This window comes from Triticum urartu, chromosome 6A, assembly GCF_056163025.1.
Source record: "Triticum urartu cultivar PI428250 chromosome 6A, HENAU_Tu73, whole genome shotgun sequence".
Taxonomy (NCBI): domain Eukaryota; kingdom Viridiplantae; phylum Streptophyta; class Magnoliopsida; order Poales; family Poaceae; genus Triticum; species Triticum urartu.
The window spans coordinates 595,059,465-595,202,292 of record NC_141878.1 but is presented as its reverse complement, the minus strand read 5'-3'; the positions used below and the strand labels follow the sequence as shown (position 1 = coordinate 595,202,292).

Here is a 142,828-nt window from a genome sequence, read left to right as displayed (position 1 = left end):
CCAGTAGATGTCTGCTCCCCTCCCATGTACGGCGCTGCAACATCTTTCTTGGGTTTCATTAACTCTCGGATGTTTCTGCCCTCTCTTTACCACTAGTGGCATTTGCTACATAATTTGATTCTAATTCATCTATCTACGTTACACCCTCTGCACCGGTGCGTACATGCAAGTAGTGCAGCGCCTAGCTCTTAGGCGTTGCACATTGACTTAGCAATTTTTAAGTATTCTAGAGTACGATGCTAGTTAGATGTGTAGCGCCTCTCTGTCAGACGCTACACAGTGTAGTGTGACGCCTAGCTGTGGGCGCTACACGAAAGGGTCAACGGAGTGAATTCTTTTTAAAGACAGTTCACTTTGTGAATTCTTTTTATCCACAGGTTAAATTTGTCGTTTTTGCCCCACTCCTCATTGTTTCTAGTGATTGTTTGGGCAGGGAGCAACGAGAGTTGATCATGCGCCTCTTTTTCGGGCACTGCTTGCATACATCTTCCACAGGAAGAGGAGGAGCCTTTTGTGGAAATGTTTTTGTAGGTCTATACTCTTTTTGATATGAAGCAATGCATGATTCCTCCGGGTTCCCTTTTTTTCTTTGCGGATATACCCGCTGCTATTTTACTAAAGGAGAAAATTCATCTGAATTAAGATATTGATTGATGCGGAAAAACTAGAGCATCGATGTGTATGTGGACAAATCTGAGGTCGAAAATACAAAATGATGCGAACAAAAGATACTATGCAGTAAGAAAATAGTAATCCGATGGAAAATTAGGATTAAGATTACATAATATAGAGCTAGGGTTGTATCTACAGTGTGAGGCTTTGAATGACATGAAGAGTTTTCGGCTTGAGATTATGATGGCATGAAGAGTTGAATTGGATGTGTAAGTTACAAAAACCTACCACAATTTGGGCTAGGTTGAAAGAAAGACCATCAATTAATTTACAACACCGTTTTATTCTGAAAACTAGTGTATGTAGCAATCAGTACATAAGTAAATAGCACGTTCATTTTTTCCTCCTTTTTGTCGCGATTGAGGCGAACAAGGCGGCAGACGATCTACCCACCACTCCGACGTTGACTACGGGCCCCTCCACTCTGTTTGTCGCTCCAACGATAGGAGGGGGAGGGGACCATAGGGTTTCAGTCTGGTAGTAATATATGTGGCGGTATGGATAGTTTAGGCTTTGTCTCTCATTGGGGGTTGCGAGATAGCGGCGGCGTTGTCAGTGTGGAATAAAATTTACCCTCCTTGCCCTCGTTTTGGTGGTTTTTGGTGCCATTGAGAGGTGTGTGCTAGATGGTGTTGTCCTCGACAGATGATAACCTTCGTTGTCGAGCCAAAAAATTCTAGGTTCCGATTCTCCTCAAAATCCTTTGGCTGGAAGAAATTGATGGAGCTTGATCTGGTGCAGATTCCCGCCATCTCCTCTGGGAAGCAAGGTAAGGGTTTCTCTTCATGCGTGCACATCGACGAAATCTACTATCGGTTGCTTCATATAGGTTCAGGCCGGCGCGCACTGCCGGCCACGTGGAAGGGATTAAGTCCCGGGTCGTGGCCAACCGGGACTAAAGGGTGGGGGCCTTTAGTCCCGACTTATTAGTCCCGCTTGGTGAACCGGGACTAAAGGCCCTTACAAACCCGGACTAATGACCGATCCTCTACTAGTAGGGGGTGGCATGACTGCTAGTGAGGCTCCAGGGATTGGTCTCTAGGGGCACATGCACTAAGAGTTCACAGCTGTCATCGACATGGTTATGCCAGCTCCTGTTGAGAAGCAATGTGTCGTCGATTGATTTTGGTGACAGATGTGATCGGTCAATGGTGCAGAGGCTTCGATGTAGTTTTTATTGTGTTTTATGTGCTTTGTACTACCAATGAGCTTTATATAATAAATCCAGGTCCTTTTGTAAAAAAAAGGTACATTGGTCAATAAGTTTTCGATATATTTTACTCGTTAGTAATTGAAATAATCAAGTCAGTGTATTGTCTAGAGAGTTCCTCGCCAAAAAAGGAGGTTGTATCGCGAAGGTGCTATTATGACCCCGAGCTCATATGCATCGGGTGAACAGTAAACATCTAGAAAATATAAAAATAACTAAAATATTTTGGCAACAAACATTGAAGAGTGTTTCGTGAAATTTTCATAATGGGATGACATTCGTAGAGGTCTGGGCAAAAACAAAATAAAATTGATACTCCAAAATGCTTCAAAAATAGTCTTTTTTGGAGCATCTACTTTATTTTATCTGCCCAGACCTTCATGATTTCCTTTTTTTACTATATTTAAAATTTTACTATTCACTCGGGTGCAAGCTCAGGATCAGAAAATCCCTTAGAAACTAATAAGAAGGGTAGCACTCTTGTCATGATTCCGCCACTTGCAAACAATTAAGCACGGCGCATTATCGATCTAGCTGTGCTTTTCCCATAGATCGACATCACAATAAAGTCCAGGGGCATCATTCGACTTTGCTGAAAAATGATGGAGGTCCAAGAAACACACACACGCATTCCCTTTATTTTATTATGTATTTTATTAGGCCACGACAAAGAAGATACTGCTACGTACTAGTACAAGCCTAATTAGCCAGGTCATTTTTCATCAATTATGCTAGTAGCTCATCATTCGCTTGGCAGTGAGATTAACGCAGAAACAGGCATCGAACAAGTGCCTGACTTTTGGGGAAGTTTCTTCAATTCCTTTGACACATTTTGTAGGCGTAAAAGCGACGGCGTCGGATAAAATGATATAGCATTGCAAAATTAATCAAGCAGCTGAATCAAGATATACTTACTAAAAGTTACAGCCGCAAAGGTATCGTGTATGTCGGTGAGTTTCAGTTGGTTCGTCAAAAGAAGCTGCTAATTATAATTAAGGTTAAGATGACAAAAGCATGCCTGTATGTGCAGTGTGAGGATCTGCGCGACGCCGACGTCCGTCCGTGTATGATGAGTATATTTATATAAGTTGGGTTTGAAATTTAAAAAGGGTCATTAAAGTTGGGGACTGTGTTTTATGATAGGGAGAAGACTTGGGAGCATCGGGTACGGCCTGTTGGATCACAACGGGACAACGCACCACGCCACCGCAAACATAATCCTCATTCATTTCTGCTACTGCGAGCCGACCGACGACGAAATCTCCCACGCATCAATGCATGATTTTCGAACATGAATAAAATGATTCTTCATGTAATAACAAAGGATCTTGATTTCATTAAGAAATAAAAGAATTGTTTGATTAATTAACAAAAGATAAGGGGAAAACTGTTACAATACACCAGCAAGACGGGCACTCGGTCAATCTGACTAGCCACATGACTAACATGCGTCGCCGCAAAAAGAAACACCATCGAGGATGTCTGCAAAGCGTCATCATCCCCACTATTCCTGAGAAGTGACTCCGCCTTCACTGCGAATGACCAATTAAGAACCCTCCGACCGAACAAAGCATGAGAATCATGCCGGCCTATGCCCAACAATCGGCCACGATGCATCGCGAGGACTAGACAACCCGACTTCAAAGATGAGCCTTGCAGGAGAAAAGAAGCATGCCTAACACCAATAGAGTCCGAACTGCCCATGAAGTGTCATCGTTGCCGATGCATCGCACTGTGTCGCAGCAGCTCCGACTTCGCAATGAGGAGCAATCTAGACGGTCAATGATGAAGTTATTTACCAATATTATAGAGAAATCTACACCATATGGATAACAATCATTCACATTAAAATATGATCGCACACCCTCTGCATTCGAGATTATGCAAGATTATACAACAAAGATTTTGACGTGGCATTTTGTCTCCTAGGATGAACAGTAAATTTCAAACAAAATTTAAATAAAGTAAAAATAAACTGTTTTTTTGTATATGTTCGTGTTAGGTGTCGCAAGCATGTTTGAAAATTTTCATGCGAAACAGAGCAGCAATGTTTCGTCGGTGAAAAAAATTTTGGGGTGATATTTGGTGTTCAATTTGTTTATTTTTTTCTCATAGGCCAAAATGCTTAACCTTTTTGACTCAAAATTTGCAGGTAGCATTTGAATGTGCCTAAGAACACATCATTTTTTTTGTCTTGATCTTTTGACATTTCAAAATTATTTTTGGCGTGCTCCTGGGAGCAATAAAGAAGCAGCAACAGTTAGTGGATTTATGGTGAGTAGTTTCTTGTGTCAAAAAAAGTAAAATGATTAAGGAGAGTAGTTTCTCGTGTCAAAAAAAGTGAAATGATTAAGAATACAATCAACCAATAAATTCTATCAGGGAGAAGTAAGGTAACTAAAAAGTATAAGTTAAGCTGAATTAAATTAAAATGATAATGTGAATTTTCCGAACTACATGTAACGTACATACATGTTTGACTATCTGGCAATCAAATTGTTGTAAATTTTTTTAAGCAGGGGATTCTAAGTAACTGTGCAAAAGCCGGATATTTTACATGACGAATGAGCTGGATGGCTTTGGTTGCACCGGTCAATATGATTGCACGGGCCGGCCGGCTGGCTGGATATGTGGGTGGTTTAGTTAGTTTGTGCTCATTTGCCGTGGCTCATAGGGCTCGTATGGCGCTAGCCATGAATGTCCACAACCTAGGTCCCGTCGGTCCGTGCCTACGTGGTAGCCAGGGGACAGACAACCTTATACATCTACACAAAAGAGCGGAAGAGAGTTTCTTTTGCGGTTAACATTGTAGATGCAACAGTGATTGCACGAAATTCGCAAGTCCACACAGGTGCGGAGGCAGTATCTGCCCAGCCATGCCATGTCACATGATTGCTTTGTGATTCGTAAAACTGGTGGATTTCATTTGGGGGTTCATCAAGTTTCAATTTTAGTTTTTGAAATTTGGTGATTTTGCCATTCGTTCATATTAAGTTTCAGCAGTTGAAACTCAAGTCGTTGAAATGCCTTAAAAAATTTGTCTTATTTCAAAGTCTTTGTCACGAGGAACACGAATATGCAGACGAAACTTAATATAGACTTTTGGTTCAAATGATATACAAAGATTCAAAATTGAAAGCCAAAAGGAAAATAGGGTCGGTGCCCCCGCACTTGCATGCCAGAAATCCCTTCACGTGGTTGTGTCCCAGCTGAAAATGGTCGTCCGACCTTATAAAGAAGTTGGTCATTGTACATTTGCCTTCATCTATATTCCTCAGCCGTTTGGTTTTGTCCCTCTTGCACACCATCCCCACACCCTGCATTATCTCAATTAAATTAGATCTTATCAAAACCTCAATGAAATCAAGATTTTGCTTGTGTTTACCTACGCATACCCAAATCAGATCAAAATCTTATCAAAACCACAACTATATCAAAACTTTCACGCCTTCCCCTATCCATAAACACTCACGTTTGTTTTCTCTGGGCCAGATGAGGTCACGCTAGAACTCAACACTAGTAGAAAACAGGGCTTTGGTCCAGGCCGGATCAGCCCATTAGTCCCGGTTCAGTCTAGAACCAGGACCAATGTGGGCATTAGTCCCGGTTCGTGAGCCCAGGGGGTCGGCCGGGCCACGTGGGCCATTGGTCCCGGTTCATCTGGACCTTTTGGTCCCGGTTGGTGGGATGAACCGGGACCAATGGGCCTCGCTCCTGGCCCACCACCATTGGTCCCGGTTGGTGACATGAGCCGGGACTAAAGGCACCAACCGGGACCAATGAGGTGCCTATATATACCCCCTCGCGCAAGAGCAGAGCACAGTGCTCTGTTTTTTCTGGCCGAGGAGGAGAGGGCTTTGTGGTGCTCTAGCTCACCTCCTATGCACATTAGGTGTTCGATGGAATGCCCGAGCCACACTACTTAAGCTTTCTCCTCTCAAAGCTCGACCTCCAAACTCCATTTTTCTCGAGATTTGTCTAGATTTAGCGGTCCGTCACGCCCCGTCCCCGTCTTCACCGCCGTCGATCACCCGCGCCGATCTCATCACCGACACCACCGTGGTGAGCCTCTTGTTCTTATCTTCTTTCTGAAAGGAAAAATATTCTTACTTGTATGTTTAGATAGATACTTGTATCATTTTCTTACATTTATTATTGCATCTTATATAGTGCGATGGTTTTGGTATCCGCCCCCGTCGGCCCTCGTCCTGTCTATGATTCGGATGTGATATGTATATTATCTTTATAACTATTGGTTCATTTATTGTTTATGAAAATTATGCCGACCAACGTGACATAGATTTTATTTATCTAGGATGTATGTGAATCGGAAATGCCAACCGACCCTATTGTCGAGAGGTTAAATTTAGTTGAAGAAGAAAACAATTTGTTGAAGGAAAAAATAAAAAAAATTGAGGAGGAGAAGATGATATTGGAGTTGCATGTTGTGGATGTCGTCGATGATCACAAGATCAAGATGGATGCAATGCGCTTGAAGATTAGAAAGATTAGAAAATATGCCATTCATATCGAGGCTTGGTATCATTATGCCGTTGGATCAATTGTTACCTTGGTTGCGATTATGATCGCATTTGTTTTCGCATTGAAATGTTTTACATAGTTTCAATGTATGGTTTAATTAATTAGATGCTCTGGAGACCTATATGTTGTTAGATGAGAACTATGTATGCACTTTGGTTTTAATGTGATGATGAACTTCTATTAATTTGGACACTTAATTATATATAATGCACGCAGATGAACCGGCAATGGATGTACGGTGACAGACACACCCGCGAGTACATTAAGGGCGTGCATGAGTTTCTCGATGCGGCTGAGGCAAACAAGCAGAATGGTTTTATGTGTTGTCCATGCACTGAATGTGGGAATACGAGGTCTTACTCTAACCGGAAAATCCTTCACTCCCACCTGCTTTACAAGGGTTTCATGCCACACTATAATGTTTGGACGAGGCATGGAGAAATAGGGGTTATGATGGAAGACGGCGAAGAAGAAGACTACGATGACAACTATGTGCCCCCTGAATACGGTGATGCTGCAATGGGGGGAGCTGGTGAAGATCAAGAGGAACCAGACGATGTGCCCAATGATGCTGCAACGGGTGAAGCTGCTGAAGATCAAGAGGAACCAGACGATGTGCCCGATGATGATGATCTCCGCCGGGTCATTGTCGATGCAAGGACGCAATGCATTAGTCAAAAGGAGAAGCTGAAGTTCGATCGCATGTTAGAGGATCACAAAAAAGGGTTATACCCCAATTGCGAAGATGGCAACACAAAGCTCGGTACCGTACTGGAATTGCTGCAGTGGAAGGCAGAGAATGCTGTGGCTGACAAAGGATTTGAGAAGCTACTGAAAATATTGAAGAAGAAGCTTCCAAAGGATAATGAATTGCCCGACAGTACATACGCAGCAAAGAAGGTCGTATGCCCTCTAGGATTGGAGGTGGAGAAGATACATGCATGCCCTAATGACTGCATCCTCTACCGCGGTGCATACAAGGATCTGAACGCATGCCCGGTATGCGGTGCATTGCGGTATAAGATCAGACGAGATGACCCTGGTGATGTTGACGGCGAGCCCCCCAGGAAGAGGGTTCCTGCGAAGGTGATGTGGTATGCTCCTATAATACCACGATTGAAACGTCTGTTCAAAAACGAAGAGCATGCCAAGTTGATGCGATGGCAAAGTAAGAACCGAAAGAAAGATGGGAAGTTGAGAACACCCGCTGACGGGTCGCAGTGGAGAAAAATCAAGAGAAAGTACAGGGGTGAATTTGCAAAGGACCCAAGGAATGTATGGTTTGCTTTAAGCGCAGATGGCATTAATCCTTTCGGGGAGCAGAGCAGCAATCACAGCACCTGGCCCGTGACTCTATGTATGTATAACCTTCCTCCTTGGATGTGCATGAAGCGGAAGTTCATTATGATGCCAGTTCTCATCCAAGGCCCTAAGCAACCCGGCAACGAAATTGATGTGTACCTAAGGCCATTAGTTGAAGAACTTTTACAGCTGTGGAATGAAAATGGTGTACGTGCGTGGGATGAGCACAGACAGGAGGAATTTAACCTTAAGGCGTTGCTGTTCGTGACCATCAACGATTGGCCCGCTCTCAGTAACCTTTCAGGACAGACAAACAAAGGATACCACGCATGCACGCACTGTTTAGATGACACTGAAAGTATATACCTGGACAAATGCAGGAAGAATGTGTACCTGGGCCATCGTCGATTTCTTCCGACCAACCATCAATGTCGAAAGAAAGGCAATCATTTCAAAAGCGAGGCAGATCACCGGAAGAAGCCCGCCATGCGCACCGGTGATCACGTGCTTACTATGGTCAATGATTTACACTACGTAATCTTTGGAAAGGGTCCCGGTGGACTAGCTGTTCCGAATGACGCTGAGGGACACGCACCCATGTGGAAGAAGAAATCTATATTTTAGGACCTACCCTACTGGAAAGACCTAGAGGTCCGCTCCTCAATCGACGTGATGCACGTGACGAAGAACCTTCGCGTGAACCTGCTAGGCTTCTTGGGCATGTATGGGAAGACAAAAGATACACCTGAGGCACGGGAGGACCTGCAACGTTTGCACGAAAAAGACGGCATGCCTCCGAAGCAGTATAAAGGTCCTGCCAGCTACGCTCTTACGAAAGAAGAGAAAGAAATCTTCTTTGAATGCCTGCTCAGTATGAAGGTCACGACTGGCTTCTCGTCGAATATAAAGGGAATAATAAATATGCCAGAGAAAAAGTTTCAGAACCTAAAGTCTCATGACTGCCACGTGATTATGACGCAACTGCTTCCGGTTGCATTGAGGGGGCTTCTACCGGAAAACGTCCGATTAGCCATTGTGAAGCTATGTGCATTCCTCAATGCAATCTCTCAGAAGGTGATCGATCCAGAAATCGTACCAAGGCTAAGGAGTGATGTGGCGCAATGTCTTGTCAGTTTCTACCTGGTGTTCCCACCATCCTTCTTCAATATCATGACGCATGTCCTAGTTCATCTAGTCGACGAGATTGTCATCCTGGGGCCCGTATTTCTACACACTATGTTCCCCTTTGAGAGGTTCATGGGAGTCCTAAAGAAATATGTCCGTAATCGCGCTAGGCCAGAAGGAAGCATCTCCATGGGCCATCAAACAGAGGATGTTATCGGGTTTTGTGTTGACTTCATTCCTGGCCTTAACAAGATAGGTCGCCCTAAATCGCGGTATGAGGGGAGACTGACTGGAAAAGGCACTCTTGGAAGAGACTCAATAATATGCAGGGATGGATATTCTTGTTCTCAAGCACACTACACAGTTCTACAGAACTCTACCTTGGTGAGCCCGTATGTCGATGAACACAAGAACAGTCTGCGCTCCAAACACCCGGAGCAGTGCGACAACTGGATTACATGTGAACACATCAGGACTTTCAGCAGTTGGTTGGAAACACGTCTCAGAGGTGACAACACTGTTTGTGATGAGTTGTACTTGTTGTCCAGGGGACCATCTTTGACTGTATTGACTTACAAAGGATACGAGATAAATGTGAATACATTTTACACGATCGCCCAAGATCAAAAGAGCACCAACCAAAACAGCGGTGTCCGCTTTGATGCAGCAACCGAGAGCGGAAAGGATACATATTATGGTTACATAGTGGACATATGGGAATTTGACTACGGACCGGATTTTAAGGTCCCTTTGTTTAAGTGCAAATGGGTCAATCTGTTAGGCGGCGGGGTACAAGTAGACCCACAGTACGGAATGACAACAGTGGATCTAAAAAATCTTGGATACACTGACGAACCATTCGTCCTAGCCAATGATGTGGCACAGGTTATCTATGTGAAGGACATGTCTACCAAACCGAGAAAAAGAAAAGATAAGGAAGCGAATACATCATACGATGAGCCAAAGCGCCACATAGTTCTTTCAGAAAAAAGGGACATCCTGGGAGTGGACGGCAAGACAGACATGTCTGAAGATTATGAAAAGTTTCATGAAATTCCTCCCTTTAATGTCAAGGCTGACCCAAGCATCCTGATAAACAATGAAGATTATCCATGGTTACGGCGCAATAAGCAAATGACACAAACGAAGAAAAAGTGAAGACTTTCTCCCGCAACTATTATGATGATACCATGCCAAATTTGTAACAGACGAGTATGATATGCCAACTTTTTCAGAGTTCATTTGAAAACTATGAATTTAGGTCGAATTTTCTCTATAGGTGCATCTATGTTCAAATTTTAACTATTCAAATTTGAAAACTAATGGCACTAACAGAAAGTTTATATTTTTTCTAAAACTAATTGCACTAACAGAAAGTTTATAATTTTGCTGACCTAAAAGCAAAAAGAATTAAAAAATAAAGCAAAAAACAAAAGAAAATAAATAATACAGAAAACAAAACAAAAAAACTGGAAAAAAAAATAAAAATAGCAACAATAAGTATTTTGTTGTAAGTAGAAACAAAATAAAATAAATAAAGCAACAAAGAAAACAAAAAAACTAAAAAAGTGTTTTCAAATTTGAAAACTAATGGCACTAACAAAAATTTTATAATTTTTCTAAAAACTAAAAGCAAAAATAATTAAAAAATAAAGCAAAAAACAAAAGAAAATAAATAATGCAGAAAACAAAACAAAAAAACTGGAAAAAAATAGGGCTCACCCCTATAATATTTGATACGACTAACTAAAATTATCAAATTGAGTATAATGATAAAACACAGTAATATTAAATAGCAGGAAAAAGATTGACTCAAAAATCAATTTTTATAGTAAAGTTATTCATAAACTAGTGATTCACACAAATTTTAAAAAAATCAAATTTAAACTATTCAAATTTTAAAACTAATGGCACTAACAGAAAGTTTATAATTTTTGTGACCTAAAATAAAAAAGAAATCACTACAAAACTATAAGTATTTAGTTCTAAGTAGAAACAAAAAAAACAAAAAAATGCCATCTACTGGGCCCCCACGGCCTGAATACGACTAGAAACCCTACCATGGGCCAGGATTCAGGCCCGCGGGAGGCCCAGTAGGCCCATAGGCACAGATTGCAGTGTTGTGCCCGAAAGCCTGCTTTAGAGAGGAGCTCGAGAGGGAAGGCGCACCGCACCTTATAAACAGGTGCGCCTCCCTCTCAACTAGCAAGGTGGGACTAAATATTTGGGTTCGGGGCAGCACAGGCCTTTGGTCCCGGTTGGTGGCACCAACCGGGACTAAAGGGGGGCATTAGTCCCGGTTGGTGCTACGACCCGGGACTAATGCCCCCCTTTAGTCCCGGTTGGTGCCACCAACCGGGACCAAAGGCCGTCGCTTCCCGCCCTTTGGGCTGCTAAAAAGAGGCCTTTGGTCCCGGTTGGTGGCACCAACCGGGACTAAAGGGGGGCATTAGTCCCGGGTCGTAGCACCAAGCGGGACCAATGCTCTTGCTATATATACAGCACTTTGCAGTTTTCGCCAAAATCCATCTGTTTCTTCTCGCCCCGACGCCTTCTGCTCCTCGTCGTCGTCGCCGCCGAGCCCTGCCCCGACGCCGTCAGGCTGGTCCACCTCGCCGTCGCCGCCGCCGAGCCACTGCCCCGACACCGTCGCCGCGCCCGCCGCCCCTGCCGGCCCCGACACCATCGCCGTCGCCGCGCGCGCCGCCCCTGCCCCGACCCCGTCGTCGTCGCCGCGCGCGCCACCCGTTCCCCGACCCCGTCGTCGTCGCCGCGCGCGCCGCCCCTTCCTCGACCCCGTCGCCGTCGCCGCGCGCGCCGCCCCTTCCCCAACCCCGCCGCCATCGCCCCGACCACACGCCGCCACCTTCGGTCCGGCCGCCGGCGCCCTTTCCTCTTATTTTTTTCATTATTATAAAAATGTGCATATATGTATATGTTCTCTGTGTATATATGTTCATATATGCAAAAGTTAGATTTTAGAAAAACTTTATATATGCAAAAATTTATACATATATGCAAGTATATATGTATTTTATATATGCAAAAATTTATATATCTAGCTAGGAAGAAGGAACAAAGGAAGAACAAGAAAAACTTATATATGAGAAATGTATGTATGTATATATGAGAAATGTATGTATGTATAGATGTATGTATGTGGATACATGAGGGGGGTCGATATACCCCCTCTCCGATAGCATTTTTGTGCATTTTAGGTTAGTGTATATATATGTTGATGTATATATGTAAAAGATAGATTTTTAGAAAAAATACTAATTTTTTTGTTGATGATATGATGATGTTTTTTTTTCATATATGCATTTTTCATATATATATTAATTTTTTTAAGTTGTTAGTAGATATCGATTTTAGGTTAGTGCATTTTATCACTGATTTTAGGTTAGTTGATCGATTTAGTGCATTTTATGTTTGTTGCATTTTAGGTTAGTGCATTTCATGTTAGTGGAGAGGAAAAAGTAAAATAAGGAAAAGGAAAATAAGTAGAGAAAGAAGGATAAGAAGAAGGAGAAGACGAGGAGAGGAAGAAGAGGAAGAAGAAGAAAAAAGAGGAGAAGAAGAAGGAATAGAGGAGCTTCTTCTCCTTTTTTTCTCCTCTTTTTTTTCTTCTTCTTCTTAATTTTTATCGGGAACGAGGGTGTCGAGGATCGCCGAGGGGTCGAGGGTCGGGAACTAGGGTAGAGGGTCGAGGGTCGTTAAGGGGTCAAGGGTCGAGGGTTTCAGGGTCGAGGGTTCGAGGGTTCTATAGGGTCGAGGGTCGAGGGTTCCAGGGTCGTCTAGGGGTCGAGGGTTCCAGGGTCGTCGAGGGTTCGAGGGGTCGAGGATCGCCGAGGGGTCGAGAGAGGTTTCCTAGTGTCAAAGTATTGAAGAAATCCATGGCTTCATCATTAGCCGGAAGTAAGCAGGGCATGACGAAGTCCTCCAAAATTATTTTGGAATGCTGTCCCGGATAGAATAATTTGCCTTTTTGTATGAATTTCAGCAAAGGCCTTCCAAATAACGATATTTGGAAGATTCTTGCTGAACTTTGTATCAAAAAGCGAATTATCCTATCTAGGACTCTGTTCCAAAATAACTTTGGAGAGCTTCGTACCATCATGCACATGTTACTTTCGCCTAATGATGAAGACATGGTTTTGTTGAATCCTTTGACACTACGCAACCTCTCGACCCCTCGGAGATCCTCTCGAACATGAGAGGAAGAAGAGGATCGCCGAGGGGTCGAGGGTTCCAGGGTCGTCGAGGGTTCGAGGGGTCGAGGATCGCCGAGGGGTCGAGAGAGGTTTCCTAGTGTCAAAGTATTGAAGAAATCCATGGCTTCATCATTAGCCAGAAGTAACCAGGGCATGACGAAGTCCTCCAAAATTATTTTGGAATGGTGTCCCGGATAGGATAATTTGCCTTCTTGTATGAATTTCAGCAAAGGCCTTCCAAATAACGATATTTGGAAGGTTCTTGCTGAACTTTGTACCAAAAAGCGAATTATCCTATCTAGGACTCCGTTCCAAAATAACTTTGGAGAGCTTCGTACCATCATGCACATGTTACTTTCGCCTAATGATGAAGACATGGTTTTGTTGAATCCTTTGACACTAGGCAACCTCCCGACCCCTCGGCGATGCTCTCGAACATGAGAGGAAGAAGAGGATAAAAAAAGAAGAGGAAGAAGAAAAAAAGAGAAGAAAGAATAGAGGAGTTCTTCTCCTCTATTCTTTCTTCTCCTCTTTTTTTCCTTCTTCTTCCTCTTTTTTTTATCGGGAACGAGGGTCGTCGAGGGACATAGATGTAGTGTTGTCGTTGTCGATATATACCCCCTCCCGATAGCTTACTATGATTAGGTAGCTAGTTCTACGTTTGGCACTAATATATCCATCCATCTGTCATGTTTGAATAATAATTGCCATGTTGTAAATATTTGTAGAAACTATGGACACCGCCCTAGACGAAGCAAAAGAAGCGTTGTTGAGGGACATAATCGCAGAAGGAAGTGATGTCGTCTCGTTGTTTCTAACGAAACCGATGGTCTGGAAGGAGAGGGTGAACAAGCTGGCTACGGTGACCTAATGCCGGTGCAACAAGAAGAACATGAGGACGGCTCCAGTGACCCAATGCCGGTGCAAGAAGGAGACCGTGATGACGGCTCCGGTGACCGAACCGAGTCCGGCCAGGTATATATATTAGTTAAGCCTGTGCTGACTAGCTGATTGATGCATTCATTGTTTTGGTATGTACACATATTAATTAAGTCTTTGTTCTTTTTTCTAGCCCTCCGGATCGAGCACAACTTTGGTAAAGAGACGAGGCCCGAAGAAAAAGTTGAGCTCGGATGAAAAGTTTGAGATCATAGCAATCGCGCCCGACGGCCAACCGATTGAACCCCTCCGGACAAAGAGCGCATTTGTTGCTCAGTGCGGGGTTTTGGTTAGGGACAAGATCCCGATAAGCATCCAGCAATGGTTTAAGCCGTCTACAGAAGACCCTGAGGTGTCTTATGTCAATGATATGCAGAAAAATGATCTTTGGACTGAGCTGAAGTCAAATTTCACCCCACCACCAGAGGATAATCCAGAGAACCCAGTTAAAGAGAAATTAATCAAGTCTTTTGCTCTTAAGAGGATGGCAGAACTATTCAGGAGGTGGAAGAAAGAGCTGAATAAGTTTGTCGAAAATAATGAGACACCAGAATTCAAGGGCAGATATGAGAAGATCAGAGATCACTGGCCCGCATTTGTGGTCCACAAGACATCGGAAAAGAGTAAGAAGATGTCGGCGACAAACAAGCAAAATGCTGCGAAGAAGATGCTTCACCATCGCACGGGGTCAGGTGGCTACCTCGTAGCCCGGCCTAAGTGGGCCAAGACTGAGAATGATCTGGTTGATAAAGGGATCAAACCAGAGACAATTAGCTGGCCAGACCGTTGTCGGACTTGGTTCTTCAGGGTTGGCGGAACCTTGGACCCTGTAACAGGGAAGTGCATTTGGACGAACGATCAAATGGACATACCAGTCAGGAAGCTTAAGCAGTATATCGAAGCAGCGCAACAAGGGAAGTTCTTTCCAGACAGAGAGAACGACGAGCTCACAATGGCCCTCGGGAATCCTGAGCACCCTGGACGAACACGAGGCACGCCAGGCTCCATTCTGTGGAAGGTTGGGTTTCCGGACGCAGGCGGTTACAAATCCCATGAGAGGAGGAAAAAAGTGCAGCAGACCCAAATGCAGGCGCTGCAAGCAAGGGTAGACGCGATAGAGGAACGAGGAGCAAATCGCAGCAAACGTACTGCCGAAGCCTCCCCCGAAGCTACCCCGCCATCTCAGCGCAGAAGCAGCGTGGCTTCCACCGAGCTGCTTCAGCCGGAGCATGCCTTGATGGCTCCTGCCAGCTATCCCGTGGATGCTATCACGGAGTCTCAAAATTGCCACCTTATGACGCAATGGATGAATTTGAAGGTCAAGGCGGCTGTTGGCTCTGTTTATCCCACTGAACCCGGTGCAACTTTTCACTGCCGGCCGATTCCAGAAGGATATGCTAGGGTGATGGTGGATGAAATAACGGAGGGATTTGAGGACCTCCGGCTTGACCACCCTACCGGTGAAGGGGAGACTCGGCTGGGGTCTGCTCTGAAGACTCCATGCCTATGGCGGAAGGAGCTCATCAACCTTCCGAACTGGACGCCTCCGCCTCCTCCTCCTCCTCCGGCGAGTCAGGGCACTCCGCCTCCTCCACCGCCTGCTCCTCCGGCGAGTGACGATCAGGGCCCTCGGCCGGCTCCTTCTCCGGCGCGTGGCGGCACTCCGCCTCCTTCTCCGCCTGCGCCGACGCGCCCGAGCAGTCAGCCTCCTCCTTCTCCGCCTCGTCAGCAAGGGCGGAAGAGACCTGCCGCCGCTCCAGCTGCTCCGGCGCGTTGTAGTCCTTCTCCTCCGCCTCGTAAGCAAGTAAAGAAGACAACCGCTCCATCTGCTCGGTCGGCATCTAGCAGTACAACTAGAGGCGGGAGGACATACAGATTCGGTCCTTCTCTGAAGACTCCAGAGAAGTTACCATATGAGAGGACCCCGGAGGACAACGCCGAGATCGCGCAAACCGAAGTGGATGACTGGTTTCAAGGGTTGAGAGCAAAGAGACATCCACCTCCGGAGGAGAAGGTAGATCCGGTGAAAGTGAAGCGCACTCTGGCTGCCCTGGCAAAACCACCCAAGTCTCCGCCGAAAGGCAACTATGAGCGCATTATTGCAAAGACATGGGCCGAAACGGAGCGGTCGGGAAGTACAGTAAGTGATCAAAGGCTGAAAGAACGACGAGCAGCTGGAAAACAAATTGTCCAGCTCGGCGAACAAGCGAAGCAATCGTGCCCCCCCCCTCAAGGTGCCTAGCGACATCGTCGATCCGAGGATGGTGCCCGGTTATGGCAATGTTGATGATTACCTGCCCGACGATGTACATTATGATACCATGGAGGTGCAGATACACAGATACGAGTACGGGAAGCCTCTCGTCAAAGATGAAAAATCTTTAACAACGATGATGCGAAGATTACATGATTGGTACTTGAAAATCTGCAGAGAGTCTGGGGGGAGGAGTACTTTGTATGCGAGAGTTAAACCGGAGCATGACCTCGTTGGAATTGAACTGTTGCCTATTCCATTTGAGTTCTATCAGTTTTTCAATCAATTGGCACTCGATAAAACAACGATCACCTGCTACTGTCTGTAAGTACTACTTTTGTCATTAAGTCTCTCTATATAGCTCATCTCTTTCATTGCATGTATTTATAATTATCCTCACTATATTATGCAGAATGAAGATCGCCGAATTGAAGAAAAGACAAATCGGTGATATTGGGTTCATTAACACATATCTCATAGATGCAACTGAGGTTCAACATCGTCCCAGAGATACCGAGGCCAACTTGCTACGATCATTCAAAAAAAATGAAAACAAAGATATAATACTCTTTCCTTACAACTTCAAGTGAATGTTACTGTCTTGTGCATATTCGGTTTCCCTTATATATTAGTCCAGGTTATAGTAATGTAATTGATGAGTTATGCATGAGTGTGCAGTTTCCACTATATTCTCCTAGAGATTAGGCTTGAGCAGGGAGTAGTAACCGTCTTGAACTCTAAACGAAAAGATCCTCAGGAGTATGCGGACATGACTGAAATCCTTAAGAAGTAAGTTAAATCGATCATTATCCACCATATCAGCAACTTTGTTCATTTCCTGATATTAAGTAATTGTTTTCTTTGTCCGGCAGGGTTTGGAGAAAATTCACCAAAACAGTTCCGGGACTGCCGAAGGAGCTGGAATTTAGACACCCGAAAGTAAGTACTATAGTAGCATGTTCCGCGCATCTCCTAGTGATTCAAGCGCTAGTTTTACCAATACCATTTAGCATTCTTGCTTATCAATTTGATTGACCTCTATTTCTTGTAAAGTGGTTGTGGCAGGAAAAAGGGAATGATTTCTGTGGATACTACGTCTGCGAGTCCATCCGCCACACGACCTGTGAGCGGGGCGGGTACTCTGACGAACAATATGAAGTACGTAAATAACAACATTCACAATTTTATTTTATTACCATCATTTGTATTGAGTTTCATTCATTCATATATATATGTATTGACCCCTTTCTTCAAATTAGATATTTCGGAAGCGGGATGAACTCCTAGCACCAGCTCACATGCGAGCAATTCAAGAGGAATTGACGGCATTCTTTCTTGACCAAGTGATCGCTGAAGACGGAGAATACTATGTGGACCATGAGTCCGTATGATTATATTTGTAAGAGATAATTATTGTATATATGTAGCCGGTAGTGTCGGATAGATATACGAGAACTTGTTGTTCGACCAATCTCCCGGAGAAGGAGAGATGGTCGATATCACTTCTCTCTGTATGCATATATGTTCATGACGATCTTCTGTTTCCTTCATTTGCTTACTAGCTAGCTAGCGTGTCTAGTCATGTCTATACGTATGTATAGTACGTAGCGTTGACCAAGCACGGACGTAAGAGAGGACATTTCTCTCTATTAATTATAGTTAGCTAACACAATATATGAAACACCTAAATTAACCCTCCAAAACCCCCAACACCCCCTCCCCTTTCAAAAAAAAACAAAAACCCCAGCCACAGAAATGCTGACGCGTGGATGCCTATTGGTCCCGGTTGGTGCCACCAACCGGGACCAAAGGGTCTCCTGCCTGGGCTCTGCGCACTGCCCACATGAAGGCCCATCAGTCCCGGTTCTGGATTGAACCGGGACTAAAAGTACAGGGCATTAGTACCGACACTTTAGTCCCGGTTCAGGAACCGGGACTAAAGACCCTTACGAACCGAAATTATAGGCCCTTTTTCTACCAGTGCAAATGGAGCAAACGTACAAGGAAAGACTTTCTTTCGCTCATTGCACGTGGCCAGAGCGAACAAAACGTTGGCACGAGGCTATTTGGGAGCTGACGGTCGCCGGATATTAGGCCTTTATTTTCAGGTATGCAGTTTCTTTTTTGAAAACAATAGAGACACAAGCACTCATATATACACGCATACACTCATTCCTTAAACGCATATACGCACACCCTATTCCTTTGAGCAATTACGAGAGATTGAGCCGGAGATTTTACGAAGTCACTGTAGGCGCCTCGTAGTCGACGGGAACGTCTCCTCTCACTAAACATGCATCCAAGAAAATACTGAAATAAATGCAATATAAATGCAAGCACCAGAAGTTGAACCCTGCTGGGCTGTGGTTACCACTATCCTCCTAACCATCCAACCACATGTTGGTTCGCTTTTAGGTATGCAAATATGCAATTGAAAATAAAACGATACAAAGAGGATAATAATATTATACCGATATCGGTTTTGGGCCTCCTTTGCACAAAGCTCACCACCATTGCTACGGCTGTTGTTGGTCAAGCCGAAGTATAAGGCACAACTTATATCACATAAAGTTTTTTTCCTTTAACGGATTATAAAGACACAGTTAAGTTAGCGCTAGCTAACCTCCTTTGCACAACCCGTAAAAAAACCCTCCTTTGCACAACAATGCCATTACCGGCATTAGCCAAAGACAGAGGCAAGAGACTCAGGAGTGGCACGCGAGGCGCGGTAGGCGCTTGTGCTCCTGTAGGACCGAACATGACAAGGAGGAGGAAGAATATGGTTGTATGACATGTGGGACCGTCAATACTGGTTTTTTAACCCCCAGATGCCACATCGGCGTTGAATAGTCCACTATGATGCAACATCACACAAAACCACCTTCGAAATCCATCGAGGGGGATGACTTAACCGGCGCCGACAGTTTGAGAGTGCAGTTTCACCGGTTTTATATAGTTTAGGGTTGTAGATTAAACTCTCCTAGAGTTCATGTTTGAAATATGCACTTCTCTCAAAATAAATTGAACCTGTACTCTCCAATGTAACATTATTCTCAAATTTATCCACAACAACAACAAAAAAAATCCTCAGTTTGTACCAAGTGGCTGGAGGTGACTATCCAACTGAATCTCTCGAGTCTTGGGGGTCCAAGACGAGAGATTGATTCCACATGCATTGTGCAGGAACTAATCTGGGTGTCTTGTAGTGTCCATCCTTTAACACGCAGATTGTCTCCTGTGCCTGATTGCATGGCCACATGCTTTGTCCAGTCTCATCATTTTAATTTCCAAGCATCATCGCCGCATGCATTGTCTCCCATCATCTTGTGTTTCGTCCCTTAAACTAATCTCCTTCATCAAATCAAACCATCTATGCCTCTCATGCGATGCCTGCCTCTAACAAGAAAAACAAAAGGAAATACTTACCCCATTATACTCTGTTTCTTTTTTTTATTCTGCACATTAGATTTGTCTCAGTCAAACTTCATGAATTTTGGTCAAATTTACATTAAAAAATATCAACAATTGCGATGATTAAGATTACTACACAAAAATTATTTCCACGATGCATTACAAAAACTTCATGAATTTTGGCCAAATTTATATTAAAAAATATCAGCATTGTGGCCAAGATGTGCAATATGAAAATTAATTCCATGATGCATCTAATCTTATTGATTCAATAATATGAATGTTGATACATATTTTTTTCTAGAATCTTAGTCAAACTGTATGAAACTAGACCGAAGACAAAGCGTGTATGCGGAGTAAAAAAGAAACGGAAAAGGCACTAAATACAACACAAGCACATCAGTACACGGTTACCTCGAAGCGCTTTGAGATCCGTGCAGCTCTCGCAGAAAGCATACGAGCATCATTTCTAACAAAACAGAAAATTAATAATAAGAAACACATTGAAGGTGTGATCTTTTACCTGTATCCGCTACTAATTCATCTGGTCCATCGGATGCGGCATCACTGTTCATCGCTGCTCACAACTCATACACGCACGCACATATGGTTCACGGCCGCTGTCACTTGACTGTAACGGAACGCGATCGGCTTTACTCCTTTATACGCCATTGACTTCTCTCCGTCTACGTACACGCATACTGTACGCACTTTAGACTCCAATTTGATCGACTTTGCATCCACGTACTCTCTTCTCTTCAATAATCAATTAAACCAGCTACCAGCCTTCCTTCCGGCCACCAAATAATCTGCCTCCATCAACTTTTTGTCTCGATCGAGTACTCGTGTACACTGTGTATGTACTACGTTGCACTATCATAGATAAAAACAAGTTCTCGGCAAATATGTTACTCGCGGCTAACTGATACTATCTCTGTAAATTAATATAATTCGTTTTAGATCAATGTAAGAGTAATAATCAAGTCAATGCAGGCTATGTAGCACAGGCGCATTTCACCGCAAACACACACACACACACACACACACACACACACACAGGGACAAACACACACACACACACATACACACAATAAAATGAACTAGTACAGTACGGACAGTGAGATTAGGAGGATATAGCAGTCTTGTCATGACCCTGCCACTTGCCAATCAAGCATGGTGCATCATATCTAGTCTAGCAGTGCTTTTCATGGAGAGATAGATGGTCATCTACCACAATAAAGGCCAGGGGCATCATTCCACTTTGTTGCAAAAGAAAGCTGGAGGGCATCCCGCAAAAAAACAAAACAAAACTGGAGGGCATTATCGTCCATGAACATGAACACAAGCCCTTTTCCATTTAGTTTATTTCCCCCAAGACAGAGATTATACATGACTAACCACAATCAGGCCACTTTCCATTATTATTATTATTATTATTATTATTATTATTATTATTATTATTATTATTATTATTATTATTATTATTATTATTATTATTATGTCATTACCACTTCTGATCATTTGCTTCTAGTTCATCTTCCACGAGTTGAGGAGGGGCCTCTTTTGGACATATTTTGTAAGTCTATATTCTTTTTGACATCCGGGGTACTCCCCTTAAAAAAATTTCTAACATGAAGCAATGTATGGTTCCTGGGAATATTTTGCTGCTACCCGGCCGTTACATATTTCTTCGACAAGTATTTCCGGACAGAGGGATTAGTACACAGGTCACTAAGTTTTTGATGTATTTTACTCGCAACTTATTGACAATATTCAAGTGTAAAGGTCTAGATAGTTGCTCGCGTTTTTATATTATCTTTTGAAAGCTAAACTAAAAAACTCTACTTAATAAACACATCAATAAGATGGATATACTCCCTCCGTCCTTTCTCATATTGAGTGTGGCTTAAAGAGATGTATGTAGCATTGAAATACGTCTAAATACAGAGCGACACTTAATATGGGATGGAGGTAGTAGCACTCTTGTCATGATCCGGCCACTTGCCAACAATTAAGCATGGCGCATCCATCTGGCAGTGCTTCTCATAGATCGACATCACAATAAAGTCCAACCCAGGGCATCATTCCGCTTTGTTGAAAAATGATGGAGGTCCAAGAAACACACCCACACACACATTCCCTTGATTTTTATTGATTTTTGTTTTCTCCCAGGAGTACAAAGAAGATACTACTACGTTACTTACGAGCCTACTCCCTTCGTCTCATAATATAAAAACGTTTTTTATATTATTATAGTGTCAAAAACGTTCTTATATCACGAGACGAGGGGAGTAGTAGTTAGCCAGCCCACTTATTATCACTGTTGGCTCATCATTTTTTATTTTTGAGAGAGATTAGCAAGATGCAGGTATCAAACAGCAAGTGTGTTTTGCGGAAGTTCCTTCAATTCCCTCGACACATTTTGTAAGCTTAAAAGCGACATCGGGTTGTTTCATGCAGCATCAAATTAAATCAAGCAGCTGACTCAACCAAGAAATAAAAAATTACTGCCGCCAAGAGGCATACATATCGCGTGTGTCGGTGCGTTTCAGTTGGTTCGTTCGTCAAAAGAAGCTGCCAATTAAAGGGGCCTTCTACTAGTGATTAGTATTAAGGTTAAGATGACAAAAGCATGCCTGTATGTGCAGTGCGAGGATCTGGTCGACGCCGACGTCCGTTCGTGTATGAATATATTTATTTATAAGTTGGGTTCGAAATTTAAAAGGGGGTTGCTATTAAAGTTGGGGACTGTGTTTTATGATAGGGAGAAGACTTGGGAGCAGCGGGTACGGCCTGTTGGATCACAACGGGACAACGCACCACGCCACCGCAAATGTAATCCTCCTTCATTTCTGCTGCTCCGACCGACGACAAAATCTCCCATGCATCAATGCATGATTTTGAACATGGATAAATTATTTAAAAAACGGCTTCAAAGGATCTTGATCTTATTAAGAAATACAATAGTACTAAGAGAGTTGGTTGGCTAAATAATGGAAAATCACACGAAAGGTGTTACAACATGCTCGGCACTCGGTCAACCCGGCTACCCACGTGACCCGCACGTGTCACCGCAAGGAGGAACACTGTCGAGGATGTCTGCAAAGCGTCATCGCCAATACTACTACCAGAGAAGTGACTCCGATTCCACCGTGGACGACCAATTAAGAACCCTTAGACAGAACGAAGCATGAGAATCCTAGAGCCCATATATGCCAAACAAACGACAACAACACGCGGAGGACGAGGCAGCCCCGACTTTGATGACGAGCTTTGCATGAGAAAAGGAGCCACGACTAGCACCAGCAGGCTCCGAGCTGCCCATGGCATGCCATTGTTGCCGCTGCGTCGCTCGGCAACTTCGACTTCACTCTCAGGAGCAACATTCCTGGCTCCGTCCCTACGCACATCGGCACATGTGTACTATCCGTCGATCAATTGTTGTACAGATTCAGGGCTTGTTTGGTTCCAATAAGTCATCCGACTTATAAGTCAGGTGACTTAAAACCAGTGACTTATAAGTCATGCTCGTTTGGTTGTCACCTGACTTATAAGTTACCTGACCACACCTTTTCACCTTGTTTTTTTAATGTAAAGATGATGGAACCCACGTAAAAAGAGGTGACTTATAAGTTTTAAGTTGGGGTGAAGCAATTTATGACTTATAAGTTGGGATGACTTATAAGTTAGGTGTGTTTGGCAAAATAAGTCACCTTTTCATTTTTTGATTTATAAATTGATGACTTATTTGGAACCAAACAGGGCTAACGAGTGGAAGTTCATACATGGACAGGTGGCGCAAAAGCCGGATATTATACATGACGAGCGAGCTGGATGGCTTTGGTTGCACCGGCCGATATGGTTAAAGACATATCCTCGATGCCGTGGCTGCACAGGCCGGCCGGCTGGCTGGATAAGTGGGTGGTTTAGTTAGTTCTGTGCTCATTTGCCGTGGCTCACAGGGCTCGTGTGGCTCTAGCCATGAATGCCGGCAGCTAGGTCCCGTCCGTCCGTGCCTACGTGGTAGCCAGGGGACAGACAAACCTTATACAGGTACACAAAAGAGCAGTAGAGACTTTCTTCTGCGGCTGACATTCTAGATGCAACAGTGATTGCGTCGCAGGAGCACGCAGATGCGGAGGCATGTATACATGTCTAGCATTCCCTGCCACACAATTGCTCCGGGATCCGCAAAAACCGATGGATTTCGCATAAGGACAAGTTTTAAGTTTTAGCTTCTGAAACTTGATGATTTTGCCATTCGTTCGCGGGTCTATCTATTATTGTCGGGGATTCGCTGAATCGTTTGCGTATGGACACTTGGCTTTGGAGATCAAGACTTTACTGATAGATCGAGAGTTTATTCGTCACAAAATTAGAGTAGAGGATTCTTTGCCTACGTATAGCCATACTGAGTGTACCACAATTGTTTAGCTACATAGGGCCCCCATGTATCGAGGAACTCTTGGCTCTAGACCGTAACTCTATAATATTGAAATAGAACTCTCTTTTACCCCGCAAAACAGTTTACGTTTTAGTTTCTGAAACTTGATGATTTTTGTCATTCTTTCGTATCAAGTTTACACAGTTGAAACTCGATGAAGTTGTTAAAACATATTCAAGAGTGGTCTTATTTCAAAGCCCTCGTCACGAGGAACACAAATATACAAACAAAAATTAATTTAAACGTTTTGTTCAAAAGATTTTATAATTAAAAAGAAAATAAAAAATGGGGTTGATGCCTTCACACTTGCATGCCACAAATCTTCTTCCGTGGTTGTGTCACAGCTAAAAATGGCTATCTGATCTCGCTCCCAAAACACCCAACAAATTTTGATTAGTTATAAGAATGTTGGTCTCTATACGTTCGCCGTCATCCCTGTTCCTCCCCCATTTGGTTTTGTCCCTCTTGCACGCCACCCCCTACGTCCTGCATTAAATCAAATGTTACCAAAACCTTGAATAAATCAAAACTTTCCTTGCGTTCATATCTATATACTCAAATAAATCGAATTTACCAACCCTAGAATTTGGTGGATGTGAGGAATATGTCATTATTGGTGTTGAACCACTAAAATATGTATCCCCGTGTTGCAATGCACGATCAATTAACTAGCTTTGATTAAGTCCATCTTATACTCCTAACTCTTGTCTTCCTTTTCAACAAAGATAGGGGACCAGGCTCCGATAAGGTTAAGCAGGCTCCGATAGGGGAGCTCGACAACGATGCATCGGCGGCTCGTTCGATGGTGCGGGATCCTTGGTGTAATTTTGATTATTTTTTGGGTGCTATGTACATTTTTTATGATGAAGCTACATAGTAAAGATGGGTTCTTTTTTGTATCCATCTCGTGCACAGTCGCCGCCTCCTCCCCAAGAAAGGAAGACTAGGGTTCCTCTACCTCCCGTTGGCGCTGCCCTCAGTAAGCCTCGTCTCCTGTGGCCCTAGGGCTGTGGATGGGCGATGGACCCAAAACCTTGCCGGCGGGAGGGATTTTGCTCCGTTTTTATGTGTTTTTACGAATTCATTTAGGGTTTTGTGTCCTGCTTAGAAAGACGAGACAGTGACGTCTTCCTGAAGATAAAATAAGGTTCTCTCCGCCTAACCCCCATTCCGATGATGTGTCTAGCGCCGTTGGAGGATGTGTGAAGGTGTGTCTTGGGCGGATCTCGCAGGATTCGATCAGTGCTGGTGTTCCGTGGATCTGTTTGGACCCAGTCTTTGTTTGTGTGTCCACGGGTTGGATTTTTTCGATCTATACTTCTCTTCATCGGCGACGGTTGCTCTTTAGGTGTGTCGGTCTTATGGTGCCTTAGCACGATGATTTCCCAACTGTCTACTACAACGAGTGTAGCCCGGCTCCGATGAGGGAGGGCCGATGACGCTGACGCGTCTTTGGGCTCGCTCCAGTGCTTGTCACTGTCGCTACGTGGTACTCCCTCCATTCCAAAATATAGTGCGCCCGCGCTTTCCGAGGTCCAACTTTGACCATAAATTTAACTAACGAGACCAACTGCGACGGGAGAAAAAAAATTATATAATTGAAAACTTCTTTCGAATACGAATTCACTGATACAATTTTTGCTCCTGCCGCAATCGGTCTTGATAGTTAAATTTACAGTCAAAGTTGAAGCACGTAGATAGAGAAAGCACTACATTGTGGAATGAAGGGAGTATATGAACATGGATGCATCTTTCGTAATTTATTTATGTGTTCTTTGGACTGCGACGAATAGATTGAAAGTTTTCTTGAAAAAAGAGGTAGTAAGATATAGGGAGTCTCCTTTTTCAAAAAGAAACACAAGACGCACGCATGGACAGATGAACACTCTTGTCGCGAAAAAAAAACTCTTGAGTTTTTTCCGTGTACGCTGAGTTGACAGTGGCAATGGATGGATTCCGCGGATGGGCACGGTACGGAGGCGTATCTGTGGGGGCAGGCAGAGCGGCGCGCAGAGCAAGAGACAAATCCCACGTGTCAGCGGCACCCCCCGCGTGATGCGACGTCACGGAAAGCAGGCTCGGCTCGGCTCGGCGTCCCCCACCACACCGCCCACCCCGTTGCCGTTTCGTTCCGTCCGTTAGGTGGGCTTGGGCGGGAATGCACCGCGCCGCACGTCTGGCCGATCCGCACCCCGCGCGCGCTCTCTATCCGGTTGCGGTTCGTCTCGTCCCGAGCAGCGCGGTGGTGGCCCCCACGGGATCAGCCTACAGCCACGCTGGGACGTGGACCCGGCCCGGGGATATATATTACCCACGACCCCGACCAGGCCAGATATATACACGCCACGTCGGTTCGAGATTGCCCCCGAGCTGACGGCCCAGATTGCAAGGATTTCGATGGTCACAGCCTGAGCCTGGTTTCCAGACTCACAATCATCTGCGTGCTTGGTCCGTCAGCATAAATAAACCACAAGCATGCCAGAAAATCGCACGTGAGAGTTATGCACCAGGTTCGAACTTTTTTTTTTGGGAGCTGGAGCATAACTATTCTTTTTGTGAAACATGAACCGAGCAATGTCCTACGGCTCACAACACCGAAATTATCCGCGGGCAAATTATACGCACGGTCGTAAAAAAAATCAAAATAAAACACACATAGTTGTTGTCAACCGCAAGTGGAGGGGTTGCACGGGTTAATTAAGCCGTGCGGGGTTGGGTTGCTAGGAAGGCCGAAAATTGTACCCCACGGCCCAATTTCATCCTAACACCCCGGTGTTTCGGTTCTGGGTTGGGTGGCCCATGGCAAGGTTTTGCTCGTATAATCCTCATTCTACCTATACCATGTGGAGCTGAGACTAGAAATAAAATACCATGCCAAAAAAAGAAATAAATAAAGAAAGAAAGACTAGAAATAGAACCCTGCGTGAAATATACAGGCAAGATTAAGACGACGCATACATAGCCGTCACGATCTGTGCCCCAGCAGGGACTATGCAAACTCAAGGTTACAGAGTTTAAAAAATTTAATGAGGGAAAAGATCATGCGTGAAATATACGCCAATATTACATCGATACATACATGATTATCGTAGTCTGTACATCTGCAGATACCACCTAGAGTCCAGAATCAATAATGTATGACATTTAAAAGGTAAAATGTCACAATTAGAATCTATGGCAAAAGCGAGATTGCAGCGATACGAACCCAACTATCATGGTTGTACGACAGACTATACCACCTAAAGTACAAAAAACCACTAAAATGCATTTCAAGGGTAGAACATCTCGTGTGAAAATCTACCGTAAGATTACAACGACATGAACCCGACTCTCATGGTATGTATTGTAGCTGATACCACTTAGAGTGCAGAAAACAACAGTTTAAGGCATTTAGAGAGTAAACACATCTCGTGTGAAATCCACCGTAAGATTACAACGATACATACCCAACTGTGCTGATCTATATTGCAACCCATACCACCTATAGTGTAGAAACAGTAATTTATGCCATTTAAACGACATAACATCATGCATGAAATCTATGACAAGATTACAGAGATAAGAACCAGGCTGTGATGGTCGGTATGACAGTCAGTATTACACCCAGTATAGATCCTAAAATTCACGGCATTTAAAGGGTAGAAAATCCCTCGTGAAATCTACGCCATAATTACGACGATACGATCCAAGCTGTCATGGTCTGTATGGCAACAGATACCGTCCAGAATCGACATTCTACAATTTATGGCATTAAAAGAATACACCGCCCCTCGTCAAATCTACGGCAGGATTACAACAACACGAACCGGTTGCCGTACTCTACACGGCAACCGATACAACCTACGGCCGAGATTCGACGATCCCCCCTTTCTCCGCAAGCACAGAATCTCAGTCGTCCGCTGGCAGTGCGACGCACGCGGATCGCGGCCTCGACGGACCCGATATATAGCCCCCATCACCCTAGAATAACAAAAAAGCCAGGTCTCCTGCCACACAAAACCTAGGCTAGAATTGTGAAAGGCAAGGCAATGCAGATTGCTTGCAACAGTGGTGGGTGGTGAGAGAGAGGGAGAGAGGGAGCGGCGTGTGTGGTGTGGCCCTATCAAAAATAGGCAGCACCTTTCGATAAAAAAGGCCAAAAATAAATCGCCGCTTCTTCTTCCTCCGGTAATCCTCTCCCCTTCCTTCCTTGCTCCCTCCTCTCTCCTCTCCTCCGTCTCCTCCTCCGCGCCATCCGTCCAATCCGCCCAAAATTACCCCTCCAATCGCCCCGCAAATGCTCCGCGATCGCCCGCGCGTTGCCCAGTCCGCCGCGCCATTAGCGCCCGCCATTTTTGTCGTTGGGGGAGGATTGATTGGTTGATCGATTGATTTCCAAAGGAGGCAGCTTTTTGCTTGTTGTTGTAGGGTAATTAGGGATAGCGGTAGGAGGAGGCCATGGTGGACGAGTACCACCACCGGATGGGCGCCGCGGCGGCCGACTTCCGGCGCGACCTGGAGGACCTCGTCTGCGACCACCTCGGCGGCTGCTACTCGCCGCCGCCCTCCTCGTCCTCCTCGCTCTGCTCCGCGGCGGGCGGCGGCGGCGGGGGAGGGGCCGAGGGCGGGGGAGGGGTCGGCGGGGGCGGGGAGGAGGAGGCCGAGTCGTCGCGGCGGCGGCGGCGCGAGTCGCGGCTGCTCAGCCGCTGGGTCGCGCGCCAGGCGGAGGAGGTGCTCTCCTCCATGGAGCGCGAGGTGGAGCGGCGGAACCGCGAGTCGGAGCTCCTCGCGCTCACCCGGCTCCACCCGGTCTCCACCCTCGACCCCTCCGCGTTCCTCCTCTCCTCGCCCCCGCCGCCGCGGCCGCAGGCGCCCTCGCCCGCCGCGCCCTCCTCCCTCCTCCAGATGTGGCGCGAGCTCGAGCACCGCCGCGCTGACGCCGGCCAGCCCTTCGACCGCGAGCCGTCCCCGGACACGCCCGACCGCCACCGCGAGCGCGTGCGCCAGATCGCCCGCCGCCTCACCACCTCCACCGATAGCCCCACGGCCGCGGCCGCCACGGCCACGGGGGAGTGGCTCGGCGAGACGGAGAGGCAGAGGGTCAGGCTCGTCAGGGAGTGGGTGCAGATGGCCAGCCAGCCGCGCGACGCCCGCGCGGCCTCGCGCAGGGACGAGCCTACTGCCGCGGAGAGGGAGAGGCGAGGGGAGCCTCCTCGGCTCCGCGGCCGGCAGGCGCGCACCGATGTCATCACTCGGATGTCCCGGGAGCGTCAGCGCGAGCTGCAGGGGCTATCGGGGTACCACATTGTGTCACAGTTCCCCCAGCGCAGCCGCAGCCGCATTCAGGTGAGATGAGAAGCTGACTGTGTTGCATTACAGGAATGAGTTATCAGAAATGTCGAGGGTGGCGGTCTCAAAATTGTCTGGTTTTGCAGGGATTGCTTAGGGTAAGGTTCTTGAGGAACGCGGTGGCTCCAGCTGAAGAGGAGCGACAGCCATCTGTGGCGGCGAGGGAGCTCGGGCAGTTGAGGCAGAGCCATCGTGTGTCCACCTTAAGGTTAGCAGACATTGCAATTGCAACTCACATCGGTAATAGTAGCTTTATTTTGATTCGTATCTCATCCATGAATTCAAGTATGTCTGGCATAGTCATTGTAAGCTTGTAGTGCAATGGAATTCTTCTCCACCATGAAAACACTGGTTATTGGAAGAGATATTTGTTGCTACTTGCTAGTTGCCACTCTCTTCTATTATGTAGCATATGCCCCACATGCACAACCAAATGTGTGTCTGTGGTCCTTTACTTTTCTTGGGTTTCTTGGTATTATATAGTATACGTTCTTCAGGCTACCGGCACATTGCTTATTTGGTACTCCCTCCGTCTGAAAATACTTGTCGCAGAAATGGATGTATCTAGATGTATTTTAATTTTAGATACATCCATTTTTATCCATTTCCGTGACAAGTAATTCCGGATGGTGGGAGTATTATATAGCATCGCTACTAGTTGTCTTGAGCTGCAGTGATACAGAAATGTCAGTTATTGGCATCCAAACGAACATATGGGCATAAAACCCCCATTATTGAATGCCTCAGTGATTAATATATATTATTCAGCTTAATTTAGAGTTATCTACTGCAATTAGTGAAGAAATATTGTGTGCATGTGTTCTGGTCTGGAAGATGACCTGATATTCATCCTATTACACACTGTAGCATATTTTTGAAAACCCACACATCTAAAACCTGTGATAGGAATAGTATCCGTGCATTTAACATACTTTATTGGAGAACAAATGTGAAATAACCTACTCAAGCATTTTGCTCTCGGTAGTTTTGTTGAAATTTGGTACAGACTACACAAATGTTTTTCTTTTGAGGTCAAGGGCTTGTTCCATAATTCCATTGTGTGCACGGGGTATTGGGATATAGCTTTATCTCACCATTTATGGGCTGATCAGTAGATGCCTATAAGCAACTGTTCAATTCTTGCCTTGGAGGCTTTAGAGTGTAGTGCATCTTGTATGTTTTTGAGCATTAGCTGTTAGGAATGCCCATCACGCGGGAGGAAGAACCATGCTGCCATCTTATCTGTTGTCGTAAAAATTGTAGTGGATATCCTGCTCTAGGTTGTTACTTGCAAGTACTTGCTTGCCAAAGAAGTTGTATAAAATGATACAGAATTAGCTTTTATCTGATTTACTGAACATCGCATGTAAAATGATCAAACCATTTCGCTACTGTTAAAGAGAGACTCTCTAGGTTGTTACCAACTTTAGAAGGCCAGTGTTGTCAAGTTATTCGTTTCGTGCAGACTTTCTAGTATTGTTGAACTTAAATTTCTTTTGTTATCTGGAGCATTCAAAGTTACTGTAATCTGATGGACCCGACTTAAACTAGGTGAACCAACGAGCATTTCCCTCGTAGGAAAATTACAGGCAAGGTTCCAGGTGCCAGTACTGCTAAGTGCTAATTATGCTGGTCCCTGGCACAACGAGTCATTCTTGCTCTACACGCTAGAGGCTGTCCACCAACCAAATTGGTACTAGATGGTACTGTGAAATGTTTTGATGATATTGACTATATATATATATCATATAATGGAAGATAGGATCCTGAACTGAATCCACGTGCTACATGTTTCCTTCTTCTAGTTGTGACACCAACTATCTGTTAGTACCGTGTCTGCTCATTAAGTTTTGCCTTTAGTGCTGTTCTACTGACCTTGTGTTGCTGAAATGCTCCTGTTATTCAGAAAACTGACAACATTAGATTTCCTTGTTTTTTTACAGTGTTAGATTTCCTTTTTTTACAGTCTTGGATTTCCTTGTTGATTGTGCTCCCAACCTTTTTTGTGGGACACCATCAATCAGAACAGCTCATGGAATTGGCATCCCCTATCACTTGCCTTTTGTTCTTATTGTCTTCTGTTCTTATGTAATAACTATGTGACTGAACATACTTCTTTCAGATCAGAGAGTGCTGTAAGTAGTCAAGATGTTAGCCTGTCTGATGCTCCTGTTGCAGAAAATGTTGCATTACTTGGTAATGATGAAACTGAACAGGCAGCTGCTGTCGGGCACCTTACTGGTAGTGAGGATGTGGCCCAAACTACACCCGAGAATGTGGGTTTACAGGAGGATAACGTAGATGTTGCTGAGGCGGAGTCACCGGCTACAACATCGGGTGACATAGTTGATATGCAAGTGTCTCAAGTTGATAATGGGCTGCAAGATGAGACAGAACGTGAGACAATATTTTGGCAGCCATCTTTGGATGTCAGGCTTGATAGGTGGCCCAATGAAACCGCAGAAAATTCTGACAGAAATTGGGAAGATAATGCAGAGGAGTTACACAGCGAAATCGTGGAGGATGATGACAGGGAGAATGAAAATCTCCAAGATGAGCATGATGTGTGGCACGATGACGAATCTCATGGCACCGAGGAGAACTGGCAAGATGACTTCCATGATGCTGCACTTGACACAGGGCCCATTCCTAGAATTGAAAACAGCTTCAACCTACGTGATGAAGCCAATTTGCACAACATGGAACTGAGGGAATTACTTAGCAGGTATTTGTACTTCATTTCCACAATTTGTCTGTTGATTCTTCATCTCCTTTTAGTTCTTAACACCTGTTCCAAATTTTTAATTGCCAGGCGAAGTGTATCCAATCTTCTCAGTAATGGTTTTGGTGACAGTTTGGAGCAATTAATAAGGTCATATGTTCAACGACGTGGTCATGCCCCACTCAACTGGAATCTCGATACAGCCATGCCCACAGCGAATGCACCAAACGGAAACCAGGAACTAGTAAGAAATGCTGAAAATCGACAATTCCAAGGTCCTGTCAACAGACCTGCCCTTGTTATCCCTCCGCCACCTTTGCCACCGCGGCAGCCACTGTGGCACAGAGATTTGCGCCATAACACCTGGAGCAGTAGACACAGAGTACATCAGGTATGCTGCCTTCTCACCTCACGTTCCCTTGTATAAATAGGAATATTGTTTTGGTTCAGCGATCTGTTATGAATATGTTTCTCCCATATGATGTAGTATTTGCACTAGTGTTCTGCTCCAAGAGTAAATTTGTGACATGCCATGTCTCATTGGTATAAGCCTATAAGAGCTTTAAAAGTGTGTGTTTTGTTTCTCTTGTTCCTTTTGCTTGAACTATATTTGCTTTTAACTCCATGACTTGTGAGATGTAAAGTAAAAACTTTAAAAGCGGGAAGGGTGGTAATATTTTGTCGTTTTGCTTGACTAAGCTGCGTTCCTTATGTTGATTATAGAAGTTTTATCTCGTGGAAGTCATTTGGCTCTGTACTCTTGCAGGAATTGGACGCCATTAATGATTTGAAAGCCGACATGAATAAACTTCAACAAGGGATGAGCAGCATGCAAAGGATGCTGGAGGCGTGCATGGACATGCAACTGGAGTTGCAACGTTCAGTGAGACAAGAAGTGTCTGCAGCCTTGAGTAGATTCCCGGGACCTGAAGGTTGTTCACCCTGCTCCTTGGCAAATATTCAGATATCCATGGCTTCATAACTGTGCTGTTTTCTCTTATCTTATACTCCCTCCGTTCCAAAATAGATGACCCAACTTTGTACTAAAGTTAGTACAAAGTTGAGTCATCTATTTTGGAACGGAGGGAGTATAATGTTATTTTCACACCAAACAAGCCCTGATAGGGACACACCGTAGAAAGTTCTTTTACGTCTTCATTTATGTCGTTTCATGTAGTGATGATATTGAAGACATTTGCATGTTTCCAGTTTGTGTTTCAGTATATCGCCGTAGGATTCTGTTGCTGCAACATTCATCGAAGGCAATGCTCTGAAATACAGAAATAACCATTTCCTTTTGTCTCAGGCATGTTTCTGGATCTACACGATGACGGAACAAGATGGGACCAGGTGAGGAAAGGAACTTGCTGCGTATGCTGCGACACACAAATCGATTCTCTACTCTACAGGTCAGCACCCGGCACACACACACTCTGCATCTGCTCTCTCAGCCGTCTTCTTACAAGTAGCTAAACCTACCCGTTCTGATGGTGGTTGCAGATGTGGGCACATGTGCACGTGCTCGAAATGCGCGAACGAGCTGGTGCGTAGCGGCGGCAAGTGCCCGCTGTGCCGGGCGCCGATTGTGGAGGTTGTCCGGGCATACGCGGTGCTGTAAATTATACAACGACAGTCGGAAGTTTTGGCGCGGGAGGCTTGGTCGGGAGGAAAAGAGAGAAGCAAGACCCCTGCTTCTTCTTCATCTTACTGTTTGTTTTCCTTAGCTTTTCTGTGTCTCCCCATGTAGCCTTCCTGTGTACCATCTTACAGGATTTACATTACATACATATATATCAGCCGCCCGCCGCCGTGCGCACGGCGGCGATGGGCGGTGCGTGCGTGCGTTGCGTCGTGTTATTGATTGGTGAAAGAGTTTACCATGGGTAGTAATAGTTGTTAGTAGTAGCAGCAGCAGGGAAAGGGACCCAACCCAGTGTAAAAGTTCTTTCGCTGTATTTATGCCCCCCTCTCACCACAGCACAAGATGAGTTGAGATGAGATACTCCCAACCCAAATGATATAATAGATTCTTCTTGTTAACTTCATCCACATCCTTGTGTTGTGTTGTATGACCAGTCCTCTGGCTTGCTAATGTTTATTGCAAATATTTATCTCTGTGCTTAACCACAATTTGTATGCATCGACGCAATCCTCTGACACCAAAAACAAGGCCTATACAATTTGTCTCAAGTCAAATAGTGTAAAGTTTGATCGAGTTTGTAGGAAAAATTACTGTCAACATTTTCATTTCAAATTAATATTTTTAAATACAAACAAAATATATTTTCATTTTCTATTTGCTATTGTAGTTATTGGTATTTGTTCGGGAAACGTTTGCGAATGACACGCCATGCTAGGTTTGTGCGTCCACACAAAGCCGTTCCTTGCGCGAGACGCCTGTATTTGGTGGACCCGTGTGGACCGCCCCTTCCCCCCTTATCTTTTCCCCTGCACTCCATCCCCTACCTTAAGACACACCCCTACCCTCGCCATGTTTCTTCTCTTCCTTCCCTCGCGCTGCCATGAAACCACCACAAATCACACAGCTGCGCCCTTGCGCGGAAGACCTCTCCCGCCATGCTGCAATTCACAAGTTGAGCAGCGGCGCGCTGGAACCATGGCAAAAAATGCTGGATCCGAGCAGGGAAAAAGCTGGAACCACATCCATGAGATGTTGCAATGATGTTGCGACAGGGGATTTTTTTGCCAGAATAAGGGGGCACATTTTTTGCTGCAACCAGTTGCAGTGTATGCTATAACCGGCGAGGAAATTTGCTGCATCCGCCATTTGTTTTTCCTGAAAACCATCGCCTTTTTTTACTTTTTGCTACTACCGGCTTGTGTTTTTGCTGGAACCGCATCCATTTTTGCTACTACCACTTTTTGGGTTTTGCTGGATTGCACCATTTTTTGCTGGAACCAGTGTCTTTTTTTGCTGGAACCAGGTCGGCTGGCGAGCGACGCCGTCATCGTATTAATGTTGCAATCAGAGGGTCTGCAACATCGGCAAGCTTGTTTTCATGCTATGACCGGCGGCAGTGAAGTGTTTTTGTTGGAAGTAGGGACATTTTTTGCTGGAACCGGCATGCGTTTTTGCTGCTACCGTCAATGAATGTTGTTTTTGTTTTTGATTGAGATTTTTTTGCAAGCGAACATGGCGGTTTGAGCGGACGATGGCGACGAGCTGAGGCGGCGCCGCGGGGAATGCTGCAACCATGGCGAGCGCAAGCTGGAACCGGATGACGGGTGAGCTGCAGTCATCAATGGCATGTGGCGGCCGAGGGACGACCGCGGTTGGCACGGGTGGCCGGCGAGTGAGTCTTTTTTGGTGCTGGAGATGGCGGTGCGGTGCAATGACTAATCCCGTCGAGAAGGCGCGGTGCTGCCGCCTGCGAGGAGCGCGTCACGACGGGGGACCGATCCGTAGATTTGGTCAACGGGTACGAGCAAGAGGAAGGGGAAGGGCATTGGGTGAGCTAGGCGTCGGGCGAAATCTGACGGCCGTGCAGCTCGCATTGTAAGGCACGGAAGTGATCGCCCAATGTTTGGGCCGGCGCGCCGGCGCCTATCACCCCCTAATTTTTTCTACACATTGACTCAAAATTTATGCCGTTTGACTTTAGACAAAATTTATTCGCTTGCCTTCTTTTTGACTCAACAGGGAATAGTTAATTGGCTGATTGGTTGCACTGTAAAGATGTCACACGCAGCAAGGAGTAATACTTGTAACCGATGGAAGGAAAATGTACACTGGTAGTATGACGGAGTGCATTATTGGACTGTAGTTTGGCACTGGCGGGCGCACACGTGCGCCAGCCATGAGCGAGCTGAGCGGTGGACTGGTGGGCGCTACGCAGCTGGGCCCGACCGCCGTCGCGCGTCACGCGGCGGGCGCGGGCGCGGGCGCCTCCTCGTCGTGCTGCTGCTGCTGGGGCGGCTTGAGTGGGCCGTCATCGTCGACGGGGTCGGCGGCGGAGCGGCGGCAGAGCGGGCAGGAGGCGTGGCCGGCGCCGGAGGCGGCGAGGGACTGGAGCCAGCGGTCGATGCAGGGCGGGTGGAACACGTGCCCGCACGCCGGGATGGCCTTCACGCTCTCCTGCAGCTGCAGCTCCGTGAGGCACACCGCGCACACGTCGTCGTCGCCGCCGCCGTCGTGGGCGCGCACGGGCAGGGACACCGCCACCTCGGCCGGGTCCACGCGCCGGCACGCCAGCGCGGGGGGAGGCTGCGACCGCGGCGTCGGCCGCGAGGCGGACGGGACGCAGCACGCGTAGAGCCGGCGCGCGGCGGCGTGGAGGACGTAGACGGCGAGGAGCCCCGCCAGGAGGTAGAGGAGCGCCAGGAACGACGGCGGGGCGAAGGCGCCGCCGCCGCCGCTCTCGCGGTGGGCGCCCGCGTCGGCGGCCGGGCCCTGGGCGTGGGCGTGGCCCAGGGACCACGGGTTGGTCCTTGAGATCGGGACCAGCATTGCCGCTGATCGATCGGTGCTCTCTATCTATCTGTGTGTATGCCTATCTGGGTGTGATGTCAAGTTATCAACCATGCGATCTTGCTCGGTCGACATCCATAGCCGTCCGATCAAGATCAAGATCGACGCGTGTGCGGCGCGTGTCGTGTTGGTTCGGTGGCACGATGACTCGAGGACGCTTGGCAAACAGGGAAACTCGATGATACCTAAAGGCCGCGACACGCGGCGTGCGTATCCTGGCACTGATGCCACATATGCCGCCCCCTTGTCAATGCCTTGTGTATCATCGTCTTTCGGACCGCTATCTTGTTCAACTCAAGACATACACGCCAAACAACGCTCGCCGACAAATTCATTACTCCCCCGCATTCAATCACTTATCATGTTCTCTTTGAATAAGATAGGAGCATTTGAACAGTAAGCATTACCAGCAAAGGCCCATAAATGTCCACTCGGTGATAAAGAAGATGGGGTGTGTGCCCCGCTCAGTGCCGGGCCACACGGCCTTGCAAACGGGAGCTACATTGCCGCTGATCGACCGATGCTATCTGTGTGTGCTTATAAGTATGTCATATCAACCATGCGATTTATCAGTAGCCAGCGTTGCATGTAAGAAATAGTTATTGCTCGGTCGACATTGATAGCCGTCCGATCAAGATCAAGGTCGAAGCGTGTGCGGTGTGCGTCATGCTGGTTCGGTGGTACGATGACTCGAGGACTCTTGGCAAACATGGAAACTCGGTGATACCTAAAGGTCGTGACACGCGGCGTGCGTGTCTTGGCATTGATGCCATATGCCGCCCCCTTGTCAATGACGTGTGTATCGTCGTCTTACGGACCGCTATCTCGCTCAACTCAAGACATACACTCCAGATAACGCTTGCCGACGGATTCATTACTCCCTTGCATTCAATCACTTATCATGTTCTCTTTGAATAAGATAGGAGCATTTGAACAGTAAGCACTACCAGCAAAGGCCCATAAATGTCCACTCGGTGATAAAGAAGATGGGGTGTGTGACCCGCTCAGTGCTGGGCCACACGGCCTTGCAAACGGGAGCTACATTGCCGCTGATCGACCGATACTATCTGTGTATGCTTATAAGTATGTCATATCAACCATGTGATATATCAGCAGCCAGCGTTGCATATAAGAAATAGTTATTGCTCGGTCAACATTGATAGCCGTCCGATCAAGATCAAGGTCGAAGCGTGTGCGGCGTGCGTCATGCTGGTTCGGTGGTACGATGACTCGAGGACTCTTGGCAAACATGGAAATTCGGTGATGCCTGAAGACCACGACACGCGGCGTGTGTGTCCTGGCATTGATACCATATGTCGTGCCCTCGTCTATGCCATGTGTATCGTCATGTTCCGGACCGCTATCTCGCTCAACTCAAGACATACACGCCAAACAACGCACGCCAAGAGATTCATTACTCCGCTGCATTCAATCACTTATCATGTTCTCTTTCAATAATATAGGAGCATTTGAAACAGTAAGCATTACCAGCGAAGGCCCATAAATGTCTGCTCGGTGATAAAGAAGATGGGGTGTGTGCCCCGCTCAGTGCCGGGCCACATGGCCTTGCAAACAGGAGCTACATTGCCACTGATCGACCGATGTTATCTGTGCGTGTGCCTATAAGTATGTCATATCAACCATGTGATACATCAGTAGCCAGTGTTGCATGTAAGAAATAGTTATTGCTCGGTCGACATTGATACCCATCCATTCAAGATCAAGATTGATACATGTGTGGCGTGTGTCGTGTTTGTTTGGTGGCACGATGACTCGAGGACTCTTGGCAAACATGGAAACTCGGTGTTACTTGAGGATCGCAACACGTTGCCTTTGTCACGGCATTGATGCCATATGTCACACCCTCGTTTATGTCATGTGATTCGTCGTCTTTCGAACCGCTATTTGGTTCAACTAAAGATATAAACGCCAAACAACGTCGGTCAGATTCATTACTCTCCTGCGCTCATCACTTATCATGTTCTTCTTGAATAAGATAGGATCATTTGAACTGTAAACATCACCATCTAAGGCCCCTAAACCATCACTCAATGATAAATAAGATACGGGTGCGCTCAACTCAAGACATAAACGCCAAACAACGCCCGCCGACAAATTCATTACTCTCCCGTATTCATCACTTATCATGTTCTCTTTGAATAGGTTAGGTTCATTTGAATTGTAAGCATCACCGGCTAAGCCCCCTAAATGTCCACTCGGTGATGAAGAAGATGGGGTGCATTCCGCTTAGTGTGGGGCCCCATAGCCTTGTGAACGGGAGCAGCATTGCCGCTGATCGACTGATGCTATCTGTGTGTGTCTATATGTCTGTCATGTCAACCATGCGATATATCAGTAGCCATTGTTGCATGTAAGAAATAGTAGTTATAGCTTGGTCCATATTGATAGCCGTTCAATCAAAATCAAGATCGAAACGTGTGCGGCCTGTGTCATGTAGGTTCGGTGGCGCGATGACTTGAGGACTCTTGGCAAACATGAAAACTCGATGATACCTGAAGACCACAACACACAGCGTGTGTGTACTGGCATTGATGCCATATGCCACCCCTTCGTCTATGCCGTGTGTTAGTCCAACGGTCGCTTCATGAAGAGGCTATTGGGATGGATGTGATTAGAGTGCGCAGGTATGCACCATCGGTTGCACAACTCTTTTGCCCATGGTTCTCTAATTCTCATGAAGTTGGATATGATTAATGTCGCGTCATTACAACATGTTCTTGATGCCCAGTATATTAACTTGGGTTAAATGGTGATGTTGCTAAATCCCTTATTTTACTCAACCCCAATAATGCCAATGTTGATACAAGAGCTGACATCTACAGAGAGCTTCATATACAGAACGTGTTGGAAATATGCCCTAGAGGAAATAATAAAATGATTATTATATTTCCTTGTTCATGATAATTTTCTATTATTCATGCTATAATTGTATTATCCGGAAATCGTAATACATGTGTGAATACATAGACCACAATGTGTCCCTAGTGAGCCTCTAGTTGACTAGCTCGTTGATCAACAGATAGTCAAGGTTTCCTGGCTATGGACATGGGGATGTCATTGATAACGGGATCACATCATTAGGAGAATGATGTGATGGACAAGACCCAATCTTAAACTTAGCTCAAAGATCGTGTAGTTCATTTGCTGTAGCTTTTCTGAATGTCAAGTATCATTTCCTTAGACCATGAGATTGTGCAACTCCCGGATACTGTAGGAGTGCTTTGGGTGTACCAAACGTCACAACATAACTGGGTGACTATAAAGGTACATTACAGGTGTCTCCGAAAGTGTCTGTTGGGTTGGCACGAATCGAGACTAGGATTTGTCACTCCGTATGACGGAGAGGTATCTCTGGGCCCACTCGGTAATGCATCATCACAATGAGCTCAATGTGATCAAGTGATTGATCACGAGATCATGCATTACGGTACGAGTAAAGTGACTTGCTGGTAACGAGACTGAACAAGGTATTGGGATACCGACGATCGAGTCTCGGGCAAGTAACGTACCGATTGACAAAGGGAATTGTATACGGGGTTGCTTGAATCCTTGACATCGTGGTTCATCCGATGAGATCATCGAGGAGCATGTGGGAGCCAACATGGGTATCCAGATCCCGCTGTTGGTTATTGGCCGGAGAGCCGTCTCGGTCATGTCTACGTGTCTCCCGAACCCGTAGGGTCTACACACTTAAGGTTCGGTGACGCTAGGGTTGTAGAGATATGAGTATGCAGTAATCCGAAAGTTGTTCGGAGTCCCGGATGAGATCCTGGACGTCACGAGGAGTTCCGGAATGGTCCGGAGGTGAAGAATTATATATAGGAAGTGTATTTTTGGCCATCGGGAAAGATTCGGGGTCACCGGATGGGTCCCGGGGGTCCACCGGGTGGGGCCACCCATCCCGGAGGGCCCCATGGGCTGAAGTGGGGAGGGGAACCAGCCCATAGTGGGCTGGTGCGCCCCCTCCTTGGGCCCCCCCTGCGCCTAGGGTTGGAAACCCTAGGGTGGGGGGCGCCTCCACTTGCCTTGGGGGGCACTCCACCCCCTTGGCCGCCGCCCCCCCTTGGGAGATCCCATCTACAGGGCCGGCGCCCCCCCTAGGGGGCCTATATAAAGGGGGGGAGGGAGGGCAGCCGCACCTGAAGCCTTGGCGCCTCCCTCTCCCCTGCTACACCTCTCCCTCTCGCAGAAGCTCGGCGAAGCCCTGCTGCGATCATTGCTGCATCCACCACCACGCCGTCGTGCTGCTGGATCTTCATCAACCTCTCCTTCCCCCTTACTGGATCAAGAAGGAGGAGACGTCATCCGCTCCGTACGTGTGTTGAAACGCGGAGGTGCCGTCCGTTCGGCACTTGGTCATCGGTGATTTGGATCACGGCGAGTACGACTCCATCATCCCCGTTCTCTTGAACGCTTCCGCTCGCGATCTACAAGGGTATGTAGATGCACTCTCCTCTCGTTGCTAGTTGACTCCATAGATTGATCTTGGTGAAACGTAGGAAATTTTTTTGTTTTCTGCAACGTTCCCCAACAGAACGGTAGATGGCGATGAAAGTGACTGCTTTAAGGATTGTTTGTCGGAGGAAAATAGATAGATACCGCTCAAAGTTGCAGCTCAATCTATATTGAGTTATGCAATGTTAGTGTTTATGCAGTTAAAAGAGGTGTGTAGGCTATGTTTTTTTTAACATAATACAGACGCAGACGCAAGCACTCATATATACACGTATATATTCACCCCTTTGAACGCGCGCACACACACCCTACCCTTATGAGCACCTCCGAGAGACCGAGTTAGTATATCATCTTGAGACTTTACGGAAAAGTCTTCTCCCACTACTAGGAAAAACACTACCAGTAGCGTAGGTTTTTTGCATACCAGTAGCGTGGGTTCCCGCGCTACTACTACAATGCTACATCTAACTTTTAGCAGTAGCGCGTTTTTTACCCCGCGCTACAGCTAAAAAAGTTAGTAGTAGCGCGGTGTCACCCACGCTATTACTAACCTAAAACCCACGCTACTACTAACCTAACTACCAGCAGCCCTCACTTTTTCCCCATGCTACTACTAACAATTTAGAAATAAAAAAAATAAAAATTAGATGTAGTATTCATGAATGGCCCTCACTTTTTCCCCATGTTCCAGTTCCATACCAGCTGCCCGCAGACCAACATGCCCTGCATAATAATGAAACAACTACAAGAATTCAGAAAGTTGTTTCTACTTGCAAGTTGTCCCCGGTTCATATATAACAAACTAAACACGAGATTGGTGAGATCAATCTATTTCAAGAAATGAATACTTCTAAGTTCTAAGTCAGGGTAGCCAGAACATTGCTATAAATTCATTGGCTATATAAAAATAGAATGTTCCATGGCTCTGCATGAACATCCAACATATCTATGATAGAATTACATATGAAGAAAGCATCACTCCTGACAATTTCATCAAGAAAACGGAAGTTAGCTAACTTATAGGGGAAACAAAACATCAAGATTCTAACTGAACAAAAAGAAACCTAGTCCAACTATGCATTTTTTTAGAAAAGGAGGATGACCCCCGTCCAACGGCGCATAGGCCTAGTGGAATTTTATTCAAGGACCAGACAAGAGCATCTTTCAGTTTACTACAATATGTAATTTAAATAGCACGAAGCAAACAACTATAAAATGACGAGTGAACTATGATCCAATATTGTGCAGAATATTAACATGATGGTGGATTTTTCATATTCGAGTTTTTCTTAATAGTAAGTTAAAAAAAATAAGTGAATATATACATAAGGTTGATTTTCACATGCAACCTGTGGTAGTTTCAGTTTGTGCAGGCTTCAATTGTCACTCCAGACCTCTTTTCTCTTGTGGGCAACTCAAAATTGTTTACAATACGTTATCTGCAACAAATAAAATGGAACAATTTCTGGCGCGTTGGCTTGCAAGCTCCAGCCAAGTGCGTATGTGTTAAGTTTATGTGGTCGGGGGTGGAAACAGAGCCGCACCAAGGCTGACGCATCTACACCATGGAGCGTTCCCTTTTTTTCACTTCCTCGAGCAGCCTGGAGCTGCTCTATGACCTACACCTTTTATACTATGATGATGAACAAAAGCATCCACCTTAGAAAATTCCCGTACATAGAACATGGTGGGACTGGTGATACGGTACAGATTAGAGTGTCAGCACCAACAATTTCGAGCTCCCTGTGCTAGAAGCAGCCCCGGAATTGCTAAGACAGGCAATCCCGCAGAATGGTGATACGGTACAAACCGGAAACTATATGCTACCACAATCTACCACCAACAACAATAGGGGAACGAAGTCAATTCTACACTACATCTGAAGAACTAATCTATGTTCTCTCAGATTTCATCCACTCGCCGACCCTGCTCTCCCATGCGCGCACGGAAACCCAGGAAAAACACAGGACAAGCAGTAGAATCTCTGCTCTACCAGAGGCAACGAAGTAGCGAAGGTCGTAGGGGGCGATACCAGAGCGGGAGCCCTAGGCTGGGGCTAGCCAGGCGCGCCGACGCGGAGCGCTGCTGCTGTTGCTCGGTGATGGCGAGGTCGGAGCGGGTGGCGGGAGGCGGGGGAGGGGGTTTCGCCGATCCGGCCGGAGGGGCGAGAGGGATCTGTGGCCGGCCGGCTGCAGCGGTCGGAGGGAGGGCGCACACGCTCGTGGATTGGGGGAGGAGATGGAAGGAGGCCGGCGGTGGAGGGGATCTGGATTGGGGTTGGATGAATTGTTTTTTTTTTGATAAATGGGGGCGGGTGGACGAGGGAGTGGGTAGGAGTATACTAGTAACGTGGTCGCCTCACCTGAGCTACAGCTACCCACATAGTAGTAGCGCAGGTTTAGAACCCGCGCTACTACTATGGTCTATTCGCAGGGCATGGTTAGAGATATTTACCAGTAGCGTGTTTTTTTTACCAGGCGCTACTAGTAAGTAGCAGTAGCGCGGGGCAAAATAGCGCGCTACTAGTAAGCGTCTGTCTATAAGCTTTTCCCTAGTAGTGTCCCACTGAATGCACATCAAAGAAAATCCTGAAATAAACCCAAGATAAATACGAGCATCAGAATTTAAATCCTGGTGTGCTGGGGATAAACTGTTCTCCTAACCATCCAACCACATGACGGTTCACATTTATATTGGCTATGTTAGCAAAACAAGTTTGGCTCGTATGCGAGGACAAAAATACTAAAGTCACAAATAAATCCTACAGATAAAATCTAGGAACTTCTACCTGCCGCACTTAACCTCGCCCTGCCCTGAATTTACCGTGCCCCTTGACCCCTTCCCCCTATTTTGAGCCAAAAATTGGCACGACAGTTTGTAAAACTAATTCCATAGGAGGTGTTTGGTTCGACTCTTTTAAACCGTTATCCGATTATACCGTGTTAACTGATTCCTGTAAAACGTGTTTGCTTAGCTGGGCCTGTAAACACATGTAACACCCTCGATGCGACTATATCTCCCACGTGTCGAGGCAATTTAGAATGTAAACACGAATCTTTGAGATATCTTGAGCACTCCGGAACAAAAGAATAGCAAGAAATGACTACATGTGATGTGCACCGGCATGAGAAAGTATTGAAACGAGGAAAGGATATGATCAACAAAGCTTGACTTGAAACCACCGGAGAAGAGAAGAGACAAAGAATGATAACTTGAAGCTCCGTTACGATCTTCATGAGAATCACCAGATAAGAATATTGATAGAAAAGAATGGAGAGACCTCACATCAATAAGAAGGATACTCGATTAAGAGATCTGAATCCTTGGAGAAAAACAAAGGGAGGGAGGGTGGGAAAAATAAAGGCAACTTGGAGACGGAAGAAATAACACCGTTGAGAAGAAGAGATAATTGATCTTGCGGATGTTGAAATGATCGGATCCACTTGAAGAGAAGCACACCGGTTAAAAAGGATTGACATGACAGTCTCGATTATCAAGGGGATTGGTATTCACATCGGAGTATGAGAACACCATTTCGGAAAGGTATGAATCAACACTTGACATTGAAGCAACTCGAATACCACAACTCAAAACAAAAACAAAGGGTTGGCTTGCGGAATAAGCCAGAACACATATGATAGAGATTTCGCCCGAAGTTTTCGTGGTGGGGCCTACACGGGCTCGATCGTACAGCACCATCATGTACAAGGCAGTGCACATGACATACGAAGCGTCCCCGAGTCGGCATAGCCAAGGACTCTTTAAGACACAACGAGACCACTGTAAAACCGACCGTGAATAGGCGGACCACTAGACGTCGAACCCCAATTTCATATCATACATCTGTCGGAAAGAAATCCTAAGAGCTACTTGAATTCCCACCTATGAAACTCCCAAACCTTTCCGGTTATGCAATCAGGTGTTGGGGATACAAGGGAAGCATAATGTCTCACCCAAATCTAGCCAATCCTACATCCAGCTGTATCCATCCTTCAACACATAACCAAGAAACCTTCGGAAATCATCTACCTCAACCTTCGAAAAGCATCCGTTATACAAGTTATGGCGATACTCCCGAACTCCCGCCCCAGTACTGGGTGGCGTCGAGGTTATCTCACCAACGAACTGCATAAAAGAGATTTTCAATGTCGGCGTACTAAACTCAGGTATTCCAGAATTGCAACGATAAAATTATGACGACAACACCTCAGAGCTCAACTCCCCGGGACACTTCCACAAAACCCCTGACAGGAGGCACCAAGACAATGTTCTCATCATAAAACCATCGGAACGATTCCAAGATACCCGCGTGATCCTAAAAAATTTCTACTGAAATTTGAGAAGAGAAGGGATAAAACTCTACGTCAGAATGCCTTACCAGAGCGATGAAGAGACTGGGAAGTAAAAAGAATTCCTAAACTCTCCGATATATAATTCCTAAATGACTCAAAACATTTTTCTAGACACGACTCGGCCGCTAATAACGATCAATCAGTGGGGGCTCCTAAGGTCGGGGAAGGCTCTGATACCAACTTGTAACACCCTCGATGCGACTATATCTCCCACGTGTCGAGGCACGACTTAGAGGCATAATCGCATTGAAGGCATATGTCGCAAGTGAGGTAATCTTCACACAACCCATGTAATATAATAAGGGAAAGAGATACATAGTTGGCTTACAATCGCCACTTCACCCAATTACATGAATAAAGCATTACATCAATCAGATACAATCAAGGCCCGACTACGGAGCCAAAATGAAAGAAGAACCCCAAATGCGACAAAAGGTCCATGATCGACCCAACTGGGCTCCACTACTGATCAACTAGAACGAAACAACACAAAGGACAAGATCTTCATCGAGCTCCTCCTGAGCTTGGTTGCATCATCTGCACGGACTCATCGGCACCTGCAAGCTGGTTTTGGAAGTATCTGTGAGCCACGGGGACTCAGCAATCTCGCACCCTCGCGATCAAGACTATTTAAGCTCATGGGTAAGGTAAAGGTATGAGGTGGAACTGCAGCAAGCGACTAGCATATAAGGTGGCTAACATACGCAAATGAGAGCGAGAAGAGAAAGCAAAGCACGGTCGGTAAAGGTATGATCAAGAAGTGATCCTGGACTACCTACGTCAAGCATAACTCCAACAACCGTGTTCACTTCCCGGTCTCCGCCGGAAAGAGACCATCACGGTTACACACGCGGTTGATTCATTTTAATTAAGGTCAACTTCAGGTTTTCTACAACCGGACGTTAACAAATTCCCATCTGCCCATAACCGCGGGCACGGCTTTCGAAAGATCAAATCCCTGCAGGGTGTCCCAACTTAGCCCATGACAAGCTCTCACGGTCAACGAAGGAATAAACCTCCACCCGAGACGTTTCGGTCAGACTCGGTATCCCGGTACAACAAGACATTTCGACAGGGTAAAACTAAACCAGCAACACCGCCCGATGTGCCGACATCCTGATGGGAGCTGCACATATCTCGTTCTCAGGGCACACCGGATTGTCTAAACTTCCGGTAGGCCAGCCCAGAGTTGCCCCTGGTAGCCACCGGCGGCTGACAGTTTGGACCAACACTTAGACAAGCACTGGCCCGGGGAGTTAAAATAAGATGACCCTCGGGATGCGCGACTCCCAAGGGAAAAAAAGGCTGGGTGGCAAATGGTAAAACCAAGGTTGGGCATTGCTGGCAAAGCTTTACTTAAGGCGAACTGTCAAGGGGTTCCCATTATAGCCCAACCGCGTAAGGGACGCAAAATCCGGGAACATAACACCGATATGACGGAAACTAGGGCGGCAAGAGTGGAACAAAACACTAGGCATAAGGCCGAGCCTTCCACCCTTTACCAAGTATATAGATGCATTAATTAAATAAGATATATAGTGATATCCCAACAAGTAAGTAAATGTTCCAATAAGGAACGGCCTCCAATCTTCACCTGCAACTAGCAACGCTATAAAAGGGGCTGAGCAAAGCGGTAACATAGCCAATCAACGGTTTGCTAGGACATGGAGGGTTAGAGGTTTGACATGGCAACTTGGGAGGCTGACAAGCAATTGGTAGGCATCGAAGCAATGGCATAGCGAGAGCGAGCACACTAGCATAGCAAAGATAGTAGTGATTTCAAGGGTATGATCATCTTGCCTGAAATCCCGCAAGGAAGAAGAACGAGTCCATGAAGAAGATAAACGGACGTAGACGAACGGATCCTCACAACACGACGTTACCGGAACCAATCCGAAGAAGCAACACCGGAAAGAAGCAAACAATCATGGTAAACAACCACCACATAGACATGGCATGATGCACAAACAAGTATGATGCATGTCCGGTTTAATGATACATGTCATGACAAAGCGCACAAGCAATCCTACAAATTAAGTGGAGCTCAATATGCATCGGGATGCATATTGACAAATCACCACATCAATTATTTAGTTCTCTCTTGTTTATGTACCCAACAATATTAAATGTTATTAAACAGGGCAAGATGGTGAAGCAAATGAAAACTACCTATCTAGTCAAGGTTAAATGAGGCCGGAAGCAACGAACAACAATTCCGGAAAGTCCCCATGAGCATATTATAGATTTGGTACTGTTCTGCCCTAAACACAATTTTAGAGTTGTTAAACATGCAAGATGATGCCACCATGTTAAACTAGGCAAAATTCTACCCCATTTACATATAAAGATTATTAAAATCGGAGTTACGGTTAATTAGTTATGAATTAAATCATTTTAGCATGGCATAGGAGCAAATTAATGCAAACAACATTTTAAATATTTTAAACATGGATGAAAGTTTGATATTATTAATCTACACAAAATTCTGAGCAAGTTTCATATATAATTCATTTTAATCCGATGCACCAATTGTGAGTTATTATATGCATGTAGTCTAGGGGGTTTCTGCAAAACTGTAATCTCCTGGAAATTAGATAAAATCGTCCTGGCAGGAAAAAAAAACAATGCGGGCCGAATCTGGGGCAAGCCCATCAGCAGGGAAGGAAAAAAAACAGGGGGGCGCTGGGGGGTGGCTCACCCATGGGCTTGGCCCGATTCGGTGGGGAGGAGGCCGGCTTGGGGCTGCGGGGCTGGGCCGGATCTGGCACGGCGGCCCAGTAGAGAGGAGGCGCGCGAGCTGGGCCTTGGGCGGCTGCGGTCAACGGAAGCAGAGCAGCGGCTGAAGCGGTCGTGGCGCTCGTCTGTCCCCAACGAGAGGAAGCAGGGGCAGCGGCTGGCGATGCAGGTGGTCTCCGGCGAGGGCACCGGTGGCCGGGGACGGGGCTCAGCCGGCGGGATCCGGCAGGAGCGGTCAAGGGCGGCGGAGGAGAGGGGATCCGGTCTAGATCGGGCCGAGGCAGCGGGAGTCCATGCTTCGGGCGTCCATGGCTTGCTGGGTCGGCGAGGTCGGCAGAGAGGCCTCGGGCGTGAGGATGGATCGAGGCGCTCGGCTCCTGGATGAGGGGAGGATGGAGAGGAAGGGCGCGGCTCTGCTGGAGGACGCCGACGGCTCGACGGGGATGGCTGGAGGCGTGAGCTGCGCTGGTCTCCGGCAAGGACGGTCCGACGAGGCACGGCGGGCGAAGGCGGGGTGCACAGGAGGAGCAAGATGCGTGGTTGGGTGGATCGATGGATTTGAGATTATGGTGGTGGCTGACTGGTGAATCGGGAGGAGGCTGCGGGATTGGTCCAGTGAAGAAAACGAGGGAGGTGGGTGGCGCTGCGGATGCACGGATTTGATGGGTGGCGGCGGCTGATCCGAGGAGGGAGGAGTCTGCAGGAAACGAGGTGGATCTGGATCAGGGAAGAACCCGAGGAAGAAAGGTAGGTGGCGGCGCGATGGGACAAGAGGGCTAGAATTTAGGGTTGCTGCCTAGGGGATTGTTCTATATATAGAGCGCTGGATTTTTGGATAGGGGCTATTAGGACCCTCCGATCGCAATCGGACGATCGCGAATAAAATAGGTAGGAAGTCCAAATCAGAAAATGGTGACGTTTTGTAGACGTTTGGGGATGATCCGGATACAACGGTGGCGACAGCTCGGTTTGGGTCCGGGACAACTTTCGGGCGCGCGCGAGGAGGGTCGCGGGCTGACGAGAGAGGTTAGGTAGGGCCTGGCGGTGAGTAGTGGGCTGTGTAGACGGTCTCGAGCTGAGAGAAGAGAAGAGAGGGAGGCCCGGCGACTATTTCCGGAGACCGAAAACGTCCGACGTTTTGACCGGCTACTATTGCCGCTATATTTATCCGTTGGGGCGTCAAACGAACTCCGATTGCGATGAAACTTGACAGGCGGTCTGTCTACACTATAACAAGACCACACGTCAAATCTCATCCCATTCCGAGAACATTTTCCGGCCACGTATAAAATACTATTTCGGACATGTCACGGGCGCGTGCAAGTGTGGTTTGGCTCAGAACGGGCAACAGAGAGAACTCGGAGAACCCGGACGAATGCAAGTTTTGAAAACATGATGATGCAATGCATATGATGACATGACAAGATGCAACACGCAAGCGAATGACAAGGCAACAACAACGAATAACTGGCGGACACCTGGCACATCGGTCTCGGGGCGTTACAACACTCCACCACTACGAGAGGATCTCGTCCCGAGATCTAGAATGGCACCGGAGGGACAACGGAAGAGAAAGAGAAGAGATAAAACTAAGTTGCTTCTTTGACAAACGAGTGAAACCAAGAACCTTGCAAGGTTTAACAAATTCGAGAAAAGAATACAACGAAGGTGAACTAGGTCGAAAACACTCCATTAGAAACGAGGGACAAAGAGCATTGCGAAAACCTTGAGGTTGAAGGGAAGATATATATATAAAAAAACACTCCGGTTAAGACAAGATAGAGAAGGAATAAGACTGATATAATTTGGACAGCACTCTGGTTGAGAAGGGATGCAAAATTTGATAAGATGAGAGAGCCCGAAAGAAAAACACGACACTCCGGTTGAATGGATGAGCAAAGAAAAGAATACTATCATGAAAAAACAAGAAGATGGGTAGAAGAGAGCAACATCACAATGCCTCCGGAACAAACGAATAGAAGATAGACAGTTGAGACAGGGGAATGGAGAAGAAAATGCCAACTTTTGCCATAAAAGAGCTTGAGAAGGCATCCTTAGGAGAAGGGTCGAACGGAATTGTTGTGAAAACCCACAACGAAAAGAATAAGCTTGATATGGTCTTGTGAAATGCATCTCAACTTATGAGGTGACAACCTGCCAAACAAGATTGGATTGACAAGAACAAGAAGACGAGAAACTATCTCACCGAGAGGATAAAGAAGAACTTGGGTCCTTTATAAACAACATAGATAGCAACAAGCCATAGGGAAGGCTTTAGGTGAAGTATAACCCAAGATAACTCCAATGGCAAGATTGATGAATTTAAAATACCTCATTCTTAACAACGTGTGAATCATGAAACATGAACTCAAATTATCAAGAATGACATAATACCATCTCCAATGATACGGAAGAAAGAATTGCACTCCGGATTACAATATGAAGAAAGCTTGAGCTTCTTAGAAAAGAATCTCGATGAACAAAGTTGGAGAAGGAGTTATATCCTTGATGCACCATCATGTAGAGCCTCCATGAAGAACTCCGGTAACAAAAGGATGATCAAACGAAAAGAAAGAGAAGTTGAAAATACAAGGTGAATCCTTGCAATGATTTAGATGGATCTTCGTGATGAAATAAATTGAGAGCGCTTGGAACTCCGGAAAAGAAAAGATGAAACAATTGAAACCAAGAATTTTGATGAACCTCCGGAATAAGGAATTAATCATTAAGATGAAACAAGAATAAGAATTACATTATGCGTATCCTTCACCAATTAAATTGATGACAAACAACGGCTTCCACATATTACTTATACTCTTTGAAAAGGATTAAGATAGATATAGCATAAACTCAATGGACCACCGGTAGGATTTGAAAGAACAAAAGAATGCATTGATATGATAACGAATGACGAGAGTTCTTGAATGAACCACCGTAAGAATTTAAATAAACAAAGTAAAGATAAAGAAATATCGGGAAGAATTAGAAAATAAACGAAGATGCTTGAGAGAATTTCGATCCATGAGAACGAAGAGATCACGAGCTGATTAAAGATCACTTGAACAAAGCACCGGTAAAATTGGAGAACGAGAGCTGAAAGCTGAGAATGAACAAGTCTTCTGAAATGATGGACTCCGGATAATCAAACTGAAAATACCCTTGAAATGCTCCGGATGGGTGAAAAGAATTCTCACAATCGAATATAATTATGAGAGGATGGCAACAAGGTGGAATCACGAATCTTGAAGAGAATGGAGCAATATATGGAGGAACAAACCTTCTTCGGTCTTCAAAATCTGAGAATGACGACGAGAAATACCATCATGACTTATTTAGGCACTCCAGAAGAATCAAAATGAAGAGGTTGAGCCCACGATGAAAAGAATTTGAAAGGTTTTAGAGGAGGACATTTGACTGATGGCAATTCATTCTTACGTCAAAACTTTTGAAAAGAATTTGAGAATAACTCCGGGAAAATAAGAAGAGTCAGGTAAGATCCTGGGAAAAAACCTGTGGGTTAAGGCCCACTCAAAAGAAGCACCGTTGAAATGATTTAAAGAGAGAGATTGCACCGGTTGAATTAAATGGCTAGAATGAGATCACATCCTCAAAAGAGTTTGAACGAAAACAGAGTGGAAACACGAATCTTTGAGATATCTTGAGCACTCCGGAACAAAAGAATAGCAAGAAATGACTACATGTGATGTGCACCGGCATGAGAAAGTATTGAAACGAGGAAAGGATATGATCAACAAAGCTTGACTTGAAACCACCGGAGAAGAGAAGAGACAAAGAATGATAACTTGAAGCTCCGTTACGATCTTCATGAGAATCACCAGATAAGAATATTGATAGAAAAGAATGGAGAGACCTCACATCAATAAGAAGGATACTCGATTAAGAGATCTGAATCCTTGGAGAAAAACAAAGGGAGGGAGGGTGGGAAAAACAAAGGCAACTTGGAGACGGAAGAAATAACACCGTTGAGAAGAAGAGATAATTGATCTTGCGGATGTTGAAATGATCGGATCCACTTGAAGAGAAGCACACCGGTTAAAAAGGATTGACATGACAGTCTCGATTATCAAGGGGATTGGTATTCACATCGGAGTATGAGAACACCATTTCGGAAAGGTATGAATCAACACTTGACATTGAAGCAACTCGAATACCACAACTCAAAACAAAAACAAAGGGTTGGCTTGCGGAATAAGCCAGAACACATATGATAGAGATTTCGCCCGAAGTTTTCGTGGTGGGGCCTACACGGGCTCGATCGCACAGCACCATCATGTACAAGGCAGTGCACATGACATACGAAGCGTCCCCGAGTCGGCATAGCCAAGGACTCTTTAAGACACAACGAGACCACTGTAAAACCGACCGTGAATAGGCGGACCACTAGACGTCGAACCCCAATTTCATATCATACATCTGTCGGAAAGAAATCCTAAGAGCTACTTGAATTCCCACCTATGAAACTCCCAAACCTTTCCGGTTATGCAATCAGGTGTTGGGGATACAGGGGAAGCATAATATCTCACCCAAATCTAGCCAATCCTACATCCAGCTGTATCCATCCTTCAATACATAACCAAGAAACCTTCGGAAATCATCTACCTCAACCTTCGAAAAGCATCCGTTATACAAGTTATGGCGATACTCCCGAACTCCCGCCCCAGTACTGGGTGGCGTCGAGGTTATCTCACCAACGAACTGCATAAAAGAGATTTTCGATGTCGGCGTACTAAACTCAGGTATTCCAGAATTGCAACGATAAAATTATGACGACAACACCTCAGAGCTCAACTCCCCGGGACACTTCCACAAAACCCCTGACAGGAGGCACCAAGACAATGTTCTCATCATAAAACCATCGGAACGATTCCAAGATACCCGCGTGATCCTAAAAAATTTCTACTGAAATTTGAGAAGAGAAGGGACAAAACTCTACGTCAGAATGCCTTACCAGAGCGATGAAGAGACTGGGAAGTAAAAAGAATTCCTAAACTCTCCGATATATAATTCCTAAATGACTCAAAACATTTTTCTAGACACGACTCGGCCGCTAATAACGATCAATCAGTGGGGGCTCCTAAGGTCGGGGAAGGCTCTGATACCAACTTGTAACACCCTCGATGCGACTATATCTCCCACGTGTCGAGGCACGACTTAGAGGCATAATCGCATTGAAGGCATATGTCGCAAGTGAGGTAATCTTCACACAACCCATGTAATATAATAAGGGAAAGAGATACATAGTTGGCTTACAATCGCCACTTCACCCAATTACATGAATAAAGCATTACATCAATCAGATACAATCAAGGCCCGACTACGGAGCCAAAATGAAAGAAGAACCCCAAATGCGACAAAAGGTCCATGATCGACCCAACTGGGCTCCACTACTGATCAACTAGAACGAAACAACACAAAGGACAAGATCTTCATCGAGCTCCTCCTGAGCTTGGTTGCATCATCTGCACGGACTCATCGGCACCTGCAAGCTGGTTTTGGAAGTATCTGTGAGCCACGGGGACTCAGCAATCTCGCACCCTCGCGATCAAGACTATTTAAGCTCATGGGTAAGGTAAAGGTATGAGGTGGAACTGCAGCAAGCGACTAGCATATAAGGTGGCTAACATACGCAAATGAGAGCGAGAAGAGAAAGCAAAGCACGGTCGGTAAAGGTATGATCAAGAAGTGATCCTGGACTACCTACGTCAAGCATAACTCCAACAACCGTGTTCACTTCCCGGTCTCCGCCGGAAAGAGACCATCACGGTTACACACGCGGTTGATTCATTTTAATTAAGGTCAACTTCAGGTTTTCTACAACCGGACGTTAACAAATTCCCATCTGCCCATAACCGCGGGCACGGCTTTCGAAAGATCAAATCCCTGCAGGGTGTCCCAACTTAGCCCATGACAAGCTCTCACGGTCAACGAAGGAATAAACCTCCACCCGAGACGTTTCGGTCAGACTCGGTATCCCGGTACAACAAGACATTTCGACAGGGTAAAACTAAACCAGCAACACCGCCCGATGTGCCGACATCCTGATGGGAGCTGCACATATCTCGTTCTCAGGGCACACCGGATTGTCTAAACTTCCGGTAGGCCAGCCCAGAGTTGCCCCTGGTAGCCACCGGCGGCTGACAGTTTGGACCAACACTTAGACAAGCACTGGCCCGGGGAGTTAAAATAAGATGACCCTCGGGATGCGCGACTCCCAAGGGAAAAAAAGGCTGGGTGGCAAATGGTAAAACCAAGGTTGGGCATTGCTGGCAAAGCTTTACTTAAGGCGAACTGTCAAGGGGTTCCCATTATAGCCCAACCGCGTAAGGGACGCAAAATCCGGGAACATAACACCGATATGACGGAAACTAGGGCGGCAAGAGTGGAACAAAACACTAGGCATAAGGCCGAGCCTTCCACCCTTTACCAAGTATATAGATGCATTAATTAAATAAGATATATAGTGATATCCCAACAAGTAAGTAAATGTTCCAATAAGGAACGGCCTCCAATCTTCACCTGCAACTAGCAACGCTATAAAAGGGGCTGAGCAAAGCGGTAACATAGCCAATCAACGGTTTGCTAGGACATGGAGGGTTAGAGGTTTGACATGGCAACTTGGGAGGCTGACAAGCAATTGGTAGGCATCGAAGCAATGGCATAGCGAGAGCGAGCACACTAGCATAGCAAAGATAGTAGTGATTTCAAGGGTATGATCATCTTGCCTGAAATCCCGCAAGGAAGAAGAACGAGTCCATGAAGAAGATAAACGGACGTAGACGAACGGATCCTCACAACACGACGTTACCGGAACCAATCCGAAGAAGCAACACCGGAAAGAAGCAAACAATCATGGTAAACAACCACCACATAGACATGGCATGATGCACAAACAAGTATGATGCATGTCCGGTTTAATGATACATGTCATGACAAAGCGCACAAGCAATCCTACAAATTAAGTGGAGCTCAATATGCATCGGGATGCATATTGACAAATCACCACATCAATTATTTAGTTCTCTCTTGTTTATGTACCCAACAATATTAAATGTTATTAAACAGGGCAAGATGGTGAAGCAAATGAAAACTACCTATCTAGTCAAGGTTAAATGAGGCCGGAAGCAACGAACAACAATTCCGGAAAGTCCCCATGAGCATATTATAGATTTGGTACTGTTCTGCCCTAAACACAATTTTAGAGTTGTTAAACATGCAAGATGATGCCACCATGTTAAACTAGGCAAAATTCTACCCCATTTACATATAAAGATTATTAAAATCGGAGTTACGGTTAATTAGTTATGAATTAAATCATTTTAGCATGGCATAGGAGCAAATTAATGCAAACAACATTTTAAATATTTTAAACATGGATGAAAGTTTGATATTATTAATCTACACAAAATTCTGAGCAAGTTTCATATATAATTCATTTTAATCCGATGCACCAATTGTGAGTTATTATATGCATGTAGTCTAGGGGGTTTCTGCAAAACTGTAATCTCCTGGAAATTAGATAAAATCGTCCTGGCAGGAAAAAAAAACAATGCGGGCCGAATCTGGGGCAAGCCCATCAGCAGGGAAGGAAAAAAAAACAGGGGGGCGCTGGGGGGTGGCTCACCCATGGGCTTGGCCCGATTCGGTGGGGAGGAGGCCGGCTTGGGGCTGCGGGGCTGGGCCGGATCTGGCACGGCGGCCCAGTAGAGAGGAGGCGCGCGAGCTGGGCCTTGGGCGGCTGCGGTCAACGGAAGCAGAGCAGCGGCTGAAGCGGTCGTGGCGCTCGTCTGTCCCCAACGAGAGGAAGCAGGGGCAGCGGCTGGCGATGCAGGTGGTCTCCGGTGAGGGCACCGGTGGCCGGGGACGGGGCTCAGCCGGCGGGATCCGGCAGGAGCGGTCAAGGGCGGCGGAGGAGAGGGGATCCGGTCTAGATCGGGCCGAGGCAGCGGGAGTCCATGCTTCGGGCGCCCATGGCTTGCTGGGTCGGCGAGGTCGGCAGAGAGGCCTCGGGCGTGAGGATGGATCGAGGCGCTCGGCTCCTGGACGAGGGGAGGTTGGAGAGGAAGGGCGCGGCTCTGCTGGAGGACGCCGACGGCTCGACGGGGATGGCTGGAGGCGTGAGCTGCGCTGGTCTCCGGCAAGGACGGTCCGACGAGGCACGGCGGGCGAAGGCGGGGTGCACAGGAGGAGCAAGATGCGTGGTTGGGTGGATCGATGGATTTGAGATTATGGTGGTGGCTGACTGGTGAATCGGGAGGAGGCTGCGGGATTGGTCCAGTGAAGAAAACGAGGGAGGTGGGTGGCGCTGCGGATGCACGGATGTGATGGGTGGCGGCGGCTGATCCGAGGAGGGAGGAGTCTGCAGGAAACGAGGTGGATCTGGATCAGGGAAGAACCCGAGGAAGAAAGGTAGGTGGCGGCGCGATGGGACAAGAGGGCTAGAATTTAGGGTTGCTGCCTAGGGGATTGTTCTATATATAGAGCGCTGGATTTTTGGATAGGGGCTATTAGGACCCTCCGATCGCAATCGGACGATCGCGAATAAAATAGGTAGGAAGTCCAAATCAGAAAATGGTGACGTTTTGTAGACGTTTGGGGATGATCCGGATACAACGGTGGCGACAGCTCGGTTTGGGTCCGGGACAACTTTCGGGCGCGCGCGAGGAGGGTCGCGGGCTGACGAGAGAGGTTAGGTAGGGCCTGGCGGTGAGTAGTGGGCTGTGTAGACGGTCTCGAGCTGAGAGAAGAGAAGAGTGGGAGGCCCGGCGACTATTTCCGGAGACCGAAAACGTCCGACGTTTTGACCGGCTACTATTGCCGCTATATTTATCCGTTGGGGCGTCAAACGAACTCCGATTGCGATGAAACTTGACAGGCGGTCTGTCTACACTATAACAAGACCACACGTCAAATCTCATCCCATTCCGAGAACATTTTCCGGCCACGTATAAAATACTATTTCGGACATGTCGCGGGCGCGTGCAAGTGTGGTTGGGCTCAGAACGGGCAACAGAGAGAACTCGGAGAACCCGGACGAATGCAAGTTTTGAAAACATGATGATGCAATGCATATGATGACATGACAAGATGCAACACGCAAGCGAATGACAAGGCAACAACAACGAATAACTGGCGGACACCTGGCACATCGGTCTCGGGGCGTTACAACACTCCACCACTACGAGAGGATCTCGTCCCGAGATCTAGAATGGCACCGGAGGGACAACGGAAGAGAAAGAGAAGAGATAAAACTAAGTTGCTTCTTTGACAAACGAGTGAAACCAAGAACCTTGCAAGGTTTAACAAATTCGAGAAAAGAATACAACGAAGGTGAACTAGGTCGAAAACACTCCATTAGAAACGAGGGACAAAGAGCATTGCGAAAACCTTGAGGTTGAAGGGAAGATATATATATAAAAAAACACTCCGGTTAAGACAAGATAGAGAAGGAATAAGACTGATATAATTTGGACAGCACTCTGGTTGAGAAGGGATGCAAAATTTGATAAGATGAGAGAGCCCGAAAGAAAAACACGACACTCCGGTTGAATGGATGAGCAAAGAAAAGAATACTATCATGAAAAAACAAGAAGATGGGTAGAAGAGAGCAACATCACAATGCCTCCGGAACAAACGAATAGAAGATAGACAGTTGAGACAGGGGAATGGAGAAGAAAATGCCAACTTTTGCCATAAAAGAGCTTGAGAAGGCATCCTTAGGAGAAGGGTCGAACGGAATTGTTGTGAAAACCCACAACGAAAAGAATAAGCTTGATATGGTCTTGTGAAATGCATCTCAACTTATGAGGTGACAACCTGCCAAACAAGATTGGATTGACAAGAACAAGAAGACGAGAAACTATCTCACCGAGAGGATAAAGAAGAACTTGGGTCCTTTATAAACAACATAGATAGCAACAAGCCATAGGGAAGGCTTTAGGTGAAGTATAACCCAAGATAACTCCAATGGCAAGATTGATGAATTTAAAATACCTCATTCTTAACAACGTGTGAATCATGAAACATGAACTCAAATTATCAAGAATGACATAATACCATCTCCAATGATACGGAAGAAAGAATTGCACTCCGGATTACAATATGAAGAAAGCTTGAGCTTCTTAGAAAAGAATCTCGATGAACAAAGTTGGAGAAGGAGTTATATCCTTGATGCACCATCATGTAGAGCCTCCATGAAGAACTCCGGTAACAAAAGGATGATCAAACGAAAAGAAAGAGAAGTTGAAAATACAAGGTGAATCCTTGCAATGATTTAGATGGATCTTCGTGATGAAATAAATTGAGAGCGCTTGGAACTCCGGAAAAGAAAAGATGAAACAATTGAAACCAAGAATTTTGATGAACCTCCGGAATAAGGAATTAATCATTAAGATGAAACAAGAATAAGAATTACATTATGCGTATCCTTCACCAATTAAATTGATGACAAACAACGGCTTCCACATATTACTTATACTCTTTGAAAAGGATTAAGATAGATATAGCATAAACTCAATGGACCACCGGTAGGATTTGAAAGAACAAAAGAATGCATTGATATGATAACGAATGACGAGAGTTCTTGAATGAACCACCGTAAGAATTTAAATAAACAAAGTAAAGATAAAGAAATATCGGGAAGAATTAGAAAATAAACGAAGATGCTTGAGAGAATTTCGATCCATGAGAACGAAGAGATCACGAGCTGATTAAAGATCACTTGAACAAAGCACCGGTAAAATTGGAGAACGAGAGCTGAAAGCTGAGAATGAACAAGTCTTCTGAAATGATGGACTCCGGATAATCAAACTGAAAATACCCTTGAAATGCTCCGGATGGGTGAAAAGAATTCTCACAATCGAATATAATTATGAGAGGATGGCAACAAGGTGGAATCACGAATCTTGAAGAGAATGGAGCAATATATGGAGGAACAAACCTTCTTCGGTCTTCAAAATCTGAGAATGACGACGAGAAATACCATCATGACTTATTTAGGCACTCCAGAAGAATCAAAATGAAGAGGTTGAGCCCACGATGAAAAGAATTTGAAAGGTTTTAGAGGAGGACATTTGACTGATGGCAATTCATTCTTACGTCAAAACTTTTGAAAAGAATTTGAGAATAACTCCGGGAAAATAAGAAGAGTCAGGTAAGATCCTGGGAAAAAACCTGTGGGTTAAGGCCCACTCAAAAGAAGCACCGTTGAAATGATTTAAAGAGAGAGATTGCACCGGTTGAATTAAATGGCTAGAATGAGATCACATCCTCAAAAGAGTTTGAACGAAAACAGAGTGGAAACACGAATCTTTGAGATATCTTGAGCACTCCGGAACAAAAGAATAGCAAGAAATGACTACATGTGATGTGCACCGGCATGAGAAAGTATTGAAACGAGGAAAGGATATGATCAACAAAGCTTGACTTGAAACCACCGGAGAAGAGAAGAGACAAAGAATGATAACTTGAAGCTCCGTTACGATCTTCATGAGAATCACCAGATAAGAATATTGATAGAAAAGAATGGAGAGACCTCACATCAATAAGAAGGATACTCGATTAAGAGATCTGAATCCTTGGAGAAAAACAAAGGGAGGGAGGGTGGGAAAAACAAAGGCAACTTGGAGACGGAAGAAATAACACCGTTGAGAAGAAGAGATAATTGATCTTGCGGATGTTGAAATGATCGGATCCACTTGAAGAGAAGCACACCGGTTAAAAAGGATTGACATGACAGTCTCGATTATCAAGGGGATTGGTATTCACATCGGAGTATGAGAACACCATTTCGGAAAGGTATGAATCAACACTTGACATTGAAGCAACTCGAATACCACAACTCAAAACAAAAACAAAGGGTTGGCTTGCGGAATAAGCCAGAACACATATGATAGAGATTTCGCCCGAAGTTTTCGTGGTGGGGCCTACACGGGCTCGATCGCACAGCACCATCATGTACAAGGCAGTGCACATGACATACGAAGCGTCCCCGAGTCGGCATAGCCAAGGACTCTTTAAGACACAACGAGACCACTGTAAAACCGACCGTGAATAGGCGGACCACTAGACGTCGAACCCCAATTTCATATCATACATCTGTCGGAAAGAAATCCTAAGAGCTACTTGAATTCCCACCTATGAAACTCCCAAACCTTTCCGGTTATGCAATCAGGTGTTGGGGATACAGGGGAAGCATAATATCTCACCCAAATCTAGCCAATCCTACATCCAGCTGTATCCATCCTTCAATACATAACCAAGAAACCTTCGGAAATCATCTACCTCAACCTTCGAAAAGCATCCGTTATACAAGTTATGGCGATACTCCCGAACTCCCGCCCCAGTACTGGGTGGCGTCGAGGTTATCTCACCAACGAACTGCATAAAAGAGATTTTCGATGTCGGCGTACTAAACTCAGGTATTCCAGAATTGCAACGATAAAATTATGACGACAACACCTCAGAGCTCAACTCCCCGGGACACTTCCACAAAACCCCTGACAGGAGGCACCAAGACAATGTTCTCATCATAAAACCATCGGAACGATTCCAAGATACCCGCGTGATCCTAAAAAATTTCTACTGAAATTTGAGAAGAGAAGGGACAAAACTCTACGTCAGAATGCCTTACCAGAGCGATGAAGAGACTGGGAAGTAAAAAGAATTCCTAAACTCTCCGATATATAATTCCTAAATGACTCAAAACATTTTTCTAGACACGACTCGGCCGCTAATAACGATCAATCAGTGGGGGCTCCTAAGGTCGGGGAAGGCTCTGATACCAACTTGTAACACCCTCGATGCGACTATATCTCCCACGTGTCGAGGCACGACTTAGAGGCATAATCGCATTGAAGGCATATGTCGCAAGTGAGGTAATATTCACACAACCCATGTAATATAATAAGGGAAAGAGATACATAGTTGGCTTACAATCGCCACTTCACCCAATTACATGAATAAAGCATTACATCAATCAGATACAATCAAGGCCCGACTACGGAGCCAAAATGAAAGAAGAACCCCAAATGCGACAAAAGGTCCATGATCGACCCAACTGGGCTCCACTACTGATCAACTAGAACGAAACAACACAAAGGACAAGATCTTCATCGAGCTCCTCCTGAGCTTGGTTGCATCATCTGCACGGACTCATCGGCACCTGCAAGCTGGTTTTGGAAGTATCTGTGAGCCACGGGGACTCAGCAATCTCGCACCCTCGCGATCAAGACTATTTAAGCTCATGGGTAAGGTAAAGGTATGAGGTGGAACTGCAGCAAGCGACTAGCATATAAGGTGGCTAACATACGCAAATGAGAGCGAGAAGAGAAAGCAAAGCACGGTCGGTAAAGGTATGATCAAGAAGTGATCCTGGACTACCTACGTCAAGCATAACTCCAACAACCGTGTTCACTTCCCGGTCTCCGCCGGAAAGAGACCATCACGGTTACACACGCGGTTGATTCATTTTAATTAAGGTCAACTTCAGGTTTTCTACAACCGGACGTTAACAAATTCCCATCTGCCCATAACCGCGGGCACGGCTTTCGAAAGATCAAATCCCTGCAGGGTGTCCCAACTTAGCCCATGACAAGCTCTCACGGTCAACGAAGGAATAAACCTCCACCCGAGACGTTTCGGTCAGACTCGGTATCCCGGTACAACAAGACATTTCGACAGGGTAAAACTAAACCAGCAACACCGCCCGATGTGCCGACATCCTGATGGGAGCTGCACATATCTCGTTCTCAGGGCACACCGGATTGTCTAAACTTCCGGTAGGCCAGCCCAGAGTTGCCCCTGGTAGCCACCGGCGGCTGACAGTTTGGACCAACACTTAGACAAGCACTGGCCCGGGGAGTTAAAATAAGATGACCCTCGGGATGCGCGACTCCCAAGGGAAAAAAAGGCTGGGTGGCAAATGGTAAAACCAAGGTTGGGCATTGCTGGCAAAGCTTTACTTAAGGCGAACTGTCAAGGGGTTCCCATTATAGCCCAACCGCGTAAGGGACGCAAAATCCGGGAACATAACACCGATATGACGGAAACTAGGGCGGCAAGAGTGGAACAAAACACTAGGCATAAGGCCGAGCCTTCCACCCTTTACCAAGTATATAGATGCATTAATTAAATAAGATATATAGTGATATCCCAACAAGTAAGTAAATGTTCCAATAAGGAACGGCCTCCAATCTTCACCTGCAACTAGCAACGCTATAAAAGGGGCTGAGCAAAGCGGTAACATAGCCAATCAACGGTTTGCTAGGACATGGAGGGTTAGAGGTTTGACATGGCAACTTGGGAGGCTGACAAGCAATTGGTAGGCATCAAAGCAATGGCATAGCGAGAGCGAGCACACTAGCATAGCAAAGATAGTAGTGATTTCAAGGGTATGATCATCTTGCCTGAAATCCCGCAAGGAAGAAGAACGAGTCCATGAAGAAGATAAACGGACGTAGACGAACGGATCCTCACAACACGACGTTACCGGAACCAATCCGAAGAAGCAACACCGGAAAGAAGCAAACAATCATGGTAAACAACCACCACATAGACATGGCATGATGCACAAACAAGTATGATGCATGTCCGGTTTAATGATACATGTCATGACAAAGCGCACAAGCAATCCTACAAATTAAGTGGAGCTCAATATGCATCGGGATGCATATTGACAAATCACCACATCAATTATTTAGTTCTCTCTTGTTTATGTACCCAACAATATTAAATGTTATTAAACAGGGCAAGATGGTGAAGCAAATGAAAACTACCTATCTAGTCAAGGTTAAATGAGGCCGGAAGCAACGAACAACAATTCCGGAAAGTCCCCATGAGCATATTATAGATTTGGTACTGTTCTGCCCTAAACACAATTTTAGAGTTGTTAAACATGCAAGATGATGCCACCATGTTAAACTAGGCAAAATTCTACCCCATTTACATATAAAGATTATTAAAATCGGAGTTACGGTTAATTAGTTATGAATTAAATCATTTTAGCATGGCATAGGAGCAAATTAATGCAAACAACATTTTAAATATTTTAAACATGGATGAAAGTTTGATATTATTAATCTACACAAAATTCTGAGCAAGTTTCATATATAATTCATTTTAATCCGATGCACCAATTGTGAGTTATTATATGCATGTAGTCTAGGGGGTTTCTGCAAAACTGTAATCTCCTGGAAATTAGATAAAATCGTCCTGGCAGGAAAAAAAAACAATGCGGGCCGAATCTGGGGCAAGCCCATCAGCAGGGAAGGAAAAAAAACAGGGGGGCGCTGGAGGGTGGCTCACCCATGGGCTTGGCCCGATTCGGTGGGGAGGAGGCCGGCTTGGGGCTGCGGGGCTGGGCCGGATCTGGCACGGCGCCCAGTAGAGAGGAGGCGCGCGAGCTGGGCCTTGGGCGGCTGCGGTCAACGGAAGCAGAGCAGCGGCTGAAGCGGTCGTGGCGCTCGTCTGTCCCCAACGAGAGGAAGCAGGGGCAGCGGCTGGCGATGCAGGTGGTCTCCGGTGAGGGCACCGGTGGCCGGGGACGGGGCTCAGCCGGCGGGATCCGGCAGGAGCGGTCAAGGGCGGCGGAGGAGAGGGGATCCGGTCTAGATCGGGCCGAGGCAGCGGGAGTCCATGCTTCGGGCGCCCATGGCTTGCTGGGTCGGCGAGGTCGGCAGAGAGGCCTCGGGCGTGAGGATGGATCGAGGCGCTCGGCTCCTGGACGAGGGGAGGTTGGAGAGGAAGGGCGCGGCTCTGCTGGAGGACGCCGACGGCTCGACGGGGATGGCTGGAGGCGTGAGCTGCGCTGGTCTCCGGCAAGGACGGTCCGACGAGGCACGGCGGGCGAAGGCGGGGTGCACAGGAGGAGCAAGATGCGTGGTTGGGTGGATCGATGGATTTGAGATTATGGTGGTGGCTGACTGGTGAATCGGGAGGAGGCTGCGGGATTGGTCCAGTGAAGAAAACGAGGGAGGTGGGTGGCGCTGCGGATGCACGGATGTGATGGGTGGCGGCGGCTGATCCGAGGAGGGAGGAGTCTGCAGGAAACGAGGTGGATCTGGATCAGGGAAGAACCCGAGGAAGAAAGGTAGGTGGCGGCGCGATGGGACAAGAGGGCTAGAATTTAGGGTTGCTGCCTAGGGGATTGTTCTATATATAGAGCGCTGGATTTTTGGATAGGGGCTATTAGGACCCTCCGATCGCAATCGGACGATCGCGAATAAAATAGGTAGGAAGTCCAAATCAGAAAATGGTGACGTTTTGTAGACGTTTGGGGATGATCCGGATACAACGGTGGCGACAGCTCGGTTTGGGTCCGGGACAACTTTCGGGCGCGCGCGAGGAGGGTCGCGGGCTGACGAGAGAGGTTAGGTAGGGCCTGGCGGTGAGTAGTGGGCTGTGTAGACGGTCTCGAGCTGAGAGAAGAGAAGAGAGGGAGGCCCGGCGACTATTTCCGGAGACCGAAAACGTCCGACGTTTTGACCGGCTACTATTGCCGCTATATTTATCCGTTGGGGCGTCAAACGAACTCCGATTGCGATGAAACTTGACAGGCGGTCTGTCTACACTATAACAAGACCACACGTCAAATCTCATCCCATTCCGAGAACATTTTCCGGCCACGTATAAAATACTATTTCGGACATGTCGCGGGCGCGTGCAAGTGTGGTTGGGCTCAGAACGGGCAACAGAGAGAACTCGGAGAACCCGGACGAATGCAAGTTTTGAAAACATGATGATGCAATGCATATGATGACATGACAAGATGCAACACGCAAGCGAATGACAAGGCAACAACAACGAATAACTGGCGGACACCTGGCACATCGGTCTCGGGGCGTTACAACACTCCACCACTACGAGAGGATCTCGTCCCGAGATCTAGAATGGCACCGGAGGGACAACGGAAGAGAAAGAGAAGAGATAAAACTAAGTTGCTTCTTTGACAAACGAGTGAAACCAAGAACCTTGCAAGGTTTAACAAATTCGAGAAAAGAATACAACGAAGGTGAACTAGGTCGAAAACACTCCATTAGAAACGAGGGACAAAGAGCATTGCGAAAACCTTGAGGTTGAAGGGAAGATATATATATAAAAAAACACTCCGGTTAAGACAAGATAGAGAAGGAATAAGACTGATATAATTTGGACAGCACTCTGGTTGAGAAGGGATGCAAAATTTGATAAGATGAGAGAGCCCGAAAGAAAAACACGACACTCCGGTTGAATGGATGAGCAAAGAAAAGAATACTATCATGAAAAAACAAGAAGATGGGTAGAAGAGAGCAACATCACAATGCCTCCGGAACAAACGAATAGAAGATAGACAGTTGAGACAGGGGAATGGAGAAGAAAATGCCAACTTTTGCCATAAAAGAGCTTGAGAAGGCATCCTTAGGAGAAGGGTCGAACGGAATTGTTGTGAAAACCCACAACGAAAAGAATAAGCTTGATATGGTCTTGTGAAATGCATCTCAACTTATGAGGTGACAACCTGCCAAACAAGATTGGATTGACAAGAACAAGAAGACGAGAAACTATCTCACCGAGAGGATAAAGAAGAACTTGGGTCCTTTATAAACAACATAGATAGCAACAAGCCATAGGGAAGGCTTTAGGTGAAGTATAACCCAAGATAACTCCAATGGCAAGATTGATGAATTTAAAATACCTCATTCTTAACAACGTGTGAATCATGAAACATGAACTCAAATTATCAAGAATGACATAATACCATCTCCAATGATACGGAAGAAAGAATTGCACTCCGGATTACAATATGAAGAAAGCTTGAGCTTCTTAGAAAAGAATCTCGATGAACAAAGTTGGAGAAGGAGTTATATCCTTGATGCACCATCATGTAGAGCCTCCATGAAGAACTCCGGTAACAAAAGGATGATCAAACGAAAAGAAAGAGAAGTTGAAAATACAAGGTGAATCCTTGCAATGATTTAGATGGATCTTCGTGATGAAATAAATTGAGAGCGCTTGGAACTCCGGAAAAGAAAAGATGAAACAATTGAAACCAAGAATTTTGATGAACCTCCGGAATAAGGAATTAATCATTAAGATGAAACAAGAATAAGAATTACATTATGCGTATCCTTCACCAATTAAATTGATGACAAACAACGGCTTCCACATATTACTTATACTCTTTGAAAAGGATTAAGATAGATATAGCATAAACTCAATGGACCACCGGTAGGATTTGAAAGAACAAAAGAATGCATTGATATGATAACGAATGACGAGAGTTCTTGAATGAACCACCGTAAGAATTTAAATAAACAAAGTAAAGATAAAGAAATATCGGGAAGAATTAGAAAATAAACGAAGATGCTTGAGAGAATTTCGATCCATGAGAACGAAGAGATCACGAGCTGATTAAAGATCACTTGAACAAAGCACCGGTAAAATTGGAGAACGAGAGCTGAAAGCTGAGAATGAACAAGTCTTCTGAAATGATGGACTCCGGATAATCAAACTGAAAATACCCTTGAAATGCTCCGGATGGGTGAAAAGAATTCTCACAATCGAATATAATTATGAGAGGATGGCAACAAGGTGGAATCACGAATCTTGAAGAGAATGGAGCAATATATGGAGGAACAAACCTTCTTCGGTCTTCAAAATCTGAGAATGACGACGAGAAATACCATCATGACTTATTTAGGCACTCCAGAAGAATCAAAATGAAGAGGTTGAGCCCACGATGAAAAGAATTTGAAAGGTTTTAGAGGAGGACATTTGACTGATGGCAATTCATTCTTACGTCAAAACTTTTGAAAAGAATTTGAGAATAACTCCGGGAAAATAAAAAGAGTCAGGTAAGATCCTGGGAAAAAACCTGTGGGTTAAGGCCCACTCAAAAGAAGCACCGTTGAAATGATTTAAAGAGAGAGATTGCACCGGTTGAATTAAATGGCTAGAATGAGATCACATCCTCAAAAGAGTTTGAACGAAAACAGAGTGGAAACACGAATCTTTGAGATATCTTGAGCACTCCGGAACAAAAGAATAGCAAGAAATGACTACATGTGATGTGCACCGGCATGAGAAAGTATTGAAACGAGGAAAGGATATGATCAACAAAGCTTGACTTGAAACCACCGGAGAAGAGAAGAGACAAAGAATGATAACTTGAAGCTCCGTTACGATCTTCATGAGAATCACCAGATAAGAATATTGATAGAAAAGAATGGAGAGACCTCACATCAATAAGAAGGATACTCGATTAAGAGATCTGAATCCTTGGAGAAAAACAAAGGGAGGGAGGGTGGGAAAAACAAAGGCAACTTGGAGACGGAAGAAATAACACCGTTGAGAAGAAGAGATAATTGATCTTGCGGATGTTGAAATGATCGGATCCACTTGAAGAGAAGCACACCGGTTAAAAAGGATTGACATGACAGTCTCGATTATCAAGGGGATTGGTATTCACATCGGAGTATGAGAACACCATTTCGGAAAGGTATGAATCAACACTTGACATTGAAGCAACTCGAATACCACAACTCAAAACAAAAACAAAGGGTTGGCTTGCGGAATAAGCCAGAACACATATGATAGAGATTTCGCCCGAAGTTTTCGTGGTGGGGCCTACACGGGCTCGATCGCACAGCACCATCATGTACAAGGCAGTGCACATGACATACGAAGCGTCCCCGAGTCGGCATAGCCAAGGACTCTTTAAGACACAACGAGACCACTGTAAAACCGACCGTGAATAGGCGGACCACTAGACGTCGAACCCCAATTTCATATCATACATCTGTCGGAAAGAAATCCTAAGAGCTACTTGAATTCCCACCTATGAAACTCCCAAACCTTTCCGGTTATGCAATCAGGTGTTGGGGATACAGGGGAAGCATAATATCTCACCCAAATCTAGCCAATCCTACATCCAGCTGTATCCATCCTTCAACACATAACCAAGAAACCTTCGGAAATCATCTACCTCAACCTTCGAAAAGCATCCGTTATACAAGTTATGGCGATACTCCCGAACTCCCGCCCCAGTACTGGGTGGCGTCGAGGTTATCTCACCAACGAACTGCATAAAAGAGATTTTCGATGTCGGCGTACTAAACTCAGGTATTCCAGAATTGCAACGATAAAATTATGACGACAACACCTCAGAGCTCAACTCCCCGGGACACTTCCACAAAACCCCTGACAGGAGGCACCAAGACAAAACCCCCAACGAGAGGAAGCAGATGCAGCGGCTGGCGATGCAGGTGGTCTCCGGCGAGGGCACCGGTGGCCGGGGACGGGGCTCAGCCGGCGGGATCCGGCAGGAGCGGTCAAGGGCGGCGGAGGAGAGGGGATCCGGTCTAGATCGGGCCGAGGCAGCGGGAGTCCATGCTTCGGGCGCCCATGGCTTGCTGGGTCGGCGAGGTCGGCAGAGAGGCCTCGGGCGTGAGGATGGATCGAGGCGCTCGGCTCCTGGACGAGGGGAGGTTGGAGAGGAAGGGCGCGGCTCTGCTGGAGGACGCCGACGGCTCGACGGGGATGGCTGGAGGCGTGAGCTGCGCTGGTCTTCGGCAAGGCCGGTCCGACGAGGCACGGCGGGCGAAGGCGGGGTGCACAGGAGGAGCAAGATGCGTGGTTGGGTGGATCGATGGATTTGAGATTATGGTGGTGGCTGACTGGTGAATCGGGAGGAGGCTGCGGGATTGGTCCAGTGAAGAAAACGAGGGAGGTGGGTGGCACTGCGGATGCACGGATTTGATGGGTGGCGGCGGCTGATCCGAGGAGGGAGGAGTCTGCAGGAAACGAGGTGGATCTGGATCAGGGAAGAACCCGAGGAAGAAAGGTAGGTGGCGGCGCGATGGGACAAGAGGGCTAGAATTTAGGGTTGCTGCCTAGGGGATTGTTCTATATATAGAGCGCTGGATTTTTGGATAGGGGCTATTAGGACCCTCCGATCGCAATCGGACGATCGCGAATAAAATAGGTAGGAAGTCCAAATCAGAAAATGGTGACGTTTTGTAGACGTTTGGGGATGATTCGGATACAACGGTGGCGACAGCTCGGTTTGGGTCCGGGACAACTTTCGGGCGCGCGCGAGGAGGGTCGCGGGCTGACGAGAGAGGTTAGGTAGGGCCTGGCGGTGAGTAGTGGGCTGTGTAGACGGTCTCGAGCTGAGAGAAGAGAAGAGAGGGAGGCCCGGCGACTATTTCCGGAGACCAAAAACGTCCGACGTTTTGACCGGCTACTATTGCCGCTATATTTATCCGTTGGGGCGTCAAACGAACTCCGATTGCGATGAAACTTGACAGGCGGTCTGTCTACACTATAACAAGACCACACGTCAAATCTCATCCCATTCCGAGAACATTTTCCGGCCACGTATAAAATACTATTTCGGACATGTCGCGGGCGCGTGCAAGTGTGGTTGGGCTCAGAACGGGCAACAGAGAGAACTCGAAGAACCCGGACGAATGCAAGTTTTGAAAACATGATGATGCAATGCATATGATGACATGACAAGATGCAACACGCAAGCGAATGATAAGGCAACAACAACGAATAACTGGCGGACACCTGGCACATCGGTCTCGGGGCGTTACAACACATGCCGCGTTAATAGATAACAGCTCAAGTCAACTTTTTTTCCACCCAACCCCCACCGTTAACAGATTGCTTGCGTTACCAGCGGCAGCTACAACAGACCAGCGAACCGACGGCCCCGATCCCCTCCGATTCTGGTCTTCTTCGTCGAGTCGCAGCGGCGGCAGTGGAGGCCCCGATCCCCCCTTCCCGCCCCTCGACTTCCTCGTCGTCACGACCAGAGCATACACCAGGAGGAGTGGCAGCGCCGACGTGTGGGTCTTTGTGAATCCCTTTATCGATTGGGAGGCAACCACACGAATCCAGCTCCTCCATCGTTTCGGCTGCGGTAGTAGAACTAGAACCGAGACGCCATGCATGGAGGCCTTGAGCGAGGAGTGCCGCGTACAACGTCTCCTGGCAGCTGGCTCGGCGTGGGATGGTGTATATGCATCGTGCGTACTCTGAACCAAACGTCGTTCTGTATTTTTATTTTTTTTTGCAGGGAAACACAGAGAGCTTTTTATTCATATGAAGGCATTCTCAGAACAATCAGCCAAAAGGCTGGTCACCAAGAAGTTAGGAGTCTCCTCAAGCCAGCTATCGGTCACATTCAAAGTGCAAGCACGCTTTGCACAAAGATACGCCGGGATGTTAGCTGACCTGTTTATATGTTGAATAGTAAACAAAGTAAAATTATTACATAGCTCTCCTATCTCTACTAATAAACGAGCCACAATTGAACGAGAATTGTGGCGAGTAGTCCAGAGCGTCACCATCTCCAAGCAATCAGTTTCCATTATCACATGCGAAAATCTTTGAAGAGAAGCGAACCGAACTCCATCTCGCAGTGATAAACCCTCCATAATCAAGGGATCAGAGATACCCAAATATGGTTTGCACCAAGCTCCCAGGAGCGCCGAAGAGGATCGAGCCACCCCTCCCGCACCGCCCCTGCCATCAGCCAAATTTAAGGCTCCATCCATGGTGATCTTGACAACACCTTCGTCAGGTGGTCTCCAGCCGAAGCCAGGCAAAATCAACGCATCTCTCCGTGGTAGATGAAGAAGGGCGATTGCCTCCTTAGTGGCCCTGATCGTAGCCGTAGGATTCCTTCCCTCTTCGCCATGTTTGATCCGGTTCCGGGAGTGCCATATAGACCACATTATGGTGGTGATCTTGGCGCGGTCATCATTTGTAAACTGAGGATCACGTGTGATATCCCGCGCCCATGAATCTGGATGAAGACGAGGCAATCTGAGGTCAAACCATGCAGTCGCTTCCTCCCAGAAGCTCTTCGCATGTGAACAGTGTATGAGTGCATGCTCCAGATTTTCGTCCATAGCCAAACAAACTTTGCATCGACGAATCTCTGCAATATGTTGATAGTTAAGAGTGGCTTCGTCCGGAAGAATTTCACGAAGAACCCTCCACCAGAACACTCTCACCTTCGGAATGACATTCAATTTCCATAGGGATTTCCACATCTGTGTATCATCCTCTGAGGTCCCGGTAGCCGTCCCTTCCTCGAGAGCAACACGCTCTTTCTGAGTCACGAGAGCACGGTACGCCGACTTCACAGTGTAGTTCCCCGATCTTGCAAATACCCATGCAAGAAAATCATCTCCACCTCCTTGCCGAATAGGGATGTTCAATATTGCTTCAGCATCAGGCGCAATGAAATTATAACGAACAAGCTCTTGTCTCCACGACCAGTTAGATGAATCAATAAGCTCAGACACACGCTCAATAGTTGTATGCTGAGGCCGAAACATAGGAGACATAGATATTGTACCTGGGATCCATTTATCATTCCAGGCTGATATGGAGGAGCCATCGCCCACTCGAAAGATTAGTCCGGATTGAAGGCCTTCCCTCCCCGCCATGATCGCCCTTCATGTGGCCGACGCCGACTTTGGTATAGTAGCATTCATGAAGTCAGTGTCGAGGAAGTAACGACCCTTCAGAACTCTTGCACATAGGGAGCTCAGGTTGGTGATGAATCGCCATCCGTGTTTACCCAGCATAGCAAGATTGAAGAGATGCGGGTCTCTGAACCCCATCCCCCCCTTGCACTTGGGTGTAGCTAGCTCCTTCCAGGACACCCAGTGCAATGATTTTTTGTCAAGAGAGCTACTCCAAAAATATTTGGCCATTGGTGAAGTAAGACTCTTACAAACTTTCTTGGTCAGTAGGAATGTACTCATTGGATAAGTAGGAATTGATTGCACGACAGATTTGAGAGGAGTCTCTCGACCTGCACACGCCAATAATTTTTCCGACCAGCCTTGTATTTTCCCGCGAGCTCTTTCACTGATATGATCAAATGTACCGCTGGTAATCTGACCCACAGCAGTAGGGAGCCCCAGGTATTTCTCACTGAATGCTTGCACATGGATATTTAATGTTGTTTGCAGAACCCGCCTCAACGAATCAGGAGTGTTAGTACTGAAGTATACTTAACTTTTATCACGATTAACACTTTGGCCCGAAGCCTCTCCATAAATCCTGAGAATCTCATTGAGTCTAAGAGCAATTGGATTACTTGCATTGATGAAAATCAAACTATCATCCGCAAATAACAAATGAGTGACCCATGATGATCTATAACTCACCCTCAGACCCCTGTCTATGGTTACTCCACTGTAGTATTTTAACAGCGAGGAAAATCCTTCCGCACATAGCAGAAAAAGAAATGGTGAAACTGGATCACCTTGTCGGAAGCCTCTGGATGGTGTGAAGTATGGTAGCAGTTCACCGTTGACACGCACCGAGAAGCGCACCGATGAGACGTACTTCATTATCAATCTAACAAAGCTCATACAAAAGCCAAGTCGAGTTAGTATAGCTTCGAGATAATGCCACTCAACGCGGTCATATGCTTTCATCATATCGAGCTTGACCGCGCATGAATAATTCTTGCCCTTCTTCCTCCGCCTCATCTTATGTACACTTTCATATGCGACTAGCACATTGTCAGTAATAAGGCGGCCGGGAACGAACGCACTTTGCTCTTCACTTATAACCTCATCCATAATGCACGTCGTTCTGTATTTCCATACCGTTACCTTCATGAACCAAACGAAATCAGTTTTCACCCATTCCATTTGCGATGACGTGTATTCTCAAACCGTTACGGTTACCATTACAATTTTCATTTTTGCTAAGTCTCAGTCGACGGAGACTTCGCCGTGTCTCGGTCGATGCTATATTCCTTTGATCTTGCATTGAGATTCATACAAATTTTTTCTTTTCTACTTTTTATATACTATATCACTTGATTGAGAGCTAGCAACACCCTATAATTTTTGCAGCCAAACACCTCCAAGATGCATCTGTAGTTGTAGCATTTTTATGGGGAAAACATAAATTAATAGTACTCAAGCCACTGTCTGTGTTTCTAGCTAAGTTTATTGCTGCATGGTAACGCATGTAGTACATTATCTAAGTAGTCTATAGGCATATATCAACAAGATTCGTGCAGCTCCGGCAGGAAGGATCGAGCAAGCATATGTGTATCTAGCTAGCGGTGCTTTTCATTGAGCACCACACCAGAACCCCTTCAGTTTTTAATTATTCTGGTAATATATATATATATATATATATATATATATATATATATATATATATATTCACCCAAGACAAAGACCGGGCCACTTGTCGGCCATTCGCTTGGGGTTTAGGGCCTCTTTCATATACTAGTACCCTTGCCTTCATTTCCCGTCTCTGCTTCTTCTCCCCATTGCAATGCTCTCCGGGTAGCCAGCACGTCGTGACCGGATGGGCCGGCCACCGTGGCGCCGGTGACCGCGGCGGAGGCATGGAGGTATGTACATGTGCTACTAGCTTCTGATGCTATTTATTTTTGCTCATCTAGGAGTAGGGTTAACTAGATCTGTGATGAAGCATGATGCTCAGCATGTTATTTCATAATTTGTCCATCCTGCACATCAGTAGAGGATTTTCCAAGCTAATACTCCCTCCGTCCGGAATTACTTGTCATCGAAATGGATGAAAATGAATGTATCTAGAACAAAAACACATCTAGATACATTCATTTCTATGACAAGTATTTTCGGACGGAGGGAGTAGGAAAGATGTAAACTTAGTCACTTCCGTCCATTCAAAGTCACACTCTGCATGCATCAACATAAATTGGTTTCTCACAAGAAAAAAAGTTGATTTATTCTTTGTTCAAATTGACTGGCCTGGCGGGTCTAGTTAAGTTACATGGCGATTCCATTTTCATGACCTAAATCATGTTATTGCTGCAGGTGCATAACTAAGGGACGGATCAAATCTGGAGTAAAGGTTTTTTCTTTCCGGTGCTGAAGGAAAGAACAACATCGAGATATGACAACAACTGCAATAGTGGTGGGTGTTTCTACCGGCGCCATGAAACCTGTTCTTGAAAAGCTGGCCGCTTTTATGGGAGGCGAGTTCTCCAAGATGAAAAACGTGCGTGAAGAGTTGTGTGGAAATTTCTGGATTCCTTCTCACATTGCTAGCTACAGAGCAGGGTACATATATGTACACTAGTGGGCGTTTGGGCCGCACACACACATACACACACAGCCCAACACTCCCCCTCAAGATGGATGATAGATATCTATCATTTCCATTTTGTTACATGCTAAATTACATTCTTTGACACCTAAACCCTTAGTTAGACTATCTGCTACTTGGTTCCCTGAGCTTACATAATTTAATTCTATTATACCCTCATCTAACTTCTCTTTAATAAAGAAGCGATCAATCTCCACATGTTTTGTTCTATCATGCTGGACTGGGTTGTTGGCTATGTTGATAGCTGATTTATTATCACACCACACCTTCACAAGGCCCCTTCTCATCACTTTCAGTTCTGTTAGAAGATTTCTTACCCACAACATTTCACTAAGGCCTAATGACATAGCCCTGTATTCCGCTTCAGCCGTCGATCTTGATACAACTGATTGCTTCTTGCTTCGCCATGACACAAGGTTCCCTCCAACAAACACACAATATCCGGAAGTAGATCTTCTATCATCAAGACAGCTCGCCCAATCAGCATCACTATAACCATCTACATTTAAATGGCCATTCTTCTTAAACCATAGCCCCTTCCCTGGACTACCTTTTAGATATCGCAAGATATGGTGTACTGCATCTAGATGGCCACTCCTAGGATCATGCATGTATCTGCTTACCACACTCACAGCATAGGAAATGTCAGGTCTTGTGTGGCATAAGTATAAGAGTCTCCCAACAAGCCTTTGATAATTCTCCCTATCCACTGGTTCTCCTGACTGCGCAGAAAGCTTGTGGTTTTGATCAATAGGTGTTGATGCAGCCCGACATCCAAGCATACCTGTGTCACTAAGTAAGTCCAGAACATACTTTCTTTGAGAGAGAACTATCCCTTTTGGAGACCTTGCAATTTCAATGCCTAGGAAGTATCTAAGGTGGCCAAGATCTTTCACCTCAAATTCCTTGCTTAGGTTCTTCTTCAATCGCAATATCTCTATGTCATCATCTCCTGTGATTATGATATCATCCACATATACTGCGAGGATTGTAATCCTACGCTCTGCGTGCCGATAGAACACCGTGTGATCACCATTGCATTGCTTATACCCCATATGACATACCGCATGCCTAAATCTGTCAAACCACGCTCGTGGTGACTGCTTGAGCCCATATAGTGACTTTCTCAATCTGCATACCTTTCCGGCGGTCCTAGGAGTGGAGAAACCAGGCGGAATCTCCATGTACACCTCTTCATGTAGGTCGCCATGCAAGAAAGCATTTTTAACATCTAACTGATGTAAAGGCCACCCAAATTAGTCGCGCAAGAGATTAGGATCCTCACTGTGCTCATCTTTGCCACCGGTGCAAAAGTCTCATCATAGTCAATCCCATATGTTTGACTATATCCTCTAGCAACTAGTCTTGCCTTGTACCTTTCGATTTTCCCTTCTGGATTCTGCTTCACTGTGTATATCCATTTACAACTAACAACCTTCTTTCCCTCAGGAAGATGTACAAGTTCCCAAGTTCTATTTTTTTCAAGGGCATTCAATTCCTCAATCATAGCATCATGCCACTTTGGATCTTGCTTTGCGGTTTTCCAGTCTTTTGGAATTTCCACTGATTGTAGTGATGAAACAAAAGCTCTATATGCAGGGGACAAAGATTCATAAGATACATAATTGCTTATGTCATGCTCAAAGCCATACCTTGATGGGGGCTTTCCGGCCTTGATGCGAGTTGGCTTCCGCAAAGCAATTGGCAACTCAAGAGAGCTATCTTTCCCAGATGGAGTGGGTGTGTTGCATGGTGTATCAGTTGTTGATGGAGTGGAATTGACAATATCACCTATTTCAGGTCCTTCTTGTTCTACCGATTGTACCTGCTGCTCTAAGTGTTGCAACTCAACATGCTCTACAGGTTGTTGCTGTTCTACGAGCACCTTCCTTTGGTTTCTCCTCGTATACACCTGTAGATTTTTTTCTTCATTTACTCGTCTCCATGCTTGCTCACTTGTTGGTTCATTCACCAGACATGGAATGGAACCAATTACTACCTTTGACCTCCTTGCTTCTTCACCCTCCTCGCTACTTGATTCATGTCCCCCCTCTCGACCATCACCATCAACATTAGGGGGTTCGAGATCAAATAATGAGCTAAGGTCAGTCCTCTCACCATAATATGGCTCAGATTCTCTGAACGTCACATTCATGCTCACAAATGTGCGTCGCTCGCTCGGGCTCCAACACTTGTAGCCTTTCTGTCCCGATGGGTATCCAATAAAGATGCACTTCATTGCACATGGATCTAGCTTCCCCACTGAGGGTCTATGATCCCTAACGAAACAAGTGCATCCAAAAACCTTGGGTGGAACCACTAATTTGTTCTCACCTAGCAGCATTTCGCATGGAGACTTCATTCCAATCACTCTTGATGGCATGCGATTAATGAGATATGTAGCTGTCATCACAGCCTCACTCCATAAGAATTTTGGCACGTTCATCGTGTACATCAATGACCGAGCCACCTCTAAGATGTGGCGATTTTTCCTTTCTGCCACTCCATTCTGAGGAGGTGTGTCTGGACAAGAGGTTTGATGCAATATACCTTGTGCTGACAGAAAAGCACCAAATTCCTTATTCACATACTCTGTCCCATTATCTGTCCGGATCATTTGAACTTGTGTGTTGAACTGATTCTTCACATAGGCATAAAAATCCAGAAAACATTTGAACACCTCATCCTTGTGCCTCATAAGGTACACCCATGTCATGCGAAGTAACAATCAATAAATGTAACAAAGTACTTCATTCCACTAACGGAGATAACAGGACATGTCCACACATCTGAATGAACAAGCACAAAGGGAGATATACTCCTAATCCCCCTATTTACATAAGACTTCCTTGTGTGTTTGCCAAACTCACAAGCGTCACACAAAAGCTTACTCTTATCCACCCCACACATTACATCAGGATATACTTTGCTCATTTTATCAAAAGACATATGTCCCATTCTACAATGTAGAAGTATCACAGTAGCTTCTTTCTCTCCTATCATCACTGCTAACACGGTAGACGTTGCGGTGTTTGTATCCTCACGATCCATGTACCATAGCCCATTATGCCTGGTTGCGGTCCCAAGCCTCCTCCCTGTTCGCCTCTCCTGAATTATACATATTTTCCGGTCAACTATTATTCGACAATCCAAATCGTCTATCAAAGCACTCATTGACACAAGATTGACCGGAAAAGCAGGAACATGCAAAACCGATGAAAGTTTAATAAGTGGTGTGCATTGTATTGTGCCGACACCTTTAACGGGCTGTGAGGTGCCATCGGCTGTTTGGATAGTTTCCTTATGTGTGGGTGGATGTTGAGTATATGACTCAAACTCATTCGATGTGCCCGCAACATGTTTAGATGCACCTGAATCAAGGATCCAATCTGGTTGTGATACTAGTGAGGAAGTAGATGTGTGGGCACAATTACCTTCATTGGCATAAGCAAAGTGAGCAAAATCACCAAATGTGATGTCTCCTTGGCCTTTATTCCCCGCATTCTCCATCTTCCTTTTCAACTTCCTCAACTCTTCTAACTCTTTTACAGAGAACTCAACTTTGTCAGAGGATTCATCTTCATGGACCGCCACATTTGCTTTGTGACCAATCCTATATCCTCGACCTCTGCCTCCTCTTGTTCCACCTCGGCCATTTCCTCTCCCTCTTCCACGGGTAGCCCCGCGCGGGGCATGACAATCACGACTCAAGTGCCCTATCTCACCACAGTTGAAACACTCCCTGGTCTCACTGTTCCTTACTATGAAGGCAGGACGAGATGGAGTTGTTATATTGTTCTTCATCACCTTCAGTCTGACCTCCTCTTGTGCAATTGCTGCTATAGCTTCCTCCAAAGTGGGGAGAGAGGGTTGATGGAACATAGTAGCGCGTCTTCCCTCAAATTCTGAGTTCAAACCCTTGAGGAATTGGATCACTCGCTTACGTTCAATCCACTTCTTAACAGTAGATATGCAATCTGCATGTGGCAACTCGAGAGGGTCGAAGTGATCTAGATCAGCCCATAATCGCTGCAGCTCAGCAACATACTCCATTACAGTGTGCTCCCCCTGTCTCAGATCACTAACTCTCTCTTGTGTCTCCACCATCAACATCACATTCCCTTTCCCAGAGTATAGCTTCGACAGAGTTTTCCATACCTCAGCGGCATTTGAGATTGTCTCAACAGTTGCAGCAATGCTCGGAGACAGGGAATTTAACATCCATGCCACCACCAATGAATTGGTGGTATTCCAATTCCTCCATTCTGCACTCGCCTTGCCCACTGGCTCAGTCGATTCTCCTTCAACAAAGCTCTCTAACCCCTTTGTCTTTAGGATCAGCAAAGCCCTTCGTGACCAACTTAAGTAATTTCTTACCCCCTCTAACTTAATATCATTCGGCATCAATTCTATCTTCTGCACAGTTTCAGCATGAGATATCATCTCTCTACCAGAGGGCGATCCGCCTTCGGTCTTCTTTGTGAGAAGTTGTGCCAACTTCTCAAGCACTTGCTGGAGCCCTTGATTTTCCCCCATTGCTGCAGCAGCACTCAAATACACAGGCAAACCGCAGTACAAGCCTCAATACAAGACTCACCTTGTAGTACTGGAGCAACAAGCACAACAAGGTACCAGACAAGGCCTCCCAGTCTTGCAGTACACCTCTCTTCTGTACACAACAAGCAGTCTCTGCTTTTTCACTGTCACAGGCGACCAAATCTACCCCAAGCAGCTCCCTCCGGATTCCCTTTCTCTGCCTTCTTCCACGAGCTGCCTTCTTCTGTCTCAACCAGCAGCTTGCCTCTCCCGCTCCACTACAGGCCACCAGAAGCAGGGGCGACACTCTCCTCCTCCAGCAGCTGCTCCTCTCCTGCTCCGCTCCAGACCACCACCAGTACGGGGGCTACTCTCCTCCAGCAGTTGCTCCTCTCAGATCCCAGACCACCCCAGGACGCTGCTCTTCTCTCCCCTCCTGACCTCCACCGTCCCTCTCGCCGCCGGCGGCGACGGGGGTTACAGTAGCCGCACCCGCTCTGACACCATGAAGAGTTGTGTGGAAATTTCTGGATTCCTTCTCACATTGCTAGCTACAGAGCAGGGTACATATATGTACACTAGTGGGCCTTTGGGCCGCACACACACATACACACACAGCCCAACAGTGCGGAAGGATGTAAAGTTTCTCAGTGATGAGCTTACAAGCATGAAAGATCTTCTTGAGAACCTTGCACTTGTGGACGAGCTAGATCCACAAACCAAGAGCTGGAGAGACAATGTAAGGGAGATGTCTTTTGACATTGAGAACATTATTGATGACTTCGGGCAAAAATTTGTGGAGAAAAATGAAAGGGGTGGGCTTGCCAAGAAGGCTGTTCGGTTCCTTAAAACTTTCAAAGCCCGTTACCAGATTGCTGGCCAGATTGAAGGGATCAAGAAACTAGTGCTTGAAACTAGTCACAGACACAGCAGGTATAAGGTCAATACTCCTCCACCAAACGATGTGACCATTGACCCACGAGGTGCCGTACTCCAACAAGATGCAGCTAGCCTTGTCGGTCTGAAAGTGCCAACCGATGAGCTCGTTGATTGGCTAAATGACAAGGAGATGCATTTACTGTTTGAAGGTGGTATCCATTGTGGGATTTGGAGGTCTAGGTAAAACAACACTCGCCAACGAGATATACCGTCAGCCGGAAGGGGTATTTGAATGTCGTGCATTTGTCCCAGTGGCGCAAAAGCATAACATCCCTAAACTCATCCGTAGCTTACTATCTCAACTTGGAAGTGAAGCATGTCCTCTTGATATCGAAGAAAATGTTCTTGTCGAGAAACTCAGAGAATATCTACAGAAAAAGAGGTACTTATTTTAGTTGCTATACTTTGTTTGTGGTGTCCTTTCTCTGTTGCACGAGCAAACACTCTGGAAAAAATAACTAGATGGTTCGTAAGAAACACAAACAAGAAAAAAAATGTGAACAGAAATATGCATTTAGGTATTTATTAAACATGTGTGCTAGATTATCTTAATTAAACTTTTTTGTTAGGTTTCATATGGATAGACTAGATTTCTTTGGCAATAATAGCAGAGTCATGTATTATGATTATTTTTCAAAAAATAGTTTACTAAATATTTCCAACTAACTAATGTGGTTCTTTTAATCATCTATCAATCAGAACTGAGATTTGATTGAACAATTTTTTCTTAATAGAATTAATCCACTTGACTTAACACTATGTTTTACTCGCTGGCAGGTACTTGATTATAATTGATGATCTATGGGAGGTACCACCATGGGATATTATTAAAGGTGCTTTCCCAGATAATGGCCTTGGGAGCAGAGTAATAACAACCACAAGAATACATGATGTGGCTAAGGCATGCTTCTCCCATCCTCGTGATTATATTTTGGAAATGAAGCCACTTAGCGACGAAGACTCAAGAAGACTGTTCTTTAATAGGATATGTAAATCTGAAGAAACTTACCCTCGCCAGTTTTGGGATATTTCTACTGAAATTCTCAAAAAATGTGATGGTATGCCACTTGCTATTATTACCATATCAGGCATGCTAGCAAGTGAACGGTTTGACCAAGAGGATTGGGAATATGTACGGAATTCTCTAGGTTCGGGAACAAATTTCACGTTGGAAGGGATGAGGAAAATCTTAGATCTCAGCTACAAGAACCTTCCTCCTCATCTCAAGACATGCTTGTTGTATCTTGGTATGTATGCAGAGGACTTCGAAATACAGAGGCATCATTTGGAACTTCAATGGATTGCCGAAGGCTTTTATTAGTAAAGAGAATGGACAAGATGTGGAGAAGAATGCAAGAAGTTATTTGAACCAACTTGTCAACAGGAGCCTTATTCAACCTATAATATTTGACATCTGTGGATTGGTCACACATTGCAAAGTTCATGATATGATGCGTGATCTTATCTTGTATAAATGTACAGAAGAGAATTTTCTCACCATAGTGGATGACCCTCAGGACATCACAAAACTGGATAACAAAGTCCGTCGACTGTCTCTCCACCTGCATGATGATGATGAAATTAATGGAACAAAGTTATGGGGTAACATTAGTCTGTCCCAAGTTCGGACTTTTATGATCTTTGGTGACTGTAAGGGTATGCCTCCTCTGTCACTGTTCCAATTCCTTCGAGTTCTGCATGTTTATGGATCGTGTGGAGTTGACCTCACTGGACTGTCTAACATGCACCAGCTGAGATATTTAGCGGTTGATGATGGCTGGGGTGGGATAGAGCTACCACCACAGATCAGAGGGCTACCACACTTGGAAACACTTGATTTATGTGATAATGTCTGTGCTCCATTCGATATAGTTCATCTACCATGCCTGATGTTTTTGAGTGTGGATTGGCATTTCGCTCAACTACCTGTTGGCATCGGCAACATGAAGTCCCTGCAATATGTAAAACAATTCAATTTGGTGAAGAACTCACTAGATAACATCGAGAGTCTTGGAGAGCTAGCCAGTCTGAGATTTCTATCAGTATGCGGCTGCTCGTCTGATGCAGCCGGAATGAAGAGGCGCATGGATGCTCTATGCTATTCTTTGGGGAAAATCTGTATCAGCTTGGAGTACCTTGGTTTGTATATCAAGACTGCATTGATGGCTTGATGGACTTGTCACCTCCTCCGCGCCACCTTCAGAGACTCTGGATGGGTGATGTGGTAAGGGGTTATCCTAGTAGGCCGGTAGAATTGGATGGGTGCCGCTCCTTTTTCTGGGTCCCTGGTTGGAGATCAAAAGCGGATGAGTGCTGCTTCTTTTCCAGGGTCCCTAATTGGATGGGGGAACTCAGTAACCTCAAAGAATTGGAAATCAATGTCCACAAGGCTGATGTTGGCATTCTGGCAGAATTGCCTGCCCTCACTTTTCTCAGAATATACATCCTCGGAGGATTGAGTCAATACTTTGTCATCCACGTGAGAGAATTCCCTGTTCTAAAACATTTAGAACTCCGGTTGAGCAGTGCGTCGTACCTGGCCTTCCAGGCTGGTGCAATGCCCAAGCTCCAGTGGCTCGGGCTGCAGTTCAGCGGTGTAGGGTGGCACAAGGACGTGCGTGGACCAGCCGGCATGCAGCACTTGTCAGCGCTTCAAGATTTCTTCGCAATACTCGAGGGTGCTACGGAGGATGAAAAGACATGTGTTGAGTCTGCCTTGAAGAGTGCTATCGAGTTGCATCCCAACCATCCTCGCCTTCACATCCATAGTTCGCATGGTCATTTTAAGTTGGTGACTTTCCCGTCGGATGATTCTGGTAGCGTGGCGGCGCCTCTGAACCGGGGTGCTGACGGCATCTGATGATGACTCCTATTCCTGTGCTACCATACGCCCATACCCCATCAACTCAAGTCTGAGCCGTTGGAGAAGAACTCAGCAGTATGCAGTAGTTTGCAATCAGCCTCTGCATTGTATCATTTCTTATTTCGGTGTATTTATTTTCCACTTTTTTTTATTATCATGCTGAATGTTATCTGTTTGTGTAATAAACCGAATGTTGTCTGTTTGTGTAATAAACTGGATGTTAACTGTTTGAAGTTTTAACCTTGTTCAAAGTAGGTTTGAAGTTTGAAGTTTTTATTATCTAGTTGTTTGTGTAATAAACTGAATGGTTTCCCTTTGTGTAATAAACTGGATGCAGCAGTTTCAAGTTTTTATTATCTAGCTGTTTAATTCGCTCATCAATTCCTCTAGCTGTAGGTTTGCTCTGAGAAAAATGCACTTACATCTCAGCTTGATATATTATAAGTGTCTTAGCTGCTGCTTCCTACGTGGTACTTCACCATTTCTTTTGTCAGCTGGCTCAAAGAAGCTAGAGCAGCAACTCCATACCTTTTCCCCCACCAGAACCAAATTGACTGCCCACTCACCAATCGGCCGAGATCATAGCCTTCCCCATGAAAGAAACAACAGCTAGCTATTTCTATCTGTCACCACTCACCAGACGCATCACACTGGCATGTAACAGGAATCCTAATCCCACAAATCAAACTAACAGATAAAATGAAGAAGCGAACCCCGCCGAGGTCCCCACGAAATTAACATGCATATCAAGAGGGATGCAAAAGGCATATAGTTTACATTGTGCTAGGATCATACTCAAAGTCCTAAACATGGTTTCACAATTTTTACTGAAAGGTCCGAATGGGCCATTCATCTAACTTGCTGATTTGATTTTTTTTTTTGAAAATAAGGCAACCATATATTATTATTTATCAACCAATGTTAAGCAATGATGCTGAACAAATCCGGTTACAGAAAAAATAGCCCAAGTCAATTTAAATTATACATAATATGTCTAGCGGACCATCGCCACAAACCTACCACCAACCCTAAGGCCGATCATAATCAACTGGTGGAGCAACATGTGTCCGAACAAAGACGCAAGACTCCAAAACATCTTGAGAAATCACCACTCACACGCCTATATTGGCTCATCCAATCAAAACTCAAATAAGATGCTAACACCCTCACCCGAAAGTAGAATTTCAAATTAACACTCTCAACAAAAAAGAAAACGACGCACATACACCAACACCGCTAGATCTCGCATGAAGGCTAAATCGTGACTTTTCACCTGGAGATAACAACCTCCATGTCAATCATCCATGTCGTCATCGACCACTCATCCCTCTCACACATAGCCGGCCAAAGGAGAATGAGTTGGAAGAAAAGATGACATCACGTCTCTTCCGAGCGCTATGCCGCTATCCCATCACCAATCAAACTCATTGATTTTTCTAAAAATATATGTAATTTTAGTCATACTCATAATCATTACAAATACTCTTTTCGATCCAAAAAAAGCGCCATGGATTTAATTCAGTTTTAGTTTAAATTTGAATTAAAGCACTACACCTTTTTTTAGATCGGAGGGAGTACATTGTTTTTTTTTAGAACGAAGGCTCAAGGGAAGCCCGACTTTGAATTAACAAAGCCATCAACCGGCCAGGATTACACAAGGCCACCAAGCAAGAGCGACCGAAAGATACAAGGGAGCTGACTGAGCAGCTTACAACGCAACGCACACTACTGCACACAAAGGAAGGGGCATGAAAGATCTGCAAGTAATGTCGAAGCCTGCTGCACATCAACACCAAGAGCAGGAAAGAAGAGTAACCTCGGGGATCAGCCCAAGGCCTGCAAGCACTGAGAGCAGCCGGATCATGGGATTGGGACCCCGCAACCTGTCTTCCAACGCCGAAGAAGACCCCAATCTTCTCGCCTAGACTCGAAGGCGCCGCACCGTCGGGTCGTTGGGCGCTCACCTGAGAGCACGGACATGTGCCGGTCGTAACCCAGAACAAGCATAGCTCACGGTTCTCACCACGCCGTAGGCTCACACCACTAGCTGCACTGCCACCCGCCCGAGCATCGAGAACAGAAGGAAAGCCGCTGGGGGGATTGTCGAAGAAACCAGCTGCAAAGACCCAGGGGCGAAGCTTGGAGAAGCCTCTGCTTGGACTCGCAGCCAACGGGCACTCTCCTACCTCGGCGCCACTCACCCGGAGAACCAGACGACCCAAGGCGGCGCCTCCAAGGAGGGAACGACGCGCAGGGCGCCGCCACCACCCAACCCGAGACGAGTTTTGGGTTTTCACCCGGAATCTGGGACGGGGATGGATAGGGGAGTCCTCGGCGGTGCCTCGAAGGAGAAAGGCGATGCGCGCACGCGCCATCACCGCCGTGGTTGGAGAGCCTCCCAAGGGTTTCCCCCGGACTCAGACTATGCCACCAGCACACCGCCGGCACCGGAACTGACAGCCAAAGCTGCAGAGCGGACAACCGGAGGGGAGGAGTGAGCAGAGGAGGAGAAAACAGCCCGACCTTCAGATCTGGATCGGAAGAAATCCGCGCCACGACCACGACCACCCCCCGCCGGCTCCACGCCGCCCGAGCAGCCGAGGAGGCCGGCCGCCATATCCCGCGCACGCCGCCTGTTGCAGAGGCCGCGCCGCCTCGCCGACCAGGGCCGCCGCCCCGGAGTCCGTGGTCCTTCGCGAGGGGAACGAAGCGACGAGGGACCTCGCCGCCACCTTCATCGGCAGCCGCCGCGGCTTGCCGGGCGTCCCTCGGGTGGCGGCAAGGGAAGGGGATGCTGGAGGGGGTGGCGGCGCCGGGGGGAAACCCTAGTCGCCCCCGGGTCGCCCGCGGGGGGCGACACGGGAGTACATTGTTTTGGATCTAACATCCAAAAAGATTAAAAAGTATTCTCTTCATAAACAAATATAAGACGTTTTAGATCACTAAGTAGTGACCTTAAACGTCTTATATTTGTTTACAAAGATAGTAACTCTTACGAGTAAGAATTACAATAATATCTATTGTAGATTTTGCTACATGGTATCAATCTCTGCAAAATGAAATACTCTCAAAACTTCAGTAAAGAGACTGCAATTAGATTGAGGTGACGATAATGTCACTCGTTCACCTGCACAAACTTTGATTACCAATAAAAGTTTCTAAAAGTCGCCCAATTAAAAAGATGATAAGTCTTGAGCGACAAACATATACTTATGCCAGGAAAGATCTCATAAAAGTGCAGATCGTCGAATCACAAAATTTTCATCATAATACTAAAGATTTTTTTAACTCCACACAAAATAATACCCATTGATGAAGAGGCCAGAATGGACATCCGCACATGGCCTCCAAATCACCGGGTACTAGAAAAAATCCCAACAAAGTCAGATCATTAGTTCTGTATACGGAGAGCTCAAACATCCCAACAATTGCCCATGCCGGACTGGCCGATAGCCCTGTTTTGTCAATCGCTCACATGGACATGTCCGGTCACATCTTTTCGATAAATGATGAATTTTATTGGCATAAAATAAAACATCAAGAGGAAACAAACATCATGAGCACACGTCCGGCCTATGCATAAATAAGATACACACAGTCAGCATCAACATACTGACAGCTAGCGAAGTCATATAAAACCAAAGCTATGTGTAGGCGAGAAAAAAAATCCCAAGAAGATCAGATCCTTGATCGACAAACTATAGCAACAATTATATCCGGGCCAATCATCTTATGACACCACACAGACAACAATGTTCTTCAACAACAATAGCTTCATTTCCTTGGCAAAAACTATTATGGCATGTTAATACTCTGGACCGTGGTTATATATGGCGGGCAAGGAATGGACAGAATATTTGGAGGAGACATTCAACTTACTATGAGATGCATGTGGTAAATTCATCAATCTAAAAAAAAAAATCATTGTCCAGTCTTACAAAGTTGCTCGTAGATGTAGGATGCGCGTGCATGTATTCATAGTGGTAAGTCTATCTGTGTATACAACGATCTTTGATGCTACTATATTAAAAAATTAGTATCGATGATTCCCCTCTAAATCAAAATAAATAAATAATTGGTGACCAAATCCGATTTGATGGTCATATGAGATGACGTGCTGCCACGGGCATTCCCCTCAACTCGCATACTCTACATCCTACTCCTCTCCGGCTCTCCCTAAGCACGCTGCCATGCCGCCCTGAGATTTATCAGTCTCACATGTCATTGTCGTGGAGGGACTAAGAACAACTCTAGCAGACCCTATAAAAATTTAACCCGCAAAATGTGTTTGCGATTCCACGAAAATCGTGTTTACGGGTCAAAAACTAGCGTGACCGAATAGAACCCGTATCTAAACCTGCATAATTTGAAAAAACATTTTCGCAGGAGAAATTGCACAAACATAATTCATCATATAATGCATAGTTCATCACATGATCAACAAACTACAAGCATAGTTATACAACATACTACGCTAAACTAGTACTAGAGGGGTCGGATCTGACGGCGGCGAGGTCGCGGCAAATGTCAATCCTCCTCGCCGGAGCTGCACAGGTCGACGTACTTCGCCTCCTGCTCCGCGCGGATGCGGTGCCACTCCTTGGCGGCGAGGTTGGCGGCGACCGCCTCCCGCCACTGGAGGGCTTCGAGCTCCTCGGCGTGGCGCTGGCGCTCCGCCTCCTCGCGCACGCTCCGCTTGGCGATGGCGGCCGCAATGGCGTCGAAGTCGGCGACGTAGTCTTCCGGCCCGATAACTCCGCGGCGGCCGAGCGGAGCGGGCTCCTCCTTCACGGGGATGAAGGCGAATGCGTCCGGCTCCTCCTCGTCCTCCGACCACTTCCTCTTCACGGGGAGAAGGCCCGCGCCGGAGGAGGAGCTCCCGGCGTACGAGGACCTCGCGGAGGAGAAGGACGCGCGCCGGCGGTCTTACTCCGCCGTCTCGCTCCGCTGGAAGCTCGCCGGCGGCGACAGGCCGCGGTTGGTCCACTTCCGGGCCCCGCGCTTTCGCGCGCCGTCGGACTGGACGCGCCGCTCGCGCTCCGGGTCCCTTCCGCCGTCGGATCTGCTGCCGGAGCCGCGTCCGGAGCTCCACATTCGGCCCCACATGGCGGCTGGAGGTCGCCGGCAGCGAGAAATGTGGAGAGGGGGAAGGGGAATCACGTGGCTCGGCGGCGGCGGGGGGGTAGGGTTTGGACCCGCAAACGAGTCGCGGAACCGCAGTTATAGTGGTCGGGGCGTGCGGTTTGCGGGCCGCGGCAAAAAAAATTTGCGGGCCGGGCGAGTATGCGGGCTTTGTTCTGGATGGAAAAATGGGCCGAGCCCGCATACTCGCCGAAATTTTGCGGATTTACGTGTTTTGCGGGGTCTGCTAGAGTTGCTCTAACCCTATGGTACGGTAAGCAGCGTGCACCTACATAGGCGATAGATGTGGTGCCGCACCGCTGGGCTCGCTCACTTTCCCACCGCTCCACCTCATTGAAAATGTCGTCGCCGCAGTCGCCGGCAGTCAAGCCTGCCACCGCCACGGATATGTCCCAAGTATATAGAATTTTTTTATAAGTTCAAATTTAATTATGTGTATAAAGAAAGCTATTTAGATCTACAATACAAAAAGATATAAAACTGCATCTTATGGTGAATCTAATGAGGTCCTGGTTTATTGCTTTTTTCGTATTTTGTGTTAAAATTTCATATATTTAACTGATAAAATATTAATGCATGTCATGAAGAAATTATATCATTAGGTTCATATTTCAACATAGTTTTTGGGATACTATTTTTTGTGACATGCATCAACATTTTGTTAATTAAATCCATGGTCAAAATTTGTCACAAAATACTAAAGGGGCCAACAAACCACAACGGGGTAGTATATATATGGCATTCTATATGTAAATGTATTTCTTCACAAACTTTATCGAATTTCATAAGGTCTGACTTAAAAAAACTATATGCACCACATTATGAAACGGAGAAGTAATAGTAGGTTAAATTTATTAAACTAACCATTCATCGAAAAAGATTAAACTAACCATCGCACGAGATAACGAAGCCATCTCGAAAGCAACCACTATAAAATAGTATCGGCGAATCCCCTCAAATCAAAATATAAAAAAAAACATTGGTGAACGGATCCGATTTGATGGCCACATGAGGTGACGTGCCGCCACGCGGTCATCCCCCGAACTCGCACTCTCTCCACCGTACCCCTCTCCCTCTCCACGCTGCCATGCGGCCCCGGTGGTTTGTCGGCCCCACATATCATTCTCTGGGAGGGACCACCCTGTGGTACTGGCGGCAACGTGTACCTATATAGCCGAGAGATGTGGCGCTGCAGGGATGGACCGGACGGCACTCGCTCACTCCCACCACTCCACCTCATCGAAAATGTCGTTGACGCCGACCCAGCCGCCGGCAGCCGAGCCCGCCACCGCGGAGATGTCGCCGCCGGAGGCGCGGCTGGCGATGATGGAGCTGGCCAACATGATCGCCGTCCCGATGGCGCTGACGGCCGTCATCCGGCTGGGCGTGCCGGCCGCGGTGTGGGCGGGCGGCGCCAACGCGCCGCTCTCGGCCGCGCAGCTGCTCCCGCCGGGCCACCCGGACCCCTCCGTCCTCGAGCGGCTCCTCCGCCTGCTCGCCTCCCGCGGCGTCTTCTCCGAGCACGCAGCCGACGGCCGCCCGGAGCGCCGGTACGCGCTGACGGCCGTGGGGCGCACCCTGGTGCCCTCGGGGCCCTCCGGCGCGTCGTACGCCGACTACGTGCTGCAGCACCACCAGGACGCGCTGGTGCTGGCGTGGCCGCGTCTCCACGAGGCCGTGCTCGACCCCGCCGGGCCCGAGCCCTTCGCGCGCGCCCACGCCGGCGTCCCCGCCTACGCCTACTACGGCCAGGACCGGGGCGCGAACGAGGTGATGCTCCGCGCCATGACCGGCGTGTCGGAGCCGTTCATGGAGGCGCTGCTGGACGGGTACGAGGGCGGGTTCGAGGGCGTGGCCACGCTGGTCGACGTCGGCGGCAGCTCCGGCGCCTGCCTGGAGATGATCATGCGCCGGGTGCCCACCATCCGGGAGGGCGTCAACTTCGACCTGCCCGACGTCGTCGCCGCCGCGCCCACCATCGCCGGTGAGACCATCAATCCCCCAACCCCCTACCTACTCATACGGATTATTCCTAAGACATTTCTGATCGATCTCCAAACAAATCGGCACACCAACTGGAAATGACAATGACACGATCGGTCGATCCATCACAAGAAGAATGCCTCCCCACCAACCAGCCGACCAGGGCAGACATGACACACGTGAGTCACGAGATTGTGTTTCTAGTAGCGTACCCCAGCAGATCGTGGATTTACCACCACCACACACAGAGATAATCTAAAGAAACAGATGTTGTTTTCGGCATTGGCATCAGCAGACGTGCACTCAGAAATGTTGATAACGAGGTTTCAGAGTGCACTTATTAGGGTAAACTATGCAGAATGCACTCTTGCCCATGCTGGCTTGAGAATTTTTTACCTCGCCAGAGTTGAGCAGCAGACGTGCTGGGTTTTCGGGCAGTTCTTGTCCCTACCTATCCTGCTAAAAATGAAATGGTAGGCACAGTTTTTTGGTTAGTTGGATTTGTAGCGCACTTGTGGTAAATTATGCATTCCTTGCCTATATTGGGTTCAGAAGTTTTTACCTGTTCGGAGTTCAGAGTGTCGACGTCAACAGTAGATGAGTTTGATAGTGAGGTTGGTTTCAGAGCACACTTGTGGTAAACTATGCTGCCCTTGCCATACTGGCTTCAGAAAAATTCACATGTTCAGAGTTCAGTGTGATTGTGCTGGTCACATGAAGCAACCCCATCTCTCCAGATTTTCAGTCCATTTTGTCCCTACCTAACCTGCTAAAGTACTACTCTACGTATTTAAATTCGCTGTATCAAGACATACACATTTCTTAATAACAATGGTGACGCCTGCGAATTAAAAATGCAGGAGTGAAGCATGTGGGTGGAGACATGTTCAAGTCCATCCCCTCCGGCGACGCCATCTTCATGAAGGTGCGTATCACGCTGTGAAATTCAGACAGCCCGGTCACATTTGCCGAAATCAAACAAGATTTCATCTGATCCGCATCTTGTTTTCCTTCCTCCAGTGGGTTCTCACGACGTGGACCAACGACGAGTGCACGGCGATCCTCAAGAAATGCCACGAGGCGCTGCCGGAGGGCGGGAAGCTCATCGCGTGCGAGCCCGTGGTGCCGGAGACGACGGACGCCAGCACGAGGACGAGGGCGCTGCTGGAGAACGACATCTTCGTCATGACCACCTACCGGACCCAGGGGAGGGAACGGGCCGAGGAGGAGTTCCGGCAGCTCGGCCTCACCGCCGGCTTCACCAGCTTCCGGGCCCTCTACCTGGATCCGTTCTACGCGGTTCTCGAGTATGTCAAGTGATTAGTTGGCTTAGTTCACCTCTCTACCCAATTTGTTTACTCCCATGTAACAAAAACTGAACAAGGAGGTCAGGTGTATGACTCCCTGTTAGGTTGGAAATGCATTTTGAGTTCTGCAACAACCTCATCTCTTCGAATCATTCTAAGTGCACCTATATATACAATTTGCGAGTAATTGCATATATAGCACCATCACTACAACGTACAGTACAGTCAGGACACATAGCTAACAGATTAGAATACATGCACACATAAACTATATTGAAAGGGAGCTGTGGAGTACATTCTTACAACAACTATTCTTAGATGGACCATCTATTGGCAAGTTGCCTAAATTTTCTTTTGTGTCAGTCATTTTTCCTTAAATAAACATAACTAAAAAACAAAAACCATGTAAAGACATAAGACATAAACTAAAATAAAAGCAGATGCTATCTCAAGATAGAGTGAATTAAGAGCATTACTTCCAACTCGAAAAAGGAATTAAAGGCATTGGTATTACCCTAAAATTAAAGGCATTGGTATTACTTCCAACTCAACTCATCCATTTATATGTATATATCCCTCACTCCAGAGGTGGGACTGATGCAAACAACATAACATCTCTAACTCCAAGTCTCTAACATTGCTACTAGGAGTAAGATGTCATTTTTCAGCTTATTGTTGTGCTAAGCCCCCATCCTGTCGGCTTAGGGAGAGTGCAATCCATCATGTCATACTCCTCGACAAAACAATATGAATCTTGCAAACCTCAGAAAAATAAAATGGCACCCTTGTCACCCGTTTGTGCTTGGGTTTGTGGGATAGCTTTGATGTTGCTATATATCTTTGTCGCATGATTCAGGCAGGGGCATGGGTGGCAATTCCCCGTACTAGACTACCTGTTCTAAACAGAACTATCACAGATATGTGACAATTCAGGCAACCAAATCCCAATGGAAACAGAAATATTTGCTCAACCAGATTACATGTCCTGGCTGTAGAAATCAAAAAACTTGCAAACAAACTGCAACCACCGAGGAGGGACATGCTAGCTGAATTTGAGATATTCACCATGTCCACCGCCCCAGCAGGCAGAGAGACACGACACACGAAACCTAGAGGAAGAGAAGAGACAGGACGGGGCTTACTTGGACCCAACATACTTGAGTATGTCAAGTGATCTTTGACTTGGATCACTTCTCTATTACCAATGGTGGTAAGCATTTGAGTAATATCACAACACATGCATATACATAACCTATGCTGAAAGCGGAAACGCGGGAATATTTTAGCAATCCCTTGCCCAAATATACAATCTTACATTAATTATTTCTCGGTTACGACACAATCACAAATACAAATAGTGAGAGTTGTTCACATAAGTCAAACCGGGCGACCGTTACATGTTCTAATCATCTTTCTTCATTTCTGTGGTAGCACTCTGGGGTTCCACCAGAGGATTTGCACTTGCAACATGAGGATTTGCTACTGGTTTTGATTCACCCGCCACACCCTACAAAGAAAGAGAGCACTGTAAATTTAAAAGGACTTAACAGGCTAAGCTCTAAGGTAACTGCTACTGGAAATCAATAAGCTTAATGGAGTGTTTGGTTAGGCTCAACTCTGGCTTTTGGATTTTGGCTTATAAGCCAAAACAAAGCAACTATTTATGTGCTTCTGGCTTCCACATAAATAGGTTTTCTTTTGGCTTATATAAGCCAAAATCGAAAATCAAAGTTAAGCCTAAACAAGCTAACAGCTGGACCATTTATGCTCCATAGACCGTTGCGAGATTATCATGTAGCTAAGGAAGCAAAGGATGGGTGCAGTTTAGCTGCTACAGTATCTGTCGACTTTTGGTACGATGCTGTGTGAAAGAAATGTATTTGGCTGTACCTTTTTTTTTAATTTTCAAGGGGGGAGTTTCCCACCTGAATCTGCCATATATTTTGGGACCAAAAGCCCAGATAAGTAGCATGCACAGCGAGGATAAACTAGGAAAGAATGCATAATCTGGACGACCAAACGGTAAGCAGGAATCTAGATTTTACACAAGCATAAGGGCAGGAAAGAGTAACATCAGCAGTGAGGCTTACTTCAGTCTTGTTTGCTGCAGGCTTGAACGGGCAGGCAGCTGGGACTCTCTCGGGCCTCCTGTATTCCCATCCAAGCATGCGATAAACCTTGCTCTGCGACAGGCATTCGAACCATGGGTCAGTGTTCATAAAACAGGGAACACACAGTTACAAGCATACTCACTTAAGAGTAACAGAAACACATATACTTTTTTCCAGACAATCTCAATATGAGAACGGAAACAACTATCATCAAGAGTAACAGCAGCATGCCAATTTTTTCAGGTAATAATACATCAAACAATCATCCTTGGATATAAAGGCGCGCATCACTTGGCAGAGAAACAATCAACACATCAGTAGAGATCAAACTGATGCATCTCAAGCGACGCAGACACAATTCAACTCTAACAACCCTCGAGGCCTCGAGGAACACTACGCATCTCACAGTCTCAGCAATTTGATGACCCCTGCCACCACGATAATTCTCATGGCCACTTTGTTGTTTTTTTTTGTACAATGCATCCCATTTGATTTGAGTTTATGTGATAGCTTCGTTGCTGCTAGCTATGTTAGTTAGACGCATGATAAAATCCATTCATCTCACTGCCACAGAGCTAGGTGTATCATGTACTTCCTCCGTCCCATAATATAAGAACGTTTTTGACACAAGTGTGGTGTTAAAAACGTTCTTATATTTTGGGACAGAGGGAGTATGTATCACCCAGCGCAATCTCGCAGCCGGTGAAGCACATCAGGCTTTGCTGAAACAGGAGCCAGCCAGTTCAAGACGGCCTGACCGACCACCTACGCGCGCTGCTGCTGCTGCCACCACGAATCCGAGAATCCGGATGAATCGGTGGCACCAGATTCGACACCGGCCGGCGCAGGCGGGCGGAGCGGGGAAGGAAGGGAAGGGGGCGGGGGGCTTACGAGGAGGAGGTCGAAGAGGTAGGGGAGCGCGTTGACGAAGGGGATGAGGAAGAGCGGGATCAGGCACGCCACGCACACCTAGCATCAGCAGCAGATGAAATCAGTCAGTCAGATCGGAGCGGAACCGGCGCCAGAGAATTCGCGCGCGGATCGGCGGCGACCGCAACGGGACTCACCATGGCTTCGTCGGGGCGGGAGGGCGGAGGAAGCAGTGAGTCGTCTCGATTTTGACCGGATCGGGGTCGGCTCGGTTGGTCTGAGGAAGAAGAAGACGGAGAAGGGTGGGTGGGGTGGGGGGAGGAGTCAGCGGCGCGTGCGCGTCGGCCTTGTTCGTTCGTTCGGCGCCGCTAGGGGGCCCGTGGCCCAGGAAGTGTTGTTCGTCTTCTGCTGTGAGAAAACGAGCGTCTCCATGACTCATGATACTATTTCACCCAAAACGATTTACAAATAGTATGCTACTCCCACCGTCTCATGATAATGTCAAAAACGCTTTTTATATTATGAGACGAAGAAAGTATATTTCAGTGAAATATCGCAACTATGAAAAAAAAATCAAAATAGCTAGCCCTCATTATAATTCGATCGTTTCTTTCATCATCAACAAATAGGCAACACGATATATTTTAATTTTATAAGCACTAAGCATGTTTAGCCCTCCCTCCTCCTCCCAAAAAAAAGTAAGGACACCATATAATCAGATTCCGTGTAAACAAATTGTACCATTAAGTTTACGATCAATTACGCTTACCCCCGTCTACCCGAGCCCTTGGTTCCACTTCGTCCTCGTCCCGCTCCGCTCCGCTCTCTCCCCCTCCCCACTACCACCACCACCAGCCTAAATCATCCAGCGAGCAGCAGGGCTAGAACTTCCACCTTCCTTTGAACTACCTCTGGGATTATTTCGCGAGCCGCCGAGCAGGGGGAGCAACACCGGCCACCGATCTGCTCCACAACGCCACTGGGGTGGGAGCATCCAGGTTCTTCTTTCCACGTCGTCGTCCTCCCCCAACATCAGCCCTTCTCAAGATCTCAATGTGCCCTTCCTCCGGCCCCCTTTCCTCACACCTCCATTAAAACCATGGTTAGACTTCTTTTTCATTGTTTTCTTGTTGATTTGTTGATGATCCAGCAAGTAATTGCAGTTCATGATGTCGTTTTTACATGGATTGTGCCTGCTCTGCGCGCATGCATTGATTTATAATGTTAGTCATTTGTAAATTATTATTGACGCACATTTGGAATTGGACATAGCGAGCAATGGTTCTTCAAGATGTTGCCTTGAAGCAATAGTAAGAAGGGGCAACTGTAGCAAACAAAACACCCGTGTGTAACGTGATACCTAGCCTGAACTAAATAGAACAAAAAGTTGTCTGCTAAATCTCAATTCCCTCTGTGATCTAATAATGCTACCATTATATATCTAGTTCATGACTCATGATCTGGCCCGATGTGGAATCTATAAGTTCCGACGCTACGTGAGGTGGGTTGATGCTCAAGCATCCATACAGCTTCATCATTTCATCCCTTGGAATCCAGTAATCTTCTCACAACTTGTTATCCATACCATTCCCAATTCTTCTAATTAGTCCTTGTTTGAGAACGTCTCTTGTTCTACAATTGCCATCCATATTTTGATTTGGGTGTGTTCCCAACTCAGCTTGCAACAAAGAAGTGTTAGGAAAATAGCCGGTCTTCAAAATTAGATCACTCAAAGACTCCAGGTTTTGTAGTATGTGCCAGACCTACCTTGCTAGCAAAGATAAATTAAAGAGTTCAAAGTCTTTAAACCATAGGCCTCCCATGCCTTTGAGTTGTGTCGTGTCCTTTCATGATACCCAGTGTGATTTTCGCAGACCATCTCTACTTCCCCACCAAAATTTTCAGATTAGCATGTTTAGTTTCTCACGTAGACCCTTGGGGAGTTTGAAGCAAAGACATAGGGTAAACTCGCAGAGCTTGGGCTACGCCCTTGAGCAAAACTGCTTTACCAGCCATTGACATGGTTCACTCAATCCGTCACTAGACCATGCTCCAAAGGCGGTCCTTTAAATATTTGAACGCCCCATTCTACGATGACCCCACATCAGATGGCATCCCAAGATATTTTTCATTCAACGTCTCATTCGGAATTTGTAGCAAGCCTTTTATCTCTGTTATAATATTTTGAACCCCTTTATTGAAATAGATTGATGACTTGTGAAAATTTATCTGTTGCCCCGTAGATTGTAGCCATGCAGTCCAGTAAAGCATCCAACCCCTGGTGCACCTCTGGTACTCCCACACCATTAACCTTAAAGAGCAACATGTTGTCATCTGCGAATAAAAGATGGTTTATCTGTGGGGTCAACGGGGCTATCTGTGGAGCACAAAGATTGGATGACCCACTTTTTTTTGGGATGGGATAGTGTACAAATTCCTTTTTTTTTTAGAATGGTGCACAAATTCCTTGTTTTTCTAGAATACAAATTCCTTGTTTTTTTTTTCTTTTAGACAGGAGAGGAAAAGGTCGGCGTAGCCTGTGCCCGGCCCAAACAAAACATGGAGCTCCCGGGCCGAATCCGCTGCCCGTCGTGCTACTAGGCCCTTCCTTCCCTCCCCCCCCCCCCCCCCCCCCCCCTCTCTCCCCGTTTCATCTTCACCGAGTCCAGCAGCTCGTCGAGCGCGCGGCGGCGGCGGCGGCGGAACCCCGGCGGAGACGGCACCCGAGGTAAGCTTCTACGCGTCCCCGCACCCTCGCTCCAACCCGTACATCCGCTCCCGCGCCCCCTCGTGCTCCTCTCCCACGGCGCCTCCTCCCTCCCTCCCACCCACCAGCGGCCCCCTCCCATGGCGCGCGCCCCCCTACGTCCCCATACATCGCCCCATGGCGGCCCCTCCCGCCTCATTCCCTCCACCCGTGGCGCCGCCTCGTCTCTGCCGTGGCCTCCTCTCGCTGGCCTTCTCCCTCCCCGCTCTGAACCCTAGAACGGCACGGTCAGCAGTGTCCCGAATCCTAACCGGTTCTCTTCCTAACTCATGTATGTTCATTTGCGCTCTCTGCTTAACTAGATTGCTGCTGAGTTTTCTCATGCTCTGTTTATAATCATGTGTAGCTGGATGGTGGTCGAAACTCGAAACTGAACAAAGCACAGATTTTTTATGCTCATCGACACACACACACCCACACATTGGGGAAAGCAAGTCTGTGCTTGCAGCACTGTCAGTAGTTTGAGTCCATCGCTGAGTGTCTAATTTTAATTGTGTTAATGTTGAGCTTGCTAGGATTTCAGCTTTGTGCTGGAAATATATTTTGCAGAAGGCTTTTATCCGCTACAGCATGCTGTTTTAAGGCAAATTTTGATTTGAGATATCGGATTTTTAGCGTGTCATAAGTTAGCACCTGCCACCTGTCCCTTGGATCATCCCTGGGTCTCCCACTGCTGCGATTCATGAACTCCCATGGTTTCTCCATTATTCCTCCTTCTGAATTGATTTTTTGATACTTCAGGTGAGGAATGGCTTCTACTGTGGACCGGAGGGATCAATCCTCCCGGAGGTCGGGGCACACGAGGTCTCGTTCTCCAGCGAGGGAGCGTGTGTCGCCTCCACGCAAGCAGAGCCCGCCAGCTCGGAGGGAGAGGTCACGGCCTGAGAGGACTGGCTCGCCTAGGAGGTCAGGGCACACAAGGTCCCGTTCTCCGGCCAGGGAGCGCGTGTCGCCTCCACGCAAGCACAGCCCGTCAGCTCGGAGGGAGAGGTCACATGCTGAGAGAAGTGGCTCACCTAGGAGGCGGTCCCCTGTTAAGGCTAGCCTTTCACATAGGGAGAGGTCGCCACAGAGAGAGAAGGTGAAGGAACGGGTGAGGTCGCCGAAACATGCACGGTCGCCGTCACCTGCTGGGAAACGGGAGTCTCGGTCGCTCTCACCGCGCTCCAAGCGACTAAGGAGAGCTCAGGCTGAGCGGGAAGGGGCAGATGTAACTGAGGGTGACCGTCGGAGACCTCCCAGTAGTGAAGACCGGGGCACGCGGAAGCACAGGGAGCGTGATGAGGGGAGGGATGCGTCAAGGGATAGGAAGGTGGAGCTAAAAGATGATAGGAGTGCCTTCACAGGTAGAAGACTGGATGATGATAATGATGGAAGGGGCCACTCAAGAGATAGAAGAACTGACAGGGATGATCGGTCAGGTGCTTCGAGAGAGGCACGATCAGGCCGGGACGACGACAGACATGATTCAAGAGGGAAAAGGTCGGATCCAGACCGAAAAGGTGGTTTCAGGGAGCAAAGAACAGATCAAAGTCCCAGAAGGGATTCCGTGCGAGATAGAATGGCAGACCGGGATGAGAACAATGGTGGATCAGGACGATCATCTAGGCGTGGCCGATCAGGGTCTCCAGAAGAGCATAGACATAGGGGCAGACATGAATCTCACACATCACCACGGGCATCCAGAAGTGCAGCACATCGTGAGGTGTGTGGTGACACCCAACCCTTTTCCTCATATCTCTCCATAATTCCGTATGTTACTTGGCTCCCTGTCTACGTTTATTGCATGTATGTTCCTTGTTGCTGCCCAATATCTAATAAGCTCCACGCCTCCACCTAAATGAATAGGATGCCAGAAAATCATTTCATACCTTGGAATATCAATTGGACGCTGTGCAACTTGTGTAACCAGTAGCTCACACTTCATTATACATACCATACACTAAACATGACCCATTTGAACCCTCTCGTCTGCAAATCTGTTGGATATAATTAGTAGTCATATACCATCTCAATTTTAAACTTATATGGTACTTTCATGTTGCTATTTTACCATGGCGTGTAGACTTCAGTCTGAAAGTTGTTTTTGATCTGTTTCAGGATACAAGCTCTAGACTGGATGTAGCATCCCGGTGAGTGTTCAAAACTCTTGCCTTATGGCCATTTTATATTCTCAAAAGAAGCTCTGTTTATTACAATTTTCTGTTTGTTGATATAGGCATATACATTATTTGTTGATATAGGCATATACATTAAGGGAAATTATATATCGTTATAATGATTAATTATGATCTGTATTAAGTTGGTCCTGTACCTGAACTCTAATGTGTTGTCGAGTGACATGAAGATTTATGCCGTACTATGGTGGCAGATGCAAATTTGGTCCTTTGCATGGCAAAAGAAGGATCTCTCCAATTTTATAAACATGTTTGTTTGTCAAGCATCTTCCCCTGTCAAGTGAATACACATACTTATAGTTGGTCATTATCATTCTTTTTGAAAACCATCTCAATTGGGATCACCTTAATTGCTTGTGACTTTCTTCTATATTGTGAAAGCAATCATGCACCATGTTTTCTTTCTTACTGGTCAAGTACGTTGGGTTGGTTCTTCTCTGCTGGGTCGCTATGTTTATGCCATATTTCTGAATCATTTATGTTCTACTCGAGGGTTCTATATTACTAGAGTGTCTTGTTGGTTCTTATGTGTTTGAAGCATGCTATTTTGCTTTAACCAATGTTCTTTCTGCTATGCATTTTTTGTCTGCAATTATTAACCTAAACTGTTTTGGTCAGGAGTGGTGATGCTGATTCATTGGCAATGACGAATACTGCTGCAGAAGCTCTGGAGGTGAAAGAAAAGGTAGTCCACACACCATGATGGATATTGCATTAATGTCAATTCAATTATCTGAAGAATGTTCATATATGAGATGATTGTTGCTTTCTGGTAATGCTTGTCATAACAGCAGTTGTTTGTATTGTCTTTCTTTTTGTTTACTACACATTCTTACTTTAGCAAATGCATTTATTTTGCAGCAAAAACCATCATTTGAGTTGTCTGGAAAGCTTGCCGAGGAGACTAACAAAGTTGGAGGTGCTGATCGCAAGCATGTATATCTTGAATATTTATTTTTTGCATGACCAATGATCATAGACACCTACAGTTCCTATGATGGTTGTACAACCAATTAGAAAAGCTAACACCAGCTTTCCCATACGTGCACCGTTACTGTACAATCTCCAGAGCTGACAGTTTATTTCCTCTTCCTCTTCAGGTATAACTTTGTTGTATTCAGAACCTCCAGAGGCTCGCAAATCAGATATTAGATGGAGACTCTATGTATTCAAGGGCGGTGAAGCACTGAATGGTACTTATTCTTGGCTTGTTACTCTCCATATCCGAAGCTATTGTTTGCTTCATGTCATGCTATCCATCAATTTAATAGTTGTTACAAAGGAAATTGGAGAAACGGGATGTTTTTTTCCACATACGCCAACGGTAGTAATACAGTTATCTTCTTTGGCAGTCAATTCTCTATTTTTCGCCCCAGCATTGCGAAGAAAAGTGGGTTCAGTAGCAAGTACTCCCTCCGTCCCAAAATAAGCAACTCAACTTTGTACTAACATTGTACTAAAGTTAGTGCAAAGTCGAGTCACTTAATTTGGGACGGAGGGAGTATTAAGTGACTCAATGTGATAAAACAGGCCTTCATAAAAATACCATTTGTCCTTATCTCGGAAGTTTTAGACAAACATTTAATGGGGGACAAAGGCAGTAACCAGAAGTTCACTATGATATAGGCTTGTTTTGGATTAAAATCATCATTTCCTTTTTCTGGATAGTAAATAGGTCCCATGAGGTAACTATACGCTATACCAGTCAGATACAAACACTGAATTTGTGAAATATAAAGGATGTGTCGATTCAGGGTGCAAGTGGGACTAATAGCAAGTTGCCTGCTTCTGTCTGCCCCATCCTGTTTGTGTTATTGGGTCGTTTGTGGTAGCCCGCCAACTGGCACTGTCTACTAATCCCTCCATTCCTAAATATAAGACCTTTTACAGATTTCAATATGGACTACATACAGAGCAAAATGAGCACGTCTATATACATCCATATGTAGTTCGTATTGAAATCTCTAAAAGGGCTTATATTTAGGAACAGAGGGAGTACACAGCATCGACATACCTGCACAAGCCCATGTAGTCTTGCTAGTAGATATTTGTTCCTGCTAGGTACATGGTGTGTCTGTCCATACTTGATACACAAATAATTAAACATGAATCGATCAACAGGGTATGAAACACATAGTTAACAAAACTATCTCATAGTTCAGAATATTTTTTTTGGCTCATGCAGCAATGAATCGATATCAATACTTTTTATGATCAATGTCCCTGCTGCATCTGAACATGAATCAATCAGTGACACACACGATCAGCTGATCAGTTTATACTTTACAGCATCAGGTGTGTGTAGAGAAAAATCATTGTGTTCACTTATGTGCTGAGGTTTGAGTTTTCTGTAGAACGGAGAAGAGTCTCTGTTGCAGCAGGCCAGCAGCTGCTTGGTTTGACTGTCCAGGCAGACTATGCGGGATAACTGCGCAAAGATGTGGCTGAACGGGATGATTTGCAAGTCCCCACATACACCCGTGGCCATGGGCACCCGCACACTATGTTATCTGGCATGGTTATGTGGCGTGGTGGAGCGCTCGGCACCACTTACACGCTGATGCTTTATAAATGACTCGCTAGATTTGTTTTCAATTATAGTGATTCACTGGAGTCAATGGCAATAAGCAGGTTAATAAAGACATAGTGGTTCCTTAGTTAGTAATTTAATGTGCAATTTCAAATGGATGTTTAGCTCCCTAGTCTTTATAGAGGATTTCCTTAGCAAGGATGTAGGGTGCTGAACTGCTGAAGAACTGGCATGCTCTTCTTGATGGCATGATACTTGAGTTGCATGATGAATGTTTCTGATGATGCTACCTGATTGAACAGAACCGTTGTATGTTCATCGCATGAGCCACTACCTTTTTGGAAGGGAAAGGAGGATTGCAGACATCCCCACCGACCATCCCTCCTGCAGCAAGCAACACGCGGTTCTTCAATATAGGTAAGCCCAAGTGCCTAACACTCTTATCTGCGTATGTTGAGAAATCATACTCTGATCAAATGACCTTTTGCCTATTATTCAGACTTATAGAGAAGGAGCAACCAGATGGCATGATGTCAAAGCAAGTGAGGTACTTAGCAATTGTTGCACATAGCAGTATGTCAGTAATTGATCAGCATATGTTATTGAATGACGACTTTCCATATTTCTTCCTGGTTTGGTAGGCCTTATCTGATGGATCTTGGTAGTACCAATGGGACTTTCATCAATGTAAGTTTTCTAGACACATGTTTTCCACGTGATATCATTTCAACCTTGGTTTGATTTACACCACTTCCATTTTTTTTCTCTCTCAAACATGCTGTAATGCTACAGGAGGATCGCATTGAGTCCCACCGCTACTATGAACTCTTTGAAAGGGACAACATTAAGTTTGGCAACAGTAGGTATGGTCATGACAATCTAATAGTCTATTACTTATTATTTTCCTAGATCCTATTGTTTGAGCAACCTCTTGTCAACATAACCAGCCTTCCAAATTAGGGTGTGAATGAATGTTTCTTCCGTTGGTTGCAGCCGGGAGTACGTGTTGCTCCATGAGAACTCGACGGACTGACCGGAGGAGGGAGGCATATGTGGAGCGCGTCGTCGTCGGAGCTTTGCTTTTGAGCTGCCAGGGATAGTTGATGGACGGTTGAGATAACACTTTTGTTCTGTCGATGATGGTTCCTTCCTAGATGGATTCTTGTGGTCATTGAGTGGAGCTTTCTTTAGCTTGTAGCCATATACATACATGCATAGATTTTGTGATATCCGGATTTCTTTTCTGCTTGATTGCCGAGAGACTGATTGACTTTGCATTATCTGCTCTATGGTTGTTGCATTCACCTAAATGTTGTATTTTATCGTTCTTTTTTGAATCAGGAACTGGAAGTTATTCTGGTGAATGCAGCAGTCTTTTTTATTTTTAGGAATTCCACCCAAACTCTGAGGCCATCTTGACTCCAGGTTAATTTCGTGTAAAGAAAAAATCAATGACATAAGACTTAGATGCTCGCTCATCTCCTCTGCCCGCTATGGATGGAGCTCTCTGAGGCGTTGATGCCGTCCATGGCGGTTGGCGGCCGCTGTTCTACGAGGACGACGACGTCCATGGTGGGCGCATAGACGATGACATCCCAGTCTCCTCCCTCCTCCCTTTGGCGGTCCGTCATGCTTGGGCGCACGACGGACTGGCCCAACGCGGCCCAAGTCACATCAAGGAAGCCTTCCCTCGGATCTCTCACGTCCTGCGTCTGCTTCTGCTATCAACTTGATGACCAGTTCACCTCAAAAAAAAAAAAACTTGATGACCAGTTAGTCGCCTCCCACCTTCTTCCCTCTTAATTTTATGATCCAGAGCCCACACTGATTAAGATACACTGATCCTACATACGTGGCCACCATTTCGTTGCCGGCACATACATCCATTTTTTCATACATTCTCTTTCATTTTTCAATTGGTGGTCGTACGTACTTGGTGCCTGCCATGATCATGTACTACCACCAACTGAAAAAAAAATTGAATATGTTGTGCCAATTCATGAGTAGCACGCACGTAGCTCGCTGTGGGGAGTATCTGACTTTGCTTTCAAGTTTGAATCAGTGGACCAGCCTATGCCTCCTTGTTGCCAAGACTCAACGCTATGCCGCCCTCTGCATGCCTCTTAGCAAGCCGCCAGCCATTCTTGCACCATCCATACTTCTTCAAGGTCCAAAGAAGCGCTAGCTAGCAGCAGCAATGGGCGACAGCTCGGCGTTCCCGGGCTTCCACAGCCAGTACAGCTACGACCGCGACTACGCGCGCCCGCTCTTCCGCGTCGCTTCCTTCTCCTCCGAGAGAGGCGGCGACGAGCACCAGCACATGGCCCGCACGGCGTCCTTCAAGGTGACCGCGGCGCCGTCGCGCCTCTCACAGGCGATGAGCAAGCTGAGCATGAAGAAGCTGCAGCAGGCCGTCGACGAGAGGTCCGTGGAAGACGAAGGTATTCATGGATGGATATAGATCACCGGAATCTGTTTTTTCTCTTCCTGTTCCTGCATGCAGTCTGGCTGATGAGTGTCGTGCTGCTCATCAGAAATGGAGCTGATGAAGGAGAAGTACACCAAGCTGCTTCTCGGGGAGGACATGTCCGGCGGCGGCAAGGGCGTCTGCACCGCCGTCGCCATCTCCAACGCCATCACCAACCTATATGGTACGAACTTACCTAGTTCGTGCTACGAACTATACGTAGTAATTGTAGATGAAACAATTTTCTCTGTTGAATGAATGAACTTGGTCCTGAACTCCTGATGCATGCATGCACGCAGCAACTGTGTTTGGGACCTGCCACAGGTTGCAGTCACTGCCCCCTGAGAAGAGATCAATGTGGAACCGGGAGATGGACTGCCTCCTCTCCATCTGCGAGTACATCGTCGAGTTCGCACCAACGGTCCAGGCCAGGCCCGACGGAAGCACCCACGATGTAACCCATGCCAACATCCATCACACATGCCTGCATCCTTCCTCATAATTATTAAGTTCAAGCTTTCTGCTTAATTACTAACAAACATATTTGTATGTGACTGCTGCTACGTGCAGGTGATGGCAACCTCGCCGCGATCAGACATTCTGATGAACCTCCCCGCACTGGAGAAGCTAGAAACCATGCTCCTTGTAAAGTCTCCTTCAGATACTCTCCTATCCTGTGTGGAAGTTCCAATCGGCTTGACTGACTCTGCAATTTGCTTGCTTGCAGGGCATATTGGACAGCTTTGACAAGGCGGAGTTCTGGTACGCGGACCAGAGGAAGCAGTCCTTCAGCGAAACCAAGAAGCCGTCGTTCAAGCGCAACGAGGACAAGTGGTGGTTGCCCGAGCCATGCGTGCCGGAATCAGGCCTCTCCGACTCTCTGCACCGTGAGCTGCAGCACAAGAGGGACCAGGCTAGCCAGATCCACAAGATGGCCATGGAGATCAACAACGCCATCCTCTCCGAAATGCAAATCCCGTCCTCATACATTGAAACGCTTCCCAAGGTATGTAAGGTCTATATACGGAAATCAAGTAGATCTCCATGCAGCTAGTTTGTCCAAAAATTTAAAATTTCAGTTTCCCTCTCTGATGGGTTATGCATTTCTGTTGCTCGAACAACAGACCGGGAAAGTCGGGACAGGCGACGCCATATACCGGTACATGTCCTCGGGGGATCAGTTTTCACCGGATCACCTCCTCGACTTCCTCAACTTGAGCTCCGAGCATGAGGCGCTCGAGGTCGCCGACCGTGTCGAGGCTGCAATGTATGTGTGGAGAAGGAAAGCTAGCATGACCCACGTGGTGACCAAATGGGAGAATGTCACCGAGCTGAATGCCGATGGGGACAAGAACTTGATCCTGGCAAGCAGGGCCAGGAGCCTGCTGCTGTGCTTGAAACAAAGGTTTCCAGGCCTCTCACAGACTACCCTCGACACAAGCAAGATTCACTACAATAAGGTAATGATCGATTCATATATATATAAGCTTATTAGGAGAGCAAGTGGTTAAATAAAAAATAATAATTCAAAATAGATCCTTTTCGAAAACAATCTATGCATTTGCTACTGTTTTATCAGAAACCGTTTTAGCAGCCGCATCTCTTAAGATACCACAAAAGATCTCTTTTACACACCAAAGATAAAAAAACAGAGACGTTATACATCATAGCTAACTTTTTTCAAATCTTCTTTTGCCCTCACACAGGACATTGGACAGGCAATACTTGAAAGCTACTCAAGGGTGCTCGAAAGCTTGGCCTACAGTATTGTCTCATGGATAGATGATGTTCTCCTTGCAGACGAAAATGCAAAGCAAGGGAATAGCACCAGAATACAGAAGCAAGTATTCAGCCAGGTCTCTCCTCAACGCTGACGAATCGATGATGATGAACAAATCGTAGAGTTAAATGAGTTGATTCGTTTCCTGCACGCACGCACAGGATTATTTTGTGATTGGCGTCATGACTTTACCCAGTGGTGTGTTTGACATTGTTTTTGTGAGATGCATTCATGTCATGATGTGTGTAATTACATGTATGACAGCTTCAGCACATTCTTCCAGACCCCAGCAGATCATAAAAGGTCATAACCATTAACTGTTTCATTCAGATACATCTTTCATTGTCCTGCTGCGAAGTAAGCCGACCGCGCCGCCCCGCTCCTGTCCAGCTCGAGCTGCCTAGGTCAGCGCTTCATCCCACCACCTATCAGGCCCGACGAGCGGTCCACGAAGCTGCATCCCTACTCACCAGGTCCATGCACATCGCCGTAGATGAGATTTCATCTTCAGAGCGCGCCAAACTAGCGCCGCGCTGCAAAATCCTCTTTTTTAGCGCGCGCGCAACCGGAAGAGCTGCTTCAGCGGGCGCACGAAAACACCGCGCACGGTATACGTAGTCCAGCGCGCGGGCCGAAACGCAATCGCGCGTCGCTTATTTGCTGCGCCCGCTCCCGCGCGCTGGACTCTCCCACCCCCCCTCCAGCCGTGCCGCCGCCGCCGACCGCGCCATCCGGCGACCGTTCCGAAGCTTCCCCGGCCTATCCCCGCCCCGCGCGCGCTTTCTCCGGCCCCCCTCTAGGCCAGCCGCCCCGCGCGCGTGCTGGCCCGCCGACGAACAGCGCCCGCGCGCTCGCTGCCGCTCGGCGCCCGCTAGGTGTTCGACAAAACGCCTAGAAGGTATGTATTGCTCAAAAGCCATGAATTTCGTGCATGTTGATTGTAGTTTTTTATTTATAGCATAGTATTCAACATTGTAGATGAGTTCGTCGTATGATTCTTCCGAAGAAGAATTTGATATGGAAGAGGAGGAGGATCTTGCAATGATCCTACCTATGCATATTAATAAAAAACCGAAACACGGTGGTTCGGTTATGGGTCGACAAAATTTTTGGAGGGATAGGATCGATGCCCACAACAGATTGATTAGGCATTATTTTGCGGAGAATCTCACATACCCCAAGTCGTATTTTCGTCGCCGGTTTAGAATGAGCACCGAGTTGTTCAGGCGCATTGCAGAGAAACTAGCGAGCCATGACCGCTTTTTTTCAGCAAAGGAGGAATGCCGCCGGAGAGCTCGGGCATAGCACCTTTCAGAAGGTGACAGCCGCTTTGCGTATGTTGGCATACGGTATACCGGCTGGATGATCACTTGGCTATGGGTGAGAGCCAAGCTATCATGTGTGTCAAGCACTTCGCAGTCGGAATTGTGCAAGTGTTTGGCGAGGAGTATTTGAGATCTCCCACCGGTGAAGACGTCGCAAGGCTTTTGGCGATGAACAAATCTCGCGGCTTTCCTGGCATGCTTGGCTCAATAGATTGCATGTATTGGAGTTGGAAGAATTGTCCAAAGGCATGGCATGGGCAATTTCACGGCCAAAAAAAGGGTTCCACTAAATCCTTGAAGCGGTGGCCGATCAAGAGACTTGGATTTGGCATGCATTCTTTGGAATGCCTGGATCTTTGAATGACATCAATGTTGTCAACCGGTCACCACTGATGAGTAAGATTGCAAATGGGGAGTTGCCACCGGTGCAGTTTGTAGCAAATGGCTGTACATACAACTATGGCTATTATCTAGCGGATGGCATCTATCCAAAGTGGCAAACCTTTGTCAAGCCGTTGAAAAAGCCAGAAGGTATGAAAAATCTTGATTTCCACAATGCTCAGGCGGCGGCTAGAAAAGATGTGGAGGGAGCTTTTGGGATTTTGCAAGCCCAATTTGCTATTGTGAGAGGACCGGCTAGATTTTGGGATCAGAAGATGCTTTGGTACATAATGCACGCTTGTGTGATCATGCACAACATGATCATCGAGAATGAGCGTGGCCAAGATGTAGACTACTCTCAGTATGAGCTCTTGGGACATCCGGTGCGAGTGCGACGGAAGGCTGAAAGGGTGGCCCGTATTGTTGCCTCCTATCATGCCATTCGACGTCCCGCAGCGCATAATGATCTTTAGAAGGATCTCATTGAGGAGTGATGGGCATGGAATGGACGACAAAGAGCATAATGATCTGTGCGTTCGTTATTGTATTGTTGAACTATTTGTTGTGTTTAATTGCACTATTTGTTGTATTGAACGATAAACTGTTTGTTTGAGTTGTAATAAACGAAATTGAACTATTTTTTTTTGTTTGTTTTTGACTTTTTTGCTTTTGTTTTTGAATGTATATGTTGTTTGTGCGCGTCGCGCGCGCTGCATTTTTGCGCCCTGCTAGAGCGGCGCCCGCACGCTGCATTTTAGTGCGGCTGCTGGAACCAGCGCCGCGCGCCGCGCCAAACCAGGCGATGCATGCGCGGCATATGTGTTTTTTGCGCACGGCGCGACCGGCACCTATTGGAGATGCTCTCAGAAAGAGAATTCCTAGAATAGCTCCTTCTGGACAACATGGTGAATAAAATTCCTTGTGAGAACATTGCCTAAATTAGAAAATGTGAAAACAAAGGTCCTCCAAGTGCACACAACGTGTTTGATACAATGTTGAGAGGGGGGAGAGGAGAAGGAATAAGAAATAGTCAACATGTGCACGTGGTGTTTTTTTGCCAAGACAGCTCCTGACGAGTAGGCCACGCAGAAAAGTGATCAAACAGGGCAAATCGACCGCTGCAAATGAATTACGCAATATGCAATTTTTTGCAAGAAAAAAGGGATTACGTACTTTTTCCGCAAATCTAACCACAAATATGATAGTTTGTCACGTCTATCATTATATTGACACCCCTCCATGGTAAAATTAGACCAACGACAGTAATCAAGAGGAGCAATCACGGCAAATCTTTCAGCCTCACAATTTGAAGATATTTCACCGAGAAACCGACATGGTTAATTGGTAACACACCTGCTTGGCTCTGTTCGTTGTGCACGTTGCATTGCCATGCCGCCGCATAAAGCGCACCTCACTTTAAGCTTAATTCATGTACTTCATTTGTGCGACAAGTAATTTTGGACGAAGGGAATATAATTTGTGCATGCACCTTCGGATTTGCTTTGTGCTTCCTTACGACCATCTCGCCACCGATCTCGTTGCAACCATATAAAACATCAAATCTAGAAAAAAAATAGCATGGTCTATGTGCGTTTTTTCATATGACTCGTTGCATTTTTGCTTAGCAGATAGATTTAAGTTGTCATTAATTTTTTTGATGCTCCTATATTATGGGATGGAGGGAGTACGTGGCAAAATTAAAGAGCCACACCGTAAGCACGACGACTTCCTCTACTACAACAATGTTTGCCCGACTACGGTGAGGAAGGGGTGATGACGGCGGCGCGCCTTCGGTTCACTCCAGTGCTTGTAGTCGTTGCTAGATAGTTTATGAGTCTGGATGTAATTTTACTTCTACTAGTGTTCTTCATACTATCTTGACAGTTGATGATCATGGGAAGTTTTCTTGAAAAAAAAAGGCACGACTCCCCCGAACTACTTGGCTTGTTTGTTGTGTCGAGGCTGCGCGTCGCCACCGCCGCCGCCCGCCGGCGATGGAGCTGCTGTCGACGCTCCAAGCGCCTCCTCCTCCTCTGCCTCCCCACGACCCCTCCGCTTCATGGGCGTCTACTTCGTGGGCGGCGCGGGGGCGCTACCCTCCTCACCGACCGGATCCTCGAGACCTGGACGCCCCGTGTTCTTCCCCGGCGGCTCAGCCAGGACCCTCGCCGGCCGGGGGCGTCAGGTCCCACCGCGACGGGGACAAGATAATGTTGTTCCTGCGCCTCGCGCCGCTGCCGCCCCTGCCGGTACCAGCGGCGGCGACCTCCGGGAGCTGCTCTTCACGTTCTGGGTGAGTTTTGACTCCTGCTGCCATCAAACTCGGTACTCTGAAGGCCTCGGTGTTGTGCCTGTCTGATGTGAGGAAGCTATTAGCTATGTGTAGTATATGCTGTGTTCTTCATGTATAAGTAATAACATTCTCTTGCTATAATTTAATTTCGCATGGTTGCTTGTAGCTACTTACTGATGTAAAAGAGCAGAGGTTAAGAATGTCGGAGGGGTAATTAAGGAGTATATTTCTCTTTGCTTGCTTTGGCATCTCCCCTTAAGCTTGTGGGTAGCTGACGAAAGGAGATATGCTAACCCATGTCTTTCCCCTTTGCTCTTACATTTTGCACAAGAAACGTATAATACAGGCACGTGGAATGCTTCTTTACTCCTCTGCTCCTTTGGCCTTGTGTACAAGAAAGGAACATATATATATATATAGAGAGAGAGAGAGTGAGATGATGGGCTATAGCTAGCTCTCTGTATATCAGAGCTTAAGGTATACCACAATGAGATAGACAAATCTTGCGGCATATCGCTGTCTCAAAGAGCCAATTCATTCCGAGGTATGCGAAAATATTTTTGATCAGTTCTCTATCTATGTTCAATGACTGTGTTCCTAGTTTGTAAATAAAATATCTTGGACTAGTATATCTACTTATGTGCAATATAGCTGTACTCTTGCATCGATCATTCTTCTCGCTTTGTTCTTCTAGTTTTGGGAATAGAGTACGAACAGTAGCATGTAGTACTAATTCCCGCAGATGAACAAAATTTGAGACTTTTTCGTTACACCCCACTTATGTGAATAGATACGATAATACAATAATATATTATATATCCTAGCTGTTATAATTAATCTGATTAGATAAACATGTTCTTGCAGAATTTTAGCCACATGTAAATTAAGCAAGTCTTAGGCTCATGTGAATTGATATGTCTCTATATTTTTTAATGTGGGCTGCATGCATGTGTACACTTTAAAAGTAGCAAAAGAGGGAACTGTAACACATATCATGGCAGGTTATTGTTTATTTGCAAAGGTTAACTTATTATTACTACTACTACTAGCACATACTCCTACACAAAAGCCACACTGATATATGTATTTTATTACAATACTAGGTAGGGGAATCAATGACACAGGAAAACCACTTGGCAATGAAAAGCTCGGGGCACCTGTTCAATGAGTGGGAGATCCGGCTATTGGTGCTTCTTAGCTTCACAATGCAGCTTTTTCTTTTCTTTGTTGGTGGCCTCCGGCGGCGTATCACTAACAGCGCCCTCAGATTTTCAATCTGGCTAGCTTATGTGGGAGCAGACATGGTAGCTGTTTATGTCCTAGGCCTCATCTCTCGCGTGCACCTGGATGCCACCACGGAAAATCATCATCACCTGGCTTTTCTTTGGGCACCCTTCCTCCTCATACATCTCGGCGGACAAGATACCGTCACTGCTTTCGCCATTGAGGACATCAGCCTCTGGCTGAGGCACTTGTTGAACCTTGTTGTCCAAGTCTCCCTCACCCTGTACATCTTTTGGAAATCGACCAATGGTCTGAATATACAGGAGCTTCTTCTTCCAACCATCCTCCTGTTTGTTTCGGGAATGATCAAGTATGGGGAGAGGACATGGGCTTTGTGTTGTGGCAGCCTCATAAACATCGCAGAGTTCCCTATCCCACAATATCTGACAGATTTAGACAAGATCCATGTGGGTTCTACTTCTTCCTATTCTGGCCTTGTTTCCAAGGCTTTGTTTTCCATAAAAGAGGTCCGTTGGATTTTTTCTAGTTACAGTCCTTTGGGAACAGATCTCAGCATGAATTCAGATCTACTACTTCCAGACTATGCAGGCAAGTTATTTGAGACCATGGAGATTGAACTCGGGCTGATGTTCGACGACATCTATACCAAGGCGCAGGTGCTTCGAACATGGGGTGGCATCATACTTCGGTGTCTCTCAGATATTTCCTTCTTAGCTGCTTTTGTGCTCTTCTCTGTAAGAAACAAGGAGAGATACAATACCGTTGACACTGCAATCACCTATGTACTGTTTATCGGCGGTTTCTCTCTGGAGTTTTTTGCGGTATTTACCGCCATGGTGTCACCATGGATTTGGGCATGGCTAAAGACGCGGCACTGCAGCTTCCTTTCCTCCATCAGCATTAGCTGGCAGAGGAAAAGGGTGCTGTGGTCAAAATCCATGGGTCAGTACAGCCTGTTGAACTACCTGGGACAGTGCGACCAGCAGTCAAGTAAAGTGATGGCGGTGGTCAGAAGATTGGTGAATGCAGTATGCGGGCGAAAGCAGAAGCTCTGGGTCAGTAAGCTGTTGGACACCAAGTTCGTGGGGGTCGACGAGAAGGTCATGAGATGCATTGTGGAGAGGATTAAGCAGTATCAGTCTACAGATGAATCAAGCATGCTCCCACAATGGCCAAATCTTGCTCCACTGCTTCAAAGGTCACTGCGGGTTCCCGAGGCGGATTTTCATTTCCCCGTTCTCGTCCTCCATATATACACGGAGGTAATGCTGAGCAGGTATGCTCCCACCGCTACTGTGGACGGTGGTTTGGACCGCGTGTGCCGGACGATATCCAACTACATGGTTTACCTTTGTGCCACGCACCATGAAATGCTGTCGGTCCAAAACAGTTCCAACCAAAGTGACCTAGCATACATCCTTCACAGATTGTTTAGCGTGGGGACTAATACTGACATCACTAACATCATGCCTAAGGCGGTTGGGTTCTTGATCGATTGCCGTTTTCCGGTGCCCCCGAAGGTGTGTACAGAAGCACATCTGTTGGAAATCCGAGATGCATGGGTAGGGTTCCTCCTCCATGCCGCCAGCAAGTCACGGCCGGAGATGCATGCGGCGCAGCTGGCCAGAGGAGGGGAGTTCCTCACCTTCGTTTGGCTGCTCATGGCCCACTGCAATCTCGGGAACTCTAGGGGCTGCCCAATCGGGTTGCTACCTATAAGTGGTGATGTTCAGTGGCGCTGTGTCTTCCATATTCGCCCTCCACCACAATCCTCATAGGTAGGTAACACATAATAACTATACACATTTTTCCACACGCTTGCTGACACCTATGAATCTCTTGGTATGTATAGACTTGAAGCTAGCGAGGCAAGATATTATACATACATATATATGCTAGATATATCCATGTCGATCAGTTCTAGTAGATACGATGATGTATAGAATTTGTTGTCTAAAGTGAATTCTTCTGTTCCCTTTCAGGTGCTGCACAGGCCTTTGTACGGGTTTCGACCACAGCACGCCTTTGCGTTCTCATCGATCGGCATAAGTCGGGATTCATCCTCATTGCGCTTGTGCGCTGCTCAAATAATGTGCTTCCACCCGTAGTTCTTCTTTTCCTATCCTTGTCTCTTTTAACTTGCAATGTAATTCAGAGCATCACTGTTTATTTATTCTATTTGTTCATAGCCGTTAATCCATCTGATGGTATCCTGCTGTCCACCTGTGGAACCATGGCTGTGTCATGTGCAGTGCAGTGGTAAACTCAGGCAAGTGGCTTGAATATCATGTGACGCATCCTAGAATACATGAGCTCTGTTATTAATAACAGGGTTTAGCCTAAGAATGTGCAACATATATACATTTCCTCTTGCTATTTGCACAAGAATTGCCACTGCTCACTAGAGATGCATTCATTTAGCGGAATTTGAAGAACATACTGTAACAAGTTGTTAAGAAGATGCAGAAGTGAAACAACTGAGGATGAGATATTGTACGGCCGCGCCCGTCGGTACACACCAATTTTTAGATGCAGCGTTTGATCTTTGGTCGTTGGAAAATCAAATGCCCGAGGAAATAATGTATGGCATCATTAAGGCATGATCTTTTGTTGCGGGTAAATTAAGGAAGGTTTAAACATGAAGTATATCGATTGAGTCTTCACTGTACATTGGGCCGTAAGGACAACACTGTACAGCCAAATGCGAAAAGAGCAAAATGGTCGCCCCCACATGTTCTGAGTGTTTCTTTTTTCTTTTTGAGGGTGGTAATGTTCTGAATTTGTCTACTCCTGAAGTAAATTTTGAAATGCATGGAACATGCTGAATTTTTGTCGCGCTGAAAACAGAGCATGTACCTGAAAAACAGAGCAAACAGAGCTGCTTGCAGGTTCAGAACGTACAGACTTGTTTGCAGGTTCAGAACACATACAGAGGATGTCCTGCTAAAAAAGTTGAAAAAAAAATGGGACCTGGGAGTCGGAACCCAGCTCCACCCTCCGCCGACGGCCCACGGTGGCGCCAGAGCTCGGCCGCGACGAGCAGGTCCTAGCTCGCGGCATGCCGACGACACCATGCGCTCGGCCGCAGAAGCACGGAGCCGGGCGGCCAAAGAAGCTAGCGTTTCTGACTTCGGCTGGAAGTACGAAGCTAGCTGGAGCACGCACGTCGACATAGGTGACTTGGGCGGCTCGTTTGCGCCCACGGCGGCGCCGTAATCTTGGCCGTTTCTTTTTTTTTCTTTCTAATAAGAACACCCAAAGGGCATCTTAGATCTGATTATCATCGAGGAAAACAAAGACCAGTGAAATGGATAGACAACTGAACGTAGAACGACCAGTAAATAAAAAAATTACATTAAAAAGCATACTGGTCTTCTTTCCCTGATTGTACGCCGTCCGCCGGATATTAAAAATAGCACTGAACCAACAACAAAGAAAAGCGACACCTGTAAACACCCTCGCCATACAAGGCTTTGAAGACTGGAATAGCCACTCGCCACTTGAGACGAGATCTAAAAGTCATTGAAGCTGCATCAGCTGGAGCATCACTGTAACGCCCCAAGACCGGAGCTTCAGATGCCTTCCAGGGTTTCCGGATTTCGTCGTGTGATTTGTTTTGGTTCGTTGCATTTCATCCTTGCATCTTGTGCATTGCATCATGTCATCTTGCAACCCATTTTAAAACTCAACTAAATAAATTGCATGGATCTTCGGTCCATTTAAATCGAGGGATTTCACATGGTGATTCTCTTTACAACTTATCCTCTCGATATTTAGAGAGCTATAGTAATTATTCCAATTATGTGGAATTACCTTAACACACTTGCAAAAATCCCAATGCCTTTTATTATTTCAACTCTTGGCCTCTAACTTTGCCACTTGTCCTTTCATCATTTTCCGGAGCTCCACCTAATTTCTCAACATTTTTGGGCACTTCGAAAAACCTATCCTAGTTCAAACCTTTTGAATTAAATTCAAAGGAATTTGAATTTAATCTTTCAACTTGACCTTTTTCTATTTTCCCGGACCGTGCACATTTTTTTGAGTCCGTGAAAATTATCCCCGTGCCCAAATTCTTCCTCTAACCTTCTCTTCTCTCTTTTCCTTTCTCCTATTTTTTTGTCTTTGTTTTTGTTAAGAGTAGAATCAAGAGAGGGAGAGAAGGGAGCCCAGCAGGCCATTTGGGCCCAGCTGCATCTAACCTAGCCGGCTCCAAGGCCCACTCCCCCGGCCCACCTAACCCTCTAACCTAGCCCGATCCCCTCACATCTCCCCTCACTCCCTCGTTCGTCCACCGCCGCCAGGGAGAAGCCCCGCACATCGATCTCTCCCTCGTCTCGCTCCTCCCTCGATCCCTCTCCTCCTCTGTTTCCTACCGCCGCCGCGCACACACACACACCCGCATAGCACCCCGCAGCCAGCGCCAGGAGCTCGCCTCTCCTTCGCCATGGCCTCACAGCCCGATCCCCATGGCGCCATGGTCGCCGCCAAGCTCTGCGTGCCAAGCCCTGCCCGACCTCCTCCTACGCCGTCGCCTTGCCATGGAGCAGCTTCGCTCGGGCCCCTTCTGCATCGTGCCCATGCCGCCGCGCCAAGTTCCCGCCGATGCCGCTGCAAGTCCCGTGGTCGTCGCCCTTGCATCGCGCCTCAAGCCATCGCCGCCTCCTACTGTGTTCTTCTCTCACCGGAGCCGCATCAAGTCACAGCGCTGTCCTGCTTCCTCGTCCTCGCCGTCGCTTCCCTACACCTCTAGGCGCCGCCCCCGCAGCCCTCTCCATCGAGCAGGATCAGGAGCGCCATGAGGACGCCCGCCTCGACCGCGCCTGGGCTGCGTTCTCGCCCTTGCTGCTTACCCAGGGACCAAGCGGTCCGATGCCGGCCTCGCCAAGGCCCAGCTTCGCCAGCTCCTCCGGCCCAGCTCCCGCTGACCTCCTCGAGTTCACGACCTAGGACCTGAGACCCGTTGCCTTCGCTGCTAATTTTCCATGGACGTCAAGTACCAGTACCACAACCCTGGATGGCTGCGAGTCGTGTACCTCTACAGCTAGTGCGCTTTGCGTCAAGTCCGACTACAACGTGAACAAACTACCGTCTCCGAAGAACCGTACGTGCCCGAACCGTCAAGCACCTTCTCCGAGGATTTTGCCAAGTACCATGACATGACGATCCTCGAACGCGTCAAGTACCACTACCGTCAAGTACCTCTTCGCAAGACCAAGTTCCTCTATGACATGTGTACGACTACCGCCGCCGTGATTTTTGACAAGACGTCGTGAGCCTCTACTTCCACTACGACCCGTGTACCACTACTTCCTTCGACGAACTCGAACCGCTCCGAGTATGCACCCCTTCGAAGGTATAACCGCCGAGACGATGACTCGTGGACCGAATGCATATGTTGTATGAAATGCTCGTGTTTGCTCCGTGTCGGAGTTGTTCGGTGCACGTTGCCCCTCTTTCTCCTTGCCACCGACATGTGGGAACTCGGTAATTGGGAGCACCCCATCATCCTTGCATGACACGCTCCCATCACTTCCTTTTGCACCGGTATCCCCGTGGGCTACCGGAGAACCGATATGTTGTCGAGGCATCATTTTCGGATTCGTCGTCGTGGCACCCTTTTCCTTTCCACCACGATGTCAAATGCTTCATAATAATGCTCTTGTCAAGTTTTAATAAAAATTGCACAAACTTGTTCATGTCATCTGCATCATGATAACAACTATTAAAATATTTAAATTGTTATTGCATTAAATTACTAAGGCATATGGGGATTTACCAGATTTGTTGTTTGTTATATCCGGCCCCATTTAAATTGTTTAAATGGTATAGTTTTGTTATGTTTCACCTCTTGCCATGTTAACCAACATTTAATATTGTTGAGTACTTAAACGGGAGAGAACTAAATATTGATGTGGTGTTTTGTCAATATGCATCCCGATGCATATTGAGCTCCACTTAATTTGTAGGATTGCTTGTGCACTTTGCCATGACATGTATCATTAAACCGGACATGCATCATACTTGTTTGTGCATCATGCCATGATTTTGTGGTGGTTGTTTACTATGTTGTTTGCTTCTTTCCGGTGTTGCTTCTTCGGGTTGGTTCCGTTAACGTCGAGTTTGTGAGGACCCGTTCGACTACGTCCGTTTGTCTTCTTCATGGACCCGTTCTTCTTCCTTGCGGGATTTCAGGCAAGATGATCATACCCTTGAAATCACTACTATCTTTGCTATGCTAGTTTGCTCGCTCTCGCTATGCCAATGCTACGATGCCTACCATTTGCTTGTCAGCCTCCCAAATTGCCATGTTAAACCTCTAACCCACCTTGTCCTAGCAAACCGTTGATTGGCTATGTTACCGCTTCGCTCAGCCCCTCTTATAGCGTTGTTAGTTGCAGGTGAAGATTGAAGTTGTTTCTTGTTGGAACATGGAGATGTTGTTCCTTGTGGGAACATGTTTACTTGTTGGGATATCACAATATATCTTATTTAATTAATGCATCTATATACTTGGTAAAGGGTGGAAGGCTCGGCCTTATGCCTGGTGTTTTGTTCCACTCCTGCCGCCCTAGTTTCCGTCATATCGGTGTTATGTTCCCGGATTTTGCGTCCCTTACGCGGTTGGGCTATAATGGGAACCCCTTGACAGTTCACCTTAAGTAAAGCTTTTCCAGCAATGCCCAACATTGGTTTTACCATTTGCCACCTAGCCTTTTTTCCCTTGGGAGTCGCGCATCCCGAGGGTCATCTTATTTTAACCCCCCCGGGCCAGTGCTTGTCTAAGCGTTGGTCCAAACTAGAGCCCCTTGCAGCGCCACCTCGGGAAAACTCGAGGGCTGGTTTTAGTTGTACGGATTGCTTATCCGGTGTTGCCCTGAGAACGAGATATGTGCAGCTCCTATCAGGATGTCGGCACATCGGGCGGTGTTGCTGGTTTAGTTTTACCCTGTCGAAATGTCTTGTTGTACCGGGATACCGAGTCTGATCGGAACGTCTCGGGTGGAGGTCTATTCCTTCGTTGACCGTGAGAGCTTGTGATGGGCTAAGTTGGGACACCCCTGCAGGGATTCGAACTTTCGAAAGCCGTGCCCGCGGTTATGGGCAGATGGGAATTTGTTAACGTCCGGTTGTAGAAAACCTGAACTTGACCTTAATTAAAATGAATCAACAGCGTGTGTAACCGTGATGGTCTCTTTCCGGCGGAGTCCGGGAAGTGAACACGGTTGTTGGAGTTATGCTTGCCGTAGGTAGTCCAGGATCACTTCTTGATCATACTTTTATCGACCGTGCTTTGCCTTCTCTTCTCGCTCTCATTTGCGTATGTTAGCCACCATATATGCTAGTCGCTTGCTGCAGCTCCACCTCATACCTTTTACCTTACCCATAAGCTTAAATAGTCTTGATCGCGAGGGTGCGAGATTGCTGAGTCCCTGTGGCTCACAGATACTTCCAAAACCAGTTTGCAGGTGCCGTTGAGACCGTGCAGATGACGCAACCAAGCTCAGGAGGAGCTCGTTGAAGATCTTGTCCTTTATGTTGTTTCGTTCTAGTTGATCAGTAGTGGGGCCCAGTTGGGGTCGATCGGGGACCTTTGTCGCATTTGGGGTTCTTCTTTATTTTGGTTCCGTAGTCGGACCATGAGTGTATTTGGTTGATGTAATGTTTATTCGTGTAATTGTGTGAAGTGGCGAGTGTAAGCCAACTATGTAATCTCTTTCCCTTATTATATTACATGGGTTGTGTGAAGATTACCTCACTTGCGACATATGCCTTCAATGCGATTATGCCTCTAAGTCGTGCCTCGACACGTGGGAGATATAGTCGCATCGAGGGTGTTACAAGTTGGTAATCAGAGCCTTCCCCGACCTTAGGAGCCCCATTGCTTGATCGTTATTAGTGGCCGAGTTGTGTCTAGAAATTTTTTTTGAGTCAATTAGGAATTATATATCGGAGAGCTTAGGAATTCTTTTTACTTCCCAGTCTCCTCATCGCTCTGGTAAGGCATCCTGACGTAGAGTTTTGTCTCTTCTCTTCTCAAATTTCACTAAAAAATTTTTAGGATCACGCGGGTATCTTGGAATCGTTCCGATGGTTTTATGATGAGAACATTGTCTTGGTGCCTCCTGTCAGGGGTTTTGTGGAAGTGTCCCGGGGAGTTGAGCTCTGAGGTGTTGTCGTCATAATTTTATCGTTGCAGTTCTGGAATACCTGAGTTTAGTACGCCGACATCGAAAATCTCTTTTATGCAGTTCGTTGGTGAGATAACCTCGACGCCACCCAGTACTGGGGCGGGAGTTCGGGAGTATCGCCATAACTTGTATAACGGATGCTTTCGAAGGTTGAGGTAGATGATTTCTGAAGGTTTCTTGGTTATGTGTTGAAGGATGGATACAGCTGGATGTAGGATTTGCTAGTTTGGGTGAGATATTATGCTTCCCCTGTATCCCCAACACCTGATTGCATAACCGGAAAGGTTCGGGAGTTTCATAGGTGGGAATTCAAGTAGCTCTTAGGATATCTTTCTGACAGATGTATGATATGAAATTGGGGTTCGACGTCTAGTGGTCCGCCTATTCACGGTCGGTTTTACAGTGGTCTCGTTGTGTCTTAAAGAGTCCTTGGCTATGCCGACTCGAGGACGCTTCGTATGTCATGTGCACTGCCTTGTACATGATGGTGCTGTACGATCGAGCCCGTGTAGGCCCCACCACGAAAACTTCGGACGAAATCTCTATCATATGTTTGTTCCGGCTTATTCTGCAAGCCAATCCTTTGTTTTGTTTTGAGTTGTGGTATTCGAGTTGCTTCAATGTCAAGTGTTGATTCCATACCTTCCCCAAATGGTGTTCTCATACTCCTATGCGAATACTAATCCTCCTTGTTAATCAAGATTGTTTTTGTCAATCCTTTTAACCGGCGTGTTTCTCTTCAAGTGGATCCAATTTTGTCAACATTCACAAGATCAAGTATCAGTTCTTCTCAACGTTGTTTGTGTCATCCATCTCCAAGTTGCCTTTGTTTTTCCCGCCCTCTGAAAGAACATGCGGTGCCCCCATGTTTGGTTTTGGAAATTGATGACAATCTCTATGGACTAATGGTTGCCTTGAGTTATATTTGAAGGTTTTGTCCATAGGCTTTTCTTGGAGTACATGTGTTGGTTTCAAGAAAAGTTTGTGTCGACCAAGGTGCTATTCAAGGAATTATCCAAAGATTGGTCATTTGAGAGTTGAGCTTATTGCAAGCATGTCTTGAAGAAGAAGATTGTGTGATCATTCATGTTTACCTTCAAGACATCATCCAAATGAAGAGAGCTGGAAAGATTCAAGGTTGATCAAGACTAAGTCAAGAGTGAATCAAGTTGATCAACTCACAAAGCATAGAAGATGTACCGAGAGGGATCAAGTGATCCCATGGTTTGGTAAGCATTGTCCATTGTGCTTTGTGTACTAACCCATGGTCTATGTGAGAGTTCTACGTGGGGTTAGGTACATGTTCATGGGCTTGTGTCAAGAGGAAGATATCTCTCAACCCATGGAGAGGATGACATCAAGTGGTGATCGTCATCAAGATTGCCGTGTGCGAGTTCAAGTGGAGCATCACGAAGAGATCAAATGCTTGAAGCTTGCCGTCCTTTGTGGTGACAATGGACTTGTGAAGATGTGCGGAAGAGTGGCTCACCCATAGTGGAGTATGGGGGAGCAATCAACTAGTCTTCATCAAGTCAACCCAATCAAGAAAGGTGGTCCAACTTGAGGGAGTCAAGATCGTCATCATCTAGCTCAAGTGGACCATGTGCAAGGCAAAGGTTTGCCCTTGATAGGTTTTCTATTTTACCGGTCTCATGATGGTAGTTGGGAGACCGGGTTATAGGATCGATTGCCGTACTATCAAGGGGGGCTCTCGATGAGTAGCTTGATCGTATCGTTCGTAGAGAGCTCAAACCATTGCATCCTTGCATCATCTTTCTTGGTTCTTGTTTGGTTCTCTTTGTGAGTCTTAGAGCTTATGGTCATCTTGATGACAAGCTTGAGTTCATCGAAAACGGAGTTCGCATGCTTCTTCTATGATGTTTTCGATGTTGGAGGTTTTGCCGGTTCTTCTCGGTTGGAGGTTTCTCTCCTCTATTTTGTTGGCATACCTCCCCTGCCTCTTCTTACTATAACCAGTCGCTGTTTTGATGCTACTCGTCGTCTTGTTTCCAACAAGCTTGAGTTTGCTCAATTCGGAGCTCATATGCAGAAGTTATGGCAGTTCTAATTTTCTTGGGTGTGGTTTTTGTCAGGGTCCCAGCGGTAGTACCGTGGTACCCAGCGGTAGTACCGCTGAGGAGTCACAAGCGGCAGTACCGCTCCGCAGCGGTAGTACTGCGGGTCACAGCGGCAGTACCGCTCCTCGGAGCGGCAGTACCGCTTGATGGTCTCAGCAGTAGTACCGTTGCGGCTCCGTGCTCCTACCGCCTCGACTCGAGTGCGCTTTTTCTCGTGTCGGGTTTTGCGGCACTTGCTGCTGTAGTAGTGGCGGTAGTACCGCTTATTAGCGGTAGTACCGCCCTGCCTCCACAGTAGTACCGCTCTGGGTCCCAGCCCCAGCCCCTTTTCTTCTGGCGCGGCAGTACCGCTGAGGGGGAGCGGTAGTACCGCTTATGAGCGGTAGTACCGCCCTGCCTCCGCGGTAGTACCGCTCTCTGCGGGGCTGAGTGGGGGATAACGGTTGGATTTTCCCCCTCCTATAAAAAGGGGGTCTTCTTCCCATTGAACCTTATCCTTTGAGCTCGTGTTCTTCCCCCATTGTTGACCTTCTTCGAGCTTGCTAACTCTCAATCCCTCCATGGATTCTTGCTAGTTTTTGAGGGAAAAGAGAGAGGAGATCTAGATCCACATTTCCACCAATCACTTCCTCCTCTATGTGAGGGGAACCCCTTGGATCTAGATCTTGGAGTTCTTGGTGTTCTCTTTCTTGTTCTTCCTCTCATTTTCCTCCCTAGCATTAGTTGCTTCGGTGGGTTTTGAGAGAGAAGGACTTGGGCACTCCGTGTGCCCTTGCCATTGCATTTGGTGCATCGGTTTGAGTTCTCCACGTGATACGTGGAAGTTACAAGTTGAGAAGCTTATTACTCTTGGGTGCTTGGTACCCTTGAGCTTGTTCCTCTTGGGTGCTTGGGCGCCCTAGACGGTTGTTGGTGTTCGGAGTTCAATCATTGTGGTGTAAAGCTCCGGGCAAGCGTCGGGGTCTCCAATTAGGTTGTGGACATCGCCCCGAGCAATTTGACGGATACCGGTGACCGCCCCCAAGGGTTGCCAAAGTGTACGGGTTCGGTGACCGCCCCCAAGGTTTGCCATTTGTACGGGTTCGATGACCGCCCTCAAGGGTCCCTTAGTGGAATCACGGCATCTTGCATTGTGCGAGGGCGTGAGGAGATTACGGTGGCCCTAGTGGCTTCTTGGGGAGCATTGTGCCTCCACACCGCTCCAAACGGAGATTAGCATCCGCAAGGGTGTGAACTTCGGGATACATCGTCGTCTCCTCGTGCCTCGGTTATCTCTTACCCGAGCCCTTTACTTATGCACTTTACTTTGTGATAGCCATATTGTTTCTTGTCATATATCTTGCTATCACATAGTTGCTTATCTTTCTTAGCATAAGTTGTTGGTGCACATAGGTGAGCCTAGTTGTTTTAGGTTTTGTGCTTGGCAAATTAACCGCTAGGTTTATTCCGCATTTGTTCAAGCCTAAACCGTAATTATTTTAAAACGCCTATTCACCCCCCCCTCTAGGCGACATCCTCGATCTTTCACCCTCCCTCCCTTGTTTTCTTCAAGGACTCAGACTTCTTATTCAACTATCCATTTTATCGATGGAAGTCTCTCCATTCTTATCCGGTGTTTCTTATGAAGATTTTAACGAAGTTTCTAGTTCATCATTATTCATTATCTTTCTTCTCGGGTAGTTTTAAGTCAAGTTGTGTTGATTATATCCTTTCCTCTTTTCAATACCTTCTCATACCGGTGCTCCTCGTATTCATTCATTTCTCGCTATTCAATTGTTCCGGAGTGCTCAAGATATCTCGAAGATTCGTGTTTCCACTCTGCTTTCGTTCCAGCTATTTCGAGGATGTTATCTCATTCAAGCCATTTAATCCAACCGGTGTAATCTCTCCTCAAATCGTTCTACGGTGTTTCTTTTAAGTGGGCCCTAACCCACAGGTCTTTTTCCAGGATCTTACCTGACTCTTCTTATTATCCGGAGATATCCTTAAAGTTCTTGTCAAAGTTTGACGTAAGAATGATTTGTCTCCAGTCAAATGTTTTTCTCCTAGATCTTTCACAATTCTTTTCATCGTTGGCTCAACCTCTTCGTTTTGATTTTTCCGGAGTGTCTAAATAATTCATGGTGGTGTTTCTCGTTGGCATTCTCGGATTTTGAAGACCGAAGAAGATTTTTTCTCTCTCAATCGTGATCCTTTCTCTTCAAGATTCATGGTGCTAGCTTGATGACATCATCTCATAATTTATTTCGTTTGTGAACATTCTTTTCACCTATCCGGAGCAATTCAAGAGTCTTCTCAGTTTGATTATCCGGAGGCCACCAATCCAGATTTATTCATTCCAGCTTTCAGCTCTCATACTCTAAATCATACCGGCATTTAAATTCTCTCAAGCATCTTCATTCATTTGCTAATTCTTCCCGGTGTCTTCCTTATCTTTTCTTTGTACATTTTTAATTCTTACGGTGGTTCACTCAAGTGTTCTCTTCCTTCTTCATCATATCAATTCATTCGTTGTTTCAATCCTACCGGTGGTCCATTAAGTTTATGTTATATCTCTCTTAATCTTGTCTACGAGAATAAGTAATATGTCGAATCCGTTGGTTGTCATCAATTTAATTGGTGAAGGATAAACATAATGTAATTCTTATTCTTGTTTCATCGAGTGTATTCAATTCCTGTTTTCCGGAGTGGCTCATCATACTTATTCTTGGTTTCAAATGCTCATCTTTCTTTCCCGAAGTTCCAAGCTTTAATTATCACGGTGATCCATCTAAATCATTACAAGGTTTCACCTTGTGTTTTCAACTTCTCTCTCTCTTTTCGTTATCTTTTGTTTACCGGAGTCCTTCATGAAGGTTCTACATGATGGTTCATCAAGGATTTAATTTCTTCTCGAAGTGTTCATCAATATTCTGTTCAGGGGAACTCAAGCTTTCATCATCTTCCTTTCTGGAGTGCAATTCTTCTTCCGTATTATTGGAGGTGGTATTATGTCATTCTTAATAATTTGAGTTCATGTTTCATAACTCACATGTTGTTATGAATGAGGTATTTTAAATCCATCAATCTCGTCATTGGAATTATCTTGGGTTATATTTCACCTAAAGCCTTCCCTATGGCTTGTTGCTATCTATGTTGTTTATAAATGACCCAAGTTATTCATCTATCCTCCCGGTGAATTAAGCTTCTCATCGCCTTGTTGTTATCAATCTAATATATCGTTTCTGTTAGTGGCAGAATTTCACCTCATAGTTTTGAGATGTTTTCCATAAGCCCACTACAAACTTATTCTTTCGTTGTTGGTTTTTCCAACAACTCCATTCTAGCATTTGTTGTAACCGTGCTCTCTCAAGATCTTGTTTCCCTTCGTTACGGAGACATTGTGATGTTGCTCTCCTCAACCCATCTTCTCGGATTGTCAGGACCATGTTTTGATCGTGCTTATCCTTTTAACCGGAGTGTTGTGTCCCTTTTTGCTCAAGCTCTTTCATTTTACCAAGTTTTTCATCTCTTTTAAACCGGAGTGCTGTCCGAGATCTTTCTTACCCCTAGTTTCAATTCATTCAATAGTTACGGAGGCAGTGTATTGTGATTTCATCAAGTATCTTCTCATCTTTTCAAGTTATTATTCAATTCCTTTTCTTTTCAACCGGAGTGCTGCCTGAATTTGGTCTTCCTTGATCCCCTTCTTTAACCGGAGTGTTTTCAATATATATCTTGCCCTTCAACCTCAAGTTTTTTTCGCAATGTTCTTTTCTTTCCTCTCTTCTAACGGAGTGTTTTCAACTTCGTTCATCTCAGTTGTATTCTTTTCTCGAAATGGCTTAACCTTTTTCAAGGTTCGTGGTTTCACTCGTTTGTCAAAGAAGCAACTTAGTTTACCTATTCTCTTTCTCCTCCGTTTTCCCTCCGGTGCCATTCTAGATCTCGGGACGAGATCCTCTCGTAGTGGTGGAGTGTTGTAACGCCCCAAGACCGGAGCTTCAGATGCCTTCCAGGGTTTCCGGATTTCGTCGTGTGATTTGTTTTGGTTCGTTGCATTTCATCCTTGCATCTTGTGCATTGCATCATGTCATCTTGCAACCCATTTTAAAACTCAACTAAATAATTGCATGGATCTTCGGTCCATTTAAATCGAGGGATTTCACATGGTGATTCTCTTTACAACTTATCCTCTCGATATTTAGAGAGCTATAGTAATTATTCCAATTATGTGGAATTACCTTAACACACTTGCAAAAATCCCAATGCCTTTTATTATTTCAACTCTTGGCCTCTAACTTTGCCACTTGTCCTTTCATCATTTTCCGGAGCTCCACCTAATTTCTCAACATTTTTGGGCACTTCGAAAAACCTATCCTAGTTCAAACCTTTTGAATTAAATTCAAAGGAATTTGAATTTAATCTTTCAACTTGGCCTTTTTCTATTTTCCCGGACCGTGCACATTTTTCTGAGTCCGTGAAAATTATCCCCGTGCCCAAATTCTTCCTCTAACCTTCTCTTCTCTCTTTTCCTTTCTCCTATTTTTTTGTCTCTGTTTTTGTTAAGAGTAGAATCAAGAGAGGGAGAGAAGGGAGCCCAGCAGGCCATTTGGGCCCAGCTGCATCTAACCTAGCCGGCTCCAAGGCCCACTCCCCCGGCCCACCTAACCCTCTAACCTAGCCCGATCCCCTCACATCTCCCCTCACTCCCTCGTTCGTCCACCGCCGCCAGGGAGAAGCCCCGCACATCGATCTCTCCCTCGTCTCGCTCCTCCCTCGATCCCTCTCCTCCTCTGTTTCCTACCGCCGCCGCGCACACACACACACCCGCATACCACCCCGTAGCCAGCGCCAGGAGCTCGCCTCTCCTTCGCCATGGCCTCACAGCCCGATCCCCATGGCGCCATGGTCGCCGCCAAGCTCTGCGCGCCAAGCCCTGCCCGACCTCCTCCTACGCCGTCGCCTCGCCATGGAGCAGCTTCGCTCGGGCCCCTTCTGCATCGTGCCCATGCCGCCGCGCCAAGTTCCCGCCGATGCCGCTGCAAGTCCCGTGGTCGTCGCCCTTGCATCGCGCCTCAAGCCATCGCCGCCTCCTACTGTGTTCTTCTCTCACCGGAGCCGCATCAAGTCACAGCGCTGCCCTGCTTCCTCGTCCTCGCCGTCGCTTCCCTACACCTCTAGGCGCCGCCCCCGCAGCCCTCTCCATCGAGCAGGATCAGGAGCGCCATGAGGACGCCCGCCTCGACCGCGCCTGGGCTGCGTTCTCGCCCTTGCTGCTTACCCAGGGACCAAGCGGTCCGATGCCGGCCTCGCCAAGGCCCAGCTTCGCCAGCTCCTCCGGCCCAGCTCCCGCTGACCTCCTCGAGTTCACGACCTAGGACCTGAGACCCGTTGCCTTCGCTGCTAATTTTCCATGGACGTCAAGTACCAGTACCACAACCCTGGATGGCTGCGAGTCGTGTACCTCTACAGCTAGTGCGCTTTGCGTCAAGTCCGACTACAACGTGAACAAACTACCGTCTCTGAAGAACAGTACGTGCCCGAACCGTCAAGCACCTTCTCCGAGGATTTTGCCAAGTACCATGACATGACGATCCTCGAACGCGTCAAGTACCACTACCGTCAAGTACCTCTTCGCAAGACCAAGTTCCTCTACGACATGTGTACGACTACCGCCGCCGTGATTTTTGACAAGACGTCGTGAGCCTCTACTTCCACTACGACCCGTGTACCACTACTTCCTTCGACGAACTCGAACCGCTCCGAGTATGCACCCCTTCGAAGGTATAACCGCCGAGACGATGACTCGTGGACCGAATGCATATGTTGTATGAAATGCTCGTGTTTGCTCCGTGTCGGAGTTGTTCGGTGCACGTTGCCCCTCTTTCTCCTTGCCACCGACATGTGGGAACCCGGTAATTGGGAGCACCCCACCATCCTTGCATGACACGCTCCCATCACTTCCTTTTGCACCGGTATCCCCGTGGGCTACCGGAGAACCGATATGTTGTCGAGGCATCATTTTCGGATTCGTCGTCGTGGCACCCTTTTCCTTTCAACCACGATGTCAAAATGCTTCATAATAATGCTCTTGTCAAGTTTTAATAAAAATTGCACAAACTTGTTCATGTCATCTGCATCATGATAACAACTATTAAAATATTTAAATTGTTATTGCATTAAATTACTAAGGCATATGGGGATTTACCAGATTTGTTGTTTGTTATATCCGGCCCCATTTAAATTGTTTAAATGGTATAGTTTTGTTATGTTTCACCTCTTGCCATGTTAACCAACATTTAATATTGTTGAGTACTTAAACGGGAGAGAACTAAATATTGATGTGGTGTTTTGTCAATATGCATCCCGATGCATATTGAGCTCCACTTAATTTGTAGGATTGCTTGTGCACTTTGCCATGACATGTATCATTAAACCGGACATGCATCATACTTGTTTGTGCATCATGCCATGATTTTGTGGTGGTTGTTTACTATGTTGTTTGCTTCTTTCCGGTGTTGCTTCTTCGGGTTGGTTCCGTTAACGTCGAGTTTGTGAGGACCCGTTCGACTACGTCTGTTTGTCTTCTTCATGGACCCGTTCTTCTTCCTTGCGGGATTTCAGGCAAGATGATCATACCCTTGAAATCACTACTATCTTTGCTATGCTAGTTTGCTCGCTCTCGCTATGCCAATGCTACGATGCCTACCATTTGCTTGTCAGCCTCCCAAATTGCCATGTTAAACCTCTAACCCACCTTGTCCTAGCAAACCGTTGATTGGCTATGTTACCGCTTCGCTCAGCCCCTCTTATAGCGTTGTTAGTTGCAGGTGAAGATTGAAGTTGTTTCTTGTTGGAACATGGAGATGTTGTTCCTTGTGGGAACATGTTTACTTGTTGGGATATCACAATATATCTTATTTAATTAATGCATCTATATACTTGGTAAAGGGTGGAAGGCTCGGCCTTATGCCTGGTGTTTTGTTCCACTCCTGCCGCCCTAGTTTCCGTCATATCGGTGTTATGTTCCCGGATTTTGCGTCCCTTACGCGGTTGGGCTATAATGGGAACCCCTTGACAGTTCACCTTAAGTAAAGCTTTTCCAGCAATGCCCAACATTGGTTTTACCATTTGCCACCTAGCCTTTTTTCCCTTGGGAGTCGCGCATCCCGAGGGTCATCTTATTTTAACCCCCCCGGGCCAGTGCTTGTCTAAGCGTTGGTCCAAACTAGAGCCCCTTGCAGCGCCACCTCGGGAAAACTCGAGGGCTGGTTTTAGTTGTACGGATTGCTTATCCGGTGTTGCCCTGAGAACGAGATATGTGCAGCTCCTATCAGGATGTCGGCACATCGGGCGGTGTTGCTGGTTTAGTTTTACCCTGTCGAAATGTCTTGTTGTACCGGGATACCGAGTCTGATCGGAACGTCTCGGGTGGAGGTCTATTCCTTCGTTGACCGTGAGAGCTTGTGATGGGCTAAGTTGGGACACCCCTGCAGGGATTCGAACTTTCGAAAGCCGTGCCCGCGGTTATGGGCAGATGGGAATTTGTTAACGTCCGGTTGTAGAAAACCTGAACTTGACCTTAATTAAAATGAATCAACAGCGTGTGTAACCGTGATGGTCTCTTTCCGGCGGAGTCCGGGAAGTGAACACGGTTGTTGGAGTTATGCTTGCCGTAGGTAGTCCAGGATCACTTCTTGATCATACTTTTATCGACCGTGCTTTGCCTTCTCTTCTCGCTCTCATTTGCGTATGTTAGCCACCATATATGCTAGTCGCTTGCTGCAGCTCCACCTCATACCTTTTACCTTACCCATAAGCTTAAATAGTCTTGATCGCGAGGGTGCGAGATTGCTGAGTCCCTGTGGCTCACAGATACTTCCAAAACCAGTTTGCAGGTGCCGTTGAGACCGTGCAGATGACGCAACCAAGCTCAGGAGGAGCTCGTTGAAGATCTTGTCCTTTATGTTGTTTCGTTCTAGTTGATCAGTAGTGGGGCCCAGTTGGGGTCGATCGGGGACCTTTGTCGCATTTGGGGTTCTTCTTTATTTTGGTTCCGTAGTCGGACCATGAGTATATTTGGTTGATGTAATGTTTATTCATGTAATTGTGTGAAGTGGCGAGTGTAAGCCAACTATGTAATCTCTTTCCCTTATTATATTACATGGGTTGTGTGAAGATTACCTCACTTGCGACATATGCCTTCAATGCGATTATGCCTCTAAGTCGTGCCTCGACACGTGGGAGATATAGTCGCATCGAGGGTGTTACAATCACCCAAAGCAAAACAGACTCGCAATACACCACCACCAGTTCAGAGGATTGGAGAAACGCTCATGTTGTATGCGCTCCTGCGAGACCTTGGAGGCTTGACTCGATTCGTAGTGCGATGTGGTGGGCCGAGTGTATTTTTTTTCTTGAGGGAACTGGGTCGAGTGTAAAGGTATACAAAAATCATGAAAATCCTAGGCAGGCCATGGCCCGGTTCGGCCCCAACGAAGCTCCGCCCCTGTGTTTCAGCTCCACATTGGGGTTTTTCTATGCCCCATGCATGCGTGAAACCTATGACTTGCCGCATGCGCCATAGGCATTACGCATTCTATCATAATTCTTCCCCGGGCCTTGTCTCATGGAAGTTCACTAAGACTTCAATTTGTGTAGGACTTTTCCATGCGCCATTCATGAAGGTTCTTTTATATTGGAGACAGTTGCATAGATACTCTCTTCGCTCTAAAATATTTACAGTTCTAGGTTTGTTCTAAGTCAAATTTAGAGAAAATTATTGATGAATCATATGTCATCAGTCATCTAGTGGATCAGAAGGAGTACAAGGCAACACATGCCACGGTGCCTCCTCCATTTATTGATTGTTCACTTAAGATAACTCATATGTTTACGATAATCATCTTTTGTCGACCTGCTACCAATTATCTTTATTTAAGTCATTTTCGTGGCTTTTTTACAACAAACTATAAAATAAGTATAGCATAATGCAACTGCATAATCGAGCCCACGTGGAGAAATAGACAGAAGAAGTTGGAGAAGCAAATTATAAATCACCACATTGCCAAACATGGCTTAATCGTCAAAGTCAAATTAAGCCCCAATGATTTGCCTCCCTATTTTGAAATCGTACTCTCATATGGTGATATGAAACTTTTTTTTGAACTTGGGTGACGTTTATTAAATAATAGTCATGAACATTACAAGAGAAGAGATTAAGGAATCAGGAGGATGATCACGCCACCCCTCCGGAAGTTCCACCAGTAACTAGCTAGGGCCAACCAATGCGCTGTGACATTACTTTTTCGGGTACAATGACGGCGGCCTTGCTGAAAAAAGTCATCAACTTTTGACAATCATTAGTAATCACGGCTCCTGAAAGCTTGGTATTCCGAGGGATCCAACATGGCATGCACAATTTCCAGCGAATCACATGCAACAGCCACCGAGTGAATCCCCATCTCATCTATAAGACGCAATCCGTCAAGAAGGGCACATGCCTCCATCAAAGCATAGTCGATCGACGCATTGTCCAATTTTGCTTTGTGGCTTTGTGCTTCATGAACATCCATCTCGTCTCTGATCCCACTGCAACACTATCAGGCTATCCTAGAACATCAGATCCAAAGAAAATATAACTTGCAAAGATATATTCATGCCTCAGTTTGGGCTTAGCATAGATTTTATTACTCCCATCCGATCCAAACTAATTGGCGTTCACTTAGTATTTAACTCACATAGATCTATTGTATTGGCTGAAGTAATAAATGTTTTTATGTCAAGTCACGCATCAATGTCGATTGTCGACTTCACTTTCACCGTGACATCTACAGCCAGGCGGCGGACTCCGGTGGAGAGTAGGGCGTGGACACGGACGTGCCCACGTCCAGCGAAGAGTAGGACTTGAAACATGGACGTGCCCCCGATCGGAGAAGAGTAGAATAGACTAATTACATTTGTCTTTTGTTACGTAAAAATGTTTGGTGTATTCGTTTTAGCGATCTGCATTGGAGTCGCCATAACCCTAGAACATCAAATCCGGAGAAAGAACAACTTGCAAGACACATTCATGCCTACATTTTGGCTTAACACATACAGTAGATTTAGTTGCTATTTATTTGTTCACATATTATAGACTTAGTTATTTCAGCGTAATAAAAGTTTTTATTTATGTCAAGTCGCAAACCCAAAGAGCGACCAAACACCAAAGCAAACGACTCCCCGGGAACTACTTGGCTTCCTTCCTCGCGCGCCGACCGTCGCCCGCCGGCGATGGAGCCGCGGCCGCCGCCGTCGCCGTCGCCGCCTCAGGCGTCCCCCTCCTCCGCCGTGCGGGTCCTCTCCCGCGCGCCTCCCCCCGCCTCCGCCCCCTCGCCGGCCGCGGCCGCCTCGCCGCCGCACGACGGCGGCGTGGTCGTCGTCGGCTTCGTGGGCGGCGCGGGGAGCGCCGCCGCGCGCCTCGCGGACCGGATCCTCGACGCCCCCGTCTTCTCCCCCGGCGGCTCGGCCAGGGCCCTCGCCGGGGGCGTCAGGTACCACCGCGACGGGGACAAGAGGATGGTCTTCCTCCACCTCGCCTCCCCTCCCCCGCCCCCGCCGCGGGAGGCGGGCGGCGGGAGCACCGGCGACCTCCCGGAGATGCTCTTCATGTTCTCGGTGAGTGCTGCCCCTCACTGTGATTCAGCCATGGATGGATTAAGCTCGCCAGATGCTGCTACTCTTAACTCTGAAGCCCTCAGATTTTGTGCTTGCCTGACGCTATGCCGTCTTGGTCATATAAGACTCTCTCCCAGTGTTGCGATGAAACTATCGTGCTTGCTAGCTACTGATGCAAAAGAGCGAAACTTGAGAAGAATCTGGGGGCATAATTTTGATACGCTGTATTCGAAGTTCAGACTGTACATAATATTTCTTATGCTTGCTTTGACATTTGACCATTGGTTGAGTGCATAGCCTTTTAGACTGGGTGTTACAATTCTAATGCTGACTGTTACAAGTTCCAGTGATTAGTTGCAAATAGCACTGTTTTCTCATCCTCATTTGCAAAATGTAACTTGAACATGAAGTGAGTGTTGACTTACAAATTTTACCTTGTTTTGGAAATTTGGTGCTAAGGTGGAAGGGTTAGTGATATTTCCCTGGTGTCACACTGCAACATCTTCACTTGAGTATGGGGGAACTAGTACGTTCGCAAATGTATGCTAAGCACGTGCGAATTCCTGCGATCCAGAGATGGCAGAACTTTGATAATAATATCTAGCGGGCTGCTTTGGTTTACTTTGTCCATGTAGAGCTGGCATCTTAGAGCTACGCTTCCAACAGTTTTACAATAGCATCTACTCCCTCCATAAACTAATATAAGAGCGTTTAGATCACTACTTTGGTGGTCTAAACGCTCTTATATTAGTTTACAGAGGGAGTAAGATTTTTCCCTTATTATTATTCTGTTTGTTTCATTCACCAATGTAATGATAAATAGCTTTGGAAACAGAGGTGGCTAATTGAAGTTTAAGATTCACTTATTTGAAGGTTGATTCTGATGTGTGCTTTTATATTTTTTGGGAAAAATTCTAGGTATGCCATGTAATAATATTTCTCCAAGAAGGCTTCCGGTTCGACACGCAGATCTTGAAGAGTTTTAGGCTGCTGCAATCTTCGAAGCATGCTTTTGCACCATTTGTGAGATCACTAGTAGCACCGGGAACACCATCCAAAGCTGCCCCTTCTGGCACACCAGGGACACCATCCAAAGCTACCCCTTCTGGCACCCCGACTCGGCCTACCCGCAGGGCTTCATCAATCTCCCCTCCGGCACGCCGTGGAGGCCATTCAGGCCGCCAGCCCTCAGCCATCTCGTTGATGTCAGGAACCGGTTCCCATGCTTCTGTGTTGCCAGGCCAATGCATCCCTGTTGTCCTCTTTGTCTTTGAGGATGATATCATTGATGGTCCAAGTGCTGCAACAAGTTTGGATGATATGGGGGAGACATCTTCATCAAATCAGGCTTCTGGCACTTCAAAAGGTTCTGGCTCAGTGGTAATGCTCGCCCGACCTGCCAGCAAAACTGAGGGTAGTTTCACAAAGAAGCTGCATTTGTCTCTGGAAGGTCAGATCCGGTTGTTGCTGAAGAGGTGCCGGACACTTACCGGTCTGGAGTCGTCAGGGCATAATGGTCCAAGGGGTGCTGGTAACATGAGCCATATTCCTTTGTTCTCACTTGATGCATCCAGAGTTGTTGCCCTGTTGGACCGCTCAATTAATAAGAAACGGGAGCCACTGGATATCATCGCAGGACTGTTTGAAGATTCTTTCAGCTCCAAGTCATCGTTGGATGTCGCTTCATTAGAAAATAACTGCCAATCTGCAAACCACGAAGATGTTCAGTTGATCAAGGATTTTATATTTCGGCAGTCCGATGGACTGAGAGGGAAAGGCGGGTATTCAGGCAATGCGTCTGCTGGCTCTGTTGCTGGTGTCGGTATGGTGGCTGCGGCAGCAGCTGCAGCAGCTGCGTCCGCATCATCTGGGAAGCCAGTTAGTGTTCCTGATCTCCCTAGTTTTGATAAATGGTTCTCCATTAGTACATCTATTCTATCTGGACTGATTAGTGCAAAAGATGGGATCGATAATTCCGAAAGTATGAGGGGATCATCTACTCATACAAGTTCTGGTTTGAAGAATGAACAATCTAGTGCTATTGAAACTGCTTTATCTTGCTTGGAAAGCAACAAGGGGCTTAACATGAAATTTTCCTCATCATGGTGCCAAAAGGTGCTTCCAGTTGCTAAGGAGGTGTACTTGAAAGATTTGCCTGACTTTTACCCAACTAGCGTGCATGAAGTGCAGCTACAGAAAGCATTGAGATCCTTTCACTCAACAGTCAAAGGACCGGCTGTCAAGGTATTCTCCAAGAAGCTAGAAGATGTATGCAAGACAATCTGGGAAGCTGGAAGGCAGCAATGCGATGCTGTCAGCCTTACTGGCAGGCCATGCAAGCACCAGCGTCATGGTAAATTATCTTCATCAGATGCTGTCGAACAGCATTCTAGTGGTTACGTCTTCCTCCATGCATGTGCCTGTGGACGGTCACGTCGCCTTAGAGATGATCCTTTTGACTTTGAGACAGCCAATGTATCATTTAACTGCTTCTCCAATTGTGAAGATCTACTACCCACCCTTGTGCTACCGAGGGGGGTTGATGCTAGTTCATTTCCGGCATCCTCTTGGCGTTTGGTGCGCCTTGGAGGAGCAAGATATTACAAGCCAACGAAAGGGTTGCTCCAAGCTGGATTTTGCTCAAAGGACAAGTATCTTTTGAAGTGGACAATATCTCTTGGCAAAGGACAAGGAAAAAATGGCACCCATGCTGCCACTAAATCTTCCTCCATGACATCTAATGTGAACCCCCAGATTCCACCTGCTGTTTCTAGAGAAGTAAAGTCCATTACAAACCAAGTCGCACCAGAAATTAGATCTGCGAAGCTTGAAAATCCCAGAAAACAACCTGAAGTGCAATCAACGAACAACTCAGCTATCAGTTTTGGTAAAGGTCATCCAAATTTTACTATGAAAAAGCCTTTCGCTGAAGTTGTTGCTGGCAGCACAACTAAAGATTCTGAGTTTCCTGCTCTCCAGCTGAAGAGACCACCAAAACCTGCTAGCCGAAAAGATGAACGGCAAGTGAGCGTAGCAGAACAGACTAATGGCCGAATCAATGCAGCTCTCAGTCAAGGACCTGTAGCTGAAAATGAATCTGAGAAGATGACCAAAAATATGAGCAGTGAAACTGCTGATGGGAAGCCCTTTCTACAGATCGGGAGCAACATAGTGCCAGTTACTGTTGGAAATGAGACTAAAGAAGCTGCTCAAACCGTACAACAGTTTGTAGTATATGTGGGATTTGAGCATGAGTGCTCGTACGGTCACCGTTTCTTACTGTCAGAGAAGTATCTTAAGGAAATTGATTATGAAAGATCCTATCAAAACAATGAATCAGAAAGTAAGCATAGTTCACAAAAGTTGCCCCCAAATGCATCTAAGTCGGCAGCAACTACAGTAAATGGAAACAATGGGCGGAAAGCCAATAGGCCAATGGAATCATCAGGGAGAAATAGCAGGCAGCAATTGCTTCAGCCTGGCGTTGATGGGGAGACGTTGCGGCCTGCTCACATTCCTTCAGATCCACGTAATGTCAGAAAGGGAGAGCATTCTCTTCAATACGTTACAGCCGATGATGGTGGAGAAGCATATTCACTGTTGAACAGAAATCTGCCGATATATATGCACTGCCCACATTGCAAGAGCTCAGACGGGAAGGGGCATCAAGATGTAAAGGCTGCTGGTGCTGTGTCACAACTTCAACGGATTTTTATCGTAAGTTTATTTTTCAAGCTACAGTTCTTTTATCAGCATTTATATGATTTACATTGGGAACATAGGTATTGATAGATGTAAAATTTTTATTTCTAATACTGATCTTTAAGCACTCCCTGCTGAACATTGCAGTATCTATATACTGATCTTTATGTCATTCCACTGATGTTGCTTTCTGGTGCAGGTGACACCTGATTTCCCTGTCCTGTTGGCTAGCTGCCCAGTTGTACAGTTTGAGGTGAGTACAATCAACAGTACCTATGTTATCTTCTCAACACTTCAATGTTAAGCAAATAAATTACTATCTCTGTACACCAATATAAGACGTTTTTGCAGTTCAATTTGAACTGCAAAGACGTCTTAGATTAGTGTACAGAGGGAGCAGTAAATTGTAGCGCATTATCATATTTATTACTAAATGGATTCCTTGTTTCTCCTTTTGGGCACAATCAACAATACCTATGTTATCTTCTCAATACTTTAATGTTAAGCAAATAAATTAGTAAATTGTAGTAATATACCTCGTGCATTATCATATTTATTACTAATGGATTCCTTGTTTTTCCTTTTGGGCATCAGAGGTCATGTCTGCCATCAAATGTATCTGACCGTGATCAACAAGGATCGTTCAGTCTTGGATGCCGAGTTCTCCTTCCACCCGAGAGCTTTCTTACCCTGCGGCTTCCATTCGTATACGGTGCCGAGACAAGGGATGGAAGCACATCCCCCCTCAAACACCTCGAGCAGCAACCAGAGCTGACAGCATGGCTCGTCGGAGGCACAGCTTTGCAGATCGTGTCAGCCGGGCACGTCGCCGAGAAAGAAGCCAACGTGCCGTGATGCTTTTGGGGATCTAAGGTTTTGATGAGTGGTTCAGGCGTAACTCTACTCACTTTCAGGACGTGCATGCAGCAGCCAGCAGGTAACCTTATAGTAACAGTAGTTTTGCACTCTCTTCATTACTCGATACCGCTCTCTTTTCAGGAGACACGTATAACTTTATCTGTTTCTCGTTCTTCAGTATGTGTCCCGCACTCAAGGCATCGGATTCCGGGTTGCTTGCCTGTGTATGTGGTTGGCGTAGCATGGTTCCTGTCAGAGGTGTTCTGCTTCTGCTCCTGGGATTTATTTATGCCGCCAAGCTGTTGATGTAGCTACTACAAGAATACTGCACAGCCAGAGATACAGGTACACATACGACTGCATCTCTGCATTTCTACTCCTGTGTGCCATTGCGATGGGTTATCATCGGTCACTAGTTAAGAGAAACGTGCATTACTGATGCAGGCAAATCAGGACACCGTTTGGTAATGTTTAACCGATCGTTAGTAGGATAAGTTTTGCTTAGATCCACCCTACAGGCTACAGATGAGCCAAATCCCGCCACGGCCTGTTACAACCCTGGCACCGAAACTCGTGTTTCGTGAATTACTTATTGCCCTTGTGTTTGCAAAGCGAGAAAAGGCGCCCGGTCTGTCCACTTGATGATGTGTTGCACAGAATAATGTGGTCTTGAAACAAACTATTCCCCCCCCTCCAACTTCATATGACGCCCATGAATCCTTTCTTTCTCCCATGTGTGCCATACATAGTTACATACTCCCTCCCTCCGGAAATGCTTGTCAAAGAAATGGATGTATATAGACGTATTTTAGTTCTAAATACATCCATTTTATCCATTTATGTGACAAGTAATTCCGGACGGAGGGAGTACACGGTTAGTTTCATGCATCCATGGTTGAGACAAATCCAGACGGATTGCTTTGAAAAGTAACCCTGGACACTTTGCATTGCTTGCAGCCTTTCCATGGAGATAAAAACGTGGAAGCTCCAGGTCGCCGCCGCTCCTTCTAGTCCGGAGATCTGCGCCGCGCCGCACCGCACGCAAGAGTGTCGAAACACATGGGGTGTAAAGGCAGAAAGTGGCTAGGTGGGCACGGTGGAGACCATCACATGCCCGCTCTGCTCTGCTTTCCTTTCTTTCACTTGCCCAACAACGGTTTTCACGTGAACGGGGGAATCAGGACGACGGTGTTGCACGGTTGTGTAATTTAACCGATTTTCTCATTGGGTCGCCGATCGAGGCACCGGTTTTTTTGTACTAGACAAACGGCTGTGCTCTGCTACCTCATGATCCTTTTCTTGGCTGGCTGAACTGGGTTTTCTCCAACGAATTATCTGCAATCATCTCCTTGTATTTGTTTTTGATAAGACAATCGAAATGATGTAAATTTACTCTGTAATAAAAAAAACTATCTAAAATAAGCCTAGCAATGTTATGCACCACATGATTGGCATCCCTCTGCAGTGTTCAAATGACACCGAATTGAAACGTTGAGCAATGAGAAAGAACTCCGTCAGTCAATATGGAATCACAGGGGCTCCAAATTTCTGTCAAGAATCAACGAGCTGAAGTGAGTCCGATTCCGCAATCGCTCGCTTGCAACACAGAGATTCAATAAACCTCAGGCCATTCAGAAGGGCTACCGCTTCCGCTGTCGCAACTTCAAGCATGTGATGAACTAAGCATGTCAGAGCCCGCCATGGCTTCACCCCGATCATCTCTGAGGACTTGTGCAGTCGAGCCGCAGCCATCATCAAAGAAAGACGCGTCAACATTCGGTTTGCAGGTTCGCATACGTTGGGTGCAGGACTGTTTTCTTGATAATTTTGTGTATAGTAACTATAGTGTGTGACAGAGACCTCATTTCTAAATGGAGAATATGTGTTGTTTTCCACTCCCAAAAAAAGTTCGGTTTTACAATGTAACATGAGTTCATTTTCGTCCGACAGACTTTGGAGTTATAGGTGAATTATAATGGGGTGCCAAGAAAGAAAGAAAGAAAGAAGCAACAAACACGTGACGTGGCATATCCATCGAGCATGCGCCGTGCGGGTTGCGACTACTCTTTCGTTCGTTGCTGTCAGTTAAAGTAGTGCATGTCATGGAAGGAAAAATATACTCCCTCTATAAAGTAGTTACTTGAAATGTCGTCTTATATTTGTTTACAGAGGAGGTACTTCCTTGCGGCATGTAAGAAGATTGACCGGTTCGACCGGTCGAGAATGCAGGCGTTTCTGGCGTTGAAGTAGAAGGCACATTCAGAAGGACATATCCGCTGGAGACACACCTCCGCACGACCATCGACGATGCTAGACACACCATCGGGACGAAGACTAGACGGGGAGAATCTTATTCCATCTTTAGCGATCCGCTTCCGTCTTGTCTTTCTGAGCAGGACACAAACCCTAACAAAACACGAAGGAACTACTGAAAACAAAGCCCTCCCAACGGCAAGGCCCGAGACCCACTGCGCCGCCATGGCCCTAAGGCCACCGGAGACGAGACGGACTGGCGGGAGGCAGGGAACCCTAAACTTTTCCTGGGGAGGCGGGAGTTGAACCGAAACACATATCCTATTGAATTCATACTCGAGCCAACTCATGCTTCAATTAATGCTTCAGTTAATTCATCCAAAATTCCAAACTGATAAAAAGAGGCGAACAATATATGTTAACACAGCCAGTGAGATCATCTTTGGGCGGGCGAGTTTATTTATAGGAGAGAGAGGATACGGTCACGGTGCATATAATATTAGGCGCGAGGATTAGTGACAGGCTCACCCCCATTTGCCACTCGTACCAGGGCCCTTATTTGGCAGGGCCTTCGGGAGCCAAGCATCGCCGGGCCATATAACGAACCAAAGCCATGGACACGGGCGCACGGACGCTCTCCACCTCTCCTCCTCTCGCAGCCCGACCTCCTCCACGGCGAGCGGCAAGGAGAGATCGTCGATGGACGGGCACGCGGTGGACGAGCTGATCCGGCGGCTCCTGGACGGGAAGAAGGGCAAGGCGCCCGGCAAGAAGGTGCAGCTGAGCGAGGCGGAGATCCGGCACCTCTGCGTCACCGCCAAGGGGATCTTCCTCTCCCAGCCCAACCTCCTCGAGCTCGAGGCCCCCATCAACGTCTGCGGTGAGTCCCGTCGTCGCCGGAGTCGGACGCAAGGGAGCAAGCTCTCGTGCCGCCGTGCCATGCATGCATTGTCGCTTTCCTTGTCGATCGGTGGATTCGGTTAGTTTTGATTGACGTCGTACGTGGGGTTCTGGATCTTTGGGTGCTCGCGGTGTGCGTGCGTGCATGGCCTGCAGCCGTGTGCCGCGCCGCCGGCCGGTCCCTGTGGCCTCGCCTCCTTGCGGTGGAGGAGTTGGTCGTCATGGAGCGGATCAGGGCTGCCTCCTCGCCCAGACCCGGGCTCTTTTTTTTTGCGGGAAGTTACAGGGTTTTTATTCCAAGATAACAGAGTTACAATCCTCAGCGACTAAAACACTGGCACGCGGAGGAGCTTGCCCCAGCCAACACGCTGTGCTATCTCCACACCCTCCAAAGTTCACTAAGCAAACTGCAACCCTATTCTGATCACGAGAAATTTTTACAGGAACAAAAACCCTATCACTTAAGAGAAATTTAATCTCCTGGATCATATGGCCGTAGGTTGATCTATCCGGGCTCTCACCACCGTGGGATCTTCATGGTCGTTTTGATTTGTGCTCGTCTAGTCGTCTCTTACTCATGAGGTCGTCACCTGGGGGGCCTTCCATTGCCTCCACCTCGTGCCGAGGGAAAATATTCCGATTGGGTAAAAAATTCGGCGACCCTCCAAACGGTCGAAATTTCGCTAAATTCAAAAATCATTTCGGAATAATAATTCATGAAATTTTTGTTTAATTTTGGACAGTTTGAATTTAAGCGCACATAGATAGATAAAGGAGTGTGTAGCGCCCTTGGTACTCCCTCCGTTCACTATTATAACATGTTGTAACCTTTTTTTTTGAATCAGATATACTCACATACGTAGTCCATATTGAAATATTGAACATCTTATAATAATGAACGGAGGGACTCCAAGGATGATGAGTTTCGTACAGATATCTGTTGGCCCCAAGTTTGAAGTTTGGCATGCTCACAATTTCTGCATACTTTTGTTCAGTATGAATTTACACTAGAAGGACAATACGTGCTTTGTTGCGCCCGCCACTTATGTTCCTAGAGTTGCACGGGTTTTATTCTTACTTGATAGTTGTTTTTGTTTAACTCGTCGAAATTATTTACATGCTACTAGTTCGTTTGGTGTGCGGGTGAAACCAACCGAGCGTTTTTTAATGTGCTGTTTGGATGGGTCTATTTAAGAGTGTAATTGGAAAGAAACTTGTAATGAGTATTTCCTCCGTCCAAAAATATTTATCATCAAAATGAACAAAAATGGATGTATCTAAATAATTCTAGATAGTAAGTATTTTTGGACGGAGGGAATACCAAGTACACGAGGGAGTTACATGTTGGGCACGTGTGGTAGGTGACGCTTCCTTCTAGCCAACAGACTCACACCACGCAGGCACTTACTAAGGGGACCCACTAGATCCGGGCAGAAAGCCCAGGGGAGTTACCCGGTCAAAATTGTGTATCCAGTCCCAATTTGACGACCTCGATTGAATGAGTGGGCTTCAAAATTGGGGAGTATAGTGAAATTGGCGATAATAAAATATGAGCCTTTCGGTACTCCAACTTTAGACCCGCATAATTAGGTTGGTAGTGATCTACCACAGCGCTATTGATTACTGAGATCTGAGGTCCTTTTTACACGAAATATCAGAATTTGGTTGAAATTTTAAACCTTCCTTGGTAGTCGGTTGTGGCGGGCTTGGTCCCCGATGCTCGCATGCGTCTCCTGCTCCCCTCGGGCTGATGTTTGTACTGGATGATGGCTGACATGACATCTTGAAATTGATGAATTCTCGTAGTTGATGAAAACTACCTTACCCAACCAATTTCCTTCTTAATGAATATACATACATCTCTACTGCATGGTATGGAAATAAAAGGATGCTGACGGGGTTTTGTGCATGTGTATGTTTCAGGCGACATCCACGGGCAGTTCTCGGACCTACTCCGGCTGTTCGACTACGGCGGGCTGCCGCCGACGGCCAACTACCTGTTCCTGGGCGACTACGTGGACCGGGGCAAGCAGAGCATCGAGACCATCTGCCTGCTGCTGGCGTACAAGATCAAGTTCCCGGACAACTTCTTCCTGCTGCGGGGCAACCACGAGTGCGCCTCCATCAACCGCATCTACGGCTTCTACGACGAGTGCAAGCGCCGCTTCAGCGTCCGCCTCTGGAAGCTCTTCACCGACTGCTTCAACTGCCTCCCCGTCGCGGCCCTCATCGACGAGAAGATCCTCTGCATGCACGGCGGCCTCTCCCCGGACCTCGACAGCCTCGACCGCATCGCCGAGATCCAGCGCCCCGTCGACGTGCCCGACCAGGGCCTCCTCTGCGACCTCCTCTGGTCCGACCCCGACCGCGAGAGCCCCGGCTGGGGCGAGAACGACCGCGGCGTCTCCTTCACCTTCGGCGCCGACAAGGTCGCCGAGTTCCTCAACAAGCACGACCTCGACCTCATCTGCCGCGCCCACCAGGTAATTAGTTACAAACCTCTTCCCTCTCCTCTCCATCCTCCGTGCATTGCCATTGACGGTTCTTGGTGGCATGGCGATGGAGGAGCAGGTCGTGGAGGACGGGTACGAGTTCTTCGCGGACCGGCAGCTGGTCACCATCTTCTCCGCGCCCAACTACTGCGGGGAGTTCAACAACGCCGGCGCGCTGATGAACGTCGACGCCAGCCTGCTCTGCTCCTTCCAGATCCTCAAGCCCTTGAGAGCCAAAGCGCAGGCGGACTAACAGAGTTTTTATTATATTGTTATTAGAGGCTCGGTTAGAATCATGGAGATCTCATAGATTTGCATGCACGTAAATATTTATCATCGCAGATCCATGGTTCTTTCGAATCGTTTGCTTGTAATTCATTATATATGTGTATATAGTTATATAGAAGCATTCACGTCCACTAGCAAAACGTCATCTAAGAGATACTCTAATAGAGCCGTCGTATCAGCCCCATCAGCATAATAACTGTCAATATGGCAATTTTGACCGAAAAGGCCACTCAACAAAGTTGCCATCCGTCCCCGAGTCGCCATAATTTATAAAGTACTCCCTATGTAAACTAATATCTAGCAGTCACAAAACTTGCGTCGGATGTGCATTTTAGTGCTAGAACTTGCAAAAT

General features: G+C 46.5%; 9 protein-coding genes and 1 pseudogene across 12 annotated transcripts; 8 read left to right on the top strand and 2 right to left on the bottom strand.

The window, feature by feature from the left end:
* The first annotated feature begins 28,154 nt into the window (after positions 1-28,154).
* Positions 28,155-34,208, top strand: LOC125531280 (uncharacterized). Of its 2 annotated transcripts, XM_087529177.1 has the most exons (8): positions 28,155-29,438; positions 29,528-29,649; positions 31,564-32,166; positions 32,254-32,554; positions 32,930-33,107; positions 33,280-33,375; positions 33,470-33,572; positions 33,664-34,208. In XM_087529177.1, exons 1-8 carry the CDS (start codon positions 28,551-28,553, stop codon positions 33,779-33,781), a joined length of 2,409 nt encoding a protein of 802 aa, XP_087385303.1. In that variant the 5' UTR covers positions 28,155-28,550; the 3' UTR covers positions 33,782-34,208. The 2 variants fall into 2 exon arrangements, with proteins under 2 accessions (XP_087385303.1, XP_048551649.2); XM_048695692.2 differs by lacking the exon at positions 33,280-33,375 and having other exon boundaries at positions 28,162-29,438; positions 32,930-33,095.
* Positions 34,209-35,828: 1,620 nt separating this feature from the next.
* On the bottom strand, positions 35,829-36,680 carry LOC147966937 (RING-H2 finger protein ATL32-like). Its single transcript, XM_087527413.1, has one exon. The coding sequence runs from the start codon at positions 36,629-36,631 to the stop codon at positions 36,044-36,046; it is 588 nt and encodes a 195-aa protein (XP_087383539.1). The 5' UTR covers positions 36,632-36,680; the 3' UTR covers positions 35,829-36,043.
* Positions 36,681-74,142: 37,462 nt separating this feature from the next.
* LOC147966936 (disease resistance protein RGA5-like) lies at positions 74,143-82,690 on the top strand (annotated as a pseudogene).
* A 6,340-nt stretch (positions 82,691-89,030) lies between these two features.
* On the top strand, positions 89,031-91,259 carry LOC125515563 (O-methyltransferase family protein). Its single transcript, XM_048681055.2, has 3 exons — positions 89,031-89,819; positions 90,679-90,743; positions 90,839-91,259. The coding sequence occupies exons 1-3, from the start codon at positions 89,033-89,035 to the stop codon at positions 91,136-91,138; spliced, it is 1,152 nt and encodes a 383-aa protein (XP_048537012.1). The 5' UTR covers positions 89,031-89,032; the 3' UTR covers positions 91,139-91,259.
* Positions 91,260-92,383: 1,124 nt separating this feature from the next.
* On the bottom strand, positions 92,384-94,459 carry LOC125515564 (uncharacterized). Its single transcript, XM_048681056.2, has 4 exons — positions 94,304-94,459; positions 94,128-94,205; positions 93,216-93,308; positions 92,384-92,632 (listed from the first exon to the last, which is right to left on the bottom strand). Exons 1-4 carry the CDS (start codon positions 94,304-94,306, stop codon positions 92,528-92,530), a joined length of 279 nt encoding a protein of 92 aa, XP_048537013.1. The 5' UTR covers positions 94,307-94,459; the 3' UTR covers positions 92,384-92,527.
* A 2,276-nt stretch (positions 94,460-96,735) lies between these two features.
* Positions 96,736-102,967, top strand: DDL (SMAD/FHA domain-containing protein). Its single transcript, XM_048681062.2, has 11 exons — positions 96,736-96,834; positions 97,615-98,578; positions 98,974-99,005; positions 99,669-99,735; positions 99,912-99,969; positions 100,151-100,243; positions 101,883-101,997; positions 102,080-102,127; positions 102,222-102,267; positions 102,373-102,443; positions 102,574-102,967. The coding sequence occupies exons 2-11, from the start codon at positions 97,622-97,624 to the stop codon at positions 102,611-102,613; spliced, it is 1,527 nt and encodes a 508-aa protein (XP_048537019.1). The 5' UTR covers positions 96,736-96,834; positions 97,615-97,621; the 3' UTR covers positions 102,614-102,967.
* Positions 102,968-103,572: 605 nt separating this feature from the next.
* On the top strand, positions 103,573-106,156 carry LOC125513115 (rop guanine nucleotide exchange factor 3-like). The gene is made up of 7 exons (XM_048678158.2): positions 103,573-104,021; positions 104,115-104,231; positions 104,347-104,501; positions 104,618-104,692; positions 104,775-105,053; positions 105,172-105,507; positions 105,754-106,156. Exons 1-7 carry the CDS (start codon positions 103,778-103,780, stop codon positions 105,919-105,921), a joined length of 1,374 nt encoding a protein of 457 aa, XP_048534115.1. The 5' UTR covers positions 103,573-103,777; the 3' UTR covers positions 105,922-106,156.
* A 4,106-nt stretch (positions 106,157-110,262) lies between these two features.
* LOC125513112 (uncharacterized) lies at positions 110,263-113,405 on the top strand. Its single transcript, XM_048678155.2, has 3 exons — positions 110,263-110,370; positions 110,930-112,849; positions 113,054-113,405. Exon 2 carries the CDS (start codon positions 110,942-110,944, stop codon positions 112,847-112,849), a length of 1,908 nt encoding a protein of 635 aa, XP_048534112.1. The 5' UTR covers positions 110,263-110,370; positions 110,930-110,941; the 3' UTR covers positions 113,054-113,405.
* Positions 113,406-131,514: 18,109 nt separating this feature from the next.
* Positions 131,515-138,450, top strand: LOC125545233 (uncharacterized). 3 transcript variants are annotated; one of them, XM_048709125.2, is made up of 6 exons: positions 131,515-131,982; positions 132,901-135,699; positions 135,884-135,937; positions 136,279-136,621; positions 136,721-136,887; positions 138,008-138,450. In XM_048709125.2, the coding sequence occupies exons 1-4, from the start codon at positions 131,599-131,601 to the stop codon at positions 136,537-136,539; spliced, it is 3,498 nt and encodes a 1,165-aa protein (XP_048565082.1). In that variant the 5' UTR covers positions 131,515-131,598; the 3' UTR covers positions 136,540-136,621; positions 136,721-136,887; positions 138,008-138,450. The 3 variants fall into 3 exon arrangements, with proteins under 3 accessions (XP_048565082.1, XP_048565080.1, XP_048565081.1); XM_048709123.2 differs by lacking the exon at positions 138,008-138,450 and adding an exon at positions 137,500-137,998; XM_048709124.2 differs by lacking the exon at positions 138,008-138,450 and adding an exon at positions 136,987-137,453.
* A 917-nt stretch (positions 138,451-139,367) lies between these two features.
* Positions 139,368-142,615, top strand: LOC125545235 (serine/threonine-protein phosphatase PP1-like). The gene is made up of 3 exons (XM_048709128.2): positions 139,368-139,675; positions 141,619-142,178; positions 142,267-142,615. The coding sequence occupies exons 1-3, from the start codon at positions 139,495-139,497 to the stop codon at positions 142,438-142,440; spliced, it is 915 nt and encodes a 304-aa protein (XP_048565085.1). The 5' UTR covers positions 139,368-139,494; the 3' UTR covers positions 142,441-142,615.
* Positions 142,616-142,828: the final 213 nt, after the last annotated feature.

Coding starts and splice junctions, on each gene's coding strand:
- LOC125513112 (XM_048678155.2), top strand. CDS start 110,942: ATGACACAGGAAAACCACTTGGCAATGAAAAGCTCGGGGCACCTGTTC.
- LOC125515563 (XM_048681055.2), top strand. CDS start 89,033: ATGGACCGGACGGCACTCGCTCACTCCCACCACTCCACCTCATCGAAA. Junction 89,820..90,678: donor CGCCGCGCCCACCATCGCCG/GTGAGACCATCA, acceptor TTAAAAATGCAG/GAGTGAAGCATGTGGGTGGA. Junction 90,744..90,838: donor GCGACGCCATCTTCATGAAG/GTGCGTATCACG, acceptor TCCTTCCTCCAG/TGGGTTCTCACGACGTGGAC.
- LOC125531280 (XM_087529177.1), top strand. CDS start 28,551: ATGGTGGACGAGTACCACCACCGGATGGGCGCCGCGGCGGCCGACTTC. Junction 32,555..32,929: donor GTAGACACAGAGTACATCAG/GTATGCTGCCTT, acceptor GTACTCTTGCAG/GAATTGGACGCCATTAATGA. Junction 33,376..33,469: donor CATTTGCATGTTTCCAGTTT/GTGTTTCAGTAT, acceptor CTTTTGTCTCAG/GCATGTTTCTGGATCTACAC.
- LOC125513115 (XM_048678158.2), top strand. CDS start 103,778: ATGGGCGACAGCTCGGCGTTCCCGGGCTTCCACAGCCAGTACAGCTAC. Junction 104,232..104,346: donor CGCCATCACCAACCTATATG/GTACGAACTTAC, acceptor GCATGCACGCAG/CAACTGTGTTTGGGACCTGC. Junction 105,054..105,171: donor ACATTGAAACGCTTCCCAAG/GTATGTAAGGTC, acceptor CTCGAACAACAG/ACCGGGAAAGTCGGGACAGG.
- LOC147966937 (XM_087527413.1), bottom strand. CDS start 36,631: ATGCTGGTCCCGATCTCAAGGACCAACCCGTGGTCCCTGGGCCACGCC.
- LOC125545235 (XM_048709128.2), top strand. CDS start 139,495: ATGGACGGGCACGCGGTGGACGAGCTGATCCGGCGGCTCCTGGACGGG. Junction 139,676..141,618: donor GGCCCCCATCAACGTCTGCG/GTGAGTCCCGTC, acceptor TGTATGTTTCAG/GCGACATCCACGGGCAGTTC. Junction 142,179..142,266: donor TCATCTGCCGCGCCCACCAG/GTAATTAGTTAC, acceptor ATGGAGGAGCAG/GTCGTGGAGGACGGGTACGA.
- LOC125515564 (XM_048681056.2), bottom strand. Junction 93,309..94,127: donor ACCTCTTCGACCTCCTCCTC/GTAAGCCCCCCG, acceptor TGCCTGTCGCAG/AGCAAGGTTTATCGCATGCT. Junction 92,633..93,215: donor CTGCAGCAAACAAGACTGAA/GTAAGCCTCACT, acceptor CTTTCTTTGTAG/GGTGTGGCGGGTGAATCAAA.
- DDL (XM_048681062.2), top strand. CDS start 97,622: ATGGCTTCTACTGTGGACCGGAGGGATCAATCCTCCCGGAGGTCGGGG. Junction 99,736..99,911: donor CTCTGGAGGTGAAAGAAAAG/GTAGTCCACACA, acceptor TTTATTTTGCAG/CAAAAACCATCATTTGAGTT. Junction 101,998..102,079: donor CACGCGGTTCTTCAATATAG/GTAAGCCCAAGT, acceptor CCTATTATTCAG/ACTTATAGAGAAGGAGCAAC.
- LOC125545233 (XM_048709125.2), top strand. CDS start 131,599: ATGGAGCCGCGGCCGCCGCCGTCGCCGTCGCCGCCTCAGGCGTCCCCC. Junction 131,983..132,900: donor AGATGCTCTTCATGTTCTCG/GTGAGTGCTGCC, acceptor GAAAAATTCTAG/GTATGCCATGTAATAATATT. Junction 135,700..135,883: donor AACTTCAACGGATTTTTATC/GTAAGTTTATTT, acceptor TTTCTGGTGCAG/GTGACACCTGATTTCCCTGT.